General features: G+C 42.4%; 2 protein-coding genes across 3 annotated transcripts in view; one reads left to right on the top strand and one right to left on the bottom strand.

Annotated features, from left to right (window-relative positions):
• Positions 1 to 58251: 58251 nt before the first annotated feature.
• Positions 58252 to 116427, top strand: ABCD3 (ATP binding cassette subfamily D member 3). Of its 2 annotated transcripts, none has more exons than XM_060232230.1 (23): positions 58252 to 58633; positions 83429 to 83459; positions 91115 to 91213; positions 92044 to 92132; positions 94287 to 94356; positions 96664 to 96761; positions 96930 to 97053; positions 98775 to 98831; positions 102970 to 103112; positions 104674 to 104743; positions 106566 to 106635; positions 107308 to 107405; positions 107501 to 107592; positions 108141 to 108229; positions 108317 to 108389; positions 109178 to 109241; positions 110150 to 110227; positions 110314 to 110379; positions 110472 to 110561; positions 110984 to 111103; positions 111639 to 111743; positions 112616 to 112672; positions 113699 to 116427. In XM_060232230.1, the coding sequence occupies exons 1-23, from the start codon at positions 58515 to 58517 to the stop codon at positions 113774 to 113776; spliced, it is 1980 nt and encodes a 659-aa protein (XP_060088213.1). In that variant the 5' UTR covers positions 58252 to 58514; the 3' UTR covers positions 113777 to 116427. The 2 variants fall into 2 exon arrangements, with proteins under 2 accessions (XP_060088213.1, XP_060088215.1); XM_060232232.1 differs by lacking the exon at positions 94287 to 94356 and adding an exon at positions 92923 to 92992 and having other exon boundaries at positions 58258 to 58633.
• Positions 116428 to 129108: 12681 nt separating this feature from the next.
• Positions 129109 to 144179, bottom strand: part of F3 (coagulation factor III, tissue factor) — a 16596-nt gene continuing 1525 nt past the window's right edge. Inside the window, exons 2-6 of the mRNA XM_060232229.1 lie at positions 142243 to 142357; positions 141156 to 141343; positions 131790 to 131971; positions 131448 to 131607; positions 129109 to 130229 (exon numbers count right to left, since the gene is read on the bottom strand). Coding sequence (XP_060088212.1) covers positions 130084 to 130229; positions 131448 to 131607; positions 131790 to 131971; positions 141156 to 141343; positions 142243 to 142357 — 791 coding nt within the window. The 3' untranslated portion in view covers positions 129109 to 130083. The remainder of the gene's footprint in view (positions 130230 to 131447; positions 131608 to 131789; positions 131972 to 141155; positions 141344 to 142242; positions 142358 to 144179) is intronic.

The following is a 144179-nucleotide window of genomic DNA, read 5'->3' as shown; positions in this document are numbered from 1 at the left end:
GATTCAGTTCTCTCCCTCACAGTTGCTGCTTTCCTATTTGACATGACTTACCAATATCATTGCTTTATTAATACAAACTCCAGCTTGGGACATTCCTGGAGTTTGGGGGTGGTGCCTAGAGAGGAAGCTCAGTGGATTGTGATGTCATAGATTCCTCATTCAGAAAATGCCATTTCCTTTGGGGGAACTGATCTCTGTAGTCTGGAGATCAGTTGTAATTCTGGGAGGACTCCAGGCCCAATTTGGTGGATGATAAGCCTATGTTTGGTTCAACATGCCCTTTAAGATGCAGTTCTTCTAGCCCCAAGTGCAGCCGTCTGATGAAGGATATTACTCTAAACTCTGAATGGGAACAGCCTGCCGGTTCACATTCTGAAGCTCCAGGTCATCTCTTGTGAAGCAATGAGATTTAGATTATCAATTAAGATGTGCAGGGGAAGAGCAGGATTTATGCTGATAAGGATATCCATGTCCTTTGTCATCACTGCCATCTTATCTAATTGTGTCACAGAAACTGAACATCACACGCATGCTTCTGAAGCAATAGGCAAATTAGTTCTAGTACACAACATGATGGACTTGGATAGGAGTGCAGCCAGTGTCAAAGGCAGTGCAGTATAATGAGCAGAGTGCTGCATGTTAAAGTGGACGGAAATCTCTGCATATCCATGAAGTTCACTGTCTCTCTCAGCCTAAGTTGCCTTGCATGATTGTTGTGAAGATAAAATGGAATAATTTAATCATATTGCCTTGAGCTCTTAGGAGGATGAAATAGTATCAGAAATAGTATCAGAAATAAAAGTCAGCTCCTCCAGTCTAATATTCTCAGGTTTCCCTTTCCAGTGTCAGAGCGTGGTATAGTGCTTAAGAGTGACAGACAGACTCTTCCTCAGCCCCACTTACCTCACAAGGTGTTTGTGAGGAAGGGAATGTGATTGTAAGTTGCTGCTCTGAAACTCCTTAAGGTAGAGAAAAAGAGGATATAAAAACTTATTTCTTCTTCTTCTCTCATATATACATAGCCAATTGAACGGGAGTGTCTGCATGGGAAAGAATAACACAGCCACATGGTCAAATCTGATTAGGTTAAAAATTAGAGATTTTTTGCCACAAATTACTGAGGTTTTTAATAATCAATAACATGTAATCTCCTCTACTCATCTTCCCTTTTGAATTGTAGCCCAAGAGACTGTATTGTATACGTTTTTAAAAATGGTAAAAAGAACCACAGAATGACAGGTAACAAGCTGTACAATGTGCAGTTCCCCTTCAGCGATCAGAGGCATGTGAAGCCTAGTCATCTGGCACCATCTAGTGATTCTAAGGGAGAAGGACTCCCAAGCACATTGCTACTGCAACAGGCTTCTCGGCTTCCCTTGTTAATCAACGCCTGTACCTCATTCTAAATCCCTATTATTTATAGACATAATGTAACAGTGTTATGTTAGTTTATGCAATAGGATTGCCTGGTCTTGAGCAATGTTCCCTCTAAACCGCAGAGTCTTGTAAGCAAAAATTCTATTTTGTGAGATACTGGCATTACAGTTGTGAGATACTGGCATAAATTAGTGTGCTCTGGGGTCATCCTTCCTGAGCTAAGACAAAAATGTGTGAGCTGGAGGCTAAAAATCCTGTGAGCTAGCTCATGCTAACCCGGTTTAGAGGGAACATTGGTCTTGAAGCTGAAATAGCGCCTGACGTCTTAAAACTTTAAGGCGCCGGGAGATGATTCAGGTACTGTATTCCCTGCCCTGCTGCACTACATATATTTAGTACATTTTTATCCTGCTGTTTTTCCAAGACACTTAGGACTGCATATTTCATTCTCACCTCTTCTATTTTAGTCTCACAACAATCCTCAGGAACCCTGTGAGGTATGTCAGACTAAGAGAGAGTAACTAGCCCAAGATCACACAACAAACATTATGGCAGAGTGGGCCTGGATCTCCCAGATCCTGGACTTCAACCACTGCACCAAGGTGGTTCTACCTGTCATACAATTTCCTGAAACTAACTTATTTTCAGTCAGGCCATTTGTCTATCACCCTCATAGTTGTCTTCTCTGACTAGCAGTAGATCTCCAGAGTCTTACCTGCTACTCAAGATATTTATAGAGATCCTAGGAATTGAACCCAGGATCTTCTGCATACAAAGTATCTTTTCTACCATGACCCCAGATCAGTTCCTGTTGTGAGGCAAAAACTACAATTGTGTTGCTGGCTCAGACCACAGAGGTTGGGTGGAAGAACTGACAGAATGAGCACAGGAAAGAAAGTAATAGACTCTCCCTTTTTTGTGACCTACCTTTCTGATGGATCACATGTGATAAAACTGGCTTATACTGAATCAGATCCTAGGTCCATCAAGGTCAGAATTGTCTACTCAGACTGGCAGCAACTGTCCAGGGTCTCAGGTGGAACTGACGTACTACCAGATCCTTTTAGCTGGCAATGCTGGGGATTGAATCTGAGACCTTTTGCATGCCAAGCAGATGCTGTGCTACTGAGCCACAGTCCCTCCTCTCCCCATATAGATCTTTAATATACAGTCACGGCAGAAAAAGATGTATCCTTGCAAAGATCTTGAGTGATATGCCTGTCTGTTGCTATCAAGCCTCCATTGGCACCTCGAAGGGCTAAGGGCTAGTGAAAATAATAGGAGTGCCCCTAACTGAATAATACTAACCAGGAAAGAATAACTCCATAGACAAGACAGGCTTTGATCTGTACTGAGCAACTGGAGTGTTAAATCAGGACATCTCACGTCATTAATCAAGATACATCTAGACACAAAGAATCCTGTTGCAGAGCAACTAAAAACTATGCTCCCATTAACATTCCTTATTAAAATGTTCAGACTTTATTGTTATTAAAATGTTCAGTTTGGATTGGTTAGAATTCCCTACCAAAAGCTAGCATTACCAGCTCCAGGTTGGGAAATTCTTGAAGAATTGGGGTTGGACCTTAAGGAGGGTGGAGTTTGAGGAGGGAGCTCAGCAGGGTAGGATGCCACAGAGGCCATCCTCTGAAAATGCCATTCGCTCCAAGGGAATTTTATCTTTGCACTGGAGATAACCTGTAATTCTGGGAGAATTTAAGACCCAGTCTGGAGGTTGATTACCTTACCCAAGTCCACCTCCAGCACACCTTCTCTATGGTGGAAGGAATGGACTGTGTGATGTCACTTAATGCTAGCACAGGGGGAGGTAGAATGTTTTCTGATCTTCTTCTTTGTCAACTCCTGCTGCTGTCCCTTTCTTACCCAGAACATTACTGTCAGGGGTTGCTTCTTTCTGGGCACTTCCTTTCTCTCTTCTTCTGTTCACTGTGAGGGTTGCATATATTTTCTACAATTCCTCTCTGTAATGGAATGCGCCTATTCTGACTTGCAGGCTCCATTTCCACCCTGCCCTACTAGGTTTTTCTCAATACCTGGAGAGGCTTTTCTTTTTATCTATCTCTTCAGTAACTGTCACTGCCACCTGACCTTTGTAAGAAATTACCCACTGGGAGGGTCAGGACTCTCAGCTTCCTTCCATGTTCTGCACCCTTGCCTCTGTGTCTCCTAGGCTTGCCAATCCCCAGATCCCAAAGGAGGAATCTCTTTCCCACCTCCGGTCAGCTGGCCAGCGAGGTGAAGCCCCACCCCAACAGCCTCCATGTGCCTTCAAATGTCAGAAGGCTTAAGAAGACGCTGGGAACAGTTTGAAAGGTGTGTGTGCCTTTAAATATTCAGCTAGGCTGAATGGGGGCGGGGTGATGCAAAACAATGTGGGAAGAAGGAAGGGAAGCAGTCTGGTCCCTCCGTTTCTTGTTTGCAGAGTAAATTTGTGAGTAAACTGCTGCAGTGGGACCACAAAATGTCTGCTTCCAAACTGCAGTGGGACCACAAAGTGTGTTCATTTTGGCTGCTCTGTGTGTGTGTGTGTACGTGAAAGAGAGAGAGAGAGTGGAAGTGCAGCCAGCTGCTGGGGAAATGAAGACTGTATTCAGAAGAACTGTACTTGTGTTTTTTTATTTATTTATATTAGGGAATGGGAAAGTCACCTGGCCCCACCCCCTGAAGTCTCCAGGTATTTTGTGAGTTAGACTTGGCAACCCTAGTGTCTCCTGCTGACCAGTGTCTGGTCACCATGGGGACAATTTACTGCCTTGCACACCCCTGGAGGAATAGCCATTTGCTAACTGCCTGCCTTCCCCCTGGTGCTCCTTTAAAAATAGCATGTCTGAGACAGTAAAGGTCTATGTGGTACAGAAAACCATGGCAAGCATCAAAAGTTATAAAGTATTTATTAAAAAGAAAATGTTTACAAGCAGACTTTTAACACAGCACCAAACTGGGCAAGGGGTTCCATAAGAAATGGGCAAAATGCAGAACCTCTGTCCCTTTCTCTATATATGTCCTATCACAGGGATGGCCAAACTGGTTTAACATAAGAGTCACATAGTATAAATGTCAGATGTTTGAGAGCCACAAGAAATGAATATTAGATATTTGAGAGCCACAAAACAGGGAGGGAGGAAGGGAGATAAATAGATGAGGGGTGGGAGAGGTAGAAAGAAAGCAACTTTAACTTTTAATGCATTCTCCAAGCCACCAGCTGGCTTAGCTTGGAGACAAATGCCTTCTCCAAGCCAGTCAATCGGGTGGTGGGGGTTTGAAGAGCCACATAATATGTGTGAAAGAGTCACATGTGGCTCACGAGCCACAGTTTGGCCACCCCTGCCCTATCAGATGTGAAAATACTTAGGTGTATGCTTTTACAGATCTCTATAGAGTTACTATTACCTTGAAGCTCTCTCCAGCTCTTCAGGCTAGCACATGGTCCAAAAATAGCTGTTTTTTCAGTAGGGCTGCAGGTCCAACTCAAGAAATATCTGGGAATTTGGGGGCAGACTCAGGAGCAAGGGTGTGACAAGCATAACTGAACTCCAAAGAGAGTTCTGCCATCACATTTAAAGGGACTACATGTCTTTTAAATGCCTTTCCTCCACTTGAAAATAATGAAGGATAGCAGTACTTTCTTTTGGGGCTCATAGAATCAGACCCCCTGGTCCAATCTTTTTGAAACTTGGGAGGTGTTTTGAGGAGAGGCACCAGTTGCTATGCTGAAAATTTGGTGCCTCTGCCTCAAAAAACAGGCCCTCTCAGAGCCCCAGATACCCACAAATCAATTCTCCGTTATACCCAATGGGGAACCAGTCTCCATAGAGTATAATGGATTGCCCAGCAGGGCCCACCCTGCTTTCTGATAACCCTGTTCCCAACTGGAGATTGATAACCCTACATCTCAGGGGAGAGGTCTGTCTCCTCTCATAGACTCCACACTCAAGGAAAAGAGACCTTCTTCCTGCTGCAAGGAGTTTATCATATCTGTTCCCCTTCCACTGACCAGGTTGTGCCAGGCCAAAGAAGTGTTTCCTGGAGATCTCCAGTAATCTCCTTCCTGAAAACTATCTAGTACCGGGGTGTCAAACTTATGGCCTGCAGGTGGCAACCGGCCCACCCAGACCTTTAACCAGGCCCATGGCTCTTTTCTCTCTCCCCCCCCTCCTCCTGTCCTCACCCTTTGAAGCCCCGAGGCTGCCAAAATTCCCATCTCCTTCTGCCTTATCTTTGCCAGCTTCAGCAGGAAGCTCTTTTAGGCTTGCAAAGCTGCAAAGAAAATGCAGAATGGACTTTTATTTATTTATTTCTTGGATTTATATCCCGCCCTCCATGCCGAAGCAGGCTCATTAAGGTCTCTGCACCCAGATAGACTATTAGTCTATTTGGGCCCAGAACTTTAATGGAAAATCCATTTTGTGTTTTCCTTGCAACTTTGTGCTGCATGTATATCAATAGAGTAGAGCTCAAGTAGTTTCACTTTCCAGCGTTTGTATGGCCAATTGAAGCTGTTGCTTGTCGGAGTTGCATCCTTGCAAATAAAAGGGTTGATGCTTTGAACCAGCTTATCTTTGCTGAATGGACCTCAGAACTGGTACCTAGTGAGCACTCTAACCTGGAAGCTGATATCCAAAGGGGGATATTACCCTGGAGAGCCATTGCCAATCTGAGTCGACCAGGGGGCTGGGGGTGGAGAAGCTTATAATGCCCCACCTTTTCCTTGGCTCAGAGCAGTTTATATTTTTAGTTTTTATGATCCTTGTGCTTTTTCTTTATGTTGTATTTTTAAAATTGCAAATCCCACTATTTCCCCACCTTTCCATTTTAAACAAAATATCGCAAGAGTTTGAAACATGTTTGTATTTTAAGTAAAAATATTAAGGAAAAATTCTCAAAAGTATTTTAAGTAAAAAAAAAATCTTTGTGTTTCTCTGTATCCTTCAAATCTCCACTACCTGGCATTACATTTTATGATGCATATGGCCTGGTCCCTTGTAACAAATGAGTTTGACACTCCTGATTTAGTATTCTATCCTCCAAATCATTGTTCCCTGCTTGAAGTGGGGAAGAAGGGGATGAGCTTGACCCATCCATTGTTTCTCTTGCTAGATCTATTTGCATTTTATGAAGGCCAACAGAGGTACATCTGGAAAGCAACTGACTGACTTCCCAGCCTATTCTCTGCCCAGAGGGGAGGATAAACCTGTTAAAATACAAAGTGGAGGCTTGACTCATTTGAAACCTCCCAGGAAAAAATGCATTTCTTTATACCCTCCATAAGCTTAGATAGATAACTAGAATCCTTTACTCTGCCTTTTCTATCTAGTATTGAGTTTTCTCACAATAACTTCGGTTTCTTTTCTGAGGAACAGATCTAAGTGTGCACTTACTCCTCAAGCAGTTGGACTGTAGCATTCCCCTGTGCAATTCTGCTTTCATTTTCTATCCATTTGGAAATTGTCCCAGCACCCTGGACCTTTTCTTTTCCCCCTTTGACTTAATTTGTAGCTTAAGTGTTAGCTCTAGGCTTCCCAATCCCCAGGTCCCAGTGGGGGCTCCCCGGTTTTACAGGCTTCCCCCCGCCCCCAGCCAGCTGGCCAGTGGGGGAAGCCCCTCCCCCACAGCCACCATGTACCTGTAGATCTCTGGCAGGATTAGAAACCTGCAAACAGGTCCCATTTCAAAATGTGTGTTTGTGTGTGTGCCTTTAAATAAGAGCAGGAAGTACTTCATGAGGAAGGGTCAGCAGCAGAGCTTTGTCAAAGCACAGCCCCTCCTTTTGTTTTGCTTTCATTTCAGAGCAAGTGAGTGTCATTTCAGAGCAAGTGAGTAAAAGACAGCAGCCTAGCCCTCGTACTTTTCAGACCTCGTTGTGGAGGCACCAGAGGAAGAACGCACAGAGCTTTGTAGAGCCAGTAAGAGGGTGTGTATCTTTGTGCTTCTTTTGCATTGTTTTCAGAGTCTTTGTATAGGAACCTGTTTATGTATGGTTGCCAATCCCCAGGTGGGAAACCAAACAAATACCGTGATGTAATAACAAAAAAACATGAAAGTCAGTTATAGCAATTTATCAAAAAAATCCCATAAATATAGTGATATCTATCACAATTACCTCAACATTTTTTATAATAAAGTCAGTAATTCATAGAAGTAGAACCATTCACATAAACTGAGCACTTACAATACTTTTAGAGAATATGTTTCTCATAATAAAGTGCTGAGTGCAAAAGGTACTTGTATAGTAAATAGCAACAGTCCATTCTTTGAAGACTCCACAGGTCCACCTCCGACAGAGCCCGAAGCCGACTGACACTTGCTGCGCCCCATTGTTCCCAATGTGTTCGGTGCAATGACATCACTTCTGGGTGACATCATCGCAGCACACATGAATGCCACATTCATTCTGCCACAGCCAGGGTAGGACTCGGCAACCCTATTCTCTGCCTTCTACCTCTCTTATCCGCTATGCAACTACAGCAAAGGCTGCTCTTTCTCTAGAGTTTCCTTCTGGATTATTGGATGCTTGGAAACCAACCCAGGGAACCCTTTGAACATAAAAAGAGGACATGGAAATGAAGACTGAACTCAGGGAACTGTACTGCTGTGTTTATATTTATTTATTTTAATCTCAAGGTGCCACCCCTTAAGTCCCAGGTATTTTCTGAGTTGAACCTGAGAACCCGAAAGCCAAGACTATGACCTGCAATTACTAGAAATGTAGATGATGCTGATTTGAGGCTTTACTAAAGAAAATAAGGATTGTGCCACCTACCACAGCTGGTGGGGGCATTGGGGGCACATTTGGGGGGGAGGCATTGGTACAATTGAAACAGCAAGTAAATATCTCACTGAATATTTCTCTTCTATATACACATAGCCTTTCTTAACTGGTCTCTGGTGAAAGGATACAACTCTGCTCTGTTGAAGTTAGTTAGAAGCTTATGATTGAGTTGTTTTATGAATGCGATCATGATTACATGTATGGCTCAGTCCACTTCTTCAAATGCATTGCACCTAACTCTATGGATTTATGACTCTGTCATATTATTTGAGAAAGCTACTATCTGATTTATGACATTCAAGAGACAACTATCAAGGACCCCTGTTATAGCTGTTCAGGGCTTCTTCTTTTTTTTAGAAAAAGCCCAGCAGGAACTCATTTGCATTTTAGGCCACACCCCCTGATGCCAAGCTACTAAACAATCAATTAATTGCAGGATTAAAAATAATTTTAATTAAAGCTACATGATGTTTAAAGTGACAATTTTTTAGTCTTCAGTGTGTCACTAGACTTTTAATTATAGCCTAGTTGACTCTAGTGATAGAATCTTTACTTCTGCAGGTTGATTCATGTATACTGTTGTGATAGAACTTATAACATCAAGATATTCCCTTATATGAGTCTAGTGTTTAATGTGAAGACCTTCCCTAAGGTCACATGTTCATATAGCCAGTTCAGCTAGTTGAGAGTGCGTGCATAAACCTGTTGGAGATGCTTCTTAAATTAAAACTGTTTGAACTACTCCTTATTCCCCTGGTCTCTGTATTGTAACCCGGAAATATTACATATACTGCTACCTCCATATTAATTTTATTCTATAAAAACTGTTCCCTCCCCCTCCATAGGGATACTTATATATGTATTCGCAAATGGAATTTAGTCTATGAAAGCTGATCACACAAGAACAATGACAGTCTTTAACATAAGGGTTCCATGTTAGAGTGGGAATTACACTGCTTGCATGCTGGATTTATATAAATATAGACTATACTTTTGAATATATGGTGTTAATAATACCATATTCCTTTGGCAACAGAAGAATTGTTAGACCACCCAATGTTCCAGGAAAAGAGCCTTGAAAATAAATTTGACAGAAGCCAAAGGTAACCATTTTAAAGATGAAATAACTTGAGTTGAAAGAAGGCTCCCAATATAAAGATATGCAAATCAGTTGCTTCTGGTAAAGCTACCAAAAATGACACTTTCTAAACTGAAATGTGTTATCTTCCTAAAAGGCTGGGCATCCAATGAAAAAGCATGTTCACGTGGAAGAGAACTACAATATAAACCAGTCAACTTTACACAAAGGTGGGTTTTGAGATTTAGATAGGCATCTAGCTTTGCCAAAGAAGATGGAATAGCTTTTGGGTTACAGATGGGAATCAGTTAAAAGTGTGAGGAGGTCATGTACCTTAGCCCAGAGGTGGACCATAAAGTGGGCATAGATAGGTGTCTAGGCTCAGCAAAATATGAGGAGCAGATTTAGAGTGAATAACTTCTCTTGGCTGCTGATGACTAATTTGAAGCATGAGGGGAATCACTGGAGCAAAATCTTGTTGTTGTTGTTCAGTTGCACAGTTGAGTCCAACTATTTGCAACCTCATGGACAAAGTCACGCCAGGCCCTCTTGTCTTTTACCATCCTTCGAAGTCTGCTCAAATTTGTGTTAGTTACATCAGTAACACTGTCAAGCCATCTCATCTTTTGCCGTCCCCTTCTTCTTTTGCTATCTGTCTTTCCTAGCATCAGGATCTTCTCCAGGGAGCGCTCCCTTCTCATTTGGTGGCCAAAATATTTGAGCTTCAGCATCTGACCTTCCAGGGAACAGTCAGGGTTGATTTCCCTTAGGACTGACTGATTTGATCTTCTTGCGATCCAAGGAACTCTCAAGATTCTTCTCCAGCATCGCAGCTCGAAAGCATCTATTCTTCTGTTCTCAGCGGTCCTTATGGTCCAACTCTCACAGCCATACATAACTACAGCAATCGCTTTGACTATACAGACTTTTGTTGGCAGGGTGATGTCTCTCCCTGGTTCACCATAGCTGTCCTCCCAAGGAGCAAACGTCTTTTAATTTCATGGCTACAGTCACCATCTGCAGTGATCTTGGATCCCAGAAATGTGAAGTCTGTCACTACTTTCATGTCTTCCCCTTCTATTTGCCAAGGTGTGATGGGGCCGGATGCCATGATCTTAGTTTTTGGATGTTGAGTTTCAAGCCTACTTTTGTGCTTTCCTCTTTCACCTTCAACAAGAGGTCCTTTAGGTCCTCCTCACTTTATGCCATTAGAGTGGTATCATCTGCATATCTGAGGTTGTTGATGTTTTTCCCAGCAATCTTAATTCCAGTTTGTGCTTCATCCAGGCCAGCATTCCGCATGATGTACTCTGCAAATAAATTAAATAAGGAGGGTGACAATATACATCCTTGTCGAACCCCCTTTCCTATTCTAAACCCATCAGTTGCTCCATATCCCATTCTGACAGTTGCTTCTTGACCCTTATATAGGTTTCTCAGGAGACATGTGAGGTGGGCTGGTACTCCCATCTCTTTAAGGACTTGCCACAGTTTGTTGTGATCCACACAATCAAAGGCTTTAGCGTAGTCAATGAAGCAGAATTGGACATTTTTGTGATACTCCCGAGCTTTCTCCATAATCCATCGAATGTTGGCAATTTGATCTCTAGTTCCTCTACCTCTCCGAAACCCAACTTGAACTTCTGGTAGTTCCCGATCAACATACTGCTGAAGCCTAGCTTGTAGGATCTTTAACATGACCTTGCTGGCATGTGAAATGAGTGCAATGGTGCGATAATTTGAACATTCCTTGGCATTACCCTTCTTTGGGATTGGACTATAAACTGACCTTTTCCAATCCTGTGGCCACTGTTGCATTTTCCAAATTTGCTGACATATGCTGACATATGCTGACAGCATCGTCTTTTAGGACTTTGAATAGCTCAACTGGGATACCGTCATCTCCTCTCGCTTTGTTGTTAGTAATGTTTTCTAAGGCCCATTTGACTTTACTGGCTCAAGGTCAGCGATTTCACCATCATGGTTGTCAAGGACATTGAGATCCTTCTTGTATAATTATTCTGTGCATTCTTGCCACTTCTTCCTAATCTCTTCTGCTCCTGTTAGGTCCCTACCATTTTTGTCCTTTATCATGGCCATCAACGTTCCCTTGATTTCTTCAGTTTTCTTGAAGAGATCTCTTGTCCTTCCCATTCTATTATTTTCCTCTATTGCTTTGCATTGTTCCTTCAGGAAGGCCTCCATATCTCTCCTTGCTGTTCTCTGGCAATCTGCAATCAGTGGGGTGAATCTTTCCTTTTCACCTTTGCCTTTCGCTTTCCTTCTTTCCTCAGCTGTTTGTAAAGCCTCATCAGACAACCACTTTGCTTTCTTGCATTTATTTTTCTTTGGGATGGTGCTGGTTGCTGCCTTCTGTACCTTGCCATGAACCTCTATCCATAATTCTTCAGGCACTCTATCAACTCTAGTTCGTTAAACCTATTCTTCACCTCCACTGTATATTCATAAGGAATGTGATCAAGGTCAAACCTGAATGGCCTAATGGTTTCCCCAGTTTTCTTCATTTTAAGCCTGAATTTTGCAATGAGTAGCTCATGATCTGAACCGCAGTCAGCTCTAGATTTTGTTTTTGCTGACTGTAAGGAGCTTCTCCATCTTTGACTGCAGAGCATATAATCGATCTGATTTCTGTGTTGCCCATCAGGTGATGCCCATGTGTAGAGTCACCTTTTAGGTTGTTGGAAGAGGGTGTTTGCTATGACCAGCTTGTTCTCTTGACAAAACTCTACTAGCCTTTGTCCGGCTTCATTTTGTTCTCCAAGGCCAAACTTGTCAGTTGTTCCGGTTACCATTTTTTTTTAAATTTAAATTTTATTAAGAATTTTTTAATAAATAACACACCCCAACATGGGGGACCAAACCAAAACCTTGCCGTTTACATTCAAATCGGATGCACCTTGTCTGCGTTTACACAGATACACATCTTATACTACATATAAATCATTATCTCATTTATCAATGAATTACACCCATTCAAAGATTAGTAAATCATAAAATTCATATACTTTGCCGGTAGTTTACCAAATATAGTGTCGTTGCTATTCACGTATTCAAGGAAACAAAACCATTTTTGTATAAACCAGTCTCCCGCCTTCACATTATCTAACAACGTAATACTGGTTGTCAACTTATCTTGAATTAGAACATCCCATACTTTATTGCACCAAATCTGGAGGGGAAGGCTATTGACTTGTTTCCAATAGGTAGCTATGGTGATCTTACCAGCTAACAGGAGTAGTGCGACTAATTCCTGTTTCAAAGTTGAGAGCTCTTGATCAGGCCATAGATTAAGCAGAACCACTGCAGGTGTGAACGGGATACTGACCCCTACTATTTCTGATATTATTTCCAGAATAGACCTCCAGAATTTTTTTATCATCGGACATTCCCACCAACAGTGGATAAATGTGCCCAGTTGCCCGCATCCCTTCCAGCATATTGGGTCAGCCTTCACTCTGCCCTTGAAAAGTCTATCAGGAGTCGCATACCACCTCGCAAAGATTTTATAATTTTGAAGCCGAAAATAAAGTGATTTGGATTTAAATAAAGGAGATAACCAAAGCTTGCTCCATTGGTCGTCATTGATTGAAATTTGACAGTCTTTTTGCCAACTATTCTGATGATTAGACGAACATTTCCATATATTTTGGTTTAGAAGGGTATAGATCATAGAGATAACTCCTCTTATAGAGGTGTTGCCTTTATCGATTAATTTCTCAATTGGGTTTAGTGGTCTGTTGTGCATCATAATGGGTAATACTTGATGCAATGCATGATGTACCTGTAGAGATTGATACCACAGAATAGAGGTCTTAAATTTGTTTTCCAATTGAGAGTGAGAGCATAATTTCCCATTAATTGTAATATCCGTGAGTTTGAATATGTTGTTCTCCTTCCACACTCCAAATTGAGTCTTGTCTTTACCCGGGGGAAACCAAGGTTGGCCTAGAAATGCCATTACTGTTGATGAAGCTGGCAAAATAACATTCCTCCATTGATCCCAAATTTGTAGGGTAAATTTTAAAAATGGGTTTGAAATGACATACTCCCTTCTGTCTGCTTTCGGGCACCAAATGAATTCATGCAGAAGTAGACTAGGTAGGTTAGCCCTTTCTATTTGGACCCACGCAGGGTTAGAGTGTGGAGACGCATAAAGAACAACAACTCTCAGTTGCGCAGCCAAGAAGTACTTATCCAATAGTGGAGCTGCCAAGCCTCCCATACTATGTGGTTTAGCCAAAAGTGACAGCGCTATTCTAGGCTTACGGTTGTTCCAGAGAAAGGAGGTCCATTGTGATTGCCATTTGGAGAGTTCCTTCTTGGGCACCGGGACTGGAAGATTTTGAAATAAAAATAGTAAACGTGGAAGCAGAAAAGATTTAAGAAGATCAATTTTTTCTAGTAATGAAAAGTTTAATTTAGACCACTCCTTTAAAGTAGAGGTCATAGAGCTGCAAAGTGGACCATAATTAGCTTGAAATAACTCTTCCAGTTTCAGCAGGACCAGAATACCCAAGTGCCTCCATGTTTTGGTCACCCATTTGAAAGGTTGGGAGGACTTAATCATTTCCTGGAAACCTATGGGGATGTTGATGGGATAGATTTCTGATTTAGAGAAATTTATAGAGAATCCTGAGTGAATACTAAATTTGTCCAATTTATTTTTGAGATGCATTAAAGAGGTAAGGGGGTTAGTCAGATAAAAGACCATGTCGTCGGCGAAGAGACTTATTTTATGTTCAGACTTATCAATCCGGATACCCGAAATTTCAGAAGAATTTCTAATAATAAACGCAAAGGGCTCCACAGAGAGAGCAAACAATAACAGAGACAGGGGGCAGCCCTGTCGAGTACCTCTAAACAGATAAAGTTCCTCCGATCTAAAAGAGTTTGTGAGTATTTGAGTCGATGGGGCACTATAAATTGTGGATATGGCTTTAAAGAAGCCTGGGCCGAAATTCATAAATTGTAGTAAGGTCTTTAAATAGTTAGTCTCAACCTTATCAAAAGCCTTTTCGGCGTCTAGCAAGAGGATCAAAGAAGGGGAAGAAGTCAACTTAGCCCAATGTATTAGATTTAAAGATTTGCGAATATTATCAGTAATGGAACGGCCAGGTATAAAGCCAGCTTGGTCGGGGTGGATATAATGTGTTATAATTTTTTTTAACCGTTCCGCTAACAGAGACGAAAAAATTTTGAAGTCATGGTTTAAGATCGAAATAGGGCGATAAGAAGCCGGGTTGAGTTTATCCTTGCCTTGTTTGGGAATAAGAATCATTCGGGACTCCAGCCAACTGGGGGGTAACTGCCCTACTTCCAAGACTGAGTTACAAGTCTCTAGCAGGGGGTTTAGTAGAGAGGAATTAAAGAGTTTGTAAAATTCAGTTGGGAAACCATCCCTCCCAGTAGCTTTATTATTTTTAATTTTGGAGAGAACCGCGGTTAGTTCAGTCAGATTGAACGGTCTATCTAAGAATTCCGCGTGTTCAGTTGTGAGGATGGAGTTGAAATTGATAGAACTTAAATATTTTTCAATGTTCTGACAATTGGGGTTACCAGATTCGTATAGATTTTTATAGAACTCAAAAATACTCTTGAAATTTCCTTAGAGGAAGAGTGGAGGACACCCTTGGAATCACATATAGCATGAAGCAAATTTGGAGACTTTTTTTGTGCTATACGGAATTTCAAGAATCTGATGGATTTGGAAGTTTTTGTTATATATCTTTGCTTGAGATACAGGCATTTCTTCTGAATAGAGGATGACTCCAGTAGTTCTAATTGCTTCCTAGCTTGATTTAGTTTTCTTAAAGTTTTTTTCCCCCAAACTTGCAGTGTCTATTTTGGAGCTCTGCGATACGCAGGTTTAAGTCATTTATGGTTTTTCTACGAGCTTTATTGCAAGCTGAGGCGAGAGAAATGAGGTTACCTCTCATAACCGCTTTAAAGGCGTCCCAGACGATTGTCTGAGGGACCCCACAGTTGTTGTTAAAGTCAAAATAAGTCTGGATTTGCTTTTCTATCTTCTGGCGTATCTCTTCACTAGATAACAACAATTTATTTAGAGACCAATTAGGTCCTTTCCCATCAGAGTCCTGAGCTAATAGTTCAAATCCAACCAATGAGTGGTCTGAAATATTTCTAATATCAATTTCAGCATTTTCAATACAGTTGATAATGGACTGGAAGACAAGTAGGAAATCAATTCTTGAATAAGAATTGTGTACCGGGGAGAAAAAAGAGTAATCTCTGACATTAGGGTGTAGGTTGCGCCATGTATCAACTAACTTAAAGTTGTTTAGAATCGTGCCCAGATCTGAAGAGGGAGGAGCGAATCCCTTAACAGGTCTACTGTAGTTTGATTTGTCTAAAGCGGGATCTATCACCATATATAGGTCACCGCCAACCAGTACATTGCCAATTTGGAAGTTTTGCAGCTCTAAGAACATTCTTTCAAAGAAGTCAATTTGTCCAGAGTTGGGGGCATAAATTGAGGCAATTGTAGTAGGTACCCCGTCTAATTCACCTTTGACGAAAATAAATCTGCCCTTGGGATCTAACTTAGTTTGAGAGCAGACAAAAGGAGTATGTTTTGAAATTAAAATAGCAACCCCCCCTTGCTTTGGCGGTGCCTGGAGCCTGGTATGATTGTACAAACCACCGCGATTTAAGGATGCTGACATTTTTTTCCTTTATGTGTGTTTCCTGTAAACAAACAATATTGAGTTTCTTCTTTTCCAAATAATTAGAGATGTGTTTACATTTGATAGGGTTTTTAAACCCCCTACAGTTCCACGAGGCTATTTTAATATGACCGGCCATAGAACGGCACTAAACAACCCAAGGGCAAAAAACCCAACTATCAATAAACAAAAAACACTTCAACTAACCCTTTACTACCCCAAACTCAAGTCAAGAGAGTTACTGATAAATGTATGGGTATTATATTCCTACTAACTAAAAAACCAATATAACAAAACCCTTGAGGGTAACCCTTTCCCCTCTCTCTAGGCTCAGAGCCTCCGAACCTGTAACTTTGGGGAGACTGGGTAAAGCACCAATTGATAAGATTTCCACCCAACTTTTAAATTATAGAAAAAGAACGAACACCACTTCCCCTCATCCGGGGATTAGTTTCACCAACCCCCTAATACTAGGAGAACAAGGTACTCCCTTAAAGTGAAACTGCTTGGTTCTTCCAGGGGAGCAATGATTAGCACAGTTTTTGATACACACTACCAGTGTTATTACTCCGTCACAACCCCCCTATAACAAGAGATAAGTACATAACCAGACTCCTTTTACATTAAGACCAAACCAGGAACAGCAGAAAATATAAATGTACCATCTATGAAATAACAAACATTCAATTTTTCCGGGAACTCTTAGTGGTGCAGTGCAGACGGAGGAGTAGATTAAAATATAATGAAGTGCATTTTATAAAACGAAATTGACGTAATATAAACCATTCACACTTAACAACCTTCATCCACACATTCTCAGCCTAATATATGCAAACAAATCTATATAACAGAGTCAAGTATCACCGGGTTCAAAAGGAGATAGTTTTAATTAGTTACTCTCTGACCTTCAGACAAGGCAATTCAAAGCTACACATCTGTACCAGATATCCCTCTAATTTTCTATAGATAGAAAGACAGTTTATTAATCCAATCATATACAACAAAGTCCATTCGGCTGGTTAAGAGGCACTCCCCCACATTCATTCACCAGCACACATACTTATAGTCTAATCTACTACTATCCTCAGACCTTCCCTAATATGTCATTCAATAAAAGCAACCACCCTTAATCCCAAAAGCATACCCCCCTCCCTTCTCCCATTTATATACACCATTCAAACAAACGCACCCATCCCTCACTCATATAACATGCAGCCCCCATTACACACTTCACCATTGCACACATCTCTCACACTGACTCTTACTAACAACTTAATACTTCATTCAAAAATCTTTTAATCACTCAATACCCAGCCATCCAAAATCATTAATCACAGCGCACACTATCATTACACTCTAATACATTTATACCTCACTCAAAGATACACATACATCCCATCGCCGTTTAAAATACTACTCCATTTCTTCTCAAGACCAATCACACCTCAGTCACACCGACCACCATTGTAATATTCATTCCTAAAATCTAGACGTATCAGTAGCTTCAAAAATAACAGCCCTAAAAAGGAGCCGCGCTGCCTTTTGGGGCGCCAAAATACCATCCACTATAATTCAAACGTTAACAGTTATGGCGCCAAAGACAAAAAGCGAAGGAGGACGTCTCTATAACAAAAAATAAGTTCAATCAAGTTCCATTCGGCGTGTTTTCTCTGGTGCAGTCATCTTTAGATAAGGCTTCTTCCTCTGCAGGAGTCAGTTTTAAGGCTAAAGAGTTCAGTAGTTCTTTCCCCATTTCTACATTATATGCCTTATACATGGCTCCGTTTTTGAAAACTAAGATGTCCGAAGAAGGGCTCCATCTAAAGTGTATGTTGGCCGAGTGTAACTTTGACACGAAGGGCTTGAGCCTCCTCCGTTTCATTAAGGCTTCAGGGGGGAAATCAAGTAGAGCTAGCACTTTTCCCCCCTTAAATAAGAGTGCCCCATTCAGCCTCACCTCCCGCAGAATCATATCCCTTGTTTTTGGGAAGACAAAGCTCACTAAGATGTCTCGTGGCCTCCCTCTTCTTGCTGCCGCCATTGCACCAAGCCTTTGAGCTTTCGCGATCGCAATCAATGACCCCTCCTCCATTTTTAGAGCTTTTGTCAGCCACTTATTCATAAAAACAGAGAGTTCTGTGGCTTCTTCCTCCCCCTCCTCTATGCCTCAAAATTTGAGGTTTGCCGCCCTGTAACGATTTTCCAGCAACGAAACTCTGCTTTCAAGCAGAGACTCATAATTTTTCATAGATTTAATGTCCTCTTTAAGCACCACCTCGGCCTCCGCCGACTGCTCCACCAGTTTGGCGGTTACTGACAGTTCTTCTGAGAGTTCTTGCACTCTAGACTGGATGGGCTTCAAAAAATTTTCCATCGATTCTGTGAAGAACCGATGAATATCAGCCTTTAAGCCACCTAGATCCCGTTTACATAGGGGCGCTTCCTCGTCTTCTAACCCCGATCCCGGGGAGGGAGGATTACTAGCGGCCATGTTCGAGGCCGACCTAGTAGCGGGGAGACTGACCTTCTCCACTTTGTCTGCCTTAAAGAACTCAGCAACCGATTTTCCGTTTTTCGAAGTTGATCTCTTTTTACTTTTTGTTTGCTGTCCCATCGGGAGAGCTTCAGCAGCGGAGTCTGGTGTCATTAAATACCCGACATAAAGGGGGTAGCCCAGGAGCTTCTTCAAAACGCGTCCGCCATGCACCAGCGACGCTCCGCCCCCCTCGTTCCGGTTACCTTTTGACTTCCTGCTTTGGTATTCCAGTCTCCTATGATGAGGACATCTTTTTTTGGTGTTAATTCTAGAAGGTGTTGTAGATCTTCATAGAACTGGTCCACTTCAGCCTCTTCTGCGTCAGTGGTTGGGGCATAGACTTGGATTATTGTGATATTGAGTGGTTTACCTTGAATACGGACCGAGATCATTCTGTCATTTTTGAGATTGTATCCCACTACTGCCTTCCTCACTCTCTTGTTAACTATAAAGGCCACACCATTTCTTCTACAGGACTCTTGCCCAAATAATAGATGTAGAGATCCTCTGAGTTAAAGTCACCCATTCCTGTCCATTTTAGTTCACTGATTCCCAAGATGTCAATGTTCAGTCTTGCCGTCTCTTGTTTGACCACATCCGACGCGGGCTGGTGTTTGGAAGAGACCAGGAGAGATCGGGCCAGCGCTGAGGGAGAGAGCGTGGAGAGCACGGCGGGCGCGGAACGCGGAGCTGAGCGGGGCCGTGGGAGGGCTCCTGTTGAGCACCGTGAGGAGCGTTGCTGCTACCCGGAGTGTCATTGCTGCCCGGAACATCGTCGCTGCCCAGAGCCGCTGAGGAGTACCGCTGCGGCCCGAGCCGACACCGACACCAAGACGGAGAGTTGGTGTGGTCACAGGCGAGTGGTCAGGACAGGCTGACGCGGTGTGGAGTGGATTGGGACGTGGATTGGTGTGACGAGAACTGAGAAGGGCTGGAAAGCGGCTGTCGAGCTGCACAAAGTTGAGGAACAGCACAAACAACGAGTGGGCAGTGGATTGCTTCGAGGTGTTCTCTGGCCCCCGCCCCTCGCTCCCTTGCCTCCTCGCCCCCCCTCTCCGCCCCCTCCTCCTTCCTTCCTCCTTGCTCCCTCCTCCCTCCTTGTTCCCTCCATCTTCACCCCCCTGCATCTATAGACGCTACCCTGCACGGCCGATCCAATGGCCGGGACACTCCCCGATTGAGAAGCTCTGTACGGGGCTCAGGGGAGCCCAGGACTGCGTCGTGCCACGAGGGGATTGGAGAGGAGGAGTGTGTGTGTTTTCATACAAACTGCACCGGCACTTGCACTTTATTAGCACTCACACTTGATCAGCATCTAAGACCAGCAGCTAAGACCAACCCATAAGTACGGTTTCAAGATCTGAAATCCATAGACAATATATACTGCCACCCCCCCTACAGAACATTTGGACTCATAACCTATGATTGAATTGACTGCTGACCGCTATTGGAATTTGTCAAAATTATTATTAATTAATTTATTGGTTTTTAGTCAATTAATTAGTGATCGATTGTTTACAATATATTTATATATTAAACTATAGATATCTATATTTATAAAATTTTTTAGCATATTAATTAGGAAGGGTGGGGGGATTATTTATTAATAGTGCTAGAACTGATCAATTTATAATATTTTACTAATTGATTGAAGGGAGATTGGGAGGGGCTATTAAATTGATTAAGCTAAGATTTAATTAGTGTGTTAGCAGTTAAGAATGGGATGGTGGGGGAGGGGGATAAATTGAATGGCAGATAGGGACGAACTGGAAGATAGACTGCGAGTGGACTATATTGTGGGCCCATTTCAGGTAGGTGCAGATGTTTGCCCAAGGGATTCCAGTGCTCCTGGGGAGAGGAAGATATGAGGGTGGGAGTAGACAGATTTATAAGGGAAGGAGACAGAGACAAAATGGGGCTCAGCCGCCTTCCAGTCTACTTCCCATCCCAACGGTGGTAGGGAGTGGGGCCAAGAGGAGATGCCCGTCTCCGTCACTGGTGTTATGCAACGCCAGGTCCATTAACAATAAGACCTCGACCCTCAAGGAGTTTCTGCTCCAACAGGATGTGGACCTGGCTTGCGTGACCGAGACCTGGGTGCGGGACGGAGAGACAGTAGCTCTCTCCCAGATGACCCCCCAGGTTACTCGGTCTTTCACCAGTCACGGAGTAACGGGCAGGGGGGGAGGGGTGGCGTTGTTCATACGGGAGGGTTACTCTTTTCGGGCTCTCCCGGCCCCAAAGATCGACGGCATTGAATGTGCCGGCCTGACGTGGGATGTTGGAGAGGGGTTGGCGATCTGGCTGGTGTACCGTCTGCCTAACACACCAGCCAGCGCCTTACCATCACTATTGGAGGCAGTGGCGGGCTGGGCATTGGAGTACCCAGGGCTCTGCGCCCTCATGTGAGGCTGGCTCCATGGTATACCTTGGAGTTACACCAGCTGAAACAAGGGCTCAGATGACTGGAGAGGCGGTGGAGGCATACTCGGGACAAAGCGACGAGAACATCCTATAGAACGTTTATGAGGTCTTATGAGATGGCAGTCAAGGCTGCAAAGAAAGAATACTTTGCAGCCAAGATTGCATCTGCAAATTCGCGCCCAGCACAATTGTTTAGAGTAATTGGGGATCTTATAAAATTGCCGCAAGGCAAACCAAACGTTAGAGAATTAGAGATTGGCTGTGAGGCATTTGCGAAATACTTTGCAGGTAAAATCTCGTCGCTCCGCCAAGACCTGCCTATCACATTAGATACAGTAAGTGAAATTGAGGCTCCGCGCCTGTCTTCGGATTTAGTGCTGGACCACTTCAACCCACTCAACCTGGAGGAAGTTGATGGGATCCTCTCTGCTGCTCGCCCAACAACATGTGACCTGGACCCTTGCCCCTCTTGGCTGATTAAATCCTGCCAGAGGGAGCTTAGATGTCCTTTACGGGACATCATAAATAGATCCCTCTTAGAGGGGCGTTTTCCAACTCCTCTGAAAGAGGCCTTGGTCCACCCCCTCCTGAAAAAATCTACAGCAGACCCGGCCGAATTGGCAAATTATCGACCGGTGTCTAATTTACCATTTTTAGGTAAAATTATCGAGAGGGCAGTGGCGTTGCAGCTACAGAGGTTTCTAGATGACGCTTCTGTCCTAGACCCGTGCCAATCTGGTTTCCTGCCGGGCCACGAGGTGGAGACGGTCCTGGTCGCCTTGGTGGATGACCTCCAGCGGCAACTGGATCGAGGCGGTGTGGCAGTGCTGATGTTACAAGATCTGTCGGCTGCATTTGATACGGTCGATCATCGGTTGCTGCTCCACCGCCTCGCCGACATAGGGGTTAGGGGGTCGGCCTTTCAATGGCTTTCCTCCTTCCTCATGGGTCGGGGACAAAGGGTGGCGCTCGGGAGTGAACGATCCCCGAGGCGCACACTAGATTGTGGGGTGCCTCAGGGAGCAGTTCTCTCCCCGATGTTATTTAACATCTATATGCGCCCCCTTGCCCAGATTGCCCGGAGGTTTGGGCTGGGTTGCCATCAATATGCTGATGACACCCAGCTCTATCTGCTAATGGACGGCCGGCCGGCCCGCCCCTGCCCCGGGGAACCTGGACCGGGCTTTACAGGCTGTTGCAACGTGGCTTAGACTGAATGGGCTGAAGCTGAATCCAGCGAAGACAGAGGTTCTCTGTGTGGGCCGCGGCGCTCTGGGGAAGGAAATATCTCTCCCAGCCTTTGACGGTGCCCCGCTGAAGGCGGCGCAACGGGTAAAGAGCTTGGGTGTTCTTCTGGAGCCTTCATTATCAATGGAGGCCCAGATAGCAGCCACTGCCAAGTCTGCATTTTTCCATCTGAGGCGGGCGAGACAGTTGGCCCCTTTCCTAGAGCGTCGGGACCTAGCAACGGTGATCCACGCGACAATCACCTCAAGACTGGACTACTGTAACGCCCTCTACATGGGGCTGCCTCTGTGCTGGACCCGGAGGCTGCAGCTAGTGCAGAATGCGGCGGCCAGGCTGTTGCTTGGTCTCCCAAGATGGAAGCATATACGGCCAGGGCTGCGCGAACTGCACTGGCTGCCGATTATATACCGGGTCCAGTACAAAGTGCTGGTCATTACCTTTAAAGCCCTATATGGCCAAGGACCGACCTACCTGAGGGACCGTCTCTCCCCGTGTGAGCCCCAGAGAGCACTGAGGTCAGTAGGAAAAAACAGATTGACTATCCCTGGGCCAAAAGAAGTTAAACTTCGGAATACCTGCACACGGGCCTTTTCGACCACGGCCCCATACCTTTGGAATCAGCTCCCAGAGGAGGTGCGGGCCCTGCGGAACCTTGATCAGTTCCGCAGGGCCTGCAAGACTACCCTCTTCAAGTTGGCGCTGATGAATGGCTGAATTATAAGTGTATAACATGCCAAAATGGCCCGGTTCAGGGATCTGCTATTATTATGCCAACTGACAGCGATAGTTATCAACAACAACGTTACCGCCAGATTTATTTATTTATTTATTGTCAGATTTAGAATTGTTAATTAAGTATTGATTGGTTTTAATGTTTTAATGTTAACTCGATGTTTTATTACTGTACTGTTTGCTTTTGAGTTGTTAGCCGCCCTGAGCCTGCTTCGGCGGGGGAGGGCGGGATACAAATAAAATTTATCTATCTATCTATCTATCTATCTATCTATCTATCTATCTATCTATCTATCTATCTATCTATCTATCTATCTATCTATCTATTCAGCTTACCTTGATTCACAGATGTTACATTCTATGTTCCAATACACTATTGTTCTTTGCAGCATTGGACTGTTCTTTCACCATCAGACACATCCACAGCTGAGCGTCCTTTCGGCTTTGGCCCAGCCGCTTCATTCTTTCTGTGGTTACTTGTACTTGCCCTCTGCTCTTCCCCAGTAGCATATTGGACACCTTCCAACCTGAGAAGCTCATCTTCCAGTGCCATATCTTTTAGCCTTTTGTTACTGTCCATGAGGTTTTCTTGGCAAGGATACTGGAGTGGGTTGCCATTTTCTTCTCCAGTGGATGGCATTTTGTCTGGGATCTCAACTGTGGCCTGTCCATCTGGGTGGCCCTGCATGGCATAGCCCACAGTGTCACTGAACCGTACAAGCCCTCTCACCATGTCAAGGCAGCAATCCATGAGAGAGGGAGCAAAATCTAGCCTCCCTTAAATCTCCCCTTCCAGGATTCTCTGAACTCTAAATCTGAACAAGACAATTTCTCCTTTCTCCTGCAGTGTTTCTTTTCATTGACTTGTAGCTGGTCTCAACATTCCCTCACTTCCTGAACCTATCTAGCCCACATGAGGCTGGGTTTTTCACTGTCTCTCCCCCACACACACTTTTTAATTTTTTTAGAAAATCAGGTTTTTCTGCATACTTGGGAAATTTTCTGAACATATGAAGACCCTTATCTTGTCTATGGGTGTTTCCATTGTGCAGCTTTCATTATTCACACAGGGATCCACCAGTCTACTATTTAGATATAGTGCCATTTGCTCACACTTCAACTGATTCCTCAGTAGCATTGTTCCAGTCTCGTTCCTTTCCTATGATGCTTCTGCTGGATTTCACACAAGCTTCCCCAGTTTCTGCATGCCGTGGAGGGAATTTGAAAAGAGATGGGGCAACTCACCACCCTGGGGCGGCTTGTGCGAAATCCAGCAGAAGTGCCGCAGGAAAGGAGCAATGAGACTGGAACAAGGCAATTGGGAAATTGGTCTTCATCTTTTAACTTACCTGGTACACTTCCATGAGTGAAAAACCTGCTAAACTCTCCAGATCTTTCTCCTTTATTCATCTCCAGAAAAGAGATAGATGTGTACAGCATTCACTGGAATATAGAGAAACAATGCTTGGTTTAACATTTTCTCTTACTCAACAGTAATAGTGGTGTCTCCCACACAGAGTAAAGGCGAAAGATTTACGCGATCTGAAGAGAAACCAGAGGACACAGAGTATGCATGCAGAATTAAGGGGCTTAATGACACACATCTCCAAGTGCAGGTGAATGTGCATTGCAAAAGGCTATGCAAGCACAACCACTTTTACTGATGAACATCAAACACTCTTTGCCACTCCTTGCCAAACACTTCTGATTCATTCTGTTTTACAGGATTAGGATCAAATCACATGGCAGCAGAACAAACAATTATAATGCAATAGACAGTGCTCTAATGCAATTCACTACTTTGTAAATGTCACCTTAATTATAGCATTATACAGGTAAACGCACAAATATTTTTATTTCTTTTTAGACTCAAGACAGCTAGCAAAGCAATTATGAGTTTCAAACACATAAACAATAGAATAATCCGCAAAACACATACAGCATACTAGACAGGAACAACAGATCCACATCTTCCAGAACAATTTACCCTCCACCAAGTGTCTTTTGAAATAAAACTATTTTACATGTCTTCCTGAATGCAGAATGTGAAGGTGCCCCCTGCATCCATTCAATCTGGAGGCTGTGGTAGTGTGCATCACTGTGGCTAGGTCTGTAGAGTCTTAACACAAACTAGATATAACTAAAAGAAGGTGCCCTACTAACAGTGCCAGCCTGCATATCTATCATCAAGGCTGGGTCCATGAGCACCCCCGGGCTCTTAACTTGATCTACTAAAGAAACTTTAAACCTAAGTCTGGTAGATTAACACCAGCCAAATACTCTTGTCTCTTTAATCAGCATACTCTCCATTTTGCCTGGATTAAACTCCTGTTTGTTTACCCTCAGCTATCTGACCACAGTCTCAGGACCTAACTCAGGACACTAACAGCCTCACTAACAGTTGCCACTAATGTCCCCAACATACAGAGCTGGCTCTAGGGCACAGGGTGCCCCAGGCAGGTTTGCTGCCTCCCTGCCCCCCATCCCACAGAGACTGCATACCAGCCAGGCATCCTCTCCACTCGCTCTCTGGTGATCAGAATCATCAGAGAGCAAGCAGGGAGGGTGCCTGGCCAGTGCACAGTCTCTGTAGCATTCTCTGAGCATCCTCTACTTTTGGGTGGAAGATACACAGAGACTGTGCACTGGTCAGGCTACCTCCCCACTCGCTCTCTGATGGTCTGGCCAGCGCGCAGTCTCTCTGGCGGCAAAATTTGTGTATTTGCCTATGGCACCAGGCCGAGAGGGACCGATTTGGTGCCCTCCCCAGCCCAGCGCCCTAGGCAAATGCCTAATTTGCCAAGTGGGAGGGCCAGCCCTGCCAACATACAATATAGCCTCAACCACAGGATATAGTCATCAAAGTCAGAGGGAAGATGGCATAGTATAGCCCAATCTTGTCATATCTCAGAAGTTAAGGAGGGTCAACTATGGTTAGCACTTGGATGGAAGAGCTCCAAGGAAGACTGCAGAGGAAGGCAACAGCAAACCACTTCTGCATCTCACTTGCCTTGAAAGTCCCTTGCTGGGGTTGCCATAAATTGGCTGTGACTTGATGGTACTTTACACATAAAGCATCAAAGTCAGGTTGGATAAGAGAGACTTAATGGCAAAAAACTGGGCAAAATTGTTAACAGCTGATATCCAAACCAGCTGGATGAGATTTTCCTGGATGAGATTCAGCCAATGCAATCGTAGCAGAAAATAAAACTTTCATTGTAGCAGTCACTGCCACTCACAGGCCCTCTGTACTGTATTCTGATTGATTCAGCATGAGATTCTAACCAACAAAACTCTAGCTGTCTGAATCTCCCAGCCAGTTTATAGGGCACACATGCTATGTCAACATTGTCATCTCTGATAAATTACATATCAGAAAGATCTTATTATTTAGCAGAGGTTTTGAACTAATTTGTTAATGAGGGCCAGATCTGACATAAATGTCACTTTGTTGGGCTGGGCCATGCAAACTGTAAAATATAACATGAGGTATTGGAGGTATAAACGTTATAAAAGTGATTTCAGATGTTGAATGGCAATAGTAGATGAACAACAATAGCAGGGTAGATTGGATTAAATGTGATATGCAGAGGGGAAATAGGCGTGGAGATACCAGCATTGGTAATGAGACAGGAAACCTAGGTCTCAATTCCATCCAGGAGGATTCAGTCCAGGAGGATACAAAGAATAAATGGACATAAATCTGAGATCAGAAACTACAACATTCAGTTGCTGATTTAAGAGTAGCAGTGCTCTTACAAAATAATTTCAAAGGGAGATTAGAAAGAGAGACTGCTGAATTGCAATTGATAATGAAGCTCAAGACATTACATCCTCCTGGATTGAACTGAGAGGTAGTTTTCCTGTATCATTACCAAAGTGTGCTATTATCATTTGGCATCTGAAACCACTCCACTCTCTAAGACAGGGGTCCTCAAACTTTTTAAATAGGGGGCCAGTTCACTGTCCCTCAGACTGTTGGAGGGCCGGACTGCCATTACTGTACAAGGCCGCGGGCCGTCAGTTCTCCGTCTTCTGCATCTCTCTCCCTTCCCCACACCACACACCCCGGCCTGGGAACTCACCTCACCTCGGTATCACCTCACACTCTGTCTCCGCCGCCTCAGCCCAGTGCCGGAAGTGTGGGTTGCTAACGCGAGTTTAGGTCGAACATCACTTCCGGTCTGATTTTGCCATAACCCGGCGGGCCGCATAAACGTCCTCAGCGGGCCGCGTCTGGCCCGAGGGGCCGTAGTTTGAGGACCCCTGCTCTAAGATATAAGGACCCATCCAAGTGTTCTAATTCCTAATTTTTGAAAGAAAATAAATCCAGGTAGGAACAGAGAAATTCAATATATTTTTTAAACTTTTCAGAATAAGCCAAAATAATTTCCTTCGTGTACATTGGGCTTGTCAATCCATCCACCCATACAAGAAGAAGAAGTGTGCTTGCACACCAAAGCTTATACCTAGAATAAAATCTTGTTGGTCTTAAACTGCCATGATGGAACTTCAAATTTGTTTTCTAGCAATTGCTAGAGAGAGAGAGAGAGACTGAGGAGAGGAGGAAGGCAAGAGGCAGGAAGCAAAGAGCAATTGAGGGAACTGGGGAAAAAAGAAAGCTAATGTTCAGCTGCAGTACAGCCTTGGAAATGGAAGCAGGGGAGGGAAGTTGTTCGGGGGATGGATTTGAGCCCTGTCTGGGCCAGATGCATCCTGTGGGCCACATGTTTGACACCCCTGATTTACAGTCCTTGCATTAACTATGATCAAGGAGAAGAGAGTGGTGGTTGAAAGCCCTTCAGTCCTCATCCCTGCAAATGGGACAGAGATTATACAGAGGGCAAGCACAATCATGTCTCCTTCTTCATCACCAATCACTATCCTCCCCCTTCTATATTATTACCTTCCTAGCATCATTCCACCACCAGATAAGAGGGATACATAGACACAAATGGGACATCAAGATAAGCTGGACCTTGTCTGAAGAATGTGAAATGGAACTGTACTCAAGTGGATGCACCCTCTATCATTCATGCTCAATGAGTCACCTGTAGTATCTATTGTATATGCTACCTTTACATTTAACTATCTCTATATCTTTCTTATTTCACTATAGCCAGTCAGGCAGCCTTCCAAAACTTACAAAGCCAAGGATGTCCCCAGTGTGATGCAAAACCATTAGTGAGACATAAGAACAAGGTCAGCAGTGACTGAAAAACATTTGGGAAACTGCCATAATTTCACTGCGTGGGTTTATGTACCTTTAAAAACAAATGCACAGCAAATAGAAATGCAGTGACCTAACATGAAAGTACACACTGATGAAAAAGCTGCATGTGCTATGGTTATGTAGCTTTCAAAGACATAGGGAGGGGCCTGGCATGAACAAAAAGTCTGACACCTCATATTGCCGGGAATCTTCCACAACCCACTGGACAATTTTAGCATTGACTCTGTTATGATTATTAGAATATAGTTCCAGCTTCCCCGTGGTGTAGAGTGGTAAAGCAGTAGTACTGCAGTACTGTGGTCTGAACTCTCTGCTCATGACCTGAGTTTGATTCCGGCGGAAGCTGGATTCAGATAGCCGGCCCCAAGGTTGACTCAGCCTTCCATCCTTCCAAGGTCGGTAAAATGAGTACCCAGCTTGCTGGGGGGGGGAGTGTAAAAGACTGGGGAACGCAATGGCAAACCACCCTGTAAAAAGTCTGCCATGAAAACGTGAAAGTAGCGTCACCCCAGAGTCGGAAACGACTGCTGCTTACACAGGGGACCTTTCCCTTTCCTCCCTGTATCCATACTTACCCAGATTAGTTACTCAGCTCAGCTATCTCCATAAAGGGACCTACAGTGTGAGGGGCAATGGATTTTCCATCTCAGCATCCAATCAGAGCTGAGAGTTTGTATCTTGTCTGTGGCATTGCCACTGAAGATCAGCAATGGTGGTAAAGTCCCAATACCTCAACATCCTCCTTCATCCTCCCCATGGCAGACAGTGTCAAGCAACTAAATGACTAGGGATGGGCATAAACCAAATTATGAACTGAAAATTGTCATGAACTGGGCCCAGTTTGTGGTTTGCAAGCCTCAGTTCATGCCATCCTGCCCCCACAAAACTTCCAGGTAGTTTATGTGGTTAGCATTGGCAGACACAGGTGCCAGCTGTGGGACTTGGAGAAAGCATTTTAAAACCTTTTTAATTGCCTTCTGTGGCAGCACAACTCACAAGTGACCTGAGAAGTCATTTAAATGTCTTCTCAGTTGAATTGCTGAGTCACACCGTCAGTTCACTTGTGAGTTGCATGGTGGAACAACTCAGTGAATCAACTGAAAAGGCATTTAAATCCCTTCCCAGTTTACTTGTGAGTTGAGCCGCAATGGCAGCACAGCTTGCAAAAGCCATTTAAATCTGGGTGAATTTGCCAGATGAATTCACTGCTTGAACTTCCCTCTTGCATGGCACCTGCTTACAAAAGCCATTTAAAGGGAACATTCCCTTTAAATGGCTTTTGGAAGATCTTCTCCACTTTCCATTTTGCTGGCCTTAGGGAGATGCCCCCAGCAGAAAGGAGGGAGGGAAGACCCATGAACCTCAAAACCCCAAAGTGGTTTGCAAAGCAGGGGCAGTTCGTCCCGGTTCATGGTTCGTGGGACCTCACGAACCACAAATCAGGACAAACCTCAATTTTCCTGGTTAGTGCCAATCCCGCCCTATTCATGACTGCATATGATGAAAGGGTTGGGCATACAATGGAAGGGGGGATAGGCAAAATGAACTGCATCTTGGGGCATGAGTGTGTCAGACAGTGAAGCTATTGGTTCATATATCAGTCACTCTGAAACAGAATAGCTCTGTCTCAGGAGTGTGTGTCTGTGGCTGGCTTTCCTTGATATGCTAAGGCTACACTATTCCATTGCAATACATCTATCTATTCATTGCCTTTAATCCTGGTCTGTAAGACTAAAAGTCCTGAGTCCCATGCATGAAACTATGGGGGGGCTGCCATGGGTCTGTTCAAAACACTGTGTGCCCTCCTTGTTAGAATCACAGTGATGGGGTCAAATGCTGCATCAAGAAGATATGGAATGCTTTCAGTGAACCTGCCTGTCCAACCTTGACAATCTGTCATAAAGTGTAAGAGCATCCTTCTTATATTCCACATTTTAATCCATTTGTTTGTTATTTATTTAAAACATTTCTGTGCTGCCTTACACCTTACTGACAGCAATATTTCAAATAGCTTCAGCTGACATTGGATTTTCCATTTAGGGTGCAGTTACACGTACCATTAAAAGCTTGTGTGTAGCGCTCAAATCTGAACTGCTGAATATTGATTCAATGCAGGGCAGTTCAGACGAGCATCCAAGAATGCGATTCATTCTGTTGTGCGCGATCAGACATCCAATACTATCACGCTCATTTCTTGGAGCATGCGTAATCAGATGGTGATTTCTGGGAGGGGAGGGGGTCCATTGAACATGCGCCCAACTGTTTGGAGCTGGGAAATCAAAACTTTCTTCAGAGGCAGGGGGGAAGGGCGAAAGTTTCAAGAATTAACGTTGCCGATCCAAACCATGGAACTGCCAGGAATTATTTTCCTAGAAATTGGCAGTGACAATTTTTTCCTGTTCTGAATAGTGGGATAACGTTTCCCCCCCCCCCTCCGATCCTGTGTTGACTGGAGAAGCAGAAGCGTCACCTCAGATTCCCGGATGATCTGGCAATGTGCATGTCTGCTGGGGCTTTTTTTTTTTAAAGGTGAGAGGCAGTATCACGTGTGAGCTGTCCAAACAACAAAAAGCCGATCTTGTACCGCTGTTTTGAAAAAGGGCCGGACTTTATGTACTGTCAAATTAACGCCACACTGATCCGCAGCAAGTTGGAATGACCCCAGATGACGCTCGATAGCCAGATGTGCATGTCTGAACGAACACATTTAATCCGTCAGCCAGACGGAGCTGTGTCGTCACTAATGGTACGTGTGACCGCACCCTTAATGAGACATAATAAAAGAAAAAACCCTGGTGGCAAAGTTCACCACCACAAGATGCAAGTTTGAAATTCAGCAGCTAGGAAGATTGTGAGAGACTTCAAGCTCCTCTTTTTAAATTAAGGTATTCTGCTGTACTCCACAATCTTTCATTAGCTGCTAGGCATAGGAGGAGGGATTGCTTAAACCAAAGGAGGGGATGGGTCTTATGCTGTGGGAAAAAGCAGAAGTCCTCCCACACAGACTGGAGATTGCACAACTGAATGTAATGTGCCCTACAGCAATGGCACAAATGTAATATTTTCTTGGAGTGAAAAGTTAGCAAATGCCTTTCTTCTCTCTTTGTTGAACAGGAGTTGTGTTTGACTAGCCATTGTGGAACTACCACAATCAATCAATACCAAACGCTGCATTAGTACATATGAAAAGGGGGATGCGGTGGAATCAAGAAGATACGGAATGTTTTCTGTGAATCTGCCTGTTCATCCTTTACAACCTATCATGAATTGTAAGATCATCCTTCTCATATTCTACACTTTAATCCATTTGTTTCTTATTTATTTTAAAACATTTCTGTGCTGCCTTTCCACCCAAATCTGCAAGGTGGTGAACATCAAAACTTTAAAACATTTCAACATTAAAACGTTTAAAATAAAGTTTCTATAAAATAATTCAATTAAAAACATATAAATACACATAACACCAAAACCAGGGAAGAGGGCCAGTGACAGTTTGGGGGGGGGGGGGGGTATGGTGGTATGTCAAATTTTTTAAAAGTTTTTGTCAACTGGCAGAAGACAACAGTGGAGAAAGACAGATAAATCTCCCTGGAGAGGGAATTCCAAAATTTTGGTGCCACAATAGAGAAGGCCCTTTCTTGGGCTGCAAGAACCCAAAGCAGGGCCCCTGGAGATGACCAGGGTGGACAGGAATATTTGTCTGCTGGCCCTAGGCCATAGAGGACTTTAAAAGTCAATGTCAACACCATTTTTTTTTTAAAAAAACTGGCATGACTTAGATAGCCCAGGCATATCTGATCTCATCAGATCTCAGAAGCTAAACAGGGCCAACTCTGGCAAGTATTTGGAAGGGAGACCTCCAAGGAATACCAGGGCTGGGATGCAGAGCAGGCAATAAAAGCCACCTCTCTGAAAAACATCCTAGCCACACACACACATAAAAACAACCACCACCATCCCTTCAGTTACTAAGACACTATCACTAGGTAGTTAGAGAAGATAAGGAAATTCTTATTTAAGGAATATATTCGTTATAAATAGGCATTAAATGTAATTTTGTCCAGTTAACTATTTACAGAAACTACAGTACACATAGGTACATATTGACAACCAGGTTACAGAATCCCAGAGGAGTTGCCATATTACTCTGTGGCAGGAAAAATAAACAGGTGGCTCCTTAAAGACTAACAAGATTTATTCTACCCTGCACATTTGTGGACTCGATACAGAATGAATGAGGAAACCTAGTTCTCCTGTTCATTTCCTCACTGACCCCTGGGTGATAGTGATGGAGACCCCTATTCTGCCTTCTTTAAATGATGCTCCTAAAAAAGGAAGATGAAAGGTTTATTAATATCACGGATATATGAGGGATTTCCTCCCCCCCCCTCCAAGTACAGTGTAAATATGAGCATTTGAAAACCTACCACCACCATCTTGTAATAGGCATGAAGTTGAACTGCAGGGGGCAGGGGATCCTGCTTTATCCACAATGAAGTGAGTTCTTGTTGCGGGGGGGGGGGGAGGGAGCAGAAACACCAGTTTATAAGGTCTAGTCTACAAATGCAGAAGAGGCGGTAGAACACATTATACCTCTTCTCACTGCACCTTTATGTAAAACACATAAACACATGAAGTTGCCTTATACTGAATTAGGCCATTGGTCTATCAAGGTCAGTATTGTTCACTCAGACCTGCAGTGGTTTCCCATGACTTCAAATAAAGGTCTTTGGTTTTAAACAATTTTATTGATAACATATGGTAACAATTTCCCTTAATAACTTCTTTTCATCTATCCCATATGCTTCTTTCTAATCACCCCTCCCTCCATTACTTGACCCCTGCCAGTGTTATTTACTCAAAATACTAACATTAAAAGGTACCATTAATTACTAAGAACTAAAATTAATATTCTTCTTTCTTCTAAAGTTTAATCATTATCAAAAATTGTCCAAAGTCCTTTTACTTTCCACTCGTCTTCTGCATAACTTCTAAATTTTTTCCACTCCCTTTTAAAATCTTCTAAATCATAGTATCTTAAAGTTCTTGTTAATTTGTCCATCTTACTCCATGTCATAACTTTTACAATCCAATCCCATTTTTCTGGTATTTTTTTCTTGCTTCCATAACTGTGCATATAATGTCCTAGCAGCTGAAAGCAAGTACCAAATTATAGTTCTATCTTCTTTTGGAAATTTTTCCATTTGTAATCCCAACAGAAAAGTCTCTGCAGCTTTCTTGAATTCATATCCCAAGATCCTAGAAATTTCTTGTTGGATCATCTGCCAATACTTTTTCGCTCTTTCACAAGTTCACCACATATGGTAGAAAGAGCCTTCATGTTTTTTGCATTTCCAACATCTGTCTGGCATCTTGTTATTCATCTTTGCCAATTTTTTAGGAGTCATATACCATCTATACATCATTTTAAAACAGTTCTCTTTAATACTCTGACATGTTGAAAGTTTCATAGAGTTCTTCCATAAATATTCTAATCTATCCATCTGTATTTCTTTATTTACATTTATTGCCCATTTAATCATTTGAGATTTCACTACTTCATCTTCTGTAGACCATTTTAAAAGTAACTTATAAGTTTTTGAAATTAATTTTTCATTATCTCTAAGCAGAACTTTTTCCATTTCTGTTTGCTCTCGTCTTATTCCTTCAGTTTTAATATCATTTTCCACCAAACTCTTTATTTGTTGCATTTGAAACCAATCATATTTGTTATTCAACTCCACAGCAGTTTTCAATTCTATTTTGCCACTTTGTATTTTTAATAGTTGATTGTATGACAGCCATTTTTCCTCACCTGTCTCAGCTGTTATTTTTATCACTTCTGCTGGCAATATCCATAATAAATAAAGGTCTTTCACATTACCTGTCACCAGATCTTTTAGATTGAAATAGGCAGCCGTGTTGGTCTGAAGTAGTAGAACAAAATAGGAGTCAATTGCACCTTTAAGACCAACTTAGTTTTATTCAGAACGTAAGCTTTTGTGTGCATGCACTCTTCGTCTGAAGAAGTGTGCATGCACATGAAAGCTTACGTTCTGAATAAAACTAAGTTGATCTTAAAGGTGCAATTGACTCCTATTTTGTTCTACCAGATCGTTAAGCTGCAGATGACGGAGATTAAACCTGGGACTTTTTGCATTCTAAGCAGATACTCTGCCACTAAGCCATGGTCCTGCCTTAAATAAACAAACTACTAGTGCAGCAAGGTGAAAGATGCTAGTCCAGTCTGCTCACTATTGTGCTTGAAGGAGTTGTTTGTCCTTTCATAGGTGAATGTTTAAGCAAATGCAATTCCTCTTTTGTATTTTGAATTCATACTGTCCATTCTAACATCATAGGAGTCTAACACCTCATTCTGCTGCACATGTAAACCAGGTCTAAGAAATAGATGATGGTGTGTTTCTAACAAAAAGCACCCTTTTATTAGAAAGCAAGCATTATAAAATAGATCTGTGAAAGTGTGAAAGAATAGCTATCCAAACTAGTTTTCTGTACACACATGTATGTCTATGTGAAATTATTTGCTATGAGATTCAGTTTTTCTTGTTCCTTGAAATGTTTAAAAAATGTGTTCAGGCAGATACAGATGCTGAGCCTCAGTAATTAAAGGTCTAAGAATGGAACTGACAAGAAGGTCTAAAGGAGCTTGGGGACCTTAATTACAAGCATTATTATCAAAAATATTAACAGTATTGTTACAGGTATTACGTGAAAGAGAGCCATGCCTGGGAAGGTTTCCTGGGTTCCTTTATGTACACGGCCATATTTCCCAGCAAGAAGCAGCAGAAACTCCAGAGGAATTTTCTAATAAGGAACCAAGGTTGATTTTCCAAGTCATATGCTGACATAGTATGCCTCTGTATTAGTGCAACACAGGATAGCCGTGGAGAAACCACCCTATAAAATGAGCGTCTGACTGGCTGCCTGTTTCAAAGAGAGGGTTTGCAGGATGCTGTGGCAGGATCAGTGTGGTTCTCTTATTGGATCATAGAAGTGGACAAGTGGAGGATCCATATAGTCTCACTGGAGGGTGTTAAAGAAATCTGATTACCCCATTTCTCTCCGTCTTGGTTTTCTTCTTTGCCTCACTATCCTTGCTTGCAGCCTCTTGCTTTTCCTTCTCTCCCAGACACCTGCACGCCTACATCCTGGCCTTGTTTATTTCCACTAGATAGCCTCTGTCTACGCTCACTCACCATTTTGTTTCCCATTTCCTCCTTTTCTGTTTTCTACTCCTCTCCTCTAAAGCTTTATCTTCTTTCTGTCCTTTTATTTCATCTCTCTGCTCTCCTGCCCCCCATTGTTGGTTCTGTGCCCCCCAGGACAGTGCTAAGTAGGAAATGGAAATCAGCAATGGGAGGAGAATCAGGGAAATTTTCCTTCTCTGCTGATAAAAGTTTCTTTCTGTTGGTGGAAAACAAGCATTGGCTCCAACCCTTTGATACTCACCACTCAATTTTTTCATCTAGCTTGCTGATATGCAACTCTGTTTGAAAACTTCTTCTCAATTTGAACTTTAGATAGAAGACTGGGTATCTAAACTAACGTCTTGAATTCAGTTCAGGGATGAATCAAATGTCAGTGATAACTTCAAAATGTATGTTTCTTGTGGGAAACACTGCTAAAGGCTTCTTCACATTAGTCATAGTACCTTGGGCAAATTGCAAAACTATGTAAATGGAGCTACATCACAAGTTTCTGCATGACTCGTCTACCATTTATAGTGTTATTTCTAACTGGTCTTTCTGCTGTAAGGCTCTCCAGGACTCTCCCTATCCATTCAAATGTGTATAGAAATAGTAAGCTGTCAGATGTCTTGGGTTAAATGTCAGGAAAGTCAGTTTAAGATCCTGAACATACAAACATATTAAGAAGTCTGCTGGCATACCTCTGGATATGACATAAGCGTTCTTCTGAACTAGATGGGTAAGTTTTATAAACTTCCTACAAATCCTCAGGTTATTATATGTATTGTCCCAATATCCACCTACACTGTAGTTACATAGTTAAAGTGATTTCTAGTTACAGTAGGCTACCTACAGCTGGGTTGAATTAAAGTAAGATTATAGGCCATATTTCATTAGTGTGCCGCCTTTCTCCATTCCAGTTCTGGTTCCATTAAGGATTAGAATCACAGAGCAGGAAGGGGCCAGACAGGCCATTTAGTCCAGCCCTCTGCTCAGTGCAGGATCAGTCTAAATTATTTCTGACAAGTATTTGTCTAGCCACGCTTGAAGACTGCTTGAGGGGAGCTTACCACCGTCCTAGGCAGCCAATTCCACTGCTGAACTACTGTTATTGTAAAAAAAAAAAAATTAAAAAACCCTAATATCTAGCCAGTATCTTTCTGCCTCCAATTTAAACCCATTATTGCAAGTCTTATCCTCTACTGCCAACAGGAACAGCACCTCACCCTCCTCTGACAGCTTTTCAAGTACTTAAAGACATGCGCCCCTCAGCCTCCTCATCTCCAGACTGAACATTCCCAAGTCTCTCAGCCTTTCCTTCCAGGGCTTGATCTTCAGGCCTTTGATTCTCTTTGTCTCTCTCTTCCACACTCACTCCATTCTGTCTTTTTTTTTTTGTCTCCCCTTTTGACATGAGGCCTCTGAAATTGCACACAGCACTCCAGGTGAAGCCTGATCAATGTGGTGTACAGCAGAACAATAACATCTAATTTGAATATGTGGCAGAATGTGCCTGCTCTGGCCTGCAGGCCCTATTCTGCCCTGCCCTCCTAGGGTTCCCAACTGCCTGAAGGCCCTTTCTTCCATTCTTGCATAGCCTGCCACCACCACCTGACCACTATTGGGATTTCCCACTGGGAGGATCAGGACCCAGCTTTCCTTCGCAGTTCTGAGCCTTGCCTCTATGTCTCCCATTGCCCAGTGCCTGGTTACCACAGGGACCGCTTACTGCCTTGTGTGCCCCTGGAAGAATAGCCACTTGGCAACTGCCTCCCTCCCTCCTTGGTGCCCCTTTTAAAATAGCATGTCCAGGATGGTGGAGGTCTAGGTGGTACAAAGAACTACTACCTCCATCAAAAGTTATAAAATATTTATTAAAAACAAAAGGGTTACAAGCATACTTTTACACAGGATCAGACTGAGCAAGGAATAAAAAAAATTGGTAAAAACTCAAATTCTATGTCCCTTTTTCTATAGATGTCCTATCAGCTGTTAAAATACAGAACAGGCTCTTTAGCTTAGATGTTCTAGATCGCTACAGAGGTACCATTACTTTAAAGCTTGTGCCAACTCTCCAAGGAGACTTTTTAGCAATTTATTCCTCCAAAATTCTCTGTTCCTTGCTTGAAGGGGGGAGAAGGGAGGAAGCTTGGCCATCCTATTGTCTCTAGCTAGACTCATTAGCATTTCTTAAGAGATAGCTGAGTTGAGCCTGGAAAGTAATTCCTCCTTCCCTGCCTGTTTTCTGCACAGAAGGGGAAAAACTGTTAAAATGCAAAAGGGGGAAGTTTTCCTTATCTCAAACCTCCCAGGAAAAAACGCATTTCTTCACAGGTTGTTATCTCTCTGTTAATTCACCCCAAAACTGCTGTGATGGACCATCAAGGGTTAATGCCTAAGAGAGTCTGAGAACCTGTAAGTGACAGGCTATTTGAACAGAATTCTGTTGAGAGAGTCAGTTAAGGAATAACAGTTGGGAATTGACAGTTGTCAAAGAGATAGTTAAGCACTGACTATGGACAAGGAGGATCCTAATTTAAGCCAAAAATACTAGCTTCTAGTAAAAAGAAATACAAAGATATGGCTTCTAGTAAAGAGAAGTGATCCCTGCCCAGTTAAGAGGAGTAACAGTTTCTCGAAAAGAGGAGTGATCCATAATTAGCTCTTGGTCTTGTTTTAGCAAAGAAAACAGCACTTCTCCATCTTCTGCTTCTGATTATATAATCTATTAGATTTCTATACTGGCCATCCAGTGATGTCCACATATACAATTTGAGCCAGTTTGGTGTATTGGTTAAGTGCACGGACTCTTATCTGGAAGGAACCAGGTTTGATTTCCCACTGCTCCACATGCAGCTGCTGATGTGACCTGGGGTCAATCACGAGTTCTCTCAGAGCTGTTCTGCTAAAAAGCAGTTCTTGGAGAGTTCTCTCAGCCCTACCTACCTCACAGGTTGTCTGTTGTGGGGAGGGAAAGGAGAATGTAAGCCACTCTGAGACTCCTTTGGGTAGTGAAGGGTGGGGTATAAATCCAATTTCTTCTTCTCTGCATCCTGGCTCTGATATTCCTTGTACTTGCCAGGGTCAGCCCTACTTAGCTTCCAAGATCTGATGAGATTGGACTTGCCTAAACTATCTAGGTCAGGGCCATACAATTATCCTTTCATATACAATTGTCTGTTGGGTTGCCTGAAACTTGTTTACAATGAACAAATTGTTGTCTTCACTGAATTCTAGGAGTCGATATCCTGCTTTATTTCATACTTCTAGCCCAAATCCTGCAATAATATTGGATCTGTTTCCTACTTTTGTGTTCCAGTCATCTATGATTATCAGCACATCTTGTTTAGGTGTGTGATCAATTTCTTTTTGGATTCTTGCAGAAAAGCTTACAAATTCTTCCTCATCAGCTTCTATAGTTGGGGCATAAACTTGAATGATGGTTATACTGAGGGGCTTTCTGTGAAGCCTGATTAATATTCAATCAGATTTTGCATTATACCCCCTGACTGTTTGTGCTGCATCTTGCCTCACTAGAGAAACTATGTTCCTTCTGTCTTTGTCATTCCTCAAGAAAAGCACTTTGTAATTTTCTGGCTTAAAATTTCCTACTCCAGCCCACTTTAGTTTGTTCATTCCTATGAACAATATTTAAATGTGCTGTTTCTCATTTTACGATTTTGAGCTCACCTTGATTCATACTTCTCGCATTCCATGCTCCTATTATATGCCTTGAAAAGACTTTCTTTTTGCATCAGTTCACATCAACAATTAAACATCCTTTCAGCTTTAGTCCAGTTGCATCACTAAGAATAGTGCTAGTCGTAGTTGTCCTCAGCTCTTCCCCAATAGCTGATTGAATGCTATCTGACCTGGAGGTCCCATCTTCCAGCACTATATAATAACTTTCATTTGAGAGGGCAATCATGGTGCCACATAGAAACATGATATTTTAACAGTTTTTCTACAATTTAAATGTGTATTTTAAGACATGCTAAACACATTATTTCAAATCTCCCTGTTAGGATGTATTTTATAAGATATTACTATTGGACTTTTAAGAGGAGGCTATGGAACATTATTAGCTTGAGTTCTGAAGCTGATTTCAGCAGATCCAGGTGATGAAAGGACATTGAAATGGCTTGGTAATGACTATATCAGCAAAGTGGAACACAGTTTGTGGAGGAATAAAGCTTAAACAACAATTCCTCTCCCCAAAGTGTTCAAATTTGAAAAGGATATAAATTTTCCTCCTAAATAGGAAAAAATGAACCTATTCCAATTGCTCAGTTTGCCAGATTGTGATGAAAGGGGAACCACCTTTATGGAAGGTTACATTTCTCATCTGAAAAGATCTCATCTTCTGTGAATATTAATCTTATAAAAGCTGTGGATATTAGGGATGGGCACAGACTGGGAAAGCCTGGTGTGCTCATGTCATTCGGAAGTGACACAAACATGCTGGCTCCCCAACATAGGGGGATTTAAATCTCCACAAAAGTAAAAATACACAGGGGGATTGAAAGGCACTTACCTCCAGCATTGGTTGGAGGAGACTGTGAACCTGGAAATCATGTTGGGCCCAGGAACCACCCTCAGCCTGGTGGCAGCTGTGAAGCCAGGAATTTGTGCTGAGCCTGATGACAGCAGCACACCCCAGAAGCCATGCTAGGCTCCACAGCAGTGGCTGCATAGCCCAGGAGCTGCACTGGGACTGGTGAGGAAGTGGGAGAGAATCCCTCCCACTCCAGAACCACTGATTGTGGGAGAGGTATTGAAAGACCTGAATCAGATTGAGGTGATGTCTACAACTGATAGACAAATTAAAAACTGACAAGTCACCAGGTCCAGATGGCATACATCCAAGAGTTCTGAAAGAACTCTAAGGTGAACTTGTGAATCTTCTGACAAAATATGTAAACTTTCATTGAAATCTTCCTCCATTCCTGAGGACTGGAAGGCAGCAAATGTCACCCCCATCTTTAAAAAGGGTTCCAGAGGAGATCTGGGAAATTACAGGTCAGTCAGTCTGACTTCAATATCAGGAAAGTTGGTGGAAACTGTTATCAAAGAGAGAATTAGTAGGCACATTGATGAACAAAAGTTATTGAGGAAGACCCAGCATGGATTCTGTAAGGGAAGATCTTGTCTCACTAACATGTCTGAGTTCTTTGAGGGGGTGAACAAACATGTGGACAAAGGGGACCCAATAGATGTTGTTTACCTTGACTTCCAGAAAGCTTTTGTTTGGTTTAGTTTAGTTTATTTACGATTTATATCCCGCCCTTCCCACCAAAGTGGCTCAGGGCAGCTCACAGCACATAAAATCTAACATAAAAATATTAAGTTTAAACATTTTACACAGTTAAAAACATTAAAACATAACAGAAATCTAATAGAACTACACTCAGTTTCCTATGCCGGTTAGTTATAAGCCAGCCAGAAGAGGGTTGTCTTACAGGCCCTGCGGAACTGAGCAAGGTCCCGCAAGGCCCTCACCTCCTCCGGCAGCTGGTTCCACCAGGAAGGGGCCATTACATAGAAAGCCCTGTCCCTGGTAGATTTCAGGCGGGCTTCCTTTGGCCCGGGAACAACGAGAAGATTTTAGGTTCCCGATCTCAGTACTCTCTGGGAAACATGTGGGGAGAGACAGTCCCTCAGGTAGGCAGGTCCTAGGCCATATAGGGCTTTAAAGGTAATGACCAGCACCTTGTACCAAACTCGGTATATTATTGGCAGAACCCGGAGCCCCGGCAGAATGTGCTCCCATCTTGGGAGCCCCAATAACAGCCGGGCAGCGGCATTCTGCACTAACTGCAACTTCCAGGTTCGGCACAAGGGCAGCCCCATGTAGAGGGCATTGCAGTAGTCCAACCTCGAGGTGACTGTTGCATGAATCACCATTGCTAGATCGTCACGCTCCAGGAAGGGAACCAACTGCCTTGCCCGCCTAAGATGAAAAAATGCGGACTTGGCAGTGGCTGCTATTTGAGCCTCCATCTTTAAGGAAGGCTCCAATAGTATCCCCAGTCTTTTGACCCTGTTCGCCGCTATCAACGGCACACCGTCAAAAACTGGCAGGGGCATTTCCCCCCCCCCGGACCCCGACGACCCAAGCAAAGGACCTCTGTCTTCGCCGGATTTAGCCTCAGCCCGCTCAGTCTGAGCCACCCAGCCACGGCCTGCAAAGCCCGGTCCAAATTTTCTGGGGCGCAGGCTGGCCGGCTGTCCATAAGCAGATAGAACTTGGTGTTATCGGCATACTGGTGACAACCCAGCCCATACCTTCGGGCAATCTGGGCAAGGGGACGCATATAGATGTTAAATAACATCGGGGAGAGAACTGCCCCTTGAGGCACTCCGCAATCAAGCGTGTGCCTCCAGGATAGCTCACCCCCAATCGCGACCCTTTGTCCCCGACCTTCAAGGAAAGAGGAAAGCCATTGTAGGGCCAACCCCTGAATCCCCGCATCAGCGAGGCGGCAGGTCAGTAACCGATGGTCGACCCTATCGAACACTGCCAATAGGTCCAACAACATCAGCACTGCCGAGCCCCCCCGATCCAGATGCCGTTGAAGGTCATCTACCAGGGCAACCAACACCGTCTCCGTACCATGGCCCGGGCGAAAGCTGGACTGAAGGGGATCAAGGACAGAAGCATCCTTCAGGAAGGTCTGTAACTGCATCGCCACTGCCCTCTCGATAAGTTTGCCCAAAAAGGGCAAATTTGAGACCGGACGGTAATGTGCCAATTGGGCCGGGTCTAAGGTTGTTTTTTTCAAGAGGGGACGGACCACCGCCTCTTTAAGCAGTGTTGGAAAGTGCCCTTCCATCAGGGATCTATTTATGATATCCCATACAGGATATCTAAGCTCCCTCTGGCAGGATTTAATAAGCCAGGAGGGGCATGGGTCCAATTTACAAGTTGTTGGGCGTGCAGATAAGAGGATCCTGTCAACTTCCTCCAGGCTGAGAGGACTGAAACCATCCAGGACACAATCCGAAGACAAGCCCGGAGCCTCGGTTTCGCTGACTTTCTCAAATATGGCAGGGAGGTCGAGGCGGAGCAACGCGATCTTGTCCACAAAAAAATTCGCAAAAGCCTCACAGCCAATCTCCAATTCAATAGAATTTGGTCTGCCTTGTGGCAGCGTTGTAAGACCCTGAATTATATCGAACAATTGTGCCGGGCGCGAAGTTGTGGACGCAATCTTAGCCGCAAAGTATGCTTTCTTTGCAGTTTTGATTGCCATCTCATAGGACTTCAAAATCTCTCTATAAGATGTTCGAATCGCTTTGTCTCGAGTACACCGCCATTGCCTCTCTAGTCATCTGAGTCCCCATTTTAGTTGACGCAACTCCTGGTTATACCAAGGCGTCGACTTCAAATGGGGGTGCAGAGGGCGCCTAGGTGTGATCTCCTCGATGGCTCTGGAGAGTCTATCATTCCAAGACTCCACCAGATCATCCAAGGAGTTGCCAGGGGACCAGGGATCCCGCAGGGCCGTTAGGAACCGTTCCGGGTCCATCAGGCTTTGGGGGCGAGCTAAAATACGCTCTCTGCCTAAACAGGCTTGGGGTGTCACATCCACATGAGCCTTGAGGGCATAGTGATCCGACCATGGCACTGCTTTAGCAGCAATATCGTTCACTAGAACTCCCGCTGCAAAGACCAGGTCTAACATGTGTCCCACCTGATGGGTGGGCGTTGTGACAATTTGGGAGAGTCCCAGTGTCACCATGGATGACACCAGGTCCATCGCCTGACTGGAGGCCACGTCGTCGGCATGAACATTGAAGTCACCCAAGACTAATAGCCTTGGGTACTCCAATGTCCAGCCCACCGCGGCCCTCATCAGGGATGGCAAGGCGCCAGCTGGTGCGTTAGGCAGACTGTACACCAGCCAGATTGCCAACCCCTCCCCAACGTCCCACATCAGGCTGGCACATTCAATGCCCCCGATCTGCGGGGCCAGAAAAGCCCTAAAGGAGTAAGCCTCTCGTGTGAATAGTGCCACTCCTCCCCCCCCCGCCCACTAGTCCGGGACTGGTGAAAGACCGAGTATCCTGGGGGAGCCTTTTGGGAGAGAGCCACGGTCTCCCCATCGCGCACCCAGGTCTCGGTCACGCATGCCAGGTCCACATCCTGCTCCAGCAGGAATTCCCGAAGGATAGCGGTCTTATTATTAATGGACCTGGCATTACATAACACCAGTGACGGAGGCGAGTAAATTCGCCTGGCCCCACTACCTGTCACCGTCGGGATGGGACGCAGGCTGGAAGGTGATCGAGCACTATCATGTCTCGGCCTCCTTTGTTTATAAATCTGCCTGTTCCCACCATCATACCTTCCCCTCCCCAGGAGTACCGGAATCCCCAGGCCAGTCATCTTCTACTGGTGAACACCAGCTCATCAACTGGCAGTATCTATACCTATGCCCTCTTTAACCCTCTTGTTTCCAACCAGTAAAGTGCCAACTACCAATAACCACTGGTTATTTAATTTAAATCCCTCCCCCAATCCACCTCAAACTCCTTAGCTAACACTGATTAAGTTAATACATCCCTTGGCTCCTTAATTAAAAACCTTCCCCAACTAATACTCATCTCCAATTAATTTGCCATCAATAAATATCCACTTAGCTAATCAATAAATACTATTTAAATAATCAATAATTAATTAATTATCTGGTTGTACAAATTGGTAGTTAAAAACGTTAGGGTTGGAGGGTAAAGTGCTGTTGTTTACAAAGTGACGATGGCGATAAAGTGCGACGTTCTTCTTCTTATGTTGTTAAAGTGCGTCAGTGTCCGTAGACTGCAAAGAGAGCAAAAAGAGAGTTTATTCTTGTTCTTAGGCGATGTGAGTGCATAGTTCTTATTGGGGGGGGGTGTGTGATCTTACCCGAAGGTGCAATATGTTATCATGCGGTCTGGGAACCCAAGGCAGCCCTCCACACAACACCGGGGGCCCAGGGAGGTACTAGCCCCCCCCATGTCCCCACAGACGTGCGGCTACAGCTGCAGGAACTCAGAACTGCAGGCAGTCTGTTGTTCTCACCATCCCCCGCCAGGCGTCCTCTGGTCACACCTCACCCCGTCGGTAGTCTCAGCCTGTTCCAACTCCTTGTTCTTTAGTCCACAGCCCCCGATAACATCAGGGGGGCAGGGAAGAGGAGAAGGTGGAGCCATCGTCCCGCTGGTAGCCCAGCTACCTTGGTACTTTGTCCCGTCCTTTCCTGCAGCTTCACCGGAATACCGCCGCGAAGCTCCTCCAGACTTGCACGCACTCGGCCAAAACGCCGCCACTCACTCCTCTGAGCATTACTCATGTTCCCGCCTCGGACGCTCCAGCCTCGCACTGATCACCATCCACCTCCAGCACTCAACTTTCGCCTGCTCTCGTTCTCTGCATCCTGGTCCTGACCGTCTCAGCGGCCAGCTCATGGCCCCGTGCCAGCTCGCATTCCCAGGCCGCGCCGTCCTTCATCACCTTGGCGTCGGCCCGGCTGGTCGGCCCTCGCTGGTAAGCACTTTTCTTGTCCTTTTCTCCAGGGTAAAAGGACGGGATGAAGCTCTAAAGTCGCCCACCATCTACTCCAGCAGCAGATTAGTCAACGTAGGTAGTTAGAAGGAGTATAGCTCGATGTTATCAGCAGTATTTTCAGCGAGATTTGATGTTATGCTAGGAGCTTCAACAACGGAGCTCCTCACTCGCCGCCATCTTTTGATAAAGTTTCTCATCAAAGGTTCCTTAGGAAGCTCGAGAGTCATGGTGTAAAAGGACAAGTCCTCTTGTGGATCAAAAACTGACTAAGTAATAGGAAACAGAGAGTGGGTGTAAATGGGCAATTTTCGCAGTGGAGGGTTTAGTTTTTAGTTTTAGTTTATTTATGATTTATATCCCGCCATTCCCACCATTCCCACCAAGTGGCTCACGGCGGCTTACAGCATATAAAATCTAACATAAAAATATAAAAATTTAAACATTTTACACAATTTACACAGTTAAAACATTGAAAAGAAAAACATACAGCGGTCTAATAAAACTACACTCATAAGCAGTGGGGGACTGCAGGGCTCAGTACTGGGTCCAATGCTTTTTAATTTGTTCATTAATGATTTGGAGTTGGGAGTAAGCAGTGGAGTGGCTAAGTTTGCAGATGACGCTAAATTGTTCAGGGTGGTGAGAACCAGAGAGGATTGTGAGGCATTCCAAAGGGATCTGTCGAGGCTGGGTGAGTGGGCGTCAACATGGCAGATGAGGTTCAACGTGGCCAAATGCAAAATAATGCACATTGGGGGCCAAAAATCCTTACTACAAATATAAGTTGATGGGATGTGAACTGGCAGAGACAGACCAAGAGAGAGGAGGAGGAGGAGGAGGAGAAGGAGATGATGATGATATTGGATTTATATCCCACCCTCCACTCTGAATCTCAGAGTGGCTCACAATCTTCTTTATCTTCCTCCCCCACAACAGACATCCTGTGAGGTGGTTGGGGCTGAGAAGCTTCCACAGCAGCTGCCCTTTCAAGGACAACCTCTGCCAGAGCTATGGCTGACCCAAGGCCATTCCAGCAAGTGCAAGTGGATGAGTGGGGAATCAAACCCGGTTCTCCCAGATAAGAGTCCACACACTTAACCACTACACCAAACTGGGAAACCCAGGTTTGAATCCCCATGGAGAGCCACTACACCAAACTGGCTCTCGGGGTCGTGGTAGATAATTCACTGAAAATGTTGAGATAGTGTGCAATGCAATAAAAAAGGCCAACACCATGCAGGGAATTATTAGGAAGGGAATTGAAAACAAATCAGCCAGTATCATGATGCCCTTGTATAAATCAATGGTGCAGCCTCATCTGGATTCTGGTCACCACATCTCAAAAAAGCTATTATAGCATTGGGAAAAGTGCAGAAAAGGGCAAGTAGAATGATTAAAGGGTTGGAACAATTTCCCTAGGAAGAAAGGTTTAAACGTTTGGGGGTCTTTAGCTTGGAGAACTGAGGGGTGACATGATAGAGGTTTACAAGATTATGCATGGGATAGAGAAAGTATAGAAAGACGTACTTATCTCCCTTTCTCACAATACAAGAACTCGTGGACATGTAATGAAATTGCTGAAAACATATAAAAGAGAGAGGGGAATGTGGAGGATTGAGAAGATCTTGCAGGGGTCGGAGTTAGAGCAGGGGCTGCTGAGAGTGGTGCTGGGATATACTCCTGACGTGAGCTCCGGCACCGCTGGCTGAAAGACCAGGAGTTGAGCCTGCGTGAATCGGTCCCGCCCCTGCACAAGCCTGGGCTGGTGGAGGGCTTTTGAGAGTACTTTCTGCAGCCTGGGGGACTCTGGAAGAAACAGGTGTTCAAAACATACTGTGCTGGGAACAGGGCCGGTACTAGCCTTTCTGGCGCCCTAGGAGAATCACCCACTAGCGCTCCCCCATTATTAAAAAATATAGGGTAATTGAAGAACACCAAACTTGAAACTTTTCACATTTCTAATTCACTGATTTTTAATTTTTTTTTAAAAAGTGATGTTATAAAAAAATGTGAGAATAAGTGCTTGCCGGCCATGTTAGGAAGGAGGGTGGACGGATAGGATGAGGTGGGAGGCCAAATCACACATCGGGGAGAGGGGGGTGGCTTGGCTTTGTTGAGGACAGCTTGGTGATGGGAGAGGACAAGGTGACAGTGGTCAGGAGCCAGAGTCATGCATCAGGGAGGGGGCACCCAGTGGTACCCCCTAGGCCAGGTGGCGCCCTAGGCGACTGCCTACTTTGCCTACTCCCATGCACCGGTCCTGGCTGGGAGATATATTGTCTTTTGGCTATTTATCCCTGCTTGGATTAGCGCCTATTATGTCAAATATCATCTAATGCCACAGCCCTATGGTATTATGGAAGAAAAGCTAAAGATATTCCCAGGTAACACAATTTTGGAAACACATGAGGTCACTCCCCCAAGCAGTCATCATTAAGAGGCTCAAGGACTTGTGAAAGCTCTGGACATTGTCAGCCCCCCCCCCCCCCCCCGCTTTCTGTATAATGTAATGCAAATGCATGCCTGTGGATGTATCTAATTAAACAGTATCAGAGAGCCACTTTGGTGTAGTGGTTAAGTATGCGGACTCTTATCCAGGAGAACCAGGTTTGATTCCCTACTCCTCCACTTATAGCTGCTGGAATGGCCTTGGGTTAGCCATAGCTATCATAGGAGTTGTCCTTGAAAGTGCAGCTGCTGTGAGAGCCCTCTCAGCCCCACCCCCACCTTACAGGGTGTCTGTTCTGGGGGGAGAAGATATAGGAGATTGTAAGCCACTCTGAGTCTCTGATTCAGAGAGAAGAATGGGGTATAAATTCGCAGTCTTCTTTTTCTAAAAGGAAGTACTTCTTCACCCAAAGGGTGATTAACACATGGAATTCACTGCCACAGGATGTGGTGGTGGCTACAAGCATAGACAACTTCAAGAGGGGACTGGATAAACATATGGAGCAGAGGTCCATCAGTGGCTATCAGCCACAGCATATTGTTGGAACTCTCTGTCTGGGGCTGTGATGCTCTGTATTCTTGGTGCTTGGGGGGGGGGGGGGCACAGTGGGAGAGCTTCTAGTGTCCTGGCCCAACTGTTGGATCTCCTGATGGCAGTTGGGGGTTTTTTGGCCACTGTGTGACACTGAGTATTGGACTGGATGGGCCATTGGCCTGATCCAACATGGCTTCTCCTATGTTCTTATGTTCTCCACGTGATTCTTGCAGATCTAGCCAAAGCAGAGCATGCCAGACGCCACTGTGGGCCTGGGCACTTAAGTGGTGGATGCCTACAGCCCAGGATCAGAAGAGAACTCCAACAGCCACTCCAGGTCTGAGTATGATAGTAGCAGCTACTGGTAGCCCCTGCGAGCCCAGGGGCAGCAAAGGATACCAGTTGCAGGGCTCAGTTTTATATGGTGGGGCCTGGAACCTCACTGGCTGAGCAATCTAGGGGGGAATATAGGATTCATACCCCACAAATGTCACAGTCCCCTCCCCCCATTTGTTCTGCATAATCTCATCATGCTCACTGGAGAAACATCTAAAGAGAAATGTCTCTCAATTTCTGTAGATCCATTAATCAGAACCTATCAGTAATTAATCATGGTACATTTAGATACAAAGGATCCTGTTGCAAACCATCCCTCTGACGAAGACCTAGACTTCCATTAACATTCTTGATTTAAAAGTTCTCTATTCAAACTGACAGGTCAACTGGTATTTCCTCTTCTTTATTTAGCTGGAAATGTTCCCAGGATGTAAGCACCTCCTCTCTTTTACCTTCTGCCAATCAGGGTGCACACTAGGGGTGTGCCAAAAAAAAAATATTCGGAATTAACCGGATTCAGAAATATACAGGGCCAAAAAATTCGGAATACCATATATTTCCAAATATGGGTACTCGGAATAGCCACATATATGGTAGATGCGTGGCTATTTCCAAATATATGGCCCCATTATACCCTATGGCCATTGAAATCAATGGCAAAATAGGGTATATTGGAAGCCACCTGGAGGGGAGGGAGTTTGAGGGAGAGCCCCCAAATTTGCAGGGGACCTGCAGGGGACTCTCCCCTACAAACCCTCAAGTTCCAAAAAGATTGAACCAGGGGGTCCTATCCCAGAGGCACCCAAAGAGGGTGCCCCTATCCCACCATTATAACCTATGGGCCATTGAAATCAATGACAACATAGGGCATAATTAGAGGCTGCTGGGGGGCAGGGGGTTTGAGGGAGAGCCCCCCAAACTGCAGGGAACCCACAGGGGACTCTCCCTACAAAACCCCCAAGTCCCAAAAAGATTGGGCCAGGGGGTCCAATTCCTGGGGCACCCAAAGCCAAACCTAACTTCACACATCCTCTTAAAAGAAGTAAAAAACTGGATTTTTAACAATGCAGGAACTTTACCAACCCCTACCCCCCCCCCCCAAAAAAAACCCCTTCACCCTAACCCCAAGAAATATAAGCCACCCGAATCAGGAAAAGTAAAAGGACGCTGCACTTTTAAAAGTCCTCTCACTAAAGTAAGATATGGGCAAATTGGCAAACCCCACCCCACCCCAGGCCCCCACCCCCAGCAGAACCCCCTAACCCCAAATAAGCTACCCAGTACTCACCCACCCAAATCTGGATAAGTAAAGGGACTCTGAGTCTTAAAAAGTCCTTTTACTAACTAACATAAAAACAAGAACCCCAAGACTGTCTTACCTTAGATGTTTTCTCTTCTCCAGGCAGGTCAGGCAAGGCTCAGAGAGAGCAGCAGCAGCTGAGGCCAAGGGCCAGCGCAGCACAATCTCTCTCTCACACCAACGCATCAGCGCACCAACACAGCAGCAATGGAATGGAGCCCAGCCAGGCAGACTCCATAAAAAGGTTCTCTGGCCCTACACAGAGCAGTTTCAAAAAATACCACTGCTCTGTGATTGGCCAGAGAACACTGTTTAATTGGATACCCAAATAAACAAAAGAACAACAATGTTGCTGATGGCTGGGGGATTAGCCCAGCCATCAGCTACACAACAGCTCTGCAAAGCATGCATTTGCAATGCATTTTGCAAATGCATGCTTTGGATTGGCTGCTGGGGCTCCTCTCCCCCTCCCTCCCTGATCCCAGGGAGGCTATGGGAGAGGCGGAAAAAGGCTTCCAAAGGCTCTCTGAGTGTTAACTGCTGTCACCAACAAATCTGAAAGAGCATCTCTTGTTAGTAGATCTAGCACATTACACAAAAATCTTCTTGGCAGAAGAAGGCATCCTGCACAGGAAGTTCATGAGCTTTACACCTGAGCAGAATGGCATTGCTGAAAGGAAACTGACATATTTACTAGAGATGAGCAAATGCATGCTTATGATGAGCAAATACATACTAATGGATGCAGGCCTATCCAACAATACAGGAACTTTAGTGGGATGAATCAATCCTAATTGCAAACTGTCTACAGAACAGAATGCCCACAAAAGGGAGCACACATTCACCTTACCTAACATGGCAAGGTGCCAGACGTGTAGGGTTGTCAGTCCCCACTTGGGACCAGAAGATCCCCTGGTTTGGAGGGTTATCAGAAAGGGGGGATGTCCTCTGAGCACTCCATTATAATAAAGAATCCATCTGTGGGTATCTGGGCTTCTGAGGGAGGTGTTTTTTGAGGTCGAGATACCAAATTTTCAGCATAGCATCTGGTGCCTCTCCTCAACCCCACTCCGCCACAAGTTTCAAAAAGAGGACCAGAGGGTCTAATTCTAGGAGCCCCAAAAGAAGATGCTCCTCTATTATTTCCAGTGGAAGGAAAGTATTTAAAGGGAATGTGATGGCCAGAACTCCCTTTGGAGTTCAATCATGCTTGGGACAACCTTGCTCCTGGTTCCAGCTGCAAACTCCCCAGATATTTCCTGAGTCAGATCTGGCCACCCTACAGACATGGGACACATTAGAGTATCTGGCAACAAGGCTTTCATGTTTGAACCTAAGGAGAAAAGACAAAAACTATATCCCAGAAGCAGAGAAAGTGGGTTGGTGGGGGAGACGTGATTCTGGAAGTAACGGGAATAGAGTGCTGTACCCAGAAACAGGTGAAGTCTATGTCAGGCATGTGATTCACTTTGACAAAAATGGAGCCCATAGAGAAGGAACTGCATCATGTGACTCAGAAAAGGCAAATAATCAGTACTGGCTCTTGGACCTTGAGCCAGTGCACAATGATGAAACATCAGAACAAGACACACAACCTAAGAAGATTTGAAGCAATTGAGCCAGAGATTCAGCGCAGTACAACACATGAAGAGGAAACAAACGAGAGTGAGAAGACAGGTGAACGGGACAGCTCTGTAACAGCAGTTCAAAATTGAGGACCACTCCTCGGATGATCATTGTGGAGAAACACCATTTTGTTTGCGTTTATCTGAAAGTTGGATGGGGAGTTACTATCAAACTTGACACAGGCCTTTGCTTAGTCTCCTTCTCATTCCCCCATCCCTTCTGTGTGTAACCAGTAATCTGAGGGCAGCTCCCTAGAGAGAACAGACGGCCTTCTGGGGTCTGTCCCACAATGCTGCAGGAGAGTAAGCCAATTCCTGGGTGGGAACTGCAATTTATATTAGTGTTTTTTGGAGCAGGAAAGTTCAGTTCAAGGCAGTTGTCTGTTGGAGCTTGCAGGAAACACAGCCCTGCTCCTGTGCCAGAGGGAGTGGCCAACTTGGAGAGTATGATGATCATTATTAAGGTTGCCAGGTCTATGCTGGAAAATACCTGGAGACTTTGGGGGTGAATCTGGGAGAGGGCAGGGTTTGGGGAGGGGAGAGGCCTCAGCATAGTACAATGCCATAGTGTCTACCCTTCAAAGCAGCCATGTTCTCCAGAAGAGCTGATCTCTGCCAGCTAGAGATCAGTTGTAAAAGCAGGAGATCTCCAGGCCCCACCTGGAGGTTGGCAACCCAACCATCTATCCAACTGTAACTAAGTAAAATGCCTGCCCTGCATACTATCCAGCTAGGGAGAGAGATGGAGTGTTTTTGCCTGTTTTGATTTAATTCTTCCATTAACTATATAAGGCAATAGCAAACCATCCCATAAAAAGTCTGCCATGAAAACGTTGTGAAAGCAACGTCACCCCAGAATCGAAAACGACTGGTGTTTGCACAGGGGACTACCTTTATATAATTGTAAGCTTTAACTAAATCCTTTTGCTGTTAAGAAATTGAGTCCCTCTGTACCACATAGTTCCCCCAACCACTTGGAAATACTAGCAGTGGGTCAGGAAATCCATAGGGTGGAGAAAGGTGGCAAAATGGCAAGTTGCCAACTCTCCTGGGAAGTGCCAAAGATCCCTGGGAAGCTTCAAGATAGGTTCCTAGTGATACGGGAGGAAGGTTAGGAGGCTGTCCCACCTAACTAGATTTTAAAAGACAGGGTGGCAGCAATACCCAGAGGCAGTGGAGTGGAACAGCCGTTTCAGGTCAGCATATTAGGAATGGGTAGGCAGAGCCAGGGCCCACCAGCTAACACATGCCTGGTTCACCATAATCATCATGACTGAACAAAGGCATACCATTCTCATGCTTGTCCTAGCTCACAACATTTCTTTGAATAGGCTTTCAAAGGAGCGCTATGCCTTGATGACTTTGTCCCAAGTCTTTCTCCATTGCCACTCCAGCCACCTCCTGTCTTTTCATTGTTCACAGCCCCAGGAACTGCCCTGGCTCTTTGACCTGAGTGAGGTCAAAGAGCCAGGGTGCAATTGTGTCTATTGCCAGGTAAGTTTCCCATTCCAGAGGTTAACCAGGGCACTGACAGGAGCCTCAACTACATCAGCAAGAAAATCCCCTAATGCTGTCTGAAACTCTATTGAATCTATCAGGATATGGAGGTGGATCTTCTTAATCGATCCCCCACCCTTGTGCAGTCTTACTACAACTATAAGTCAAAACCATAACCATGCTCAGGTGAGGCCTCTCCTAGAGCACCAGGCCCTGGTAAACCCTCTATACTTGGACTCTGCCTTTAAACGGCTATTCAGCAGGTAGTAGTGTGAATCATTATTACAGAAATTGGAAGCTCTGAGGTGGGTCATGCTGCTACTATGAAGCTGCCATGTGGACCTACTGAGGAGAATAAAGCTTTTTCTGCAAGTTCTGAGGTGGGTCATGCTACTACTATGAAGCTGCGGACTATGTGGACCTAACTAAGGAGAATAAAGCTCTTTGTGTAAGAAATGGCACACTTGAAAAGTAGTAAGTGCAAGAATAACCTGCAATAGGGTGCAGTCAAAAAGAAAACAGAACAACAGAAACCTACCATGATCATAACAATTCTGCTCAAATCTTCCTGAAGATTAATCTCTGCAAATGCAATGAGCACTGTACAATCTGGCAGGGGACTGCCCAAGAGTTGTATAACTTGGTGTCAGGTCTTTCAAATTAATGGAATCTGAAGTGTCAAGCCAGAGAAAAAGAGGAAAATTACCTGGAATCACAAGCAGTCTAAAATAATGTTTTCAGGTTATGCCAAAGAGATTACTGACCAATACCAACCATCCATAATGCTAACTAGCTAGAAAAAAGATCTATTTGCGTATCAGATATTAGTGGTTATCAAAAGTATATTTCATTGGCTGTCCTGACAAAACCGGCAACCACGCTGTACCAGACTAATAAGGTAAAGCTGAAGCTACATTACCTGATTTATTTATTCATTTATCCACTGGATCTTCATTTATCCATTCTCCACTGGATCTTCATTTCCAGTGGAGACCCCAGAGCAGCTTGTATTATCCTCCTCTCTACAACCCTGTGAGGTAGGTTAGGCTGTGTGACTTGCCCAGGATCACCCAGCAAGTTTTAATGGCAAGGCAGAACAGAGATCTGAACACACTAGCCGCCACACCACACTGCCTATTGTTTAGAAGGATCTTACTTGAATCATTTAGCTGAATATAACTCCCACTCTGAGAGCCACAGTACAGAAGATGCTATGAGTTATATAAATGAAGTCACAGAAATAAAAAGATTTTTAATTTAAAAAAAAAAAACAGCAGATACACAGGATTTGTATTTAAATTGGAACTGGTGGGTGGGTCAAGTCTTTTACTTGTACACTTTCCCCAACCTTAAGACCTATATACTTACCCCAGGAGGCCAAATAGCATTTTGTTGGGGCCATTTCACATTTGGAAAATGTCAAATTTTGATTAGTGAGACATTGACAGGCAGCTGACTTGCCCCAAAAATGCAAACAAAAAACCATTCAGCTGTCTTCATTCCTGAACCTATGGGAGTGCTGCTACAGCATCCAATCACCTTTTAGGAGGATGAAGTTGGAGGACAAACAGAAAAGGCGAATTATTTCAGCAGAGTGGTCCTGCTGGGAAAGGACAGAGTTGTGAGGTCTATCTCTACTGTTAAGCAGACCTGGTAACTACAAGCTTTAAAGAGAATTCACCACATAAACTGTACATGAACCTTCTGCTTCAGTGCACTCTGTACTCTTCACATACAATACAAAACTTACCTCATAGCAGCAACCCAAAGCCTTTATCATTACTATCCTAAGAACAGAGGGGAATACTTATATCTCAAAACCAAGTAGGTTCCCCAAATTTATCATAGAGTTCCATTTGGTTTCAAGGAAGAGCCTATCACGGGAACCAGGTGGAGGTTGGAAAGTTAATTCTCCTATTCCTTTTCTGCAAAATCACAAACTGAGGCCTCATGAGCTTGCAATTTGCAGTTTATCTATGGAATGTGATGGTGATCATCTTGTCTGCTTAACCCACAATGATACAGCTTTATCTGCCTAAAGACCATAAAGTAAGTGTTCTCAAATCCCCAGCATTCTGAACCCTGAAACCATCAGGCCTTGCCTGATGTTGTGATGTCTACTTCATGAATGCAGCCCACATTTCCCATCAAGGTAGATTTTCAACCAATAACAGTTTGTGTTGTGCATGCTTGAGCTAGCAAGCTCTCAGATGTAGTTCACTGTTCTTGGAGTGGCCTAATATGCCAACTTCCAGGATAAATAATGGTCCTATACCTTTAACAGAGGTTTAAGGAACTGTTACTTATTAGGTGATGTTACTTATCTCTTTGCCATGAAAAGCATTAGCTGCCCATTTCCACACATTTTCAAATTATGAACAGGATATATTTCAGATTATGAACAGGACATTTTTCTCTAGGCTTGCTGACAACCCTGACTGCAGATCTACAAAAAGATGACCACTTGAAGACTAACAGTTAGCTTTAAGCAGCCTAGAAAGAATTAAGCCTGAAAATTTATGACTAAATTAACATTTTTCATCTCCTCTGCTATAGCAGCTCAGGCAATCAAGTACAGCTTGATCTTATTTAATCTAAAGGCAAAGCAGGCCAGTAGCCAGAAAAATTTTGGTGGGGAGTCCCAGTGGATAAATTTTTCGGTGGGGGGGGGGTCTGTGGGGCCCAGAATGACATCATAAGAGGCTGTTTGCCTCCCCAGCCTCCTCCAACCTCTGTTCTTCAGAATGTTAGGGCCCAGGCAGGGAAGGGGCAGTGAAGTGCCACTCCCAGGCTCTTTAAAGGCTGACATCCCCTGCCTATCAGCTGCTGTCCCCAGAGCTGATTGTGAGCACGCCAGAGGGGCATAGAAGCTGAGCTGCACGGTTTTTCTCGCTGATCAGCTGATAGGTGGGGGGGGGTGTTCGCCTTTAAAGAGCTCGGTCGGAGGAGGTGTGGAGGGGAGGGGGCGGCAGCCGCTGCAGCAGCATTTTACTCTGCCGATCAGTGAGGGGCGCGGAGGGCAGCATCTGCCTGGGGGCTCGGCCCAACAGAGGGGCCACAGCGATTGAAGGGGGGGGGGGTTGGAGTGGCCGTGCCCTCCAGACCCACCATAGCTACAGGGGTGGGTACAAATTAAGTTTTAGCCAGTCCAAAAACATTTTAAAGATGCCAAGTTAGAGTAGGTCTCTGTAGGGTGTTTTCTTTTAGCAGGAACGTATAGGAATGCAGTTCCAGCTGGCTTGGCATCAGGGGGTGTGGCCTAATATGCAAATGAGTTCCTGCTGGACTTTTTCCTACAAAAAAGTCCTGTGTGAAACAGGTGACATCAAGGGGTATCATCTAATATGTAAATAATTCCCACTGGGCTTTAAAAAAAAAAAAAAAAAGCCCTGGGTCTCAGCTTCCTGATCCCTTAATCTTTGATTTTAATCACCACCCATTGTCCAGTTACCACAGTAGCTGGCTCAAGTACCTTGTTTTATGAGCTTCTTTAGGCTATTGCATAAGCTGCTTTATTGCCAGGCCCCAATTACTGGACTGGCTACATAAGGAGAGTGAGGTTGTTGCTGTAACAACATATTCAAGGCTAGCATGCAGGTAAGCACCAACATGGCAAATAAGAGATCCTTGGTGATGACCTTGGCACAGACGCAATGGTAAAATCTCTGAAAAACAGTAAGTAGAGTTCAGTCACAGGGTGAAAAAAACAGAATACTAGATTCTGTTCTTCTTATTGGTTAGTTGCATAGCTTTATATTAAGAGTTAAAACCTGTCATTAGGGTAGAAAGGGGAATTGAGCCATTTGCTATAGTTCAGTGTCATACCATGTATGATTATCTGCCTGTTAATTATGGGTCAAGAAAGACTATGGGATTGTAGTGGTTTCATGAAAACATGAATTCAATATATGTCAGCAGAAAAAATTGTAGTTATGATTAGAAAAGGTCCAGAATGAAAGGATGATATTGTAATACAAATATGGTATACACAGCATTCCAAATCCAGGCATAGTTCAGATTGCTATTACTGGATATTGTTTATTATCTCACAAATGTACTTGGAAAGGTACGAAAAACAACCAACCAAAATGAGCAATGGCTTAGAGTACCTTCACTACAAGAAAAGGCAAGAATTTGAGTTTTGTTGTTCAAAGAAAAAGCAAAGGAGGTACCTTTATAAAATTATGCATGAGGGGATAGAATGAACTTTCTCTTTTACTTTCCCCATAATACTGGTACTCCATGTACAGAAGTGGTTTCTTCTTAATACTGGTGCAGGTAGGGGAGAGCAACTGAGGAAGGCTCATCTCATAGGCCTTCTGGATAGTCTAAATAAGCAAGGAACAGCAATTTCACCAAACCACAAATGCTAGAAAGTCCAGCGGCACAGATACAAAAAAATTAAAGATATCTTTTTATAAGCGTGGAAATATGTATTGGCTTTACATAAATGTGTATGTCTTTACAAAATAATATAAAGGTATCAGAACAAGTCACCAGAGTCTTCCTGTTTTCTTTTTCATATATTATCCATTACCACTTTCTGAATCACTGTGTGTTCAATAACATTCAAATAACAATTACTTCCCAGATACAGTATGAGAACATCCAGCATCAAAGAAGCGGAGCAAAGTGAAAAGCAGCACTAACAGTGAAATCCTGACAGTTAACACCCTTCTCTTGAAGGCTAGTAGTTTAGAAGACTCTCTCAAAACCCAATGTGAATTTCAGAAATTACAGATGAAATCTAGATGATAGAGATCAATTCCTTTTGAAGAAACAGCAACTTCAGAGGGTCATCTCATCCCTGCAAGCGTGGTGCTTAAGTGGTTAAGTGCAGCGGACTCTTATCTGGAGAATCCGGTTTGATCATTCCCCACTCCTGGGTGACCTTCAGCCAGTCGCGGTTCTCTCAAAACCTCCTCACCCCACCTATCACAAGGTTTCTGTTGTGGGGAGAAGAAGGGAAGTCGATTGTAAGCCACTTTGAGACTCCTGTTCGGGTAGACGGAAGCCGGGTATAAAAAACGCTATTGTTGCGCTCCCACCTCTTCCCAAATTCAGCCTTAGGGACGCGCTGTTAAGCTCCTCCTCGGAAAAAGAACTCCTTGTATGTTGTAAAAGTAAACTCGTTGAGGCTTCCTTTTGAGTAAGGATTAATAAGATTTGCATTGTTACGGCATTGTGGTACCCCCCCCCCCCTATTTAAAACTGAAAGTCACTCTAGAATTTGTCCGTTTTTATAGAACAGAGGGGAAAAGAAGTATTTCATCATCTACCAGAAGTTCAACAAAGCCTGCGCTACAGCCGCTCTGTCTTGCAAGTTTACTCAGTAACGAAGCTTTATGGAGCAAAGGATCATAGGATTGCAACTTTGCTTTACGTTCGGTTCAGTCACAATACCGTGGACCAACACTCTCTCGCTTTCGTACTCGGGAGTGCGCCTCAACGGGAAGTTTAGTAATTCCTGCAGTACAGCCCAACTGGCTTTTTTGCATGTTTACTCAGTAAGGAAGCCTCACGCTCACATCAGGTTTGCTTAACGTTCAGTCAAAGCCCCGTGGACCAATTCTCCCTCGCTTCTTCCTACTCGGACCCCGTTCCCTTAAAAGCCACCAATAGTCTTCCTGGTTGGGTACGAGCAGAACACACCTCCAGCCGCCTCTCGTTTCATCCTTCCCCAACGCTGCGTTGCTTAAGGTGGAGCCGCAGACAAGGCGGGCCTGTTAAGAAAGCAGGCCCTCTGTGGTCTTTCACCTCCCTTAGCTAATAGACATCCGCTTCTTTCCCAGCATCCATCGCGCTGCGGCGAGCCTAGTTCCCGGTCGGCTGTTGCTGTTGCCTGGGCTTTGGCTGCGCCTGCCGGTGCCTTCACAGTTGTTCCGCAGCCGCCGCCATGGCCGCCTACAGCAAGTTTTTTACAGCGCGCTACTCCACCATGGCCGGGGCTACCGCGGCCGCTTGCGCGCTTATCTGCCTGCTCAGCAAGCGGAGGAAGGCGGCTGCTCTGCAAGGGTTAGTTAGTCGGGCCGGCTGGCGGTCAAGTGGGGGGGGGGGCGGTCGTTGGGTAGAATGAAAGACCTTGCTGGCTTTGGCAACACGATAAAGTTGATGACTATAACTGCTGACTAAAAAGGTTGTGGGTTGGAAGGAATAAAGGTAAAGGGCCCTATAAGCAATCAAGCGGGGCGGGCGGCTCTTACCGGGGGAAACAAAAGAGTTTCTGGAGGGAGTGATTAGCTTTTCATGGGTTCTGTAAGGTCAGCATCACTATGAATATATGAAGTTTCCATAAACTGAATCAGGACTCTTGTCATCCTAACCCTGTGTTTTGTGCTAACTGGCAGTGGCTGTCCAAGGTTCAGTGCCTGCGTTAACTAGCAGTGACTCTTCAATGTTTTGTGTAAGTTTCTTGGAACACCTGTTTTTCTTTGAGGTGGAGTTGCCTGATGTGGAAGTTGGGACTTTTTACGTGCCAAGCTTGTACCACTGAACTATATAGCCTTTTATTTCACTTAGGTTACCTCTTATATCTGAAGCACATATGTATTTGAAGAAGTGTGTGTGTAACACAAAAGCTCATACCTTGAATAAAACTTTGTTGGCCTTAAAGGTGCTATTGGACTCTTACTTTGTTCTGTTGCTTCAGACCAACATGGCTACCCACCTGGATCTACTTATACTGTATATTTCATGTTCCATTCTGTCTTTACACAGCTCAGCATGGCTTATGTGGAGCCCCTACCCATGCCCTGGCTAAGTCCACATCAGCATTGTTTCAATGATGCTATGTTATCAGATGTTCCCAAGCTATATAGGAGATCTTGGCAGGAGGTCATGCTAGCTATATTTGCTGTTTATGTAGCACTTTGGGGGGGGGGGGGGGGTTGAACTTTAAATGCTTTACTTTTGGTCACTGTGACAACAGTCCTAATACAGGAGGTTAGAGTTATTATATTGATTTTTGGAGAGCTGAAGCTGTTAATGGCTTGCTGTTAATGGCTTACCCATTCAGCACATGGCTGAGGTAATATGCAGAATTTGAGAGAATTTCGTGTGTTGAATTTCTTCTGTTGTGTACCTGTTAAGGATGTGGAAGCCTTACTTAAAATATATGATCATCCCAATATATAGGAGATCTTGGCAGGAGGTCATGCTAGCTATATTTGCTGTTTATGTAGCACTTTGGGGGGGGGGGTTGAACTTTAAATGCTTTACTTTTGGTCACTGTGACAACAGTCCTAATACAGGAGGTTAGAGTTATTATATTGATTTTTGGAGAGCTGAAGCTGTTAATGGCTTGCTGTTAATGGCTTACCCATTCAGCACATGGCTGAGGTAATATGCAGAATTTGAGAGAATTTCGTGTGTTGAATTTCTTCTGTTGTGTACCTGTTAAGGATGTGGAAGCCTTACTTAAAATATATGATCATCCCAATATTAAAATAGGGAATGTATTAAGTTATTCACAGTGTCATCTTTCTCTAAACCATATCAAATCTGGCTCTAAAGGTTCCCTTTTATGACAGTCTCTACCTGTCTTTTCAAGGGCAGGGAGCACTGTCACATTTACTGCTTTTTAAGCATTCATGTTACGTTACAGTTATGAGTAGCTTGTTGCTAACTTTTGTAAAATGCAAGGGGAGGCAGGTTCTTGCTTGAAGAAAGGTTTCCCAAAAAAAGAATGGCACCTGACTTAGGAAATGGGTATGGAAGTTTGTGCAAGAAGGTGTGTACATTTGTTAAAGCAGAATTGCTGTTCCTTAAACATTTCATAATGCCAAAAACATGGCTGATAAAGGAATGCATCTGGTGCTGAAAGACTGGGTGTGGGAGGCATATTCATCTGGCTGGCTGTTTGGAAGGATGGATAGTGGAGTTTTCATTTTCCAAAGTTGAGTAATATGAAATGTGGCTTGGCAAAAGGTTTTACATCCTATGGCCTAAGAAGTGTCATAATGTTTGAGTTCTCTATATATGACTATTGTTATCAACTGTGATGCTGGGAAGTTGGAATGATAGCTTATGCATTGATGATTATGGAACACTTAGTACTTACACAGCATTTGGTTTCCAAGCGATACACAAATCTAATCAGGGTGGTGGATCTAAAAGGTGGGATGGTTGTTTCATTGTGCTCGGGTGGAAGTAAGAATTTGCAGTGATGAGGCAATGGTCTCTGCTGATTTCTATACTGTTTGTTTTTGTAAAAGTTTTACTATCTATATTGCCATAACATGTGCTTTCTAAAGGTGCTCCGTAACTGGAGTTGAATTGCTTTGTGGACTATAAGAATATCTTCAGATAGTGTGGCATATTGGTGGAACAAAAGCAATGACCTGTGTTCTGTTCTGGCAAAGCGAAATATGAATCTTTTCTCCTACTTAAGTGCCTCTTCTGCCAGAGGGAGGCTTCATGCTTTGCTGAGTGATATAGTAGGATATGGGCCAATATTTTATCTGTCCAAAATACAATAGTAGCCTTCTTCTGGAAGTGAAACACTAATCCAGATTCTTTCCAAATATACCCATCCCATTGATCAAATGAGTTGATAGCTGTTACGGATGTCTTGTGCTGTAGGGTTTTGTTTTTTGTGATCAGTAGTTCATAAGAAGAGAACAGGTTTTCCATATCTATTATCTTGCTTAAGTGATGTCTATATAAATGCTAATATATATAAATGCTAATATATATATTCCTGAGATACAGCATGCTTCAGGAGTGGTAAAATGTATCCTGACCTGGATAGCGCAGGCAAGCCCAATCTTATCAGTAGCTAAGCAGGGTCGACTTTGCAAGTACTTGAATGGGAGACCTCACTGGAATATCAGAAGTTGGGGGGGCAAGGGCAGGCTTTATTCAACCACCGGTCTGAATATCCTCTGTGCCCCCAGTAGAGGTCAGTCACCAGAGGTTGCCATGACTTCCAGGTGCTCACACATATACATTAAAAAAATATAAGTGTGTGGGGGGAGGGGAATGGTGAAATCAGACAACAAAGAGAAATCCCAATGAGGGGCATAAATACCAATGAGGCCAATGAGGGGCATAAATACACTTCTTCCATGGCCCAGTCCTGATCATGCTTACTCTATTAAGTTGCATTAATTTTGCTGAGCTGAAATTTTAAACAAAAATGCTTTGGATTGCATGCTTCCAAGTGGGGAAAATGTGCCATTAAACCTTGTGTGTGACTTGCTTCCTATATATTGGATCAGAATTTGTATGAAACGGTATTAATCCTGACGTTGCCTTGATCTCAGCTGTTTCCCCTGCTTGTGGCCCCCCTGAATGAGGCAGGGGGAGGGGTGCAACGGATGTGACACCTCCAAAGAGACCCTGAAGGGGTCTCTTTTCGGCATGGGGCTTTTACAGCAAGACGGGGTGTAATGGCAGTTGTTCCTGTTCTCTCTGTATGCCTCAAAGCTCTCTCTGTTGTGATCGCCATTACAGCAGCAAGAGGTGAACGCCCGATCGCTTGCTTCTCTTCTCTTCAATAAGCTTTTGATCTATCACTTCTCTACCTCAAGCATGACAATTCTACATTGCAAGTGCCGTATTTTTCGCAGCATAAGGCGCTCCAGACTATAGGACGCACCTTCCTCCTGGGGGGCGATCCGCTGCCTCTGCCTCCAATCCCGGCGCTTCCGCCACGCCTGCCTGCCTGGCTCCAGCTTCTTCCAGCAAGTGCTGGGATCGCTCCACGCTGCCCCTGCCGCAAACCCAGAGCTTTGCGAGCGCCGGCTGGGGAGAGGGCAGTGTGCTTCCTTCGTGCCTGTCTGCCTGGCTTCAGCTCTGATGCTTACAGCAAGCGCCGGGATCGGAGGGCAGAGGGAGAGATCCTGGCGCTTGCTGTAAGCATCAGAGCTGAAGCCAGGCAGACAGGCACGGAGGAAGCACCCGCCCCCTCGCTTAAAAACAATTTTATTGATAACATATGGTTACAATGTCTAATTATATCTTTACTATCTCTAACCCATATGATATTTTCAATCCCCCCTCCCTCCGTTACTAGACTCCCGCCGAGGTTATATACTTAAATTCAATTATAACGGTACCCTTAACCAATCAAAGTTCAATGGCTTTCTCACATTCATATTAAAAAATTGTCCAATGTCTTTTTACATTCCACTCTTGCTCTGTATATCCTCTAAATTTCTTCCACTCCTTTTTAAACACGTCCAAATCATAGTCTCTTAAAGTTCTTGTTAATTTGTCCATCTCACTCCACAATAAAACTTTCACGATCCAGTCCCATTTCTCTGGTATTTTTTCTTGCTTCCACAACTGCGCATACAATGTCCTAGCAGCTGAGAGCAAATATCAAATTAAAGTCCTATCTTCTGGAAATTTTTCCATTTGTAATCCTAGCAGAAAAGTCTCTGCAACTTTCTTGAAGTCGTATCCCAAAATTTTAGAAATTTCTTGTTGTATCATCTGCCAAAACTTTTTCGCTTTTTCACAAGTCCACCACATATGAAAAAAAGAACCCTCATGATTTTTACCTTTCCAACATCTATCCGACATCTTTTTATTCATCTTTGCCAGTTTTTTCGGAGTCATATACCACCTATACATCATCTTAAAACAGTTCTCTTTAATATTCTGACATGTTGATATCTTCATCGAGTTCTTCCAAAGATACTCCCATGTATCCATTTGTATTTCTCTATTCACATTAATTGCCCATTTAAGCATTTGAGATTTTACTACTTCTTCTTCTGTAGACCATTTCAATAGTAATTTGTATACTTTCGATATTAATTTTTCGTTATCTCCAAGCAGAACCCTTTCCAATTCTGTTTGCTCACGTCTAATTCCATCAGTTTTAATATTCTCCATCAAGCTTTTTATTTGTTGCATTTGAAACCAGTCATACTTGTTGTTTAACTCTTCTGCAGACTTTAATTCAACTTTGTCACCTTGAATTTTTAGCAGTTGGTTATATGACATCGCTCTTTCTTCATCAGATTCAGCTGTCATTTTTATTACTTCTGCTGGCACTATCCAGAGCGGCTTTCTCTCATCACCATATTTCTTATATTTTCTCCATGTGTTTAGTAAGCTATTTCTAATATAGTGGCGGGAGAAGAGACCGTCCATTTTATTTTTCCCATAGTACAGATAAGCGTGCCAGCCGAATTTATTCCCAAGAGCTTCTAACCATAAAAGCTTTTTATCTAACAGCATTATCCAATCTTTAATCCATGTCAAGCAAACTGCATCATGGTACAGTCTTAAGTCCGGAAGCTGAAAGCCTCCTCTCTCCTTAGCATCTGTTAAGATTTTCATCTTAATCCTTGGTTTCTTCCCGGCCCATACAAAATCCGAAATCTTCTTTTGCCATTTGTTAAATTGTTTGCTATCTTTCACAATTGGAATAGTTTGGAACAAATACATTATTCTTGGCAAAATTTTCATCTTAATTGCAGCAATCCTGCCCAGCAAGGACAAGTTAAGTCTGTTCCATTTCATCAAATCTTTGTCCATCTTACACCATAGCTTTTCGTAGTTATTTTTAAACAAGTCAGTGTTCTTCATATTTCTAAGCCCAGATATTTAACTGTAGAGATAACTTCATATCCCGTCAAAGTCTGCAATTCTTTCTGTCTATTTGTTTGCATATTTTTACATAAGAATTTCAACTTTTCTTTGTTTATATAGATTCCTGCAATTTCTCCATATTCTTTTATCTTAGCTAACAACAAAGGTATCACTTGAATCGGATTCTCAATTATAAACACAATATCATCTGCAAATGCTTTATATTTATAAGAAAATCCTCTGATTTTAATCCTTCTATTTCTTTATCCTTTTGTACTTGTTGCAATAGAATTTCAAGAGTCATTATAAACAGCAATGGTGAAAGCGGGCATCCTTGTCTGGTACCTTTGCTCACCTTCATTTCTTTTGTAAGATCTGCATTTACACACAATTTTTCTTTTTTGTGGTGAATTTAGTCCATTTATGTTCCAAGATAGTAGCTTGTACTCCATTATGATGCAGAGTCTTTATTCTCTTCAAAAAAGCTATACATCTCTTGCTCATTCTTTATTGTAATCCTTCTTCCATGTTGTTCAAAGCCAAGACCTTCAGGTAATATCCATCTGTATCTTGTACCTTCCGCATGCAGTTTCTCTGTTAACCTCTTGTACTTCTTCCTGTCATTGATCACACAATTTTGCATATTGTTCCGTATATATTGCTTTCGTCATCCTTACAAACTGTTCCCCCAAATTTATTTTTTCCATTACTGCAAACATAAAGTCCCAGTTCAAATTATCAAAGGCTTTTTCTGCATCCAGAAAAAATAAAGCCGCTTCTTTTTCTGGATGTTTCTCATAATATTCCACAATATTTATAACGGCTCTTACATTATCTCTTATTTGCCTTTTAGGGAGGAATCCAGCTTGATCTTCTTTTATAAAGTTAATCAGATATTGCTTAAGTCGCTCTGCCAAAATTCTTGTATAAATCTTATAGTCATTATTTAATAGTGAAATTGGTCTATAGTTCTTTACATTTGTGACATCTCTATCTTCTTTGGGGATCAACGAAATTACAGCTTCTTTCCAGGTATTTGGAATTTTCCCTTTTTCTCTTATCGTATTCAACAATTTCTGCAGTTTGGGTACTATCTCATCTTTAAGAACTTTATAAAATTTAGTTGTAAACCCATCTGGCCCAGGAGCCTTTCCTTCTTTCATGGCTTTTATTGCTGCTTCAATTTCAATTTTTTCTATTGGATCATTCAGAGTCTTTTTCATATACTCAGTCAAGGGTGCTATTTGGATGTTTCGTAGATATTCTTCCATTTTTTCTTTTTTGATTTTCGCACCTTTGAATAGATTTGCATAATATTTAAATATCAATTTTGGTTCTAAATGTTCCTTAATATAAAAGACTACCCTTCTTTTCTTTTGTTCTGCCAATGGAAAAAATTCCAATCCCAAATTCTTGTTCCACAAAAATTTATAGTCCTTTTGTTGTATATGAAATTCCTGTAGACAAATTATATTACTTTTTTGTTTTTTAATCCAATAAAATGATGCTTTTCTTTTTTGCGGTGAATTTAGTCCATTTATGTTCCAAGATAGTAGCTTGTACTTCATTATGATGCAGAGTCTTTATTCTCTTCAAAAAAGCTATACATCTCTTGCTCATTCTTTATTTTTAGCAAGAAGGGTTTCATGAAATGTTTTTATCTTTGTGGGTAGTTGGGTATGGAACTTTCAATAAGAACAGGCATGTGATTTTTATTTCTGGGTTATAATAAGTTTTTTTCTAGACCAATAGGGTTATAAGAGTTGGATTAATTGTTAAAAAGGCAGATAGCACAGTTATTATGTAAACTGGCAGATTTGTTTTTAGTATGCCTCCCAGGAGAAACTGTTTATATTGAGATAGATAAAATATTATGTTGTATTTTTCTTTTAGCTTCTTAAGGATAAAGATATGAATTTTTTTGTGTTTATGTTAATGAGGGTATATTAAACTAAGAAACTACTCTGTGTTTTCAACATGGTTAAGCCAAATCAGTTCCATGTTGAGATTGCACTGACTTTTTTATACTTATTTGTGTTGAAGAAGAATTGTTTAGACTTGTATTGCAAATAATAGTTTAGTAAAAATGTTTTATAATGAAAGATAAAGATGGTAAAATATTTGGAGAACTCTATACTTGCAGGTAGAACGAATTGGATATTTTATTTGGAGGCAGAATTATAACTGATATATCTGTACTTTTCTTCCCCCCCCCTGCTTTTCCCATTCTGTATGTGCCCTTTCCCCCCTTTTATGTATCTATGCTTATGCTTCTTTTTGTAGTTAAAAGCAATAAAAATTATAAAAGCGAAATGTATTTATCCTAAAATTAAACTGAAGAAGTAGCTAAAATTCTGCATGGGCTTCTAAAAGAATAGTGAGGTGATTAGACTGCTAAATATAAGCATAAAACTGAAGCAGCTGAATTTAATAATTTGAAAACAGGTTTAAGTCTGTGGCAAAATTAAATTTGCTTTCTTATTCTCTTTAAACATGCTTAGCTTGGACATTATTTTTCCACTTGTAGATTCCAAAGGTTGCATAGTCTATAAATATGCCACTTACACCATTACTTATCACTATGTAGTAAAGACATTCAGATAAAATTGATTTTCACCGTTGTAGTTAGTTTTGTGAACATAAAACTTCTGAGCCGCTTCTGCTGTGACCTGAGTTCCAAATTGAGATTAACAAATTCATTCTAACTTGTATTTATGTGGTACAAAGTCTAAGGCTGTTTTCGTTTAACTTTTTGAGTCACTGTCTTTCAACAACTACTTACTAGTATTACAGTCAGGTCCTTTTAGATGTCAAGATGTTTTATTCTGTGTCTTTTACTTTTCATGTACAGTACTCAAATAAAATTATTTAAGCATTACATAAAATGGGTCAGAAGCTTCTATGGAACAAGTATGATTCCTTGAGGAGGTTATCATAAATAATGGTAATGGACTAGCACTCAAATTGAAATAATTATTTTGACATTATCACCAATTTTATGAAACCAGGACTGTCAAACATCAAGTGTGGGAGCTTTACCAGACCCTTAATATCCCCAGTGAGTCTCAGTATTGCAAAGGGATAACTAAGCAACTAGTAATAATGGTTGCTGCTCATTACTTTGCCCATGTCAATGGCTTGGTTCAGATGTAATGGCTTATTATACAATCAACCATAGTTTGCTAGGAACAATTGTCTTAGGGTTTCCATGAGTGAGTACCAGGTTCTTTCAGGGCTCAGTCCTGTAGCTAAGCAGACAGCCTTCTGCTCTTTGTTACCCGTTGTGTTGCAGTTTACAAATATTAGAGCTGAGAGAAGAAAGATGGTGTTGGGTGTCTTCGTCAGAAGGGAAAAAATAATGGATTTGTGAACGCCTGCATTTGGCCACATTTGTTGGCTTTGATTAGGGTGTTGTGCCACATATTATAGAAGCTCAGACTGGCGTTATTGCATTAGTTATAGGTGTTATTAAGGCACACTTAGGTTTACTGACCTTTGTCCTACTAAAATGAATTGTGTATGGTTATTATATTGAAGGAGGTACTTTGTGTTGCTGCAGTGTCTGAATCATATTGTTTCTGTATTCAGAGGCATCAAAAAAGTAGGTCGAAGTTGAGATACACTATTGTGACATACCTGTGTGTATGTTAGATGCATAATGCCAGTTTTAAGGTTTAACATTGGTGGGATTTGAATATGAGAATGCTTTTATGTAGTCAGAAATTATGGTCTATGGCTATGAGATTTTGTATATTGTTATTGCTGGTCAATTGACCGTAATAAATTGGAAATGGAATTGTTAGATGCATACTTGAAACTTATGGAAGAATTCCTTAGTAGTATTAAATCTTTTATTTTATTTAAAACCAGAAGTTTCTGTGTTTTAATTACAGAGAGCCAGCGTGGTGTAGTGGTTCTCTCAAAACTGTCTCAGCCCCACCTGTCTCACAAGGTGCATGTTGGCGAGGAGAGGAAGGGAAAGGCAATTATAAGCTGTTTTGAGACTCCTTAGGTTAGAGAAAAGCAGGGTATAGAAACCTATTATTATTCTAATTACACTGCTTCTCCGTTATAAAATGTAGTCAAAGAGAGGCAGTATTAATGGGAAAGGGATAGAGGTCCTGTGAGAGCCAGTATGGTACAGTGTTAGACTAGGTTCTGGGAAGGCCTTGTTTGGGCTCCGATTCTGCCTTGGAAGTTTGCTTGGTGACCTTGTATAACCGTAAACTAGAACAACAGTTGAAAATAACTTTACTGCCCCAGACAAAAATCCAGAACAAGAAAATAAATCCATGTAATACTTTTTAAATTCAGGCCAAACAAAATGCAAAGCATTTGGGCTAGTCACACAATTTCACCTTAGCCTGTCTCTCAGGGCTGTTGTGAACATAAAGGACAAGAAAACTATGTAAGCTACTTTGGGTCCCCATTGAGGAGAAATGTGGAGTATAAATGAAGTAAACAAGTACCATACTTTGGAATCAAACTGCATCCATAAATACAGCAGGTGGGGAAACATGGTTGTGCACGCGTGCCGCTGACAGGAAACGTATAGAGAGGCTCTCTTAGCCAGTTAAGACAAATGCAAACTTGGGTTGGTAATGGAGAGAGCCCATATCTTGTCTAATACTATTGTTAACTTATTTCAGGAACCTTAGCAGAACATTTTGATGAAACTGTTATTGATATTGTTTAGTAAATATTTACAATATTTCATCTTCATGGTTACTGTGGAGTCTCACGTTGTGGGTGCAGTGTCAGCTGTAGAGATGCTCAAGCCCACTGGAGCCTGGAACAGTCAGTCTCCTTCCTCCAGTGGTCTTTACCTATCCTGTGAGGAGGAGGAGGAAGTGCTCCTCGTAATGTTCTTACCACTGGGAAGAAAAGCATCAGAGTTTATTGTTTAGTCAGAGAAAAATATTTCTATCACTCAGTGGCTCAAAAAGTCTTATTTAAGAAAATGGTGACTGTAATCACTCTGTCTGATGTGTTTGGGAGTGGGGCAGGATTCTTACAGTGAGAGGAGTGTGAGTTGGATGAGGTGAGCACCTAAGGTGTTCTCCTGATCTAATCCCAAATAGTGCTGAAGTTGGTTAATTGTCCTAATGAGGAAGCCTGTGATCTAGAATAACTGGTTCCCATTAATCCGACCTAGGGCAACATTCTTTTGCCAGGTGCTTCTGGAAGAAAATTTTTAAAACTACAGATTCTGTAAGCTTTTCTGTTCAGTTGCATTGATTCCCGCTGCTCAGTGCAGCCTCTTTCCTGCGCTTATATTTGTCCACGTGGTTTCAGTGATCCTTAACATAGCTTGTTCAGTGGTAAAAAGAGTCTCTCCTCCCTCTTTCACTGGTGGGAAAACTGGTAGGATGCAGTCCAGTGAAATGAAATTTGCAGTACAGAGAGCTTAATCCATAACTCTGCACAAAGGCCTACTGTTTCACTGTGGCTTGATGTTTCACATTCATACGCTGAAGAATGCATTGTGCAGTGAAATATCCGAATATAGGACCAGAATGAACACTGTGATTGTGGTGAGAAATAAAGAAAAGGTGAGATAATACGGTGTTCTGGAATCTTTGTAAGAGAATCTTAAAAGGGCTGTTGAAGTGACTGAATAAGGCAGAATGTTTCTGATTGCAAGCTTTCTTATCACATTCTGTGTAAACACATGCATGAAAATGTTGTCATAAATTTGTATCCTCATTTCACTTGTATCACAAAACCAGTTCCTCCTAGGTTAAAGGGTAATCTATTATTGTATTACATTACATTTGCCCTTTGGTTCCTGTAATCATTGTAACATGTTACTAGAAAAGGATATGTAGAGAAACGGTCAAACGTGCAATAAAAGTAGAATGCAAATTACATTTTTAAAAGTAAGATATTGGTCTAGATTTTTAAAATGTATTTATAATTCAGTACAGTGATTTGCTAACTTAATATTAGTGACCTGACTTTGTGTACTAGCCATTAGCTTTTATAAGAGGTAATTTCATCATTTCGAAACATACTACTAGTAGGTTAAATAAATGTTCAGGTTTATTTTATAAGGATCTCACTGAGTGTGATCAAACGGAAAAGCTGTCATATAGGAAAAGTGGAACATTTAGCTATTCCTGTTAGAAAGCTATTTCTATCAAAGAATACAAAAGAACTACAAAAAAGTGAGTGGAAACTTAACTAAATTGGAAATTTAACAATATGTGTTTTGATTAACACATGGTTTTCAGAGTTCTTGCCTGTTGTGTTTTTACCCATGCAGGGGAAGTATAGTAAATTTCAGGGTGTTTACACTAAGGAATAGGAACTGTACTTATTTCCAAGTTGCACGTGAAGGTTTAAATCCTGTAAATGCAAGTTAAATTAGTACCCTGCTTCAAAGAATTATGCACATTAGTGAAAAAGTAATTTCTTGACCTGTGGAAATTTGAACCAAGGATCCTTTATGAAAGAGGCCTTCAAAGAGCTCTACTTTCCTCACATAGCATGGGATTACTTTTGTGTTCATAGCTGAAAAGCACATCTATATGTGGTATCACCAGTGACTACTATGAAGTAATTGTGCACCCTGTGGAACAGGTTATACCAGACTGATTATTTGTAAATCTTACACACAAACTTTTAACTGAAAAGTAGCTGATTGGCTTTCTCAACTGATTACTCAGCCAAGTTTCAGCTTTGGAAGAACAGCTCTTAAGTCCTCTAGGCAAGAATAAGTAAGTGTCATCAACCAGTTAATTCCAGAACTGTGAGAAATTCACAACAAAGCTCTGGATTCTTTTTTCAGCATGATGAAACAACATGGTATAGTTCACTTGACAGGGCTGTTCCCCTTGTCTTCAACAGATGACTGAAGACCCCTGTTGATCAAAAATAACAGTAATGTAAGGTGTAGCTGTTCAGTTCAGCTAATGGCTAATAGCAGAAGTGGCCAAACTGTGGCTCGGGAGCCACATGTGGCTCTTTTACACACATTGTGTGGTTCTCGTAGCCCCACTGCCATGTCGGCAGGCTTGGAGAAGGCATTTGTCTCTTTAAATCACTTCTCCAGGCCAAGCCAACCAGTGGCCTAGAGAATGTAAAGTTGCTTCCTTTCCACCTCTCTCTCCCTCCTCCCCCAGCTATTTGCCTTCCTGCCTGACTTCCTTCCTTGTGGCTCTCAAACATTTGAAGTTCAAGTCTTGTGGCTCTCAAACATCTGATGTTTATTCTATGTGGCTCTTATGTTAAGCAAGTTTGGCCACCCCTGACTAATAGTATGTGCTGCAAAACTGGGCTTCAAGAAATAATCCAGTAGTTATTTGAGTGGACCATCATTGTACTGATTGTTGTTGCATGTCCAGTACTGGATTTGTTTTGAACAATTAGATTTTTTTCAGTTGGTAGCCTTTAAAATTCATTGGGCATCATGTGGTCAAAGTGAAATGTGTTCAGTTTTTGTAGATTTTAGTAACAGAGCTGAGCAGATACTTCTCTCTGTAACTGAAATAAATGGAACTTGAAAGACCTAGCCTCACTGGAGTGTGCTCATTATTAATGATTTGTTGAAAAACTTAACTTTTTGAAGTCCAGTACTTTTCCCAATTTTTTCACATACTTTTGTCTTAAGTCCAGTACTTTCCCCAAAGTCTCCCTTAACAACTCTGGAGAATTTCACAAGTGCTTCTTACAGCTTCTGTATAATCAGGACTTTTTTTGAGCAAGAATGCACAGGAATTCAGTTCCGGCTGGCTTGATGTCAGTGGCCTAATATGCAAACAAGTTCCTGCTAGACTTTTTCTACAGAAAGCCCTGTGTGAAACAATGGTGACGTCAGGGTGTGGCCTAATATGCAAATGAGTTCCTGCTAGGCTTTTTCTACAAAAAAGCCCTGTGTATAATGCATATCTCTGATGAAAGTGACCATAAAATTATGTAAGGAACAAATAGGCTTTCCTGAGCTGATGCTGACAGGATTCTGGATGCTGTGAAATGCACACGTGCCCATTGTGGCTGGTGAAAGCTAGTAGTGATGGACTATGGTCCCCCAGCTGGACTTTATAAATCTGTCCCTTAGCTTAGGGGTCTTCCCAGGGCAATTAAAAAAGGCAGTGGTAAAACTGCTCTTAAAAACAATTTGAATCCTACAGATTCTTCCAATTTCCAGCCAGTGTCAAATTTACCGTTTCTGGGTAAGGAAATTGAGAGGGTGGTGGTGGAGCAGCTCCAGATTTTCCTGAATGAATCGTCAGCCTTGGCCCTATTTCAGTCTGGCTTCTGGCCCTGGTTCATGGAATGGAGACTGTTTTGGTCACCCTCATGAACAACCTTCGTAGGCAATTGGAATGAGGCAAGTCAGTGCTGCTGGTACTTACTGGATCTTACAGCAGTGTTTGACATTGTCAGTCATGATCTTTTGACATACCACCTCGCCAACAAGGGGAGTACATAGCCAAGACTGGATCTACATGTTTTTGAGGTGGGGGCAAAATTAAAAAATGACACCCCCTTGTGAGCCCATTCTATCTTGTGGGCCCATAGAATAGAATGGACTCCATACCCAATTTGGCACACACACCCCCTCCGGCAGTGCCTGGGGCAGGCGCCCCCTTGCCCCTCCCTAGATCCAGCTCTGTTTATGGGACAGCCCTGAAATGGCTGATTTCATTTATCCAAGATTGGGGACTGGGGACAGAGGATAGCACTGGGGGGGGGGGGCAGACAGTCTCCTCACACTACCCAGTAGAATGTAGGGTGCCTCAGACGATAGTCCTTTTCCCATTGGCACAGCGTCTTAGGCTGGGGTGTCATCAATATGCTGATGATAGCTGTTTCTGTTGATGACCAGCTGACTGGATACTGCCCCACATACTCTGACCGTGGGATTGGAGGCTGCAGTGAGATAGTTGAAACAGAGCTGGCTGAAACTGAATCCATTAAAGAGAGAGAAAAAGATGATGATGATACTGGATTTATATCCCGCCCTATATTCTGAATCTCAGAGTGGTCACAATCTCCTCTACCTTCCCCCACAACAGACACCCTGTGAGGTAGGTGGGGCTGAGAGAGCTTTTTACAGCAGCTGTCCTTTCAAGGACAACTGCTGTGAAAGCTATGGCTGACCCAAGGCCATTCCAGCAGGTGCAAGTGGAGGAGTGGGGAATCAAACCCAGTTCTCCCAGATGAGAGTCCGTGCACTTAACCACTACATCAGACTGGCTTTGTGGCTGGGCTGAGGTGATGCTGAGGTGGGAGGTAAACTTCCAGCACTTGACAGCATGCCTTTGACAACAAGGCTGACTGTCAAGAGCTTGGACATGATTCTAGATGCCTCCTTATCAATAGAGGCACAGATCATGAATGTGATCAAGCTGGCATTATTTTATCTTTGCCAGGCAAGACTACTAGCTGCTTACCTGCCTAGTGATTCATGCAACAGTCACCTCCAGGCTGGATTACTGTAACTCATTCTGCACAGGGTTTCCCTTAAAGCTAATCCAGAAATTGCAGAATGCAGGTTCAGAATGCAGCTGTGTAGGTTCTCATGGGTACTCCTTTGAGGGCACACATTCAACCAGTGTTCTGTCAGCTGCACTGGCTCCCATTTAAGCACTGGATCAGGTTTAAGGTGTTAGTACTGATCTTCAAAGCTCTGAGTGATCTGGGACCAGTGTATCTGCAGGACCACCTCTTCCAGTATGTCGCCCAAAGTGCATTACACTCACCTAATAACTGGCTAGTGAGAAATCCAGCCTGTGAGAAATCCAGCTATCTTCGACTAGGGACAGAGCCTTTTGGACTCTGGCCCCAACCTGGTAGAACTCTCTTTCTAGTGAGATCAGGGCCCTGTGAGACCTGAAATAATTTTTCAGGGCCAGTAAGACACAGGTCTATCACCAGGTGTATGGTCAAAGATAGTGACGGTGAGATGAATGCTGACCTAATATTACAGTGTTGTTTCCCCTCAGACATCGGTTTCAGATTTGTTGTTGTTCAGTTGCACAGTCTAGACCGACTCTTTGCGACCCCAAGGACAAAGTCACGCCAGGTCTCCTGTCTTCTACCATCCACCGAAGTCTGCTCAAATTCTTGTTAGTTACATCAGTAACGCTGTTCAGCCATCTCATCTTTTGCCGTCCACTTCTTCTTTTGCCTTCTGTCTTTCCCAGCATCAGGATATTCTCCAGTGAGAGCTCCCTTCTCATTTGGTGGCCAAAGTATTTGAGCTTCAGCTTCAGCATCTGACCTTCCAGGGAACAGTCTGGGTTGCTTTCCCTTAGGACTGACTGATTTGATCTTCTTGCAGTCCAAGGGACTCTCAAGATTCTTCTCCAATACCACATCTCAAAAGCATCTATTCTTCTGTGCTCGGCCTTCCTTATGATCCAGCCATACATTGCTACTGGGAAATACGATCGCTTTGACGATAAGCTTTGACTATATCTGAAACTATACATTTGAGATAGTTAACTGTAAATGTAACGTAATGGTTTTTATGCACTATCATAAGTCAACTGTATATTTTTATTATTGTAAAGTTACATTTTTAACAATTTTATTGTTTTGTAACCTGCAGTGCAGAGAAGGTGGGATAGGAAATAGAAATAAATAAATAGATATACTGTCCCCTCCCCAAGAATGCAGGTGTTTTCCACAGGTGTTACTGTTGCTTGCTTCTTGCTGTTGCTATGAATGCAGCTCAGCAGCAATATGGTTTCTGCATGGCAGATTTCTTTGTCTTTTCCCTGCCCAGGTCCCTGGCAGTAGTTACGCCCCCCCCCCCCCAAGCACCTCCAGGGCTTTTAAAAAATAAATCAGCAATTCAGCATGGTGACAACAACATAACAATCCATGTAATTGGCTTTTCTGAATGGGCAGATTTCATTCCTGTTTAAAGCACATCTCTATCCCTGCATGTTGCAGCAACATGAGGGTGAGACATCTCCACAGTGAAAGTGACTAGAAACTTTTTTTAAAAAGCAGATAATTCAGAACTAATAAACAGATTGTTTTTATTAATAACAATATTTGCCAATTAAAACAACAAAGCCCTCTGGTAGCAGGAAGCGGGGAGAGAGGAAATGGCTGCAGGGAGTATTGCTGGTGCATGGGTAGGACCAGGAAGACCGGATCTCTGCCACCCACACAGAAGCCATCCAGGTTTTGTGGCAATCTTTCTGAAAACTTAACAGCAAAGCAGGTTTGAAAAAGGTTGGAAAAAAGCCATGGAAACCCCACAGCTTTGTTAGTCCTGGGGCAAATAACCCATGTGGAAAAGCCATAGCCAGAAGACTCATTTGCCAGCTGGTGTTTTGCCAGTGTTGCAGATTCTTATCACAAGAGATTACATAAATGGTAACTTTCTGTAATAGTCTTGCAATAGTTCAAGCTAGTCTTGTAAAGTTAAACTCAAGCTCATTCAAATCCTGTGGTCATTGCTGAAACCATTTCTTCTAGTGATAAGGGTTCTATGGTTTGAGAGGTTTTTTTTAATTTGTCTTTGTAAAATAGGTAGCACTAGAGTTGTACAGAACAACAGTAAAAAGTTTGTAATAATTTTCTTCCAGTCTAGCACAACAATAAAGTTGTAAAAGTCTCTTACGTTATCAGTTTATCTAATTCTAGGGCTGGGAGGAGAAAAAATGAAGATAATATGGAGAGGAGGATACAGGGAAACTGAGGTGTGCCCCCTACAAGTCTTTGCAGGTTCCCTGCTGTGCATCTAGGCCCAGTCCAGCCAGTGCCATGCAACTTGGCTAGATTTTTCCTGAGGAGGGACTACCAGGGTGAGGGAAGGAGGGGAAAGCTGAAGATAGGGGCAGATTCCTACCTAGTAGGTAGGAATAAGAAAAGAAAGCAGGGAAAGGGGAGAAGATATGGGAACTTTCAAGAAAGTGGAAATAGTGGGAGAGAGGAAAATCAGATGCCCCCCCTCAAGTGCCTGCAGGCCCCTCACTTGTACTTCTAGAAAGGCAACCAAATTAATGACATCAGTAATAGAAGCTTTTGGTAGAATATGGTATCGCTATTCTTTACCCTAATAATTGTATCATGACAAAACAACGTGTTACTTGTTTGGGGTGGGAATGTTTCAAAACAAATTGCATGATAGTTGAAATCACTCTTTTTAGATACTTGACAGTTCTTGTATAGTCAGCAAATGTTTGTCATTAGGCAAAAGTATCTTCTTTACTGGGCATTCCTGTGTGGCAATTTTCATACATTATGTTGGCTTTTAAGTAATTCTTGAAATTCATCCACTTTCCCCCCAAAATGTTCACAGTTACAGAATCATTTAGGTTTTGCAGATCTACAAATCCACAATGAGGGAGATCACACAGGGCTAAGGTTATAGGGCAAGCTGCAGAATCCATAGGTTAAAAAAAATTCTTTCCAGGCTTGAGGGGGTGGGGGAAGTACAGGTTACAGGAAGGTATGTAATCTGACTTGTCAGATGGGAAGGAAGGATAGTGCAGATTTTGGGAATAATTCCAGATAAGGGTGGGAAAGGGAACCTTGTCTTTGCTGAAGGTGAGAATGATTGTTTCTGGTTTCTAGCTGAGAGAGATTAGAGGCTTGTGGGCTGTGCTCTGCCAAGAGGCAGTAGTTTTGTTTTTGTTTTGCTAAATATATTTAGTTTGCTTACAACTCCCTCCCTTCTCCATTTTAGGAGGTGTGGTGAAAGTAAGGATTTTAAATTGGTAAGAAGTTGAGTTGGGAGGTATTGTAGGTGTGGCAAGTTTTTAAAAATTATTTCTATCTTGTTTTTCTTTTGATGTTTAACTGGACTTGCATCTCCTTCAGCTTTCAATATTTAACTTCCAATTTTATTTGGAAGAGGTGACCTTGATAGGCATGAGACAGTGAGTTGAGATGCTGAACTCAGCTGAGGGTGATAGAGGCTGGGAGGCTTCTCTTCTCCCCAGTCCCCACCAACTTTGGCAAAGCCATTGCTACTTGTTAGTATCTTAAGATTTTGCTAATAAACTATTTCATCTTCTCTCATTTCATTTACTCGTTAGTTCACTCACTTTATCTCCTTTTTGGCAGGGATAATTGTTGTAGTATTTCTGAATTACTTTATCAGTATTTTATTATATTTTAAGTGTATATTTTATATTCTATTCCCCATTAGAGATTATTTCAGTGAGTTTTAATTTGGGTTTAATCTGTTTTTTTTCTTAAAACCATATTTTAACTGAATAGCACCCTGCATTTTACAAGCCCTAGTAATCGTAAGCCCTTTATTTTACTAGGAATTATTTTACTTTATTTAGTCATTTATTTAATTGGTTTTTATAGACTAACTTGGTAATAAATCAATAAAAATGGTGGAGGGGGAAATTTGTTTCTTTTGAGGGGGAAGAGGGGGAAGTGGCAGCTGCAAAGCAAGTTAGAGAAATATTTCAGCAGCTTTCACCAATTGTATTCACCAGTAAATTTGCCTCTTTGCTAAATGATGTGCCAACACCACCTAGTGTGGAGAATGCTATACTGACCCCCTCCCAGAACCCCTCTATTGACCTGAAAGCTTTTGGCAAATTATTAAAGCAGAATGCTGCCAATAGGAAGAGATCTAAGGAGCAGGTGGAGATTCTTGCATCTCAGACACAACTGATTGCAGAGACCCTGCAAAAGAAATCTTTAATCAATTAGAAAGTTAATATTTTCAATTTCAGGTCTTCCTGGCTAATTTGCAGATATGTGTGTGTGTGGGGGGGGGGAACTAGACATGAGGCAATTAAAAGAAATACAGTTGATCCCATGAATGAAGTAGCAGGGAGTGCAAAGAATATCAGGGATACCAGCAAGACAACAAAAGTTTAATCAGACATGACCTCCCTTAGATCTGGAACACAATACAGTTGTTCTAAATATTATTCCATACAAGGTATGTATTATTAGTTGGTCAACAGAGCAGATGGTAAAAAAAATCTCACTTTTCTTCTATGCCACCACTTTTCATCAATTGATTTAAAATATGTTTTAAATAGCAGATAACTCGCTGAAAATGTCAAGACAGTGTGCGATTGCAATAAAAAAGGCCAACGCCATGCTGGGTATTATTAGGAAGGGAATTGAAAACAAATCAGCCAGTATCATAATGCCCCTGTATAAATCGATGGTGCGGTCTCATTTGGAATACTGTGTGCAATTCTGGTCACCGCACCTCAAAAAGAATATTATAGCATTGGAAAAAGTCCAGAAAAGGGCAACTAGAATGATTAAAGGGTTGGAACACTTTCTCTATGAAGAAAGGTTAAAACGCTTGGGGCTCTTTAGCTTGGAGAAATGTTGACTGCAGGGTGACATGATAGAGGTTTACAAGATAATGCATGGGATGGAGAAAGTAGAGAAAGAAGTACTTTTCTCCCTTTCTCACAATACAGGAACTCATGGGCATTCGATTAAATTGCTGAGCAGTCAGGTTAAAACAGATAAAAGGAAGTACTTCTTCACCCAAAGGGTAATTAACATGTGGAATTCACTGCCACAGGAGGTGGTAGCAGCTACAAGCATAGACAGTTTCAAGAGGGGGTTAGATAAAAATATGGAGCAGAGGTCCATCAGTGGCTATTAGCCACAGTGTGTGTGTGTGTGTCTGTGTATATATATATAATTTTTTGGCCACTGTGTGACACAGAGTGTTGGACTGGATGGGCCACTGGCCTGATCCAACATGGCTTCTATTATGTTCTTATGTTTCATGGATTCCTGGGCTCCTGAGGTGAGATATGGTCAGGGCTTTTTTTGTATGCGAGGCCACACCTCTGACATCACCGTCATTTGCATACTAGGCCAGACCTCTGACATCACCAAAACTGAATAATGTCTTTTTTGGGCTGTGGTAACAATTCTGGTCATCACACCTCAAAAAAGATATTCTAGCATTGGAAAAAGTCATATATACACACACACACACACACATGCCATAAATATATAGCAATCCCAGGAAAAAAAATCAAATTCCAACGCACTACTACACAGCCAGCATGGTGTAGTGCTTAAAGAAAGAAAGCAAACAGACAGGAGAAGAGACTGAATGAATGAATGAAAGGGGAAAGGGGAAAAGAGAGTTGGAAAGAGAGAGAGGGAAATAAGGCAAACAGGGAAAAAGAAATATTGACAGAAGAGTGAAGGAGTGGAAAAGAAAGGAAGAAGGAAAGGAAGAGGAGGGAGGGAAGGAAGGAGGAAGGAAGAAAAAAAGAACACTGTCAAAAAGAAAGAAAAAATGAATGAATGAAAGGGATTGACAGAAAGAAAAAATGAATGAATGGGGGGAGAGAGTTAGAAAGAAAGAACACTGCCAAAAAGAAATAATGAATGAATGAAAGGGACTGACAGAAAGAAGATGCATGAATGAAAGGGGAGAGAGAGTTGGAAAGAAAGAAAGACTGACAAAAAGAAAGAAATAATGAATGAATGAAAGGGAGGGAGGGAGGGAGGGGGAGACAGTTGGAAGCAGAGAGAAAAAAGAAAGAAAAATGAAATAGGAAGAAAGGAAAAGGGAGGGAAGGAGAGAAAAAAGCAAGAAAGAAAGAGAAAAGAAAGGAAAAAATAAAAAGACGGAAAGAAAGGGGATGCAAGCAACTCACCTGTAAAAGTGCTGACTCCCACAAAACCCCGGCTTTGCAGCTTGGCCCCTTGAGCCCCACCGGCCACCTGGATGTTGGGAGGCCCCGCCCAAGCGCAGCAGGCCTGTTCGAGCTCCGTTGGACACACAGATGTTGGGAGGCCCCAGCGCAAGCGTGGCAGGCCTCCCCAAACCCAGCCAGACAGCGTGACGTTGAGATGCCCCTGCGCAAGCACAGCAGGCCTCCCTGAGCCCCGCCAGACACCCGGGTGTCAGGAGGCCTCTGCGCAAGTGCAACTGGCCTCCCTGTGCCCCGCCAGACAGCGGGGGAAGTCGATGAGGCTGAGCCAGAACGCTGCCCGGCCCAGCCAGAACAATGTTCTGGTGCGTTCCGGCTGAAAAAATCCCTGGATACAGTTAAGTTAGATCCTCCACCCCTGACAAGGATTCCTTTGTTAGTTTTTTAAGGCGGCATTTGTTAAAAACATGGGATTTTCACAGGGCAAGGACCCCACTTTTTTCAATGCTACCTGTAAGAAAGGAATTAAGACAGGGAATAGAGGGGCTACAGACAGAGCAAATTGCGACTAAGGAGTGCCCTAAGATTAATCCTCAAAATAAGGTATCTAGTTCTCCAACATATTCACTAGAGAAGCAGGAGATACTAATTGATTTGATTTTCTGTTCTCTGGAAGTGAACAAGACTGCTTTGCTGGCTAGGTCTTCTGCAAAATTCTTTCTTATTGAATTTAAAAGCATAAATGGCTTAGTTTTCTACAAGCAAAATTGTAAATATTCCTAATACTAAAGAGAAGGAGCAGCCAGCTGTTGCACACTTGAAACCTTAGAACACATATCTTAGTTGTCATCTGAAATTAGGAAAAATAGAAGTTGAAAATAGATAACACAGATTTTTATAGTGGGAAAAAGGTATGGCATTTGAACAAGACTGGTGATAATAGGGTTAGAAGCATATTTGGATACAGAGTTAAATGTGTAACATTAAAAAAAATACTGTACTTGTAACATATTGAGGACATTAAACCATGAGGAAAGGTTGAGTATAAATCCAGTATAATCATTGTGGGCAAAATTTGTCACATTTTTAAAAACGTGTGTGTGTGTCTATAGTGAGGATGTGGATTTTCATTATTTAATGCTGTAGGTAATATGTAATGATCTTTGCTGCATATTCTGAGTATCATCTTAAACAGCATTCTCTCTGCAGAAGAGAATAATTCACAGTAGTCTTTTTTTTATTCCTCCCCCAAACTTGCAATTTTTCCATTAAAAAGTTGGGGGGGGGGGACACTTGTGATTCCTCCAGACCTTTGCATGTCTGGATTTGCTCCTACACACCCCTACTTTCTTGGTCCTAATTTTCAAAATTATTTCATGTTATGGCCATAAGATTGATACTGGTTTTCAGAAAAATATTGAATCCAAGGCTTTCCAGAAAAGTTTCTGATGTCCTAAAGAAAGTGTGGTCTGATTTAGCTTGTAAGGAGGGAAAAGTAATTTCTGTGTGGTTTAAAGGTTATTGTTCAAGTAATTCAAATATGGAAATTATTTTTATTTGAAAAATAGCACTAAGAGTGCAATTAATAGCACTAAGAGATGACTAAGCATGTACTTTTACTTCAGTTAAATTTAAGAAAATAACCAAAAAGCACTTAAAATAATAAATAAATAAAATATATCCAGAGAACTATATAAGCAGATGTGATTTCCCACTTACCCAGCTGAATTTAACACTCTTCTACAGAGGTCACAGTGGCACAACAGTTTCACTGTAACTGTTGTGCTCTGTAATGTCCCTTGGATTACTTGTTTCATCACTTTCTTTATGTTAGTTCCTTATCAAATTGGTAATTAAATATCCATTCCACTGTGCAAGAACTTTAGCTCTGAATTTGATTTGATCAGCATAGCCAATTAGGAGAACTCATAGCTACATTTTAAAGATTTGGATAAATATGTATATTTGTTATTTTCATACGTCTCCAGATTTACAGATAAGAAACACCTACATTGACTGTGTCACCCAATTTCTAGGGATAATAACATGGAAAAAGTATTACAAATTTGAAAGTGCCAACCAAGCCTAGTATTTTAATGGCAATGGCTTCCATCATTGTTAACTTTTATGAAATAAGAAAATAAGAAAATTTTCCACAGGGAAAATAAAGCAATGAAAAGTTTTCAGTTTGGTCAATTTTTTTACCTCACATCTCTGGACCAGAGACTGCTTTATTTGTCTGTTTTCAGAGGAGCCTGGTAAGAGTTGTGTCATGGAGACCAATGTTCACCTTTGTTGATGGTTCACTGGAAGAAGTAGCTTGTTTAGATTTTTCAGCTTCCCTCTCTATGGAGGCAGGGAAATGGAAGATTGGGTTGCACTGAAGGAGATCTCTGGACAGATATGGCTCAAGTGAGGGTGAGAGGGCAGAGAGGAAAAGTTTCGAGGGAAAGTAATAGGAAAATTATCTGTGGGTTTGATGTCTGTATGGGAGAGAGCTAAGCTTTCAAGTTTAGGTCCAAAAAGCTAATAGCAAGTATGAGGCAAACACTCCTGGCCTCCCCGCAAGGGTTAACATGAATGGTAATTAGCCTGGTCCATCTTGCAGGTGTTATTAATTGGTCTCTTGGCCTACACAACCCTTATCTTCAAGGCCAGAGATGGAAGTATGGTAATTAGCGTCTCATGAGAACTTGTAGTCCATAGGATGGAAAAGGAGTATGAGGTAATCTTCTGGATTACCTGAGAATGTGTCCTGACTAGATGTTGTCATCACCTTTTGGAGGTTGCTGTGCAAAACTCTATAATTGAACTAATGTCCTGAAGAAGACCAGACCAAGCAAGCAAAAACCTTCAAATGGTAGCATGGTAGTATGAAATGGTAGCATTCTGGGTATGATCCATCAAATAGTATGTATATATTTGCATTGTGTGTGTGTACACACACACACAGAATTGATATATTGTATCTATATAAGAAGAGGAGATTGGATTTATATCACAACTACCCAAGGAAGTCTCAGAGCAGTTTACAATCTCCTTTCATCTCACCTCCCTGCAACAGATACCCTGTGAGGTAGATGGAGCTGAGAGAGCTCTAACAGAAATTACGCTGGAGAGAAACAGCTCTGCGGTAACTTGCGCCTAACTCAAGGTCACCTCATCAGGTGCATGTTGGAGGAGGGGGGAATCAAACCTAGTTCTCCCAGATATGAGTTGGCACATTTAACCACTACACCAAACTGGCTTGTAGCACATAGTGTTTGTGCATGTGTAGCTCTCTGGGTTAAAACTTATAGTTCTTATTTTACCCTTAATCATAGGAAACAATAGCAAACTCTGCTTTTATTCTTCAACAAAAAGGGGGAAGTTTTTGGAATGTTGTGTGGTCTATTGTCATTTAAGTTAAGGCCATGTAGCAAAGACAAGATATATATTCCTGTTAGATTATAATATCAGGTGAGCATTTCTGAATAGTTCATTTTAGTCCTCATATAGTGGCAGTATAAATGGAAGAAAAATAAATTGTTTCATACATTGTGGTAAACTTTCATTTAAAATATATATTATATTTGCTCTGGCAAATAGGATGTCAAACAGCTTCATGATTTTGCCTTTTTAATTGGGTATTGTTTAAAGAACATTTGTTCTGCATTTTTTTAAAAAGCCTAAAATAATTATCTTTTTTCAGAAAGAAAAATGGAAGAGCATCAAGCAATGAGGTGAGTATTATGTATGTGTTAAGTGTCATTAAGTCATTTCCAGTTTATAGTGACATAAGAAGAGCCCTGCTGAATCAGACAGGTAGTCCATCTAGTCCAGCATCCTGTCTCACACAGTGGCCAACCAGTTCTCTAGATAGCCATCAACAATATAGAGGCTAAGGCTTTCCCCTAGTACTGCCTCCTGGCTCTGGGATTCAGAGAAGTAGTGCTCCTAAATTATTGATTACTGCATCCCTTCCACCACCATGGGTAGTAGCCATTAACAGACTTATCCTCCACGAATCAGTCTAATCCCCTTTTAAAGCTGTTTATTCCTGTGGCCATCACTACACACTCTGGCAGCAAATTCCACATTTTAATTGTTCTCTGTGTAAAGTTCTGTTTCCTTTTGTCCATCCTAAACCTACTGTCCATCAGTTTCATTGGACACCCTCAAGGTCTAGTATTTTGGGAGAGGGATAATTTTTTTTCTTTGTCAACTCCCTCCACCCTATTCATAATTTTATAAACTTCTATCAGGCTCCACCCCCAAGATTCTTCAGCCTTTCCTGCTAGGGAACATGCTCCATCCTCCTGAGCATCTTGGTTGCCCTCTTCTGTACTTTTTCCAGCTCTGCAATGTCCTTTTGGAGATACAGTGACAAGAACTGTACATAGTATTACAAATGAGGCCACAGCATAGATCTATACAGAGGCATTAAAGTATTGGCCATTTCATTCTCAATCCCTTTTTAATAACCTGTAACATAAAGTTTAAGAGCCCCGTGGCGCATAATGGTAAGCTGCAGTACTGCAGTCTAAGCTCTAAGTTGGATCCCGGTGGAAGCTGGGTTCAGGTAACCGGCTCAAGGTTGACTCAACCTTCCATCCTTCCCATGTCGGTAAAATGAGTATCCGGCTTGCTGGGGGCAAAGTGTAAATGACTGGGGAAGGCAATGGCAAATCACCCCATAAAAAAGTCTGCCACGAAAACGTGAAAACAACATCACCCCAGAGTCAGAAACAACTGCCGCTTGCACAGGGGCTTTAAAAGGTAAAGGTAGTGCCCTGTGCAAGCACCAGTCATTTTCACAACGTTTTCACGGCAGACTTTTTACGGGGTGGTTTGCCATTGCCTTCCCCAGTCATCTACACTTTCCCCCCAGCAAGCTGGGTACTCATTTTACTGACCTCAGAAGGCTGAGTCAACCTGGAGCCGGCTACCTGAAAACCCAGCTTCTGCTGGGATTGAACTCAGGTTGTGAGCAGACTGCTCTGACTGCAGTCCTGCAGCTTTACCACTCTGCGCAGGGGATTTTACCTTTTACCTTTTTAAGATACAGTTTTCCTTTTTCACCACTGCAGCACACTGCATTGGAACTTTCATTGAACTATCCACTATGACCCCAAGATAGTTTCTCCTCTCAGTCTCAGCACTTTCAGACCCCATTAACCTATGCTTGAAGCTGGAATTTTTAATCCCAATGTCACAGAATCAAAGAGTTGGAAGGGACCTCTAGGCTCATCTAGTCCAACCCCCTGCACAATGCAGGAAACTCACAAACACCTTCCCCTAAATTCACAGGATCTTCATGGCTGTCAGATGGCCAGCTAGCCTCTGTTTAAAAACCTCCAAGGAAGGAGAGCCCACCACCTCCCCAGGAAGCCTGTTCCACTGAGGAATCGCTCTAACGGTCAGGAAGTTCTTCCTAACGTTGAGCCAGAAACTCTTGATTTAATTTCAACCCATCGGTTCTGCTCCTACCTTCTGGGGCCACAAAAAACAATTCCACACCATCCTCTATATGACAGTCCTTCAAATCCTTGAAGATGGTGATCATATTGCCTCTCAGCCACCTCCTCTCCAGGCTAAACATACCCAGCTCGTTCAGCCTTTCCTCATAGGACTTGGTCTCCAGACCCCTCATCATCTTCGTTGCTCTCCTCTGGACCTGTTCCAGCTTGTTTATATCCTTCTTAAAATGCGATGCCTAAAACTGAACACAATCTCCAGGTGAGGTCTTACCAGAGCAGAGTAAAGCGATACCATCACATCACGTGATCTGGGCACTATACTTCTGTTGATACAGCCCAAAATTGCATTTGCCTTTTTAGCCACTGCATCACACTGTTGACTCATGTTCAGCGTATTATCCACTAAGACCCCTAGATCCTTTTCGTACATACTACTGCTAAGACAAGTCTCCCCCATCCTATAACCATGCATTGGATTTTTCCTACCTAAATGCAGAACTTTACATTTACCCCTCATAAAATTCGTTTTATTGATTTTAGCATAGTTTTCCAGCCTGTCAGGGTCATCCTGTATCCTGTTTCTGTCTTCTTCTGTGTTTGCAGCACCTCCGAATTTCGTATCATCTGTAAATTCCCTCTGTTCCTTCATCCAAATAATTTATAAAGATGTTGAACAAAACAGGACAGATCCTTGAGGCACTCCACTTGTCCAGGGCCGGCACTCCTGCTAGGCAAACTAAGCGGTTGCCTAGGGCACCAAGAGGCGGGGGGCGGCAAATTGGGCTCTCGCTCCCCCCTCCTTCCTCCCCACTGCTGCGGCTGCTGCTAGCCCCCTCCGGGCCGCTGCCCACCCCCCGCGCTCCGTCCCACCCCCCCTGCATGCGCCCCCAGTGCTCTGCTGGCCTATCCAATGCAGCTAAAAGCGGCGGCACCCGCTTGCTCCCTTCCCTCTGCTCATTGCTGGCTACAAATAAGCTTTGCTGAAGTCGCAGCTCGTGCCTGCATGTTAAAACGCGCAGGCACGAGCTGCGAAGCTGGGAAAACTTACTTTTGGCCGGTGACAAGCAGGGGGCAGGGAGAGACTGAGCAGAGCACCACCACTTTTAGCCGCATCAGGCAGGCCAGCGGAGTGCTGGGGGGTCTGGCAGAGAGCGGGGGGGGGGGTGTACCGGAATGCGGCGTTAGAACTGGTTCTGGCATTGATACGTGGGGAAGGGAGGGAGGGGGCGCGGAGGGGAGGGGGCATGGAGCTGTAGGGGAGAAGCTGTGGGGACACATTTTGGAGGAGGACGTCAGGCAGCAAGTCTGCCTAGGGTATCCCAGGGCGTCGGGCCGGCCCTGTACTTGTCACTCCTCTCCAAGAGGATGAGGAACTATTCACAAGCACTCTTGGGGTGGGATCTGTCAACCAGTTACAGATCCACTGAACGGTAACAGGATCCAAACCACATTTTACCAACTGTCAACAAGGATAGTATGTGGAACCTTATCAAAAGCCATCATTTTACCCTTAACAACATTAAACTTCATTTGCCACATTGTTTCCCATTCACCCAGTTTGTGGAGGTCGTCTTGGAGCTCTTCACAGTCAGCCTTGGTTTTCATAATCCTGAATAATTTTGTCCTCTGCCAGCTTGGCCACTACACTACTCACCTCCTACTTCCAGATAATTTATGAATACATTAAATAGTACTGGGCTTTTTCTACATTAAATGGTATTGATCCTTGTGGGACCCCAATACTTACTTCCCTCCATTGTGAGAACTGTCCATTTATTCTTACTCTTTGCTTCCTGTCATTTACCCAGTTTTTAATCCATATGAGAACCTGCCCTCTTATCCCATGACACCACAGACCCCTCCAGAGTCTGTGGTAAGATACCTTGTCAAAAGCCTTTTGAAGTTCCATATGTATAATTATGAGTATGCATTTGGTATTTACAGAGTCAAATTTCCTAAACCAAATCTGATTCTCTAATCTGTAGTTGGCTACTGATATAGGCAGGCCTGGCACTTAGGGGTTCTGGCACCTCTAGGGCGCACCCTGATTCCCGCTCCCTCCTGGGGTCTTCTTGTACATGCTTCGCATGAGTGCTCAGCCTAGCCCTCCCTTGCTTCAAAGGGAGCCGGCAAGAGACCTTTGAAACAGAGGAGGGTTCCTGGGCTCCCCATCTGGAACAAAGCCACCCCAGCCAGCCAGGCACCCCAGTCGGGAAGGCAGGCGAGCGTGGAGCCCCATTGTCCAGCCACCCCCTCTGTCCTCCAACCAGCCTTGCCAGCACGCACAATGGAGCCCCCACCAGCCCTTCCACCTGCCTTCCCCCTTGGCCAGCCATGCCAGGCACAGGACCAGTTCCTCCAGCACCATGGAAACTGCACCCAACCCGGCTGGGGATGCCACTGGCCCTCGGGCTTCAAGCATGCCGCTGCCGCCCACCCTGCCTCCCCATCTTGCACCAACCAGCCAGCCTGCCAATGGAAGCCCTAACTTGGCTGCTGCTGCGCGCTGAGTTGGTAGGGATGGGGAGGGGGCGCCTGCCCCTGTGGCGAAGTGGCGCCCAAGGTGGCCGCCTACTTAGCCAACTCCCACACGCCGGTCCTGAAAATAGGGAATCCTGATAAAAGCTGGTCTTTTTCGGCTTTTATTTGGGTTGGCATGGCAATACTTAATCACAGCTTCTCCTAATCCGCAGTTTAAACCACAGGACAGAAGAAGCTTAACACATTTAAAGCGGCTGTCTCTTTAAATGTGTTTTGCAAGCTATGACACAAGTGAACCCAGAAGGTTTACCCTTTCAGGTTCACTCGTGCTGTGGCTTTCAAAACACATTTGAAGGGACCATCCCTCCAAGTTGTGTGCAGATTGGCTGGGGTGGGGGCAGTGGGGAGCAGCAGTGGGGAGGGAGGAGGGGGGAGCGAGAGCCCAATTTGCCGCCCCCGCCTCTTGGTGCCCTAGGCAACCGTTTAGTTTGCCTAGCAGGGTCATTCCAGTGTGCGAGCCAGTTTGGTGTAGTGATTAAGTGCGTGGACTCTTTATCTAGGAGAACCTGATTTGAGTCCCCACTCCTCCAGTTGCAGGTGCTGGAATGGCCTTGCATCAGCCATAGCTCTTGTAGGAGTTGTCTTTGAAAGGGCAGCTGCTGTAAGAGTTCTCTCAGCCCCACCTATCTCACAGGGTATCTGTTGTAGAGAATAGATGATGGAGCCAAGGAATAGAAAACTTTGAACAATTTTGGCTTTAAAGTTGTGTAATTCCCTAATAGTAATTTCATCTTCTCCGTGTACAGATGTAATCCTGCTTTGTCAGTTTCTGCTTTAAACTTCATCAGGAGTTGTTTCAAGCCTTCATTGTTTTCTGTCAGTAATGTGTAATCTGCATATCTCAAATAGGTGACGTTCCTTCTGCCAGTTTTCACTCCCAACTTCATCTAAATTACTAATTGTTTATAGCTGAAATGCAGATCATATAGATGCTCATCCAGCTGTCTGAACTAGCCAAGGCAATCCAGGCTCATGCTTTAGAAAGTTAAATCTTCTAAGATCTTTGGCCTTAGGGCTGCCTCTGGTAAAATTTAATTTCATTGGGCTTTCTTATTCTGAATGAGAATTCAAGATGAAACACATTCTGTTGAATCAAGATAGTGCTGGGCATGTGTTCTGAAATAAGGATTGAAACTGAAAGAGCTAGGCAGGACCCCTACTTGTACCAGATCCCGCAGTGAAGTAGGGCTCTGTGCAGCTTAATAGCAGGTATGTGGGAGCCACTATAGCTTTTTAAGCTCGGGAGGAGAATGTTAAGATGACTAGCTCTAGAGATGGGCACAGGCCAGGAAAAGGTGGTTTGGTTTGGAGTTCCTGGCTGCCCATGGATTGCACTCCAAACCAAAGGGAGGCTTGTTAACAAGTCAAACTGGTTTATTCATTTCATGGCCCTGCAAACTCCATTGAAAGGGACTGCAGTCCCTTTAAATGGATTTTTCAGAAAGCCAGAAAAACAGCTAAGCTTTTTTGGGCTGTCTTGTAGAGTTGTTTTGCACTGACTTCTATAGTCCCTTTATGCTTTAAAAGGACTGCAGAAGACAGCCTGAAAAACAGTGGCCAGCAGAAAGTTGGAGAGATCTTACGGGCATGGAGCCATCACCAGCTTAAAGGTAGGGAGAGAAGATCTCCTGGGAAGGGTCTTTATCCCTTCCATTTAAACCCTGCCTTCTGCTCCCCATGGGTTTTCTCAGGGAACAGAAAGCATGGCTATTTAAGCCCCTGTTTTCTGCTCCGGTGTAATTCTGTCATGTTAAGCTTTATAAAGCACCGGAGATGGCTGTACTCCAAATAAATATTAAAATGTAGTGATTCCACTGAACACTTTGAAGAAATACTTTCAAAGTACTGTAGTGTGTTTATTACTAACCAATACCTTTGGTTTAATTACCCAGATTGATTTTTATTTTATTTTTTTTCAAATTTATATTCCGCCCTCCCCACAAGCAGGCTCAGGGTGAATCAAAAGTAAATAGGGCATTCTGCAATATATGAATGCATTAATAAAATAATTAAAACAGAACAACATCAATTAAAAACTGGTTGCACTACTTATTATGTGCACATCTCCACTGGTGCTGCTGCAACTCTAGGTTTGCTTAATCTGTGCCACATAGAGGTGGCAACTTTAGCAGGTGGTGATTTCAGCAAGGGAGGCAGACAGTGGGGAGGGAAATGAAATACCTCTTGTGTGTAGATTTAATAACTACTTTAAAAGGAATAAAATGTTGTGAAATGACTTGTATGAGTATCAGCAATTTGATTAGATTTAGAAAACTTGATTTTACGTTTCTGAAAGCAGTAGGGCAATTTGTTCCATTTTATAGTGCAGTACTATGCAGTTATATCCATGTATGTCTATTTTTATCAAAGGACTTAGACTGAAGTAACTCTGTGTAGTATTGACTGCCAGTCAGTGGATTTGCTGATGCTTGAGTGGTGATTTTCTATTTTGTATCACTTTTAAAAGTACGATACTGATGTTCTTGTTCACATTTGAATAGGTGCTATTGCACACTCATACACATTAAAATATTGTTGAAGGTTCATTCCCCCCCCACCCCTCCCCATGGAGCAATTATTTATTTATCAGAACATTTTTATACTGTTTTCCCCCTCAAATGGACCCAATGTGGTTTATAGAAATGTCCAAAGCAACCAATTTAAGCAATAGAGTTTAAATAAAACAATACATTGTGGGTGGGTTTTGATTCACTGGACTAGCTAATGAAGGCCCTAGGCTATGTTTGTTCCCCAGGGCTTGTGCTTCTGGCCACTTCCAGGCTTCAGTACCTGCAGACAGAGGCGGAAACAAACTCATCCCAGATGGTATTCAACTTTTACTAGACCTAGGAGGATGTTCCAGCTTCTCCCCCCCCCACCCCCGCCACAAATGTGGTATGTGTGTGTTCATGCATTTGTTAACAGCCTTTACCTAAGGATTCTAAAAAGGATCTGTTTCCAACTAAGTAATATGCTTCATTTCTTTTATTTATTTCTTGTGTTTTTCTTCCATCCTTCCTCCCTGGGGTTTACAACAGCATGTATAACTTCCCCTCCTCCATTTCAGGCTTTTCTTGTAGGTCCATGCCAGTTGGCAGTGGCCCTAAATGGCAAAGTGAAGACTCTCAGAAAGTGCATATTCAGTGATAGTATTTCAAAAGACAACCGATGCCCGCTTTGAAGACATACAATGCCCACTTGGAAGAATCAGTTTGATAGATTTTTTTAAAAGGAAAGAAATCTAATAGCTGTTCAGAGATCACGTGATTCAATGATTCAACTCTGTTAAACCTAGTAAACAAATACAATGTAAATGTTCTAGCAGACTAACATACTGAAAACTAAACTATTGTCTTGGATAATCTTGTCCTGTGCAGAAAGAAGTCAAGAAAGATCGAGCAATGGTAGACAGAGTTTTTGTTGGAAGAATATGTCGCATTCTTAAAATAATGGTCCCTAAAACATTTTGTAAAGAGGTAAGCTACAAAATGAAGAACTTTGCTCTTTGCTGTCATCTCATTTATGAAAATCACATCTCTTGCCAGTGCCATTTTATCAAATAGCTCCTGTTCCGCACCTTAGCTTTCAGTAAGGATAACTTGTTTAATTTAGGCAGATGACCTGAAATAAACTCAGAATAATGATGAATTATGGAAATGCTGTCAGTATTGGGAAGCACAGAGTGGACAGGTATATTGCAACTTCTAATGTTTTTGTGTGCATTTTTTTTGTTTAACTCAGATTAAAAATCTCTTGTTTAATATACCAGCAGCCAACATTTACAAGCTTGCATGGAAGAAGTCTGCTCCAATATTAAATTCAATTATAGACTATACAGCCATTTCAGTGAAGTCACCAAACTGGCTGTAGTGAGACAAATGTGTATGATTTTTTAATATTTATTTGAATTGTATAAAAAAGAAGGGGAGATACTGTTTTTAAAAAGCCCATCCAACTGATTCTATGCAGTAATTCATGCCTATTGCATAGCATCCTGAGGGTCTCTGGCTCAGCCCTTGCCAGTGCCATTTTATCAAATAGCTCCTGTTCCAAAAGAATGAATAGGATTTTTTTTAGTGTAGGTCATGGCTTCCTGGCATTGTTCCAGTGGTTTAGACAGGAAGCAGTTGTAGTTGGCTAGTGGAGGCGGTGTCTGCAGCATGCTCAAGGAACAGGAAAGGTTGGATGGAAATCTGTCCTTGAAATGTAATGGTAATTTATTTGTGATTTAGCAAAGTCTGTAAACTTTCTGTAGAGCATGCTAAATAATAGTAGCCTCTAAACTCTGCCCTCTCATATCACTTAGACAGGTTATTTGATACTAATTGCTATAACGCTGATACTTCGCACATACTGTGACATTTGGATGATTCAAAATGGAACAGTTATTGAGAGGTAAGTGTACTTTATTTGTCTTTTTCACCACTGATCTATGTTGAATTTTGTGATGCAGTACCTATTTTGTGATGCAGTACCTAAAGACGAAGATTGCAGAAAAGGGAATCTGTCATGAGCTGAAGCTGGATACAAGTAAACTAAAATAGTGCAGTCAGGGCACACATCATCAAATATACTTTATTTCTAAGGAATGTACTTTCTAAATGCAATGTACTCTTGTGAGCAGGAGTGATATCCGGAGAATTAGGCTACGATGTTGGTGGTATTATGAATGAGATCTACTTTTGACATTTTTGTTTATTTGGAAGTTTCTAATTAGATATTTAAATAAATGTTTTGAGAACTATTGCATTTAGAATTACTTCTTCAATATGCCTGCAATATTCCTGTGTTCTTGGTTGGGATCCAGACTAAATTTTCTTATTTCAGTAGCAAAGAACTTCCTTGCCTTCCACTGCAGTCCATTGATCTCACCAAAATGCTACCTCTGGGGAATGGGATTCTCAAGAATAGCATGAGGGAGGCAGTTGGAAGCCTGCACCACAAAGGCCAAAACTGAAGGGGATTATGCCTCCTCCCGTTAGGGGAAAATCTAGTCTGGATCCAACTCCATATGTAAAAATAATACCTGATACAAAATACCAATTGATATCATTCTTATCATATGTATTTGTTCTCTTGCACATTTTTCTACAGTAGTAATTGCTTTTCACTTATGTGCTATATAATAATATAGTTACAGAGTCAGTAACAGAGGTGTTGAATCATACACTTTTTTTTCTTGCAGTGCGATCGTAAGCAGGGATATCTCACTATTCAAGAAATACATGATTAAATTTATAGTTTCCATTCCACTGGTAAACAAATACTGTAAATATAAGCATGCATCTATTATACTTATGCTCGTAAATGATGCATAACTGAAGCAATGTGCTCATCTCCAGTGGTTTATGCCTTCAAAGATTTAGTTTGAACAGTTTCAACTAAATTGCACAGTCTCCAGTTCTACTATGGCTTTCATTCTCATTTCAATTGCTTCAGAATGTACGTTCATACAGATTGTACTGAATGGCGTGGGTGACCTTCCCTTTTGCTTTCCACCTCCTTTAAAGAAAGACTTTTATCTGGGTTTCTCTACAAATGTTGTTGTCCAACTTGGTTTATAAGAGCACAAAGAGAATAAATTTCCATTCATCAGTTCCTGTTCTATGTCAAAAGTTTGCTGTGAAGTAGATTAATAGCAGTTAATACTCATCCTGGGCAGAGAGGTGATTTCAACTCTCTCAAGCTAATTTTTTAAAGCAGTTGCCATTGTTTTTCTATCCATCTTCTGTCCTCCCTAGTTTAATATATATATGCTTTTCTCTCTGCCCCCCCTTCCCTTTTCACAGTTTGATGTGACCCCTTTTCTCCAGTTCTAATCCGATTTTCCAAAAACATTTATATTCACTGGGGCCAGTGGCATTATATGAATACTTCTGAAAGCCTCATCCCTGTATATAGTCTGACCTTTCCCTTCACTTCCCCCCTCTGTAACAGCTAGCTAATCTTACTCCATGTCCTGGTGTCATAATTTGCTCCCACTAACAGAAGCTACTGAAGTGGACTGGAGGCAGAGTAGTGTATATAGTGGGTTGAATCCAGTGGATCTCTTCTGCTAAGAACAGCATATTGTCCTGAAATGAGTTACTCTTCCACTAGTAAAAGGTGTTTAGTGGGATGGATCTGTGGGATCCAACAACACTTAGCATTTGAGTTGAAGTAGACATTTTAGAACAAGGGAAGATGATGACATGACTTGAGGCTATTGTATTGGGTATCAGCCCCTCATTTGTAATATGTAGTGCCTGTTTTAAAGATAGATAACAATATTTGAAGGACCAAAGGCTTCAAGATATAAGCAGCTTCTGTAGTTCACTGTGTATAGAACTACAATGAGAATGGGGAGAAGGTAGATGGGCTTCATTAAACTTGTTGCCACTTTGTCAGCAGATGTGGGAACACATCTGTAATGCCTATGTACTGGGAAAGGGGTCCTGCTGCTTTCATTGAACTTTCTTTTTCTGTTTTAAACTTGCCTCATTTTGGAAAACATTGCTGGGTAGGACTTGCTTCTCTTGCCACTAACATTTTGCATGTGGTGGTTTGCAGTGCTATCATTGGCCGCAGCAGGAAAGATTTCAAGAGGTACTTGTTCAACTTCATCGCTGCCATGCCTGCTGTAAGTGGTGCTTTTTGTTGTTGACATCCCTTTGGTAAGAAATTCAAAGGGTAGATTTATTGGTCTGCAGTAGAATAACTAGTTTTGAGTCCAGTGGCACCTTAGAGTCCAACAAGATTTTGGGGTGTAAGCTTTCAGGAGCTTTGACTCTCACAAATTTATACCCTAAAAATCTTGTTGGTCTCTGAAGGTGTTACTGGACTCATCTAGCTGTTCCTTTGGTAAAAGTAATTCAAAAGATCAGTCCCAGCATTTCAAGGAAGCTTTTAAAAATATTCTGAAATAGCCTTTTCCCCTTCTTATATCCCTTTGGGGCCATCATTGACCTCAAACGAAGTATAAAAATGGGTTTTTAAAAAGCCTTTCCCATGCCCATGTTATATTACCTTGAGTACAGCACAATAAAGTAGTTGACCATTCTCTGATATTTCAGCCTTGTGCTGCCATTTGATGTCACTCAGAATTGGGTCCATTAGATTTAAATTGGGAAAGTGAAACTCTTCATGCAAGGTGTAGGGGCAGGGTATGGTACCGCGGTGTCCTCAGCACTCGCCAAATGTTTTTAGGAAGTAGGTGGGGCCAGGTGGGATTTCTATCCTTCAGGACTTCTGGTTAGCCATTGGAGATCTGATTGGCTGTGTAGATTTTTTTAAGCAGCAGCTTTCTCCACAGCATAAGGATCTTCATTGTGTGACAGAAGGTAAGCTTTGTATGTGCATACTGTTCTTAATCAGTATGTTAATTATAAAAGGCATCCTGTTAAACAGAGTTTCTGCCTTAAATGTTGAAGAATTAATATTAGAGTTATACATGACCTGCATGACCTCACTCCCTGACATGTTCTAGTAGGTTATGTCTTTTGTGGCAGACATTTTGTGGTTGGCTCCACTTCCTGTGGCAACCATTTTATAGATGTGCCCGCTTTCCTGGGCCAGAATTCCAACGGTGCCCACAAGCTTTAAAAAGCTGGGAACACCCCCCCCCCCCCATGTAGGCGATAAATGCCACAACATCTTGAAAATTATTTTAGTGGCATCACTGCTTTTCTTTTGATATAACCAGACATTAATTATTTTTAGATGCATACTTCTGGAAGGCTGCAAACTGAAGTAAAAAGTGCATTATAAAGTCTGATATCTGAGAAATTGTTATAGACCTCTGACACCACTGCTATATTATAAATAAACATCCTTAATACAGTACCCTTTATTACATTCACTTGGAGATATTAAAAAAAACTTATAGTGCAGTTCTAAACACAGTTCTAAGCCCATTGATTTTAATGGGCAACCTAGAGGAAAACATATCACTCTGCCTAGGATTGCACTGCTAATTGGGTTCTGTTTTACCCACATGCCAAGTACTTTTAAAAAACCTTTCCATATTCATAAAAAGAAAAATTTCTTGTTATGGAGATGTTGATTTTGTTTTATCAAGCAGAGGCAGATGTGGTGCCATTTGAGTTGACAGAATTAAATTGCCCTGATCTGATTAGGCTTGAATCAGGACAGTTACATTGCATGAACTTGGTGGCCAATTACCGTATTTTTCGGACCATTAGATGCACTGGACCATAAGACGCACCTTCGTCTTCCGCCATCTTCTGCTGCCCGCGCCTCCCAGCACAGCCATCGGGGATGCGGGCGCCATTGCAGCCTTCGGGCTGGAGCCAGACATGCAGGCGTGCGCGAAGCGCTGGGTTTGCGGTGGGGCGGAGGGAGCCAGGCACGCAGGCACGGAGGGAGCCAGCCATGTGTCCCGCTGGCGACCACGAAGCTGGTTTGCAGTGGGGGCGTTTATGGTCCGGTGAGTCTGGGTCTGGGTTTGCGGTGGGGGCGGAGGGAGTGATCCCGGCGCTTGTCTCCCGGGGCTGCAGGCCCCTCCCCCCCACCTCATCTCCTTTTTTTCAGTATTCGCTCCATAAGACGCACCCACTTCCCCCCCACTTTTTTTTGGGGGGGGGAGTGCATCTTATGGTCCGAAAAATACGGTAAATCCACTGACTTAAATAGCCTCTTTGCAGCCTCTTAAAATTCAGCAGTAGCATATGCCATTTTCCCCTCCATCTAAGAATCTAAAATCAGAAAATTTAAAAAGCCTTCAATCTTGAAAATGCTTCCTTAAAAAACATGTAAGGTGTATTCACTTTGTGGCTTCACAATTTGGATTGTGCAATCCAATCTAACCTAATGTGGGGGTTTTTTTGCCAGCATAGATTTTGCATGCTTACTGATGCAAATAAGCTTACTTTGTATTCTTCATTTAGCTGTTTTAGTTTGTGTCTTACTGTGTTACTGTTCTTTGTAGATTTCCCTAGTGAATAACTTTCTGAAGTATGGCCTAAATGAACTTAAGTTATGTTTCCGTGTACGACTCACCAAGTACCTTTATGATCAGTATCTTCAGTAAGTGATTAATATTTTTAATGTTCAATAACTTAATGTTAAACTAAAATACTAACAAATAGTAAAACACCCATAAGCTATGTGCTAAGGTGTTTTTAGTACCATTGCTTAGTTTTAAGTTGATAATGAAGTAAAATTGTCTAAACTGCTGATTTTCTGATCTTTTAGGACTTATACTTACTACAAAATGGGAAATCTAGACAACAGAATAGCTAATCCTGATCAGCTGCTTACACAAGATGTAGAAAAGTTTTGTAACAGTATAGTAGATCTGTATTCAAATCTTAGCAAGGTAAGTTTTTCAATAAACTTTTCTTTTTACAAACATTTTCACATTTTGTATTATTAAACATTACTTAAAAGTGTAAAGGGACAGCATATATTGGGAGCTAAAATGTATAACAACTGTTTGACTCTAAACCTGGATCCTGGTCATGGGACAATCTGTAATGAGCTGAGTCAGCCACATCAAAGATGAGCTTAGCCCTGTATGTTGGGATTGCATGACAAATTGGCCTTTAGTGTCCACTAGCTATTGCAGGTTAGTTTCTCAAGGTGCAATCTTTATAATTCTGTTTGATTTTAACAGGCTTTAGAAGATTGTGACTCTGCTTGAGTTGCACTGATAATCTTGCAAGTTCAGCTCCCGACTCTGGACAGTGTCCCTTTAACATCAGCACCAATGGTGAAGAGTCTAGGCGTGATTCTGGATGCCACCTTGTCAGTGGAAGCCCAGATCATTAATGTGGCCCAATCAGCGTTTTTCTATCTACTCCAGATCTGGCAACTGGAACCCTTCCTATCTCACCCTGATCTAACCCCTGTAATCCATGCAATGGTCATCTCCAGACTCAATTACTATAACTCACTCTCCATAGGGCTGTTCTTGAGACTGACCCAGAAACCTCAACTGGTCCAGGATGCAGTGCCATGGGTCCTTACAGGAACCTTTATTCAAGTCCATATCCAACTGGTGCTCCGCCAGCTGTACTGGGTCCAGGTTGGATACCAGTTCAAGTGCAAGGTGTTGGTCTTGACCTTTAAAACCCTTTGCAGTCTGGGACCCACATATCTTTGGGACCGGCTCTGCTGGCATACTGCCTAAAGAGCACTGCACTGTGGTCTTCAGATAACACAGTGATGGCCCGAAGGCCAAGGAATATTTGCTTGGCAACTAGAGCTAGAGCCTTTTTGACAGGCCCCCCAGTTTGGTGGAATGCACTTCTGACTAAGATCCAGGTCCTGTGGGCTTAGATCAGTTCTGCAGAGCATGTAAAATGGAGATATACTGCCAAGTGTATGGGTGAGGCCAGGGGAGTTCCTATTTATGAAGTTCTTCCTGCTTTACTCCCCCCCTTTTTTTTCTTCCCCTGAGACAGTGATAATGTTATATTTTTAAAAAATTATTTTTGTTATATTTATATCCCACCCTCCCATATCGGGCTCAGGGCAGGATATATGCCATCTGATTAATTGTATATACCTGATTTCATTATGTTTTTAACTGTATTTTAAATTATTTATTATATTTTATAATCTGCTCTGAGCCCTTCAGTAGTGAGGAAGAGTGGACTAAAAATTGAAAGAAAGAATAAATATGTATGTTCAGTGGCTTGCAGCCTCATGTTTGTAATCTATAGCATCTTGTCCCTCAAGCCACATCTTGGCTATATGGGGCTCCCCAAATGTTGTTCTCCTGCTGTGACTCTGGTAGACTTCTCTGTTAAAGATTAGGGGTTTTTTTCTGATTGTAATTGTATATTGAGCAGTAGACATATATAAATTTTGACTAGGTAGACTGATAGGCATTATTGCCTTAGTGTAGTTGGTCATATAATTTTTTTAAATGGATCCCAAAAGTCTAATCTCTGTACATTTTGTTGTGAGAATTAGTACAGTTTCTTTTTTTAAAAAAATTACTTATTGTAGTATTGTGTTGTACTGTCAGTGTTTTTTAACTGTGTACAGTCCTTTCTTTGTCCGTGAAGTTTAATATGAAATCTTTTCTTACAGCCATTTTTGGATATTGTTCTCTATATCTTCAAGCTAACCAGTTCAATAGGAGCTCAGGTAAAATCGCATGTTTGTTAATGCTGTAGAACAGTTTTGAAAAATGAACCCAAACAATCTAATAAGAGGGATATATTATCAGGGAAGTTTCTATAGATCATATGTTGAGAGACCCTTTAAATGAGGCATTTAAGAAACACACAATACATCCAGTGCTTTTACTGTGAAGGTACTGTGGAGATTCTGACGGACAGTGCGTGTTAGCAGAGCGGTGTACTATTAGGCTGATAAAAATGGTAACGCAGATAAGAAGAGACTTCACACTGGTTCTACTAAAACTATCAGTGTATTTACAAATATTTACAAATAAGTGCAGTATAATTACAATCCAGAGCTCCAATGTGCTACGCCAGACAATCATCAATACAGAGAGAGAAAGTAACCTTGCTAGTTAGCACTTTTATAGCTCAGTCCACCAATCAGCAAATATGCTGACTCACTGTGACTACAGGCAATTACCAGGCATTGCATCAGCCTGTCCTGTGATCACAGTCACATGATCTCTTCACTTTGACAGTAGATGATCTAAGATGCAGTAACTTCTAAGCTACACAGTTACTGACACACCTCCTTAGATTTGAAGTTACTGTATATTCAACATCTTTGTCAACTTCACATGTTTCTCTGTGCATAAACATATTATATATAAATCTGCAATATTATTGTCCGTGGAACATTTAATCAATGTCATAATGCCACGACTTATTGCTTCCTTTACATATTCAGTATACAGTCATTCAGCTTACAAAATTCAGCCTCACACTTGCTACATGCAACAAGTGATTGCTTTATGGCTTTCCACTGAATAAATTAAGTAACTAATTGTTTTTACACAGGGAACAGTACTCCCTTCTCCAGGCTGCTTGCCAAGCTTTTTCCTTCTCCTGCGGCAGAGATAACACTTCATTATAGCTTTCTGACTTTGTTATAAATACATGATTTACACAGTTGCTATATCCATAGCGAACAGGAGGAACACCCTTAGTACTCCGGGTAGATACTCTTGGCACCTGGTCAGCACTCTGTTCGTGCTCTGCCACCTCCTGTTTTACACTAACAGGTAACTGTTTAGATTCAGATTTATTTTCCACCTCAGAACTGTTCTCAGTCAATGGTAACCACACATGGGTTTTCATTTCAGTGCCATGTATCCTTGGCCAACTGACATTCTCACTAAAGTTTGCTGACCTACTTAGCGTGATTTTCATGTCTGGATCACTAAACCTGTAGGACTTCATATGAGTTTGATACCCTAGAAATACTAGCTTCTTGGATCTTGCACCTCCTTTGCGTCTCAACTGCAAAGGAATATTTACCCATGCTTTAGATCCAAACACCTTCAGAAACTCCAAACTTGGCTCCTTATGGTACAATGCTACATAAGGAATGTTGTTTGTGGCTTTGGTCCAGAGCCTATTATGCAAAAATGTTGCTACCATAATTGCCTCTGCCCAGTATGCTATTGGTAGATTAGCATCAGCTAACATTGCATACATCATTTGCTGTAATATGGCATTCGCCCGTTCTGCCACACCATTCTCTGAGGGGGTTGCTGGGTTTGCAATTCTATGAACAATACCCTGCTTTTCCATCCAAGTTTCAAACTGGTTAGACGTGAACTCCCCGCCTTTATCAGATTGAACAGCCTTTAACTGCACACCAAGTTGTTTCTGCACCTTCTTTGCCCACAACTTAAAACAGTTAAATACATCAGATTTATGTTTGAGTACATATGACCAGCAAAAACGAGTACAGTCATCAATAATGACTAATAGATATCTATTGGAAGAGTGGCTCTTTGGAAATGGTCCCACTATGTCGGTATGGACCAACTTTAGTGGCCCTTTAAACACTCTTAAACTCTCTTTAGCAACAGGGAACACTTTACTTTTCACCTGCTTGCATATCTGGCAATCTAAATATGCTTTGCAGCCTTTCACTGATGCATTAGGTAACAGGGATAAGGTTTTATTTATAGTGTGAAAGCTAGAATGCCCCAATCTGCGGTGCAGCAAATGAACGCATGAGTCATGTCGGCAATGATTAGATACTTGTTCTGCTTTTTCAGACATGCTTTCCATCACGTAAACACCATCAATTAGTCTCCCCCGGGAATAAATCTTCTCATTCTTAGACACCTTGCAATCAGTACCAGTAAAACTTACATCAAACCCTGCTTTTGCTAAAGCACTTACACTCAATAGATTAGATTTCAGCTCTGGAACTAGGAGCACCTCCTCCAGCTCACATCCCAAGCTGGGAAACTTACCCTGCCTTTACACATAACCTCTGATTCAGACCCATTGGCAAGGTTCACATGTGTTAATACAGGCTTTTGGGCATTTATAATTAGAGTTTTGTCAGTACAAATATGACTGGTTACACCAGAGTCCACCAGCCAAACAGACTTTCCTCTAGACGTTCCTGCAGTCACCAGCTTGGCTTGCTCACAGCTCCCAGATGATGATGCCGTCTTCTGCTTCCGCTGCCTCCTCGCCTCGGTACAAAACCTTCTGAGGTGAGACGTAGACCCACATTGATAGCACTTCCTCACATGAAGAGCAACCGGGCCGACCTCTGGCTTCTGCCTTGCAACAGGCCTCAGGCTTTGCTCAGAAGTCTGCTCACTCCCACCGGCAGGTGCACTGGCTCCATTCCCAGAATGGGACGCTGCAGTCATCCTGTCTTGGAAATCGTAGAAACGTGCGCAAACATAGTCCATAGTTAATGTTGCACTATCTACAGTCTCTAATGACGTGATTAGTTGCAGATATTCTCCTGGCAGCGACGAAAGCAAAATATAAACGCAGTCGTCAGCCGCAACAGCCTTTCCTCTCAGCTCAAGCTCTGTGAAACAGTCAGTCAGAGCCTTAATGTGCTCTTTAACACAGCCTCCCGGCCTCATCAGCATACGATACATTTTACGTGTTAGGGCCATAAGCGAACCAGCTGTAGTACGTACATACATACCACGCAGTGCATTCCAAGCCTCTCTAGCAGTAGCTTTGCCTCTAACGTAAACGAGCTGATAGTCTCCCACACAAAGGATAATGTGGGCCAGAGCCTTCTGCCCTTGAGCTGCCTCAGCTGCTGTAGGATCCACAGGAGGGTTAGAAACAAACTCCCACAGTCCTTCCCTCCGTAGGAAATACTCCATCCGGAGAGACCACACGGCATAATTGCTCGAGGTCAGCTTCTCCACCGGCACAGCTTGTAGTTGAGCCGTATCTCCGCTCTCTCCCGATAGCTGGACTCCATCCTCCCCCTCGTCACTCACCGACAAGGATAACGAGACGTCTCCGACACTTTCCTCCGACTCGCTCATGCACCTCTGTTCAACACGACTCTCCGTCACACGTACCTCCACAGCCAGCACAGCCTCACCAACACAGCACGCGGACTGGGCTCATAACCCTGACGGACAGTGCGTGTTAGCAGAGCGGCATGCTGTTAGGCTGATAAAAATGGTAACGCAGATAAGAAGAGACTTCACACTGGTTCTACTAAAACTATCAGTGTATTTACAAATATTTAAGATGTGCAGTATAATTACAATCCAGAGCTCCAAAGTGCTACGCCAGACAATCATCAATACAGAGAGAGAAAGTAACCTTGCTAGTTAGCACTTTTATAGCTCAGTCCACCAATCAGCAAATATGCTGACTCACTGTGACTACAGGCAATTACCAGGCATTGCATCAGCCTGTCCTGTGATCACAGTCACATGATCTCTTCACTTTGACAGTAGATGATCTAAGATGCAGTAACTTCTAAGCTACACAGTTACTGACAGATTCCCCTAACACTGACTGCCCACCCCCAGCTCTTTGTCTTTCATGCATGTCAATATTGAGAAGTGGATCAAAGCTTTGTGTTCCCTCCCAGCCACTGGGTGCATGTTAACCACATCCGTCATTTACATGTTTCCCTCAGGTTGGGGAGTTCTTAGAACTTATTCATTATCTGTTCCAGGTTTCCCCTTTCTGTTTCTAATGGAAATGCCATAACAGTTTTGATGCCTTCCCTCCCACAGGTTGGGTTGATTCAACATAAAGTTCTGTATTGGCACAACAAAAGAAAATGTTTGTAATAAGTTTGTCCTAGAGTCTCATTTCTGTCCTTTCCTAAATATTTGCAGGGTCCTACTATCATGATGGCCTACTTGATTTTTTCAGGATTTTTCCTTACACATTTAAGAAGACCCACTGGTAAGATGACTGTCACAGAACAAAAATATGAAGGGGAGTACAGATATGTCAATTCACGACTCATTACAAACAGGTATGGAAGTCAGACTGTAAATAAAGACATTAATATGTATGGAAAACTGTGAGCAATTCAGTTTGTTAAAAAATTCAAATGCTACCTACCCAAGAGTCTTTGTAGTATGAGCTGATAAAAACTCAAGGTCAACACCCTGAGGATCTGCATATACCTACTTATTACTTTTTATAGTCTTCCTACAAAGCGCTCACAGAATGGTTTGCTCATGCAAGCTGAAAAAATATTTTAATAACCCATAATTATTACAACAGTTGGCTAGCAGCATTAACAAAAGATTCTGTCAGGAAATTCAGTACTGTTAACCAGAACCAATTTCAAATACATATGCTTAGGATACCAGGGTTATGATAGAAAAAGAGATGCTGAAAGAACTGTGCACATATTTCTAACCTTTAAATTTGTGTTATTGCTTAGCTTTTGCAAAAGATATGAATATTGGATTAGATCCTATGCAGCACCTAAGTAAAGTGTTGAAGGGGTGAATATTTTCTATGTTACCCTTTGCCCTTCCTCCAGCAGTCCCTTACGAGTGCCAGAAAGGTGATGCCAGAGAGTTGGGAATGTGGATAAAAAGTCTTCTGGCATCTTTGATAAGAGGAGGACCCAGGCAGAATTGCCCCGTTGGCCTTATGTCAACAGAGCTTCTTGCTGTTGGTAGGATGTGTGAATTTTCCACTGCCGCCTCCTTGTTGCAGCTGCTCACTGCTGTTGCATGGTTTTTCTCAATGTAGGTCTCTCAACACTGTCTTGTTGCTGTTTGTTTGGTACTGATGTAGAGAGCCAGCATGCTTCAGTTGTTAAGAGTTTCAGACTAGGTTTGAATCCCCACTCTGCCCTGGAAGCTTGTTGGGTGACCTTGAGCGAGTAACACACTCTCAGCCTCCTAACATTGTTATGAGGATAAAATGGGGAGAGCAGAATTAGTCTGGGTGCTGGTTTTTATATTTTTACAGATTATTGTTTAAAATAATATCACATAATAATATGTGATATCTAGTTTACATATGTTGTAGAATGAAGTGATAACAATACTGAGTGGTGGAGTGGGCTATACAGTTTCATGCTTCAAGGGAACATGCATTTCATTTGTGTTTCCCTGTGTAAAGGAGGGGGGCTTTCAGTGAGGGTTAATGTAATGTAGTGGTTGGAGTGCCAGGCTAGGAGCTGGGAGAACCAGGTTTGAAGAATCCCTAGTTTGTCACAAAAGTTTGGTGGGCCAGTCACACACTCTCACCCTAACCCATTCACAGGGTAGTTGTGAGGAGAAAATGGAGGAGAAAAAGGAAGGATATAAATGAAAAAAATAAAATAAGTAATAAACTTGCATAGAGGAATAGGCTCTAGCCCAGCTTAGTTTACTCCTTGCTGTTCTAGTTTCCTATATAAATTAAATTGTCTTTTTTTTAAAGATAGGGGAGCACTCGAAATTATAAAGTGGAACAGGTTCTTTTTACCACTTGGGGAAGGGGTACTGTCCTGCTCTATAGATGAAGCCCAGTTACATTTGTCAGAGGAAAATATACATATTAAAGGTTGCATATCTTTTTTCTTTACACAGTGAAGAAATTGCTTTTTATAATGGAAATCAAAGGGAACAACAGACAATTCACAAAACCTTTCGCAAACTGGTAAGTCAGTAAAAAGGACTTGTATCGGTACAAAAACAATTTAGCAAGGAGGATTGTGCTTTTCACAGATAAACAGTTGGAATTGTTGTAGGTTTTTTCTCCACTTGCATAGTGTAGGCTTCAATGACATAACTATGTGTGAGGGAAAACAGAAGAATTACAGAAGTATTTAGATGATCCTGGAACAAGAGTGGAACTTTGCAGACCCAACTCATTGAACATGGATTTCTGCCAAACGGTAGTAAGAGGTGACTTCTAGCAAAAAAAAAAAGTGGTGTGTGGAAGGAGGGTGCAGAAACTTTCCTTTTGTTGCCTTTCTTCCTTCCATTTCTCGTTCTCAGACTGGACCTCAGCCTAGGTTGCAGGAAGAATGGCCTAGATGGAAGAGGTGGAGTGGGGTGCAAGAAGAAATCATACCTTCTGCTTTTCCCCTTTACCAGTTTTGGGCAGCAGTGCTTATTCTGAAATTATGGAGTCTGATGCTATCATAGATAGTTGCATTCTGAATCTTAACACTAACAAGTGAAGGCTGAAAGTGAAGGCAACAGTCTGATATGCACCAACTACCAAATATGCACCAAATAAACCTTATTGAGGTTTGCGAGGTTTGCTTCTAAGTAAACAAACATAAAATTAGCCTTTGATTTTAGCTTACTTCATAAACCTCCTTGACAAAACTAAGAACTTCTTTAGACCCATATCTTTTCAGGTACAATGAGTGACGTCTTCACAATGATACCCTTACTTTAACTAGTTCATATGCCAACAGCTGTCTTGTGCTTTCTTGCTTGATGTTAGTTTTCCATTCCCTGTTGTTAAATACTAAATTTCAGACTTCTTCTTGCCTTTCTTTCATTCCTTTTATAGCCAGATTCTTTTAAGATGTGTCTTAAAAGCTGATACAGTATAAGCTTACCTAAGTAAAAGCGGCCCCGTGGCACAGAGTGGTAAAGCAGCAGTACTGCAGTACTGTGGTTTCAACTCTCTGAGTTCGATTCCAGCGGAAGCTGGATTCAGGTAGCCAGTCCAAGGTTGACTCAGCCTTCCATCCTTCCGAGGTCAGTAAAATGAGTACCCAGCTTGCTGGGGGGGAAGTGTAAAAAAAAGACTGGGGAAGGCAATGACAAACCACCCTGTAAAAAGTCTGCCGTAAAAACGTGAATGCAACGTCACCCCAGAGTTGGAAACGACTGGTGCTAGCACAGGGGACCTTTCCTCCTTTCCTTTCTAAGTAAAAGCCTGGTTCTCATAACAGACTTCTGTCTCCTAAAGCTTGTAATACATCTCATAGCCTTTAATGTGCCATAGGGCTTTAACTATTAGACTGTTGCAGTAAAATCATGCAGTAAAGTAGTGTTTACTGTCATGAGAAATCACAGCCAAGTTACATGGCTTAGAAATATGCAATTAATAGAAGTACTAATTTCATAAACATGAAGGATATGTTCTTCAAAATAGAATTTTAATGCACTCATTAAGGTCAGAAAGGATATGTTCTTCAAAATAGAATTTTAATGCACTCATTAAGGTCGGGAAGGATATGTTCTTCAAAATAGAATTTTAATGCACTCAGTGTATCTGACTTTTCCATAAGCTTTCCTGAGGTTGTGGTTATTTTGGGGGGGTTGACAAAGACCACTGGGCCTGTGGGATTTGTATTGTCCATCTTTGGTGGCATTGTCTTTTACTTTGTGTTTTGCAAATGAATTTGTACATTTTAAATTATTATTTGAGACTCAGGTTTGCTCTTCAGAACTATTAATTCTTCTGTTTAAATCATTAGAGTGTTTAGACATAATTACCAACTCTTGTCTTTCATTAGGTGGAGCACTTGCACAATTTCATTTTCTTCCGGTTTACCATGGGCTTTATAGATACCATCGTTGCCAAATGTAAGCGTGCACAGTTTTTCTCCCATCACAGACCTGTAATAGTCCCACAAAAGGAAAAATATGTTGCTTGCTATGTGAAGTTTCTACCACCCCACTATATGCTTGCTCTTTAGCTTGTGAACTCCAACTGTACTGAAGTTAGCATGTGAAATTAATAAGAAATTAAGAGAGTTGTGTTGTTGGGTTTTGGTTTCATGCAATGGTCTTCAGTCTTTCCAAACCTGGCATCCATTGAGCTGCAAGCATATGACAGAAAGTCATGTGACAAGGAGGAGAAAAGGTTTTGACAACATTTGTGTCAAGACTAGGACTGTGGGCTGCAGATCCAGAAATCTGGGAACAGGAAGTGAAAAGAGAATCAGAAGGTATACCAACGTAAGAAACAAGCCAAGGGTCAGAGTCCTGCCTGCCCATGGGCAAACTTGGCTTGCCATCGTCCTGCTTTTCTTGGCATGTGTACAAAGAGCAGCAGTAGTCATGACAGGCCTTGCTCGTCTACCAGTGGGTGCTTCTAAGAGACTAAGAAAAGGGGGCCATAACCCAGCAGGTTGGGCTTTGCCGTCAGTCTGTGGGTCCCAACCCTAAGGTTGACGAGCGCTATTTTAATGTATCTTTCAAATCTTTATCGCTTATACGCCAAACTGTATTTCATAAACTTTTTTTAATTTGTAGATCTTGCTACAGTAGTTGGCTATCTTGTTGTTAGCCGCCCTTTTTTGAACCATGCTCACCCTCGCCATCTGAACAGTACTCATGCAGAACTTCTGGAAGTAAGTAATAAGCTCCTGAAATGAGTTGAAGTATAGAGGGTGGCATGGAGTTTGGTTGTTTGCTCATGCGCAATCTTATATTTTGTTACTTTAAGGATTACTATCAAAGTGGAAGAATGTTACTGAGAATGTCCCAGGCACTGGGCAGGATAGTTCTGGCAGGTCGTGAAATGACACGATTGGCTGGGTAAGATTAAGTATGCACATCTACTAGACTTGTGAATTAACCCCACCTTTATTCTCTATCAATATTCCATACCTCCTGCAGTAATTTTCAAAATCCAGTAACCTTCCTGCATCAAGGAAGTTGCTGCTATTTTTCCTGCTACGTTATTCTAAGCTGGGTTCCCTTTCTGATTTAGCCATTCATTTCTTTACTTAATTACCTTGAAATGCATGTCTGCTGTAATATTTGAACTTTAACAAGACTTAGATGCTTATTGAAAAAGATATGCTCTTCCTACATTGTCTGATAAAAGCTGATAATCTTCCATATGCTTTCAACTAAAATATTTGCGATCCCTGGTCCAGGGCAGTTGACCAATTACATTAATGCTGTGGGGGGAAATGTTTTGAAATTCTTAAGTCTAACTACGTAAATGTGAATTCCTTATAGTACTGTGACTTCCAGTAATTTGAGTTACTTTTATTTATTTTTTCTTGAAGCATATAGTGTAATTGTTAAAGAACGTTTCTTACTTCCTTTTCATTTTAATGGGTTTGTTTTAATTTCAGTTTCACAGCTCGAATTACAGAATTAATGCAAGTACTGAAGGACTTGAACAGTGGCAAATACAAGCGTACCATGTTAGCACAAGAAAAGGGTAACCAATGAGTTTATGGCATATGTTTTGCTCAAGGTGTACACTCATGTCATTCTCTAATGTTTGTTTTTGTTTTTTTAATTTAAGACACAGAAATAGTGCAAGCTATCCCCTTGATTCCTGGTGCTGGAAAAATTGTCATAGCAGATAACATTATCAAGTATGTATAGTATCTCTTGTTTATTACTAGACCTTTTCTTTTCTAGACTTCTTAAATTCAGCTGAACCCAAGCCTTTCAAATTTCGTTTTAATTCAGTGCTTACTGTGTATAAGCAAGAATTTCAAAATGCCCCATACTCTGTAGCACTAGCCATGTCATATGACACCAAAATAAAATCTTAATCTAGATTATGAGTATATGCAGACCTTTGTATAACCTTTTCGTAACATTGATGCTTATAGATGTTGGCCTGTATGAAAACCCAAGAGCTTTTTTTTCTAGCATACATGTTTACAGCAAAAGTAAAACAAAGATGGAATAAGTCCATGTTTTCCTAGGTTACTGGTCAGCTAGGGCGGTACAGAGACAAAAGACAAAGGCGTTATCTGAGCTTTTCCTTTGCAGTTCTCTTCATCCTATCAAGGCTGTTTAAATTCAAGGAACAAGAGAAAATGTGAGAGGATTTGGTTAGACACATTTTCCTCTCCAGTTCTGTTGTGTGTCATTCTTGAGAAGAAAAGTGACCTACAAAGGGTCAGATATTAGGAGGATGTCCGCCTTCTGATTCTTGATTCCCATTCTGGGAATCAAGAAGGCATATTCTTGTCTGCCTTCTGCGTTCTTGATTCCCACTCTGTAGAACTGATCTTCATAGCTGGCTGAGTAGGACTTGCTGCCATGTTTGTTATACTTTCTAACATGGCTGGGGATTGTTTTATTTGTATAATAGGAATACAGAAAGTCTATTCTTCCAGTATTAATGGTGATATGTCCAATTTCCTTGCAGGTTTGATCATGTTCCATTAGCAACACCAAATGGTGATATGTTGATTAAAGACCTTAACTTTGAGGTATGTTTATGACAAGCACTATTTCAGTTTCAGATATAAGCCCTGTTCACAAGTTACAGTGAACGCACATAAAATCTATGTATGGTATAACATTGAATGTGTGATTTAAATCCCACATTTTTCCAGATACTGTTCCCCAGTTTCATTTGTAAACTGAATATATGTTGGCTTTGTGTTACAAACAGATGTACGTGTATAGTCTCCAGAATGATATAAAACATTCATCAGAATGGTTCACAGTGAAATGCAACTGACCAAAAATTTGTATGGTTGAGTAAACATCATCTGATGCTGTAATAAGAAGATAGGAATGTAAATGTATTATGCAGAGAGTATTGTTTCTGTGACTCATTCTGAAGTATGCTTGATTGGAAGCCACGTCCTCTGACTGTGGTGGGATCTTCCTAGGAAGTGTTTTCAGGGTTGCAGCTTTAGTTTGATCGCTTTCTTGATTCCTTGCTTATTACAGCTCTAGTTTAGCAGCTTTTAAATTTAATTGAAAGTCAGATTAGTAAAACAAAAGAATTTAAGCCAAACTTGAGCAGTGCTTACAAATACAGATTAGGTTTTGTAGTTTTTTAGGAAGGGGTATCATCTGACTGTCACCCAGGTTATGGTTAGAAGGCACATGACACAACATTTTGCTGAATGTACAGGCATGCTGTGTTGCATTCCAGAAAAGCAGGATAGAAATTTAATAAGATAATGACAAATAAAAGTGATCAGTTAGTAAGCATGGGAATCATTAACTCCTTTTGGATTTCCATTCAGTGGTCAGAATTGATAGAACATGTATTCAACCTAGAAAAATACATTTAGTAGCAAAATACATGCACCAAACACTATTGCCTGCAGTTTTTCTTTTAGAAATATTTTAAAGCTTATTGCTTTGATTTTATAACTTCCAGGTACGGTCAGGTGCCAATGTCTTGATTTGTGGGCCAAATGGATGTGGAAAGAGTTCACTCTTCCGTGTGCTTGGTGAGGTAAGTAAGTAAAGGTGTGAGACTGGTCAGCAGCAACAAAATCATAACTTCCTAAATCGTAATTTTTTTCCCCTTTCCTATTTCAGCTGTGGCCTCTTTTTGGTGGCTGCCTAACTAAACCTGAGAGAGGAAAGCTGTTTTATGTACCTCAGGTAAAGAAAACCACCCTAGCCATCTGTAATGTATGTTCTTTTGCATGTTTCAGTTTTTCAAACACTTCTGATCCCTTGTATTTTAATTTTAGAGACCATATATGACCCTTGGAACCCTAAGAGACCAAGTAATATATCCAGATGCTGTAGAAGACCAGAAAAAGAAAGGCATATCTGACCAGGTGAAATACTTTAAAAAAAATTTTTTTGTTTGTTAAAACCTTCCCATATTGTATAGCATACTCTTGCATAGCAGAAGGAAAAAGGGCTAAATTTGTCGTAAACTTAAACATACAAAAACCTAGATAGTCTTCAGAAATATCTGTTAATAGCCTAATAGAGTCCAGCTGGATCAGTTCAAAAGTCCATCTTGTTCAGCATTGTGTTTCTTTTAGAGGCCAGTTTGATTTTCCCATTCTTCCTCCCATCCTTACAACTAGTATTCAGGGTTATAATGCTCTCAAAAATCCATGCTTTGTGGAATAGTTGGAGTTGTGATTTGCCTCAAGGTCTCTTTTTACAGGACAGGCCATTGGACTAACTAAAAACAATACTACATCCAGCAGCTACATGCATAAACTTGTTGAACTATATTTATTTACAGGTGTTAAAGGAGTACTTGGACAATGTTCAGTTGGGTCAGATCTTGGAGCGTGAAGGAGGCTGGGATAGTGTTCAGGACTGGATGGATGTGCTCAGTGGAGGAGAAAAGCAGAGAATGGCAGTATGTCTTCTTTAACAGTATCGTTTACCAAATGTCTGTATTTCCAGGTCTCCTTTTAAGATGAGAATGGATGAAAGCTGAATTAAAACTGTTGTGTAGTGTTCTGCTCTTGAACAGTCCCTTTTGTTTTTAAGAGAGTTAGATCTCTTGATAACTTTAAATCTAACTGTTTTTAAGAGAGTTAGGTCCCTTGATAATCTTAAAATGATAGCAATTGATGGAGCGCTCTGTTCTCTATTATAGGCAAAATAAGGAAAATAATCTAGCGTGTGCCTCAAAATAAATTGCTTTTTTACTACAATGTTTACAGTGGTGTCACAAGTGAACAATATACACACTGTGATGTACTCTTTAGAATAAGAGAATGAATTTAGACTTGTATAATGCATCTCCTTCAAGTAACACAGTAATATAATAGGGGAGTGAAATAAGTTCACTGGCATGTGGTTTGTGTATGGTCTTTTGTATTTCGAAGTTGCTTTTTGTAAGGCTACCTTAATGTATCAGTTCTTTAACATTTACTTTTGCGTTACAGATGGCCAGGCTATTTTACCATAAGCCGCAGTTTGCAATTCTGGATGAATGTACGAGTGCAGTTAGCGTTGACGTAGAAGGCTACATCTACAGCCATTGCCGTAAAGTATGCATGCATGCATTCTCTTGTTCAAAATATGTTGGCTGTTCACATTTTCAGTTTTAAGTTTAAACATCAAAAAAAACCAGCACCAAGAAATGTCAGTGAATACTATCATAGCCATACATTTATATGTGGGACTGAATCTCTCAAATTTGCCCACGGTGATTGGCACTGAATAGGTAAATTATGCCCCACACAAGGGATAATATGAACCAGCGAGTCTTCTATTTGGATTATGGTGTCTATTTTCAGTGGCATTCTGTCATACTACACTGGATTCAAGCTCACAGTTTGTTTATTGTGTTGCAGTACTAAAAAAAAAAAGATTCAGCAAATCATATTTATTTGTGAAACAGTTTTAAATAACTTTTAAAGGTCTTCAGAAAAGCTGTGGTCCATTGCTTCTGTTTTCTGTCCCATTTCCCCTCTCCCATCAAGGACACAATCCTGCTAAACTTAACACTTTTAAATCCTATTTTTTTCTCAATGAGAAAGGTTTTAGGAGTCGCCCATTGCAATCAGTGGGACTTGAAAATTGCTTAAATAGATGATTCCATGTAAAAGATGCCTGAAGAGTTTCTTTTTTGTGGTGGAAATGCAATGTAAGAATTTTTAGGAGGAATACTGTTAGTGGAAGAGAAGTAAAGTAGGAGCACAGTGAAAATTTATTCTAGCATAAATCATATTCACTGTACTGCACCACAGATGAACTGAGATCCGATTCATGAAGCTTGTGTTGGAATAAACTTTGATAGTCTTCAAGGTGCCATTGGACTCCTGTTTTATTGTAGTGTCACAAATGAACATGGATGCCTGCGTCTGGAGTAGTTATGGAAAGTTAATTTCTTCCCGTTATCTGTTTTCTGCTACTTTAGGTTGGCATCACTCTCTTCACTGTATCTCACAGAAAGTCCCTTTGGAAGCACCATGATGTAAGATTTATTGATTATGCTTTTTCTCTGTAAAACTTGTACATCTGAGTGCTTACTTTCCTAGCTGCTTTGTCTCTGTATAATTAATGTGAAGGCAGAGGGCAAAATCCAGTAAACTGCTGAGGGCCAGTTAAATTCTGGATGTTCTTTGAACAACTGAGCTTCATTCCACAAACTGCATTTGAAATAGTTGTCATGCAGCAGTTGAGGAGAAGTGTTGCTATTGTGGTTAAAAGAAGTCTAAAAATCTCTTTGAGGCAGGAACTACTGTTTGTTCTGGTTTTTTGCATGGTAATGCAAATGCATTGTAAGTAAAACTGAAGCTTTAAATTTAAAAACGTCCTCTCCTAACTTTCCAGTGCATAAATCCCCCAGAACCTCATTTTCAAATCTGAAATTCACCTCTTTCAATAATAGCAACTTGTATATGCAGCTGAAGCCAATTTGAGGTAATTTCAGCATTGTCTCATAAAGCAGGCAGCACAACAGCCTGCAAGTGCCACCAGATGGCGATATCATACATACAGCATTATTTATAGTGTACTCTGAGAAGGACAGTGTTGAGATACAGGAATGAATTTCTGTATACACAAGGTATTCCAGTCCCAGCTGTCCTTCTGGACAATATTGGAATAGAAGAAATTGAGGTTGCTGGAACAAAACAACTGTTATTGGGTGTAGGACCACTCACAATATGACTGCCACCAAGGCAGGGCCCAATCACGAAATTTGGTGTGGTTCAACCAACTATTACGAGGTTCTGAACCAAGCTTCCTTCTATGGTGGAGGCAGCTGATTCCAAATGGGTGCTCCCTGCAAACAAAGACTTTACTGTCACACCTAGACTTTACTGAATTATCTCCTGCTCTGATAAAGTGAATGAAAGCCAGGATTGTTCTCTAAATAACAAGCAAGTGGGCATCATGCCAGCAAGCACTGCAGTGCTGTAGACTGTCCTTATCTAGATTAAGAAGGTGAAACCTTTTGAAAACCAGGTTAACTAATCTGTATTCTTGTCTTCCTTAGTATTACCTTCATATGGATGGAAGAGGAAATTACGAGTTCAAGAAGATTACTGAAGAAACAATTGAATTTGGTTCTTAAAAACACATCTGTCTTCATCCTGCAACAATGACTGATAACACTGTGTAGAAAGACAAGCAACATTGCGACATAACAGAGCTACTCAGTTTATGCTTTAAACAGATTTACTAGGAATAGGATAATCTAAAACAAGATGTTGAGGCATTTACTATGATAATGTAGGATATTACTAATTTGTGTATATGTTGGTTTAATTATTAATATGTACTAAGAATGCCCTTATTCTTGTGGTTTTTTGAAACCTGCCTAAATTAAATTGGGCTTAAATTACTTTATTAACTTTGATTCATCCTGGATGAAAACATTCTGAAGTCAGCTAATTTGACTTCTGTTTGATCTGTTTCCTCTGGGGGGAACAACCCTGTTAAAATTTAGGGTTGCTACCACCTGTTCCCAGTACAGTATATGTGAATTTCCATGTCATGTTCTGATGAATGTTCATTGTGCTGAATATCATGCTTTTTGCAGGTTGGTACAAGGCTGTCCTACTGCAGCATCACACAGGGCAATGAGCCTTTCCTTTTGCCAAGGTTCTGGTGGAGCTCTGCTTGCAGCAGTTCTGGGTTCAGGAGAGAAGCAAACCCCATATGTGTATTATAGGGAATGCTGTGTCCTATTTTTATGTGCACAGCTTCCTGCCGCTGCTTTGGTCGGATCCTTCCATGATCTCACTCACAAAAATAGCCATTTTAGGCTTTGCGTCCCACTGTGGAAGAGAAAGAAGGGGTGGCGGTGGTGGTTTTTAAATGACTATTTGTTTCCAAATTGAGACTTTAGATTTCTCATTTGGGAGTGGCCTGGTCTGTTTGAAAGCTCTGGGAAACTCTGCATGCAGCTTTTTCACTTCTCCACAAAATGTCCATAAAATGTCATAGCCAATCTGCCATATGCAGGTGAGAATTGTTCACTGAATGTTTTTCTTTCTTTTGAATATGTAGTGCTGGAGAATAGCTGTTGAAAACCTTTCGGAGTTGGTAAAGGATTCCCTTTTTTTTTTTCATCTATTACCAACTTAATGGTTAGCCATACACAAACAGTTCCTAAAAAAGCTGATTTAATTGCAAATTTGAACCATGCCAGCCCGTCCTCATATGGAGTAGATTCTTTTTATGTAGTATTACTTTTCTGTGGATGCAAGTATTGTTGCCTCACAGTGATAACACAAGAGTGTTGCTTAGAGGAAGCCTTGTAGGCGAGTCTGAGAAGACAGTGGATGGCTAGCCTCTGTGATGAGGTGCCATTCACCTTTATAAAAATGGCAGCAGATCCTTACAGTACTACGAAGGTCTGATGGGTGTATGATTTTTACCCATGAGGTGTAACATTGAACTGCACTACATGAAGGGATGCACTATATATGCAAATAAATGTGATGGCTGTCTGTTTTTCCCCTGTAAAACCAGTATTCACTTGCATTGATTTGCTGCCATTTTAATACCTCCCTTTTCATTCTAAATTCGCTCTCCTTTAAAATGCTGTAAACTTGAAAAAGCTAATAGTGTGTCCTCAATTAGCTGCTTTCAAAACAGTGCTTCAGTCCAACATTATAAATGCCATTGATTTTTTTTTATGTGCTTTGTACAAAATAACTAATGGAGAGTTGTTAACAGGAGAGGTTAGAGTAAAGCTTAAGAACAACTTACCTTTGAACTAATTTCATCTGTGCATCACTTGTTTTATTCCTGTGAAACTGGTTTTAGTTTCAAAACAAATTTAACAGATGGATTTTGGGAGATTTTGACCCAGTGGGATGATGCTTCTAATCCGCATCATAAAGAAGCACCATGAGCAAATTGGCTGGCACAGTTTCATCTCAAATACTCACCTAATTTCAGGGGTAAATGTGGCTCACAGCAGATTTTTGTGATTCTGGGGATAAGTTCCTTTTTCATATAACCTGTCTTTGATGTTAACGATCCTACAGTGGCTCTTCTAGAGAAAACTGGCTAAATATAAATGTTTGTAAGAAACAAACAGCTATAATTTTTTAGAGTGGGAAAACTATGATTTTTAAATTTGTAATCCCCCCCCCCAATAAAATTGTGGTAGTAGACCTGAGGCTTTTAAAAAGAATGTTGCATTTTTGTCAATAACTAGCAGAAAATATCAATTATTTGTATAGCATCATTTGGAAAAGGCTCAGAATTGTTGTCGTTCAAGACCTGGCAATAATACTGAATGCGAATAGTGTTCATTTAACTTGTCAAAACAGTGCGGATCCACTTCAGAAGTCACTGAATTAACTGACCAGTCAGGACGTGAAGACCAGATAAACCTGCTTATCGCTTAAGGAGAGTAGTGTTTAAGATCATGCTATTTCATGATGAGATTTTGCAAAGGTAGTGCCAGAGTGGTGGTGGTGTTCTTTAAGTGGTTCAGCTATGAATTTTTGCTGTGGTCTTGTACATTGATTGCTGTTTTCCTGGTTACTTAAACTGGAAATTGTGGTTGGTGGGAAAGGTGGTGAGAGTGAAGAATCACTGTGTCTCACATAGAATATCAGCCTGATGGTGTTCAACAGTTGCAGTGGCTGCCATTTCAACAGTGGGAAAGTAATTGCTGTACTTTAAATTCTTTTGGGAGGAAAGGCGCAATATAAATGTAAGATGTTTCTATACAAGTGCCTCTGGAATAATAAATCTGAGATAACACCTTTTTGGTAGGTTTTTTCCCCCACCCTTTAAGTAGTATCATATGGAATGTATTTAAAGCTCTCCAGGCAGGGCCAACAAATCTGGATCAGTCAAGGACTCCAGAAGAAGGCAACCTCTAGGAAAAATGGCAAACTAGCATATCTGACACAAGTAGCAATTTGTATTGATCTTCTGGACCACCAACTATAATGTTATGATACACACTGCTTGTTAGTTAAAATTCTCATAAGTTGTAGCAAGTAACTGTGCAGAGGTTGGATGAGTTGGAATCTTTCATTTCTTGAATTTTTAAACATCTAAGGCTATGTATTTACCAAAGTCTGCTATAAAAACAACAGCGGCGGCTACAAAACAGTTTCGCTGGTCAATGTGCCTGCCCCAGAGCCTATTTTGTCCCTCACAAATTTGTCCCTCACCCAAATTCTGGTTTACAATCTCTTCGTAAAAAGGGAAAGAAGTGGGTCAGGACACACCAAGACACACATTGCAAGTGCTGCCCTTCAGTGTGTGAAAAGTTTTGGGCAATGATGGTGTGACATACACTGAACATTCTGTTACAGGGAGCCTCAGTGGATGCAGCAAGTAAGTTTATGATGTGTGCGAGGGTTAAGGCAAGTGCAACTTGTGTACCATTGTAAATGAATGGCATGGCTAAAATGACCTTTTTGTGAAGGTTTATAAACTATTAGATTAAGCAGTAGGTATGGATTTCTTGAGATGGCTTCTTGTATGCGTCTTTATTTGATAAACATAATACAGTACACAACATACTATAAATGTAATATGATTTTCTTCACTTATTCTCACATTCTTCAGATTGTTTGCCATCTCAGATCTGCCTGTATACTCTTGTTTTTTCCATGTACCATGCCATATTTTATGAAGCCATTCCTCCATAGAATCATAGAGTTGGCTCTCCAGGGTCATCTAGTCCTGCACAGTGCTGGAAGATCACAACTACCCCTCCCCAAGTTACCCCTGCTGCATGGCAAAAAAAACTCCTCCAGGATCCTTAGCCAAACTGGCCTGGAGAAAATTTCTTCCTGCCCCCCCAGAAATTGTGATTGGCATGTCCCTGGGCATGTAAGAAAGGGCTGTGAGAACTGAACACTGATGCAACCCTTCTTGTCCTCCCTCTCATGATCTTCCAAAGTTCACAGAATCAGTATTGCTATCAGATGGCCATGTAGCCTCTGTTTAAAAACCTAAAAAGAAGTAAAGCCCCACTTCCTCAGAAGACTGTTCCACTGCAGAACTGCTCTGTCAGGAAGTTCTACATAATGTTTAGCTAAAAACTCTTTTGAGAAGAAGAGGAGACTGGCTTTATACCCCGCTCTTACCGTGTCCTTCAATTGGAGTCTCAGAGCAGCTTACAATCTCCTTCCCTTCCTCTCCCCACAACATACACCCTGTGAGGTAGATGGTGTTGAGAGAGCTCCCAGACAGCTGCTCTTGAGAGAACAGCTCTGATAGAACTGTGGCTGACCCAAGGTCACCCAGCAGCTGCATGTGGAGGAGTGGGGAATCGAACTGTTTTCCCAGACTGAAGTCTGCGCACTTAACCACTACACCAAACTGGCTATCCAGTTTGATCTAAACACTTTGTGTGATCTGGACACTATATTTCTGTTAATACAGCCCCAAATCACATTTGCCTTTTTAGCTACCATATCAGTACTGCTGGCTCGTGTTCAGTGTATGCTTTACTAAGACCTCTAGATCCTTTTCACACATACTACTGCCAAGACAAGTCTCCCCCCATCCTATAATTTTGTTTGAGTTTAAATGCAGAATTTTACATTTATCCCCATTGAATTTTGTTTTAGCCCCGTTTTCCAGTCTGTCAAGATTATCCTGTATCCTGACTCTATCTTCTACATTTTTACCACCCCCAATTTAGCATCAGCAGCAAATTTAATAAGCATTCCCTCTATGCCCTCATCCAAATCATCTATAAAGATGTTGAACAAAACAGGTCCCAGGAAAGATCCTTGAGGCATTCCACTTGTCACTCATCTCCAAGAGGATGAAGAACCATTCACAAGCACTCTCCGAATGCAGTCTCTCAACCCGTTACAGATTCATCTAACATTAATAGGATCCAAACCACACATTATCAGCTTGTCAACAAGAATATTATATAGAATCTTATCAAAAGCCTTACTGGTTAAGATAACCTCTGTCTACAGCATTCCCCTGATCCAGTAAGGTAGTAACTTTCTCAAAAAAAGAGATAAGGCTAATCTGACATGACTTGTTCTTGAGAAGTCCATGCTGGCTCTTAGTAATCACAGCCATACTTTCTAAATGCTCAAGGACTGACTGGCTGATGATTTGTCCTAAAACTTTTCCAGTTATGGACATCAAGCTGATGGGTTAGTAGTTACCCAAATCCTCCTTTTTCCTCTTCTTGCAGATGGAGACAACATTTGCTCACCTCTAGTATTCTGGCACCTTACTATTTTCCAAGAATTCTCAAAAATAATGGCAGAAGCATAGTAAATCCTCATGCTTCCAGTTCTGTGCTAACAGATTCCTTATAAATTCTTTTTAATTACATTACTAAAATATTCTAAGAGAAGTATACTAGGATCATTTGGGGTCAATTTTCCCTATGATCCAATATATTTCTGTCTAATGTAGTTGAATGTTCTAACATAAGTACCATATATAGATGACTGTACATGTATATGCCTTTTCATAGAGTTTCCAAAAGATTCATTTATGGCAGTGTGCCTACCTGAATCCTTGTGGTTTCTAGGGTTTTTTTTTTCTTTTTAAATGTAAACAAGCTGTTTTCCTTTCCCACACTACTGAAATTCCAGTCTTCAAAATAAGCATTTTAAATTGAACTATTGTGTATCTGTGTACTCCATGGCATTATGTCACTGGAAACAGTGAGCTGTTCTGAAGTGCTTTGGATATGTTCTTTTGTTCACGTACCAGGGGGCCAGTGATGCAGACCTATTTTCTATATTCTTGGAAGGATTAGCTGAATTGCTTTTCAATGATGTAAGCATTCTAGCAGAGCCCTGCTGAATTACACTCTTCATGTTGCATTGGCACATAAAAGCTACCTATGAATTAGTTTCATTTCCTCATTTTACCATAATGGGAGATTAAAAAACAGTTGGGAAGGGAGGGAGTCTTAAATTCATAAAATCCAGTGTATGCTTATCAGCCTGGAAATGTGGATCTTTAAGCATATGGTAGAAAGAAGCCAAAAATTACTTACCAAATTAGAATTTTTAAAAAAAAAATTAATTTTTTTTAAAAGGTCTCTAAAAATTCTACTAGATACCCACAACTCCCATAACAGACCTTAGTGTGCTTTCCATACCATACCATACCATACCATACCATACCAAACCTTTAATGGCATAATAGATTCAGATAAAAATACACAGAATATAAAAATTTAAACATTTCCATCTAAGGCATCAGCCAAGACACTAGTTAATCTCTGACTTCATCCAGGTGGGCAGCCGTGTTGGTCTGAAGCAGTAGAACAAAGTTTGAATTTAGTGAAACCTATTCTGCATTGTTGCTGTTCAAAGATTCTTTGGATTTGGTGGAGGTTTAGGTACGTGACCCTTTCCTACCAGAGATGTTGCTTGTAGAATTCCCATTTCATATCAGTAAGTTTGCGTGGGTAAACTTCCCAGTACATTCACTAAGGGGGAGGGGAGTAAGAATATGCTATAGTGTGAATGATGGGGAAAAGTGTGTACTCCAAATGGATAAAACAAAAATATTTAGCCCAGTCATCATTTGGTTTTTACATTAATGATATAGGTTGAGAGAATGCAAAATGAGTCTGTATGTGGCAGTTTTGTTTAACCCATTTGGAGTTATGGTTAATTAAGAACATAAGAGAAGCCATGTTGGATCAGGCCAAGGGCCCATCAAGTCCAACACTCTGTGTCACACAGTGGCAAAAAATTTTATATACACACATACACTGTGGCTAATAGCCACTGATGGACCTGTGCTCCATATATTTATGTAAACCCTTCCTGAAGGTGGCTATACTTGTGGCTGCCACCACCTCCTGTGGCAGTGAATTCCACATGTTAATCACCCTTTAGGTGAAAAAGTACTTCCTTTTATCCGTTTTAACCTTTCTGCTCAGCAATTTCATCGAATGCCCACGAGTTCTTGTATTGTGAGAAAGGGAGAAAAGTACTTCTTTCTCTACTTTCTCCATCCCATGCATTATCTTGTAAACCTCTATCATGTCACCCCGCAGTCGACGTTTCTCCAAGCTAAAGAGTCCCAAGCGTTTCAACCTTTCTTCATAGGGAAAGTGCTCCAGCCCTTTAATCATTCTAGTTGCCCTTCTCTGGACTTTCTCCAATGCTATAATATCCTTTTTGAGGTGCGGCGACCAGAACTGCACACAGTACTCCAAATGAGACCGCACCATCAATTTATACAGGGGCATTATGATACTGGCTGATTTGTTTTCAATTCCCTTCCTAATAATTCCCAGCATGGCGTTGGCCTTTTTTATTGCAGACGCACACTGTCTTGACATTTTCAGTGAGTTATCTACCACGACCCCAAGATCTCTCTCTTGGTCAGTCTCTGCCAGTTCACACCCCATCAAGTTGTATTTGTAGCTGGGATACTTGGCCACATTGAACCGCATCTGCCACGTTGACGCCCACTCACCCAGCCTCAACAGATCTCTTTGGAGTTCCTCACAATCCTCTCTGGTTCTCACCACCCTGAACAATTTAGTGTCATCCACAAACTTGGCCACTTCACTGCTCACTCCCAACTCTAAATCATTTATGAACAAGTTAAAGAGCATGGGACCCAGTACCGAGCCCTGCGGCACCCCACTGCTTACCGTCCTCCACTGCGAAGACTGCCCATTTATACTGACTCTCTGCTTCCTATTACTCAGCCAGTTTTTGATCCACAAGAGGACCTGTCCTTTTACTTCATGACTCTCAAGTTTTCTAAGGAGCCTTTGATGAGGAACTTTATCAAAAGCTTTCTGGAAGTCAAGGTAAACAACATCTATCGGGTCGCCTTTGTCCACATGTTTGTTCACCTCCTCAAAGAAATGTAACAGGTTAGTGAGGCAAGATCTTCCCTTGCAGAACCCATGCTGAGTCTTCCTCAATAACCCGTGTTCATCAATGTGCCTACTCATTCTGTCCTTGATAATGGTTTCTACCAACTTTCCCGATATTGAAGTCAGACTGACTGGCCTGTAATTTCCCGGATCTCCTCTGGAACCCTTTTTAAAGATGGGGGTGACATTTGCTACCTTCCAGTCCTCAGGAACGGAGGCAGATTTCAATGAAAGATTACAGATTTTTGTTAGAAGATCCACAAGTTCAACTTTGAGTTCTTTCAGAACTCTCGGATGTATGCCATCCGGACCCGGTGACTTATTAGTTTTTAATTTGTCTATCAGTTGTAGGACCTCCTCTTTTGTCACCTCAATCTGACTCAGGTCTTTCAACACCCCTTCCAAAATTAGTGGTTCTGGGGAGGGCAAAAAGTTCTCGTCTTCCACAGTGAAGACGGAGGCAAAAAATTCATTTAGCTTCTCAGGCATTTCCCTATCCTCCTTCAGTAATCCTTTTACCCCATGGTCATCCAAGGGCCCCACTGCCTCCCTGGCTGGTTTCCTACTTCTAATATATTTGAAGAAAGTTTTATTGTTGGTCTTTATGTTTTTTGCAATATGCTCCTCATAGTCCCTTTTTGCCTGCCTGATCACAGTCTTGCATTTGATTTGCCACAGCCTGTGTTCCCTTTTACTAATCTCACTTGGACTGGTTTTCCACCGCTTAAAATTAAATTATATACTTTATTTGTAGATGAAGTGAACATAAAAATGGTGATACTGAGGTATACAGGTCAACCATTCCATGCCTAATTAACAACATTTGGCACATGAGGCTTACATTGTAGGCATGGATTTTGTAGAAATTTGACAGTTATCCATGTTGAAATGTCATCAGCTAAAACAGGAAAAAGTGGAAGCATAGCCACTCACCCCAAAAACTTGTGTGAAATCACATTTTCTATCAATCTTGATTTCACCCCATTCCTCTTCTTCAATATTTATGCTTGGCAACATGTGAATTTTCATTATCAAAGGAAAATATCTTCAAGGAAATCTTTTGTTTGAACCCAGAATATCTTGATGAAGCATTCTGCAGAACTTGACAGTGCACACCAGCAGGTATCACTTTTAGAAGAGTATAATAGCTGCTTCCCAACATTCCTTCTTGGTCTGTTCACTGAGCTGTCGCACATGTTGGTTAGGCACAATTCTTTCAAAAGGAGGGCGAAATGGAGGCTGGCAAAAAGAACTGTGTACACTGCCTGAAAACCCTTGGAGGAAGAACAAGCTACAGCTGTTCCAAAGAGAAGGAAGGCATTTCTAATGCCCCGCCCCTTCACCCAAGAAGCTAGCAAGAATAAAAACTGGGTGACCTTCCTTTCTACTGGAACCATCCCTTGGATTAGCTAGAGAAAGGATTGGAAATGCATTGCCCTCAAATCCAGGAGAGTTCACTTCATTATAACTTATTCCCTTCTTTAAGCCAATACATCGGGAACCATGCATTGGAATACCATCATTGCTTTGTAAAAAATGAAAACTCAGCTTTTCAAACCAGTATGTCTTTGAAAGAGAGGAGCTAAATGGGCAAGAAGTCAAGAGCAAACATGCTACAGGGGCACAGGCCACAGTGAGGCGGGAGGGGAGGAATAAGGATAATGGCAGGGGAAAGCAATGGAGTCTTGCTTGGCCTCTTCACCTGTGCCATTTCACAAGCCTTTTGGTTATGTGCAATAATGCTGAACTTTACATAAAGATAATATATCTTATAGGTATTCTTTAGTACAACTATGAGGCTACTTCAGCTGCTTCATGAAGAGGAAAAAGGAGGCTCATGGTACCTTAAAGCCTAACAAAACTTTATTCCATCGTTCAGTTTAACCTACCTTTCAGGGTTGTTGTGATGAAAAATGAGAACACTGACTACTACCCTAAACTTCTTGGAGGAAGTGTAACATACAAATATGCACAATAGGTAGATCACTGGAGGGGTCTGAGCCTCTTGCCAAATTTGATTTGCTATGAACTGCTTTATCTAGAAGATTTTAACGCAAGTTCCTTTCCTTGTGTTCAAATTGGGCAGCATTTCATTATCTGACAGGCAAGGCACGGGAAGATCAGAGGAAAAGAAATGCACCAGCCTGCTAATCTATCTTTCTGGTTACCTCTGAAAAACCATAAGCTCTTTGTCCTAAATGGTCCCATGCACAGTGTTCCAAGTTAAGCCCATAATCACATTCTTTTCATTACTTGCCTTTTAGCAGCAGACTAATCTAAAGCAGAGATTGCTATGCTAGAAATGTGCTAGTGAACCACCAGTGTCCACAAGGGTGGTTTATTAATATTGCTAGGTATATATACACACACATCCATGCTAGATAGTATTATAATATGTTGTCCTTCTAGCTGACACTTTACTAAGGCTAGAATACATAATGCCTAAGAGAAAATACTGTAATACCTCTGTATCGAGAGGCAAATTCCAGGGAGTTGTAGCCCTGTTAAGCCTACTGCTGCCAGAATGTTACATGGCACTACAAATGTTGAGTGTCAACAATGGTGAATTGTATTCTCTGTACACCAGTTATTTCAATAAGAGTATGACATCTGTTAGTTCTATGTAAATATGCTTAATACTTACCAGTGTTTATGCAGATCCATAAAAGAATGCTATGCATGGGACCATTTAGACAAAGAACTTATGGCATTTCACAGGTAACCAAAAAGATTAGCAGGCTGGTGCATTTTTCCCCTTTGATCTTCCCCTGCCTTGTCTGTCAGATAATGAACATATTCAGAAGAGGACAATGAAGATGGTGAGAGGCCTGGAGACCAAGTCCTATGGGGAAAGGCTGAAAGACCTTGTTATGTTTAGCCTGGAGAAGAGACATCCGAGAGATGATATGATCACCATCTTCAAGTACTTGAAGGGTTGTCATATAAAGTAAGTATGTCCAACAGGTAGATTGTGATCTACCAGTAGATCATGGAGGGGTCAGAGGCAGATCACCAGCCCCACTTGGTCTCTTGGTTTGCTGGACAGGTGTTTGGGTTTTTTTGATTGTTTGGTGTGGTGGTATTCTATTATTGGTGCCAGTATGATGAATTCTTATTTTTACTTTTAGAACTGCATGTGTGGTTTTGGCATCATTCAGAGGTCTTCAGTTCCTGTTGATCTTTAATACTTTGGGACAGTGACAGTTTTGGACCAGATTCAGCCAGTGTTAACTTAGCACCCCAGCCACCCCAGTATAATGAAGTTGAGTGTTCCAAAGAAGAGCAAAACCTACCACTTTCATGATGAATGGGAAATGGACTACTTCATCATGGTGAAAGACAAGTGTTGTTGTCTACTTTGTAACGCTGCTGTATCCTTGCCCAAAAAGGGTAATCTGGAGCGTCATTATAAGGCTTTGCATAGCAATAAGTTTGATGCTGATTTTCCACCCAAAAGTGAAATTCATAAACTGAAGCTCAAAGAACTTAAATTTAAATTGGCTGCACAACAACAGTTGATGGCGAAGCCAAGGTCACATTCGGTCAATGCAACCATGGCATCCTTCAAGGTCACCTGATTGCAAAGCAATGTGAAACCTTTCAATGAAGGAGAATTTGTAAAAGATTGTTTTCTTGAAGCAGCAGACAATCTTTTTGAAGGATTTAAGAATGAGCATAACCGCTGTTCAAGAAGTGCAATTGTCAAGAAGCACCGTTGTGCGGCAAATAGAAAAGATGTGTGGAGACACAACCGAACAATTGTTGGAGGATGTTTCAGTTTGTGTTGCTTTCTCACTCCAACTGGATGAATCTACAGACATAAGAGACACAGCCCAGTTACTAGTCTTTATCCGGATGGTTTTTGAAGACTTCAGTGTTAAAGAAGAACTACTTGAAATGATTTCTTTAAAAGGGAGAACTACCAGTCAGGAAATAATTCAGCTCTTTCTATTCTTTTGTGACAAAGTGTAATCTTCCATTGCATAAACTTGTTTCCATCACTACTGATGGAGCAAGAGCAATGACAGGTGAGGTTAATGGTTTCATAGGCCTCTGTAGAGAGCATGATGACTTTCCAGATTTCTTTTCTTACCACTGCATCATTCGCCAGCAATTTTTGGCAAGCAAGAGACTCAATACAAAGACTGTCACGGACATCACTTTCAAAATTGTAAATTCAGTTTGTGGAAGATCACTTCAAAGATGACTTTTCAATCTTACTCTTGATGAAGGGGCAGCGGAAATCATTTTGAACACTGATGTAAGGTGGCTAAGTAGGCACAAATTTCTGCAAAGATTTCTTAATTTGCTGAATGAAATAAGGTTTTTGAAGGTGAGGGGAGATGACAAAGCAGAGTTGGAAGATGAGGAGTGGTTATGTGATCTGGCATTTCTCGCTGACTTTACAGGTGAACTAAGTGATATGAACATTGAACTACAAGGTAACAAATGCATTGGCAAGATGATGAGTACAGTTTCATCCTACAAGAGCAAATTTGAGCTAATGATGACTGACCTTGCAAACAACACTTTTGATCATTTTCCTAATACGCAGGACCATCTGGGACAATATCCAAATTTTGTTTTTCAGAACAAGAAGTATGTGACAGAAATCTGCTCTGTTATCCAGAAATTCGAAATTCTTTGGTGACTTCCAAAGAATTGAAAAAGTTGTGGAGTACTTGTCATACACATTCAAAACAGATATGGACATTAAGGAAACTGCAGCTGCTATCAGTAAAAATTACTCATTGAACAAGCCATCTCTTGGAAACTAAATAGTAACCCTTAAAAATGACATTTTTCTCAAGACCCATGCTGAGCAAGAATCGTTTTGGAAGCTAGTGCCTGGAGACAAATTTCCCAGCTTGAGAAGATGCAGTGAAGCTGTGCACTCCTGTTTCGGTTCAACTTATTTGTGTGAATCTGCGTTTTCCCATCTGAAAATGACAGAGTACATAGCATTCCAACATGACAGATGAACATCTTCAGGATTCCCTGAGACTGGCCCTCATGCAATATTCACCCAACTTCAAAAAGCTGGTGGATGAAATGCAGGCTCAGACGTCTCACTAATTAGCAAGTGCGAAGTTTTAAAGATTGCGCAAGATCAGCCTGGATCAATACTTGACCTACATTTAACACAAATTACTCAATAAAAGTTAAAGATAAGTTAAGACAGTTAAAGAAAGTTATAACAGTAACAATTTAAGAAAAACTGTTCAGTTTTCTGGATCTTTGTCTGTTTTTGCTTATTTTGCTTACTAGTAAATGACAGAAGATGCATTGTAAATGGGGGGGGCAGTGGAACCCAACTTTGGTGGGTAAAAATCTAATTTGAAACTTAATTTTCATAGTCGTAGATCACCAGCACTTTTGTCCGGAAAAAATAGATCACAACCTGTTCGAAGTTGGAGATGCCTGATATAAAGGATGGTGCAGAATTGTTTTCTGTGGCCCCAGAAGGTTGGACCAGAACCAACAAGTTGAAATTAAGAGTTTTGGCTAAACATTAGGAAGAACTTCCTGATAGAGTGGTTCCTCAGTGGAACAGGCTTCCCCGGGGGGAGGGCCCTCTCCTTCCTTGGAGGTTTTTAAACAGAGGCTGGATGGCCATCCAACAGCAATGCTGATTCTGTGAATTAGGCAAATCATGAGAATGAGGGCCAGAAAGGTTGCATCAGTACTTAGTTCCAGTGGCTCTTTCTTGCACAACCAGGGAAATGCTGATTGCCAATTTGGGGTCAGTCAACAGTTTTTCTCTAGGCCAGTTCAGCGAGGGATCCTTGAGGTTTTTGCCATTTTCTGGACATGGAGCAAGGGTCACTGGGGATGTGTGTGGGGGAGGTATTTGTGAACTTCCTGCATTGTGCAGGTGGTTGAACTAGATGACCCTGGAGGTACCTTCCAACTCTGATTCTGTGAAAAGGTGTCAACTGGAAGTAGTAGGCAGAGCTATTCCACTTGGTGTTATTTTGTTCTAGAAATAACTTGTCACATATTTATAGCTTGCCACTGTAACACTGTGTGAGGAACCAGTCAGGGTCAGCTTGGGAGGGTAACCACTAAGAATTTTTCCCCGTCACCTTCTCTCAGTACCTCAGGCACCCACACAGAAATCCTGTCGGAAGTATAAAAAATAGGCACCAAACGTTTTTAAATTTCAAAAATCACAAAATAATATTTATTGGTTCACAAAAGGCAAGGTAGAGGGATAAAATAATATTAGTTGTATTAAAAACAAATCAGTTGGCAGGCAAGAAGTTACTAAATGATCAATCTCTAAACACAGAGATTGGCAGCCAGAATTAATATAAATATATATAACACTGGCAGGCTTTAGAGCTACTCAAAAAGTTTTGGACAGGCAAAACTTCTGACTAAAAACCACCCCTTTTGACTAAAAACTCGCAGACAAAAGCTTAGCCCAGTTCTGTCCACTCAAGGAACTCAGCCCCACTGGCTGTTCTTAGCTCCTTTCAATTGCTTCACAACTGATTGGCTCCGGTACCCACTGTTCAGGACTCAAGCTTCAACTCCAACTAACAAACTCTGAGGTGTTTTTCTTCCTTCCACTTTCCTTACCATGCCTATGTCCTAGCCAATTGTTACAAGGCTGCTCCCAGTTTCCAGGCTAAGTGCCTGAGTCCATTACACACTGCAATGAATCTCTTTAGTTTCTTGCCTTTACATAGACTGGGTGTGTGGTGAGACTTCATTATCTTCAGATTGCTTCTGAGCTAGGCAGCATGTGTTTTTTTTTTCAAATCACTTGGCAGCTGAAACTGTCCCACTAGAAAAGGCAGAACAAGTCAGGAATGAAAGGAAGAGATTCAGCTGTTAAGCAAATCACAGTTGTGTACTTTATTCAGGTTCTTGAAAAGAAAACAACATTCTTCTTCAGTTCCTGATTTATTAAAATCTTAAGCCTGCAGTCAGGATCTTATCCTTGTTGGTTTTCAGATGGACAGTGTCTAGTACAAGGTTGCTGACACTCTTGGAGTGGTGAGGGCCAAAACAAAATGGCTGCCTTCAGGGATAGGGCAGGGGTAAAACCCTGGGCTTCTTTTTGATAGCAGGAACACAGTTCCAGCTGGCTTTGTGTCAGGGGGTGTGGCCTAATATGCAAATGAGTTCCTGCTGGGCTTTTTCTAAAAACAAACTCTGATAAAAACAATCACAAAATGTTAAGAGATTCCAAGCCAAGCATCCTCCTATGATGGAGGCAACTGCTCCCAAAGGGCCAATGCCTCTTACACTCTTCCAAAGCAACTCCTACTCCAGGGAAGGGGGGGGGAAACCAGAATTGGCACTTTGCTTTGTGAAAGAAGCAAGTAGGCCCCAGGAAATGCATCAGTGAATAGATGGTACACATGGATGAGTTTAATGGCCTAATACAGGGGTGGCCAACAGTAGCTCTCTGGATGTTTTTTGCCTACAACTTCCCATCAGCCCCAGTCAGCATAGCCAATGGCTGGGGCTGATGGGAGTTGTAGGCAAAAAACATCTGGAAAGCTACCGTTGGCCACCCCTGAATGCATTTTAGGCACACACACGTAGAAATATTCATTGTGAAGAAAGACAGACTTAAATTAAGAATCAGCTATTATTCTCCTTCACCTTTATTTGTGTAAAAAGTATATGAAATAAATTACTACCAATATATACAAATATAATATAAAATTATAACGTATTTGTAAAAATCATAAATATATCAACATTGATTACAGTAACCTGAGAAACCTCAGTCACACGTATGCAATTATTTATACTAGGATTGCGAACCTCCAGGTGGTGTCTGCAGAACTCAAATATTACAACTGATCTCCAAGTGACACATCAGTTCACCTGGAGAAAATGGCCACTTTGGAAGGTGGACTCCATAGCATTCTGCCTCATTGAAGTCCCTCGCTGAACCCTGCCCTCCTCAGGCTCCACTCCCCATATCTCCAGCTATTTCCCCATCTGGAGCTGGCAATCCTAATTTATACATCCATATGCCCTTTTAGAAGTTAGGAATCTGTCTCTGTCCAGCAGTTAGTGCATATTTAAAGTGCTAAATTCTGATACATAACAAATATGTACAAGACTCTCGTACCTGTTAATTCAAGGTGGCTGCCACTAATGCAAGTTATCAACTTTGAAAAAGGTTCCAGAAGTCAGTTTGAAAGTAGAGAATTTCTAACCTAGAAGTTGACTATAGGTTCCTGGAACTGGTGTATTCTGATTTTTCATATTGACTTGCATCATTATACCTTGAATCTGAGGTTGTTAAACCCGTACCAAGTAATGTACCCAGATCATTTGACCAAAGCATTTTCCAAAAGTGCTGAGAAAAAACAGTAGTATTTTCCATGTATTTGTCAGCTAACATATGTTATCAGTTCTCTTTGTTGTCACTGTCAGAACAAAACAGACTTTTAGTGTAGTGTCAACTGTACTGAAACTGTTTCACAGAAACAGCAAATGTTCCTCAGTTTAAGACTCAATGCTCCCACAAACATAGGAGGCTTCCTTACATTATTCAACAGTAACAGACTTATCTTGTGGGTTGGGGTTTTTTTGCCTTATGCATTCAGTGGCACATTCTCTTTTTGCTTTGCAGCAGCTTTTAACTTTTTGCATTTATAAAAAACCACACATGAAATAATAAATAATACAAAGACTCCAACTGCTACAGCTCCGATTGCAATTATTCCTTCTGCCTCAAAATCTGTCAAAGAAAGAAAAAAATACAAATTAGAAGTCACCGTTGGGTCTCCCCCCCCCCCCCGCCCCGCATATAACAGCTCTTGGCTACTCTTCAAAGATAAAATTAAAATAGATTCTAATTCTGAAACATGTTAAATAATTCTCCCTGCTGGTTTAGAACCAAACTATCAAAAAGCAAGGAGGCTTGCCTTGTTAAGAGTATTCACAGGACTTCACCATTCATATATTAATAATACAAGAGTGGCCTGTATGGAAAGTCAAACTCTATCTTTTTCTTTCTACTCTTTATTCCTTCAGCCATTTTTCTTTCCAGCTTGGCTCTGACAGAATATGTGAACAGCTGGGGAGATAGGTATTGGAGCACACTAAGGTAGGGAGCAAGAGAAGTCATCTTCCTTTGTTTTTGCTGTAAACAATTGACAACCCCCCCCCCCCATGAATGGTGTAGGCACATGAACAGAACGTTTTGCTGTTCTTCTTGCTATGTCTACATTTTTCCTTAATCCTCTCTGGAATAAGGAATCATTCAGATAAATCTGATGTGTCTTCTGAAACAACCATACATTTATATATTTTAACAAGCAACAATTTGTCTCCAATGCTTGTAAATGCGTTGAACTCAAAAAATCTGCTAGGGACAGATTACACATTCTAGAACTATTATGTGATCAAACCATTTACCCTTCAGACATAAGTGGGATTAAAATCAAACTGGTCTCCTTATCAAAATTAGCATATCAGCAAGAAGAACTCTAGTTCAGCATTCTTTCTGACTAATCTACGTTCAGGGAGTCTTTTTCCTTTTTTCAAAAGGGAGCTTCTAAATAATTCATACTCCCCTTTCTATTCTGATTCATGGTAAAGCCCCCTCCTAATAATGTGATATTTTTGAAGATTTATGATGGTTGGACAAGATAAAATAAAATATTTTCATAGTACTAAAGTAGGGATTATTCTTTTAATGGGGAGGGGGAGTTTGTCAAAGAGTATCATTCTGGAAAAGAAAATCTGTGCCTGACTATAATATAATTCACTCTCATATAATTTCACAGCTTGCAAAAATGACAATTAATGCACTCACAATTCAACTTGCACATCAGTAAGAGGTGATATGATAAATTACACAGAATTAATCTACACTGGAATTCAACCATAAGATTGTGAAGTACAAATAATTTATGTGCTGATGGCAAAAGTTGTTGCATTATTCAGTACATACCATCCAGTGAGTCCCTGTCAATGCTGGTACATCTGTCAAAGCTTTTTTCACTTTTACGATTCTCTGAACGTGACAAAATAGTAGCCTGTACATAGAAGCAGTAATTCTTTCCTTTGTCAATACTGACTTTAAACTCATTGCTTCTTGTCCTTACTTCTTTCTATAAGTATTAAAAAAAAACGTTTCCTTGAAGTTACATTTGCAACTATTCTAGCTTTTAACACTTATAAATTGTGGAAATTCACAATACATATGAACTTAAAGCCCCCTCCCCACCCCCCAAAAAAGATTACTAAAGAATACAAAAATAAATATCTTAAGAGGTTTAAAATAGAAACTTACCCGTCCTGTACTTTTGTCTTTCCAGTAGTGTAGTGTATATTCCAGGTCATCTATGAATATGTCCCTCATGCTTTTAAAGCTGGAATTTACAAATCTATACGGTGTTAATGGATCTTCTACCACCACTCTCAAAACGTCATGTGTTTGTTCAAAACGTCTGATAGCTGGCCTTCCAATCAGAGCTGGAAGAGAAGCATATTCTTAATTATATATGAGAAAGGCAAAAAAAAATTCTAATGTGCTTTCAAGACATTAGTTTTTCAGTACTATGATTTAAGGATTTAAATTACTTTTTCAAAGTAACATGAAGTGCAGGGAGATAGATTTAACCAATATATCAGAGACGCTGATCATGAGACTTATGGTACAATTCTAAACAGTTACCCAGACCATTCAAATCAATGTGATACATCTCTGTTCAGGATTTTACTGTTAGTAAATTGTTAGAAGCACATACAGTAAGGCACCACATTGTAAAATAGAATGTGTTTGCAAAAGAACACTAACCCTTATGCAGACAGCATTTTGGCAACCAGCCCAGTGTAGTGATTAAGTGCAGCAGGCTCTAATATGGAGAACTAAGTTTGATTCCCCCCTTCTCCATATGAAACCTACTGGGTAACCTTGGGCCAGTCACAGTTCTCTCAGAACTCTCTCAGCCCCACCTGCTTCACAAGATGCCTGTTGTGGGGAGAGGAATGGAAGGACAATTGTAAGCCACTTTGAGACTCCTTAAGGTGCAGAAAAGTGTGGTAAAAACCTCTGTTCCTCTTCCTCTTTTGTACAGGATTGGGGGGGAGGGATAACTACCATAATTGTTGTCTATATGTCCCACCATCACCACCACCACATTGCTTAGAAAACCTAAATATGCCTGTATATGTAGAGGTATCGCACATACATCAGGAAATTAAGAATGTATGGATTATGCAGCTGCATCTTATGCATGTGCAGGTGTTTCAACCTGCTGCTGTAGTCATAATCTCTATGTCCAAAAACTTCAAATAACATGTTATCAATCCATGGTGGAGATATCTTTTTCTTGCCATAGCCTTGTGCAAAAGAACGTGGGTACGATGTTGCACAACAAATCAGCATGCGAAATGCACAGGTTCATTTTTTAAAATTGTTAATATTTCCATCTGGGTACCCACATAAGCAGACATACAGTATGTCACAGAAGTGAGTACACCCCCCCACATTTTGTAAATATTGAAGTATCTTTTCATGTGACAGCATTGAAGAAATGACACATGGCGACAATGTAAAGTAGTGAGTCTACAGCTTGTATAACAGTGTAATTGTGCTGTCCCCTCAAAATTAGGCAACACAGCCATTAATGTCTAAACTGCTGGCAACAAAAGTGAGTACACCCTTAAGTGATAATGTCCAAATGGGGCCCAAGTAGCCATTTTTCCTCCCTTGTGTCATGTGACTCATTAGTTGTACAGGGTATCAGGTATGAAGGGGGAGCAGGTTATCACTCTCACTCCCTCATACTGATCACTGGAAGTTCCACATGGCACCTCATGGCAATGAACTCTGCTTGAAGTATGCTTCAAGGTCAAGTAACTGACATAAACTAGCAGTCAAAACAAAAAAATACACAACAGTTCAATATTATATCTACAGTATGTCACAGAAGTGAGTACACCCCCTCACATTTTGTAAATATTTAAGTATATCTTTTCATGTGACAACACTGAAGAAATGACACCTGGCTACAATGTAAAGTAGTGAGTCTACAGCTTGTATAACAGTCCAAATGTGCTGTTCTCTCAAAATTACACAACACACAGCCATTAATGTCTAAACTGTTGGCAACAAGAGTACACCCCTAAGTGATAATGTCCAAATGGGGCCCAAAGTGTCAATATTTTGTGTGGCCACCATTATTTTCCAGCACTGCCTTAACCCTCTTGGGCACAGAGTTCACCAGAGCTTCACAAGTTGCCACTGGAGTCCTCTTCCACTCCTCCATTACGACGTCACGTAGCTGCTGGATGTTAGAGACTTTGCACACCTCTACCTTCTGTTTCAGGATGCCCCACAGATGCTCAATAGGGTTTAGGTCTGGAGACATGCTTGGCCAGTCCATCACCTTTACCCTCAGCTTCTCTAGCAAGGCAGTGGTCGTTTTGGAGGTGTTTTTGGGGTTGTTATGTTGGAATATTGCCGTGCGGCCCAGTCTCCGAAGGGAGGGGATCATGCTCTGCTTCAGTATGTCACAGTACATGTTGGCATTCATGGTTCCCTCGATGAACTGTAGCTCCCCAGTGCCAGCAGCACTCATGCAGCCCCAGACCATGACATTCCCACCACCATGCTTGACTGTAGGCAAGACATAGTTGTCTTTATACGCTTCACCTGGTTGCCGCCACACACGCTTGACACCATCTGAACCAAATAAGTTTATCTTGGTCTCATTGGACCACAAGACATGGTTCCAGAAATCCATGTCCTTAGTCTGCTTGTCTGCAGCAAACCATTTGAGGGCTTTCTTGTGCATCATCTTTAGAAGAGGCTTCCTTCTGGGAAGACAGCCCTGCAGACCAATTTGATGCAGCATGCGGCATATGGTCTGAGCAATGACAGTCTGACCCCCCACCCCTTCAACCTCTGTAGCAATGCTGGCAGCACTCATACATCTTTCTCAAAACCAACCTCTGGATATGATGCTGAGCACGGGCACTCAACTTCTTTGGTCGACCATGGCGAGGTCTGTTCTGAGTGGAACCTGTCCTGTTAAACCGCTATATGGTCTTGGCCACCGTTCTGCAGCTCAGTCTCAGGGTCTTTGCAATCTTCTTATAGCCTAGGCCATCTTTATGTAGAGCAACAATTCTTTTTTTCAGATCCTCAGAGAGTTCATTGCCATGAGGTGCCATGTGAAACTTCCAGTGACCAGTATGAGGGAGTGAGAGCGATAACCTGCTCCCCTTTCACACCCAATACCTTGTACCACTAACGAGTCACATGACACCAGGGAGGGAAAACAGCTACTTGGGCCCCATTTGGACATTATCACTTAGGGGTGTAACTCACTTTTGTTGCCAGCAGTTTAGACATTAATGGCTGTGTGTTGCGTAATTTTGAGGGGACAGCACATTTACACTTTTATACAAGCTGTAGACTCACTCATTTACATTGTAGCCAAGTGTCATTTCTTCAGTGTTGATATACTTAATATTTACAAAATGTGAGGGGTGTACTAACTTTTGTGACATATATGTATACAATCTCACCATTTGGCAATTTATCACATTAAAAGCTACCTGTTAGCTAAATGTGTAAACTTCATTCATTGAAAATAAGATGACATTGAAAACTGTTTTGAGGCCATTTTAGGCCACAATTGGCCTAAAATTGCCTCTTATTCTTGGAGTAATGAGTGGTCAAGCACTGAAGAAGAAAAGAAGAGGAAGAGATTGGATTTATACCCCTCCCTTCACTCAGAGTCTCAGAACGGTTCTGCAAGAACTGTGGCTGACCCAAGGTCACCCAACTGGCTTCATGTTGAGGGTGGGAAATCAAACACAGTTCTCCCACACTTAACCAGTACACCAAACTGAACAGGTGAACTCACCCTTAGCTGCTGCCTTCAGTTTGGGGTTTCTACACAAGCAGCCAATGGTAAAGAAATTAAGCCTGGTAGGTGAATGCATAGTGTTCATGGAAGCTCAGGTTATGAATTTATTCAGACCTGTTTACAGAAAAGTCAGGAGCTGCTGTTTCAATACAGTGATTATAATCAATTGAAAAGAATGTTTTCAGAGATCATATTTACTCCATTAGCCTTGAGGAATAAATAAGTCATCTGGACAGCATTACATTTCACCATCTCTTTATATAAACACATAAATGCACATTTAAAATCATGCATCCAATCCAACAAACTGCATTGTGTCCTATAGTGGTGAGATGAGGTTTCTCAGAATAACTATCAATTAAAATTCTAAACTGCAAGAACATCTTGAGGACAAGTTAAATATGCAAACACCAGCCTTGTGGGTGTGGGATGGGGAACTTGATTTGGAAAACATGTAGGAGTAAGAAATTTAGCTATCCTCTTCTGATCAAACTGACAAGTCTCCACACAGTTAAATTTCAAAGTCTGAAAAGCTACATAGGGAGAATTTAATTATGGATTTATCAAGTAATTATGAATATCCAATGCCAAGCAGATAGTCATTGTGAATGCCTTCTTAGTAAAGGTTTGGTGCATGGACAGTTCTCAAGAGGGCGCTCTTTGTCAACCTTGGAAATTACAGCAGAACACTGGGATACACAAGCACAGGCTGTAATGCTAAAAACATTTTCTTGGGGGTAAGCGCCACTGACTAACATGGGTGTTGTGTCCTAGGCTCAAATGGGAGAACTGTTACTTTTGGAGGGAAGTGTTACTTTTGGAGGGAAGCCGAACAAGCCAGAGCTTGAACTCCACACCAGGGTTCCAGAGAAGGCCTAAGCGTGCCCAATCAGGGGAAGGATTGAAACATAAGTAGCCAATCAACATCCAGGCTCATACTGTACCCTGATAAATAAATAAATAGGCCCTTAGGGCCCTGTAAATAGCCAATCCGTGTAGATAGTTAAGGACCAATCAGAAGGGGGAAGAATTGTATAAAGGAGCGGGAAGTTTGAACAGAGCCCAGTCTGTGTGTGTGTGTTCCTGAAGTAAAGCTTGCTGAAATCACTCTCCGACTCTGGTCTCTTACTGCGCCGACCCCAGTACTTTACACTGGCGACGAGGATGGGATGCCAGTAAGAACCAGCAACAGAACCAGGAACACGGAAAGGCGGCTAAATCCGAGCCATCTGGGTGCGCACACCCCAGCTCGCAAGCCGCCCAGAATGGAGGCTCCAGCCAACCTCCTACAGCCCTTTAGCATCGATCGGCCCGAGCTGTGGGACTCGTGAGTCGAAGGCTTCCAGTCATACCTGACCTTCCGGAAGATTACAGAGACTACCATGCAGAGAGCTCTGCTTATCAGTACGTGTGGCACGGAGACCGTGGACTTAGCCAGGGCTCTTCTCCAACCCAGGAAGCTCTCAGAGACACCGGTGGATGACATCATCAGCACTCTGGAGAAGTATTTCCAGCCCCAGCCAACCAAGCTCACCCGGCACTGGGACTTCCGACAAAGGACACAGAAGGCAGGCGAAACCGCCATGGTGTTCTTAACAAGCCTGCGCCGGGTGGCAAGCCAATGCAGACCTCAACGAAGCCCTTCTCGACCAGTTTGTGAGGGACGAAAAACCAGTGCAGAAACTCCTGTCCCTCCCCGAGTGCGACCTAACAAAGGCAATCGACGTGGCCACCAGCTGGGAGAAGGGCAGATCAGCAGAGCCACGGCCGACAAGACAGGCTGCGGCACACCAGTTCAACCCTGAACCATCTATGGAGGACTCGGATGAGGACAGAGCTCTACAAACCGGCTATCGTTCAGCAGGAAGGAAGACCACCCACGTCCCAAAGGGCATGAGACACAAGACACCACCTGCATGTGCAAGTTGCGGGGGCCATGACGAGCGGAAGACCTGCCGATTCCGGAATGCCACCTGTCAACTCTGCAACAAGGAAGGCCACATCGCCTGCGCCTGCAGATCCAAATCCCAAGCACGCGTCCCGCAAAGATCTGCGCACTCCAAAGGCCAGCCAGACTTCGAAATCGACGCCCTCCACGCCCACCGATACCCGGTACAGTACCTACCCTTGCCAGTCAGGCCCTCCAAAATCCGGGTCAATGTAGGGATCGGGGGGGGGGGTGCCCTGCCAAATGGAGGTGGACTCTGGGTCAGCATCATCTATTAGACATTTTTTAAAATTCCCACCAGGCTGAGGCCTCGTCTCAGGGACCCGGGGTTTACCTTAGCGGACTTCCAGAAGAATAAGGTGCCTATCTTGGGAGTGGGCCTGGTCCCAGTCCAATACAAGGGGTTCAAGGGCCAGCTACAAGTGCTAGTGGTCAAGAACCACCTTACAAACCTTTTGGGTCTTGACTGGTTCAAGCCCCTGGGACTAGAGATCAGGGGGGTCAATAAGACTGTCGGAGTGGACTTTAACAAGGTTTGTGAAAAGTTCCCAGCCGTTTTCGATGGCACCTTGGGCTGCTACACAGGTCCCCCGGTTACACTACACCTCGACCCCAAAGTGCGGCCTATTAGGCTTAAAGCGCGGCGAGTTCCATGCGCGCTCAAGCCTAAAATTGAGGAGGAACTGGATAAACCGATTGCACAGGGAATACTAGAGCCTGTCACCCATGCAACCTGGGAAACTCCCATCGTGACTCCAGTCAAGCCCAGTGGGGAGGTGCCGATTTGTGCAGACTATAAGTGCACCCTCAACAAGGCTCTTCAGGCCCACGCATACCCTGTGCCCATCGTCAGTCACATTCTAGCCACCCTAGCCGGCGCAAAAATTTTCGGCAAGTTGGACTTGGCCCAAGCTTACCAACAGCTGCCGGTGGATGAGGCCACGGCCAACGCCCAAACAATTGTGACCCACCAGGGGGCCTTTAGAGTAAAGCGGTTGCAATTTGGCGTGAGTGTGGCTCCAGGGTTGTTCCAGGAACTAATGGACTCTCTTTTAAAAGGACTCCCCGGAGTCACTCCATTCTTCGATGATGTGCTGATCGCGGCAGCCTCACCTGAAGAATTCGCCACCCGCCTTAGAGGAGTCCTACAACGTTTTGAAACAGCCGGCCTCAAGGTCAAACGGGAGAAGTGCCTCCTGGGTGTGGATCGGGTGGAATTCCTGGGGTTCTCCATCGATGCCCAGGGGGTCCATCCCTCCGACGCCAAGCTGCGTGCCATTAGAGATGCTCCAGCGCCCACCAACAAGCAAGAACTCCAGGCCTTCCTTGGCCTCCTAAACTTTTATCATGCTTTTCTCCCCCACAAGGCAGCGGTGGCCGAACCCCTGCACCGGCTTCTAGACAAGAACCGACCCTGGGCGTGGGGCCGCCAGCACGCTAAAGCCTTCCAGGATATCAAGGGCCTCCTGATGTCCAACTCTGTCCTTGCCCATTTCGACGAGACCCTGCCCTTGGTCCTTGCATGCGACGCATCCCCTTATGGCGTGGGGGCAGTTCTGGGCCACCGAGTCCCTGATGGGACCGAAGTCCCTATCGCGTACTATTCGCGGACCCTCTCGTCAGCGGAGCGGAACTACGCCCAAATCGTCAAAGAAGGGTTGGCAGACATGGCCGGCGTAAAAAAATTTCATGATTACATCTACGGCCGGCCCTTTACCCTCTATACGGACCACAAACCCCTCTTGGGCCTCTTTGCATTGGACCGGCAGACCCCTCAGGTGTTGTCCCTACGGGTCCTCCGTTGGTCCATTTTTCTAGCCGGCTACACTTACACCCTAGTGCATCGCCCGGGCAAGGCAATGGGCCATGCTGACGCCCTGAGCCGCTTGCCCTTGCCTGACGTGGATCCCGATCCAGCCCTGGCTCATCAGATCCTACTGATGGACATGCTTCCGGACAGGCCATTGCTCGCCCGCGACGTTGCTACCCACTCTGCTCGTGATCCAGTCCTCTCCCGTGTCTTGGACTGGGTGGGGAGGGGGTGGCCCAAGGGCTCGACTGGGCCGGAATTTACTCCGTTTGCAGCCCGGAAAGACGAACTATCCACCCACAAAGGCTGCCTACTATGGGGCAACAGAGTCGTCATCCCCAAACCCTTGCAAGACCAAGTGCTGAGAGCCCTGCACGAGGCACACCCGGGCATAGTCCGCATGAAGGCTCTCCTACGGAGCTATGTCTGGTGGCCCGGCCTTGATGCAGAAATTGAGGCTTGGGTTAAAAGGTGCCCGAGGTGCCAGGTGTCAAGGCCTGACCCCCCACATGGCCCAGTGCAATCATGGGAATCCACCAAAACCCCCTGGTCAAGATTGCATATGGACTTTGCTGGCCCCTTCCATGGATGGACTCTACTCATACTAGTGGATTCATACTCCAAGTGGTTGGAGGTGGTCCAGGTGCCCTCGCCATCGTCGCAGGCGACCATCAGGGCTCTGAGGGCCATCTTTGCAACCCACGGTTTGCCGGAGACCATCGTCACCGACAACGGCACAGCATTCACGTCCACAGTGTTCTAGGACTTCTTGGCCAGGAACCTCATCAGGCACATTCGCTCTGCCCCGTTTCATCCAGCCACCAACGGCCAAGCAGAGCGGATGGTGTGCACGGCAAAGGAGGCCTTGAACCGTCTGGGCCCCTCAGACTGGCCAAAAGACATGGCGTGTTTCCTAATGGCCTACCGGACCACACCCACTGCCTTCACAGGTTGCAGTCCAGCAGAACTCCTCATGGGCCGCCGCATAAGCACCCTGCTGGACAAGCTGCACCCTGACCGAGCCCCAGACAGGCGACCGGCGCCGGAACACCTTAAAGCCCCCAGAGGGTTCTACCCAGGTGAGACAGTGTGGGCATGGAACTATGCCACCACTGGCCCCGCCTGGCTCCCTGGAAAGGTGGACCACGTCACCAGACCGGTCTCCTATGCAGTGACCTTGGAGGGTGGACATCTCCTGAGGCGACACATTGACCAACTCCGAGGTCGCCTGCCTGCTGGGGAGCCAAGGTCAGAGGCTCCAGATCCGGACAACATAAGTCCTTGAGAGCCTGACACAGAACAGGGTTCCGTGGAGCCCGCTTCGGCCCAGCAGGAGGAGACCCCCGACCGCGCAGCTGAACCCAGGTCTCTCGGGGCCGTCGTCCCAGATGTCTCCAGCTCTGCAGCCGCGGAACCACCAACCGAGTCGGAACGCCCAGTCCCATCGGAGCTCCGACGCTCGACACGAGACCGCCGCCCTCCGGCATATCTCCAGGACTATGTCACCTGATAGCTGGAACTATGGGGGGAGGGGTGTTGTGTCCTAGGCTCAAATGGGAGAACTGTTACTTTTGGAGGGAACTGTTACTTTTGGAGGGAAGCCGAACAAGCCAGAGCTTGAACTCCACACCAGGGTTCCAGAGAAGGCCTAAGCGTGCCCAATCAGGGGAAGGATTGAAACATAAGTAGCCAATCAACATCCAGGCTCATACTATACCCTGATAGGCCCTTAGGGCCCCATAAATAGCCAATCCGTGTAGATAGTTAAGGACCAATCAGAAGGGGGCAAGAATTGTATAAAGGAGCGGGAAGTTTGAACAGAGCCCAGTCTGTGTGTGTGTGTTCCTGAAGTAACACTTGCTGAAATCACTCTCCGACTCTGGTCTCTTACTGCGCCGACCCCAGTACTTTACAATGGGACTTACTTCAAAGTAGACCTGCATAGGCTTGTTCCCACAGTCTCTTAATGTATGTAGAGAATTCTATGCTGTGCAAAATGTATATTTTTAAAAAACTTACTTTGGGCATAAGGCATGAATGGTGGAGACACTGAATATGGAGGGTCATCAAAATCACCATTGTCTCTTAGTGGCACTTCAGACAGTATACGGGCAGTGTAGGTGTCTCTTGCATTTTCCATCAGGTAAGTAACATCACATTCTGTCTGTGCAGACTGAATACATGTTCTCTTCCAATCTGATAGACGTCTGTAAAATGGAAGTGTGTGATTCAGATGACAATTGTAACATTTGTTGAGAATAAGCAGGTGTGAAGAGAGTATTCAGTGAACTGTGAGTGCCTTATTTCTTTTGCCGGCGCTTCTATTTAAACCACTTTTATATATCATAAACCAGATAATGAATTGTAAGGTGCCATTAACAAAAGAGGCAGTAATGTCTCATCATAGCTGTTGGGGAGAGGCTCTCCTCACCCCACCCCCGTCAGGCCAGCTGGCTGGCAGTGGGGAGAAACTTGCAAAACAGAGGGATCTCCTGCCCAGACCTGGGAGCTGGCAAGCCTATGTGGATTTGCATCCTTATGCAAGGTGTAAAAAGAAAGAAAACATGAAATCTTATTTGAACTGTATGTAAACGGACTTAACAACCTCAGAGTGAAGACAGATGAACACGTGTAAATCAGAAAGGTTTTTTTACATGGAGAGGATAGTCTTGTACCCATGTAAGGCAATTTTTTGAAGCACAAAGGATAAAATCAGATTAAGCAACTTCTCCACAAATTTTACATTTGAGTGGATTTTTGGTTGGTTTGTTTTGCCTTGACATATTCACAGTTCAGTCCTGATCAAATTAACCTAAAATCCAAAGACTACTGTCTGAACATTTCAATAACATTTACTTCAAAGCTGTCCATCAAATTGCAACCACATATGGAAGTTACTCCTAATGAAAGCCATGGTGGCATTCTTATTTCCTACATTCTTTTACAGCACAATCCTAAATAGAACAATATCATTCTCAGCCTTCAATGGATTTAGGAGCTTATAACTCTACTTACGATTGTGCGACTTGTTTCTCAACCATTAAATAAGATTTTTAAGTTGGTGAAGAAAAGAAACAGAAAACATACATACAGAAATGCAACTTACCCATCTACTTCAACAGTGTAAACATAATCAGTTGGCTTGGGCTGCCATTCCAGTATTGTCTTAAAATTGATAGATGACCAAGTAATATTAACTGCCGTCTGTATATCAGAGTTTCCTTTAAACACAGAATTGAGAGAACCAGTTTTAGTCAAGTGATACCCAGCTACTCCTATGTACTGCAATGGACTACTTTTACAATATTTTGAGTGTGCTACAAAATGACTAAAGGTGCACCTGAACAACAGACACATCAGTTTAATATCCATTTAATTTTCAAGGCTTCTCCCAAAGAACCTTTTAAATTGTAGTTTAGTACTGAAAAATCCCGTTAGAGATCCCTCATGCAGGACTACAGTTCTCATTCCTAATGGAACGAATGTTTAGTGAGCTGAGTTTTTAAGTGCAGATATACCTGAAGTATACTAACAAGATTATTTTTCAGGGAAATGTGTCCAATTGCTCTCTTAGTTACTGTCATGGCAAATCATAGAGCTGGAAGGAACCTCCAGGGTCATCTAGTCCAACCCTCTGCACAATGCAGGAAACTCACAAATACCGCCCTCCACATCCTGCTGAATATTTATAGAGCATTTTTTTTTCTTCTGCTCCAAGTAGGATTTCTTTTCAATGCATCCCATCTGTATTCTCCTCACAAACACAAGTACACAACAACATTGCCTTGTTCTGGGAATTGTATGTCATTTCCTTCAGGTCAGGTCTTAAGCTTTTTATCCTACCACAACCAAAGCAACTAATAATTGGCTTCACAAGGCAATAATTAGAAACAGAGAATGAGATTTTGCTCATTCTTTAATAGCCACCAATTTTCAATTACTATGGGGGTATTAGCTAACTATGAAGCACTTAAATCTGCAACTGCATTTATTTAACTATGTGTGTATATGCTCATTTCACCAGTCTTGATTTAAGAAGGGTTTTTTTTAAAGAAAGTAATTCTAAATGGAAAACTATATATATTTTAAAGGTATCAGTTTTTAATCCTCCTTTAAATCTTTCTCTCAATGTTAATTCATAGATAATATGCATTTTTCTCTGAAATATGATAAGAATTTCTTATAACACCCTATATTCCACCCTAGCCATAACATTATACAAAAACATTTACACAGTTAAAGTTACACACAATATCCTCAGCAAAGCAGGCGATATTCTGACAAAATATAATTTTAATCATTTATTTTAGAATACATTTGCCAATGCTTGATTATCATAAACTAAAATAAAAACAGAGGAGCAATGCTAGGAAAACTAAGGAGGAAATCTTAAAGGTCAAAAGTATTATAACTGGATAAGTGCACAAGCCCTACATAACCTAACAGTTACTCTGGGATAAAAAAGATAATAAAATTTTATCACAAACATGAAAAACCCATAATTGTAACACTTTTACTAGGACCAACTAAAATCATAATGCAGTATGTTAGCTTTTGAGAGCAGATGGAATAATTAGACAGGGGCAGAATGATTATTTGGTAATTATAACCATTCCAAATCAGTGGAATGTGACAAAAACGAGAACCATCATAACATGAGACCCTTGTACTGTTAACTGTTCTCAGCCAAAATCCATTTAACAAATTTACACACGCATCCCAACACCCACTTCTGAGAAGTCCAAACCAACCAATTCATCATAAATGTAATACTGCAATGACCATGCCATTTCATGGTAATTTATATTCCAGTACATATTATGTATTATAGGTAAAAACTTCACAGGGGAACAGGTCACAATGCCCACCATCAAGACATTCTAATCAGCCAAACACACATTTCAAATGGATAAATGGAAATGCAGCCATGTGGGTCACAGGGCTTCCAAGTAATTCACTTTCAGTGCTTGTTCTGGGCAAATGCAAAACACACACTTGCCTAGAACAAGCACTGAAAGTGAATTACTTGGAAGCTCTGTGACC

This window comes from Heteronotia binoei, chromosome 2, assembly GCF_032191835.1.
Source record: "Heteronotia binoei isolate CCM8104 ecotype False Entrance Well chromosome 2, APGP_CSIRO_Hbin_v1, whole genome shotgun sequence".
NCBI lineage: Eukaryota > Metazoa > Chordata > Lepidosauria > Squamata > Gekkonidae > Heteronotia > Heteronotia binoei.
The sequence above is the reverse complement of the archived record's forward strand: the minus strand, read 5'-3'. Positions and strand labels throughout refer to the sequence as shown.

Coding starts and splice junctions, on each gene's coding strand:
- ABCD3 (XM_060232230.1), top strand. CDS start 58,515: ATGGCCGCCTACAGCAAGTTTTTTACAGCGCGCTACTCCACCATGGCC. Junction 106,636..107,307: donor AGATACCATCGTTGCCAAAT/GTAAGCGTGCAC, acceptor TTTAATTTGTAG/ATCTTGCTACAGTAGTTGGC. Junction 110,380..110,471: donor AGCTGTTTTATGTACCTCAG/GTAAAGAAAACC, acceptor TTTTAATTTTAG/AGACCATATATGACCCTTGG.